This window comes from Pongo abelii, chromosome 20 (genome assembly GCF_028885655.2).
Source record: "Pongo abelii isolate AG06213 chromosome 20, NHGRI_mPonAbe1-v2.0_pri, whole genome shotgun sequence".
In the NCBI taxonomy this organism is placed as follows: domain Eukaryota; kingdom Metazoa; phylum Chordata; class Mammalia; order Primates; family Hominidae; genus Pongo; species Pongo abelii.
Window position 1 is genome coordinate 4,548,783 of NC_072005.2, and position 102,502 is coordinate 4,651,284.

The 102,502-nt window shown below is 55.1% G+C and overlaps 3 protein-coding genes, 2 non-coding genes and 1 pseudogene across 10 annotated transcripts; 3 read left to right on the forward strand and 3 right to left on the reverse strand.

The window, feature by feature from the left end:
• Nucleotides 1-1,093: 1,093 nt before the first annotated feature.
• Nucleotides 1,094-17,531, forward strand: TNFAIP8L1 (TNF alpha induced protein 8 like 1). 3 transcript variants are annotated; one of them, XM_002828485.6, is made up of 2 exons: nt 1,094-1,262; nt 13,915-17,531. In XM_002828485.6, the coding sequence occupies exon 2, from the start codon at nt 13,918-13,920 to the stop codon at nt 14,476-14,478; it is 561 nt and encodes a 186-aa protein (XP_002828531.1). In that variant the 5' UTR covers nt 1,094-1,262; nt 13,915-13,917; the 3' UTR covers nt 14,479-17,531. The 3 variants fall into 3 exon arrangements, with proteins under 3 accessions (XP_002828531.1, XP_024092221.1, XP_054395374.1); XM_024236453.3 differs by lacking the exon at nt 1,094-1,262 and adding an exon at nt 1,296-1,792; XM_054539399.2 differs by lacking the exon at nt 1,094-1,262 and adding an exon at nt 1,870-2,633.
• A 2,023-nt stretch (nt 17,532-19,554) lies between these two features.
• Nucleotides 19,555-38,591, reverse strand: MYDGF (myeloid derived growth factor). The gene is made up of 6 exons (XM_024236454.3): nt 38,327-38,591; nt 36,795-36,845; nt 32,796-32,857; nt 22,662-22,743; nt 21,913-21,985; nt 19,555-20,091 (listed from the first exon to the last, which is right to left on the reverse strand). Exons 1-6 carry the CDS (start codon nt 38,498-38,500, stop codon nt 20,012-20,014), a joined length of 522 nt encoding a protein of 173 aa, XP_024092222.1. The 5' UTR covers nt 38,501-38,591; the 3' UTR covers nt 19,555-20,011.
• A 4,947-nt stretch (nt 38,592-43,538) lies between these two features.
• On the reverse strand, nt 43,539-94,068 carry DPP9 (dipeptidyl peptidase 9). 4 transcript variants are annotated; one of them, XM_024236455.3, is made up of 22 exons: nt 93,886-94,068; nt 92,723-92,775; nt 90,082-90,172; nt 84,039-84,295; nt 75,873-75,985; nt 74,137-74,310; nt 73,892-74,060; nt 72,626-72,739; nt 72,052-72,180; nt 70,237-70,298; nt 67,599-67,699; nt 63,844-64,021; nt 63,122-63,284; nt 59,333-59,412; nt 57,969-58,082; nt 57,156-57,291; nt 54,022-54,167; nt 53,058-53,204; nt 51,870-52,022; nt 51,089-51,231; nt 48,155-48,266; nt 43,539-44,971 (listed from the first exon to the last, which is right to left on the reverse strand). In XM_024236455.3, the coding sequence occupies exons 3-22, from the start codon at nt 90,135-90,137 to the stop codon at nt 44,879-44,881; spliced, it is 2,640 nt and encodes an 879-aa protein (XP_024092223.1). In that variant the 5' UTR covers nt 90,138-90,172; nt 92,723-92,775; nt 93,886-94,068; the 3' UTR covers nt 43,539-44,878. The 4 variants fall into 4 exon arrangements, with proteins under 4 accessions (XP_024092223.1, XP_024092224.1, XP_054395377.1 ...); XM_024236456.3 differs by having other exon boundaries at nt 57,969-58,121; XM_054539402.2 differs by lacking the exons at nt 92,723-92,775; nt 93,886-94,068 and adding an exon at nt 92,420-92,520 and having other exon boundaries at nt 57,969-58,121.
• On the forward strand, nt 53,167-53,957 carry LOC100453170 (uncharacterized; annotated as a pseudogene).
• A 219-nt stretch (nt 94,069-94,287) lies between the features above and the next one.
• Nucleotides 94,288-95,717, forward strand: TRNAG-UCC (transfer RNA glycine (anticodon UCC)). Its single transcript has 3 exons — nt 94,288-94,904; nt 95,322-95,443; nt 95,561-95,717. It is a non-coding gene; the product is annotated as a tRNA-Gly (tRNA).
• TRNAV-CAC (transfer RNA valine (anticodon CAC)) lies at nt 94,830-94,902 on the reverse strand. Its single transcript has one exon. It is a non-coding gene; the product is annotated as a tRNA-Val (tRNA).
• Nucleotides 95,718-102,502: the final 6,785 nt, after the last annotated feature.

A 102,502-nucleotide genomic window follows, 5' to 3' on the forward strand; every position in this document is an offset into this window, starting at 1 on the left:
GCAGGTCAGGACACACAACAGGCCCTCAACAATTTGTTGTCTGGCTTCCTGGAGGAAGAAGCTGCGAGGTTGCTATGGGCTCCCTAGGCCCTAGCTGCAACCGGGACCCAGAGTTGGGGCTGCAGAGCGGAAATGGTGCTGCAGGGGACCTGGGAGCAGCTCCAGGGCCTGGTTCCCAGGACTCACAGCTGCATCCTCCCCGGGGGACCCCAGCTGGCGCTGCGCAGCCGGGAGACTCCTGTGTGTCCTGCAGGTTCATTCCTACGGAAATCGAGGCTGGACCTGGCGATCCTCTGATGGTGTCTCCAGGAGCCCTCCACCTCACCCCAAAGATTTATCTATAGCCCCACAACCCTGGGTTAGATTCATCCCTTCTGGTGGCACAGAAATCTGTATTTTTAAATTTTTAACTTATTTTGTTCTTCTTCTTTTCTTTCTTTCTTTTTTTTTTTTTTCTGTAGAGACAGGGTCTCCCTAGGTTGCTCAGGGTGGTTTCAAACTCCTGGGCTCAAGGGATCCTCCTGCCTTGGCCTCCCAAAGTGCTGGGATTCCAGGCATGAGGCACCACGCCTAGTTGGAATCTGCATTTTAAAATGGACTCTCAGATCTTTCTGACGCGAAGGGTTCCCCGAGGACGTACTTTGAGAAACATGCTTTTGCCGAAATTCCTATTATCCAGGTGGGTAAATTAGCCCCAGGAGGAAGGGGTCCGTGCAGAACCACGTGGTTGGTCTGTTTTGCCTTTTAGCTCTCTGGTCTCTTCCTGTTGGTGTCTCTGTGCCTCCCTCCCCAGGTTCTCTGTCTGTCTCGTACTCTTATCTCTTCCCTTTTCTGTGGCCGGCACCCCCACGACGGCCTCGCCCCCGCATCCGGGCCCCTTCGCGATTCCGGAGGAATCCCCCAGAGCCGCCTGACCCCGCCCCAGGCTCCGCCCCTTCCCCCCACTTCCCCCCCCGGCGCAGTGCCCTGCTCCCATTGGCCTTTTCGTACATTGCCCGCCCTGTCATTGGCTAATCCGGAGCGCTCGGCCCGCCCCCCCATGCCTGGCAACTCTCCGGTCCCTTCCTTGCGGGCGGGGCGAGTGGAGGGCGTGGCCTGCCGAGGGGCGAGGCGAGTGGAGGGCGGGGCCGCGCTGCCCGCCCCGCCCCGGCCCTGGCCCCGGCTCCGGCGCTGATCCCACCGCCGCGGCAACGGCCCCGGCCCACGGAGGCGGCTGGACGGACCCCCGACGGTTGGACGTACGGACTCTGCTCCGAGAGCAGGTGAGCTAGCAGTGCCGGGGCGCCCCCCATTTCAGCGCATCCCGGGGGACACCTGGCCGCCCTCTGTCTCTCCCGCCCCTTAATGCTTCTGCATCCCACCGCCTGTCCGTCTGCATTCCTGCCTCAGTTTCCCTCTGTCTCTCTGTCACTCTCGCTGTATAGGTTAGGGGGAGACAGGTTGAGTCTCAATTGCCCCCCTTGGCGTGGGGCTGTGCTCTGGGACCAGCACCCCCATCCCCCATGTAGACTCTAGTGGACTCTGCCCCCTTTAACTGCAGGGCCGCAGGTGCTCAGGCCAGATTCCAGAACCCTGAGGGCATTCCAGGGGGTGGGCAGCTGGGCCAGCCGTGCGGAGGTGGGCATGACTGTAGCTTCTAGCTAAACCAGGCATCGGTCCAGGCATCGGTGGCGGGGAGCCAGGCCTAGGCCAGCCCGGGCCCACCCAGACTGGCCCCTAACGAGCTCCCAAGTGGCCTGTGGTGCCTTGGCCTCAGTTTTGCCAGCTGTGAACTGGGACCGTCGCTGCTAAGGTAATTGGCAGGTGATCTGAAGGACATCTGTCGCCTCCTGGCCTTTTCTGTGAAGTCGAACTAGGCCCATTTCCCGGGATGGTAAACTAAAGCCTAGAAAGAGGCCAATGCTTCCAATGTTTGGCCAGGGAAGTGGGGACAGAGGCAGGACAGAATCTGTTTTCTCTGCATCCTCACACTTCCTAGCACCTTCTCTATGGTGGGGGGAAGGGCTGGTGGAGGAGCAGCCCCAGGTGTAAACAGGCCGCCAGAGTTTATTTCCTGAGCCAGTCCCAGCTCAGCTGGGGGCGATGAACGCCTTGGGAGGCCCCAGCGGGGCCAGCCCAGTGGTGGCGGAGCTTGGACCAATCTAGGTTTGAGCTCTGCCATCCGCATGATATCTTGAACCAGTTTTTCAATTCTGCGGAGCCTCAGTTTCCTCATCTGTAAGACAGGAGTGGGTCGTAACTCCCCGAGTTGAGGGCTGCTGGGGGATCAGATGCAGGAATATAGGCCCTGCTCATAACCTGCCTGACTCTCGCTGTGGCTCTGCCCCAGTCACACTGGCCTCCTCCTGTTCCTCCAACACCCCAGGCAAGGTCCTGTCTCAGGGCCTTTGCATGGGCTGTGCCCTCTGCCACTACGGCAGGTCCGAGGGCGCCAACTTTGAAACCTAACAAGCTCCCTGGTTGGGCCGGGCCCAGGACCTGCACAGGCAAGGGCTGGGAGGGGCAGAGGAGGGGCCGCTCAGGGACGCTGTACCTATGGAAACGGTGAACAAAGGGCTGTCTCCAGCCACACAAACACCTGGGTGAATCGGGCACTAGCCAGAGGCTGCAGCAGCCTGAGATACAGGTGGTGGGTGAGTGCCTGGACCCCTGAGGGGAATACGGGGCGGGGTGGCTTGAACCCCGCTCTGATGGTGGCGCGGCTCTGCAGACGGGTGCAGGTCTGAGGCCCCGCAGTATGGCCCCTCCCGCTGTGTGGCCTTGGACCGACGGTCAGGTGCCTCCAGAGCCTCAGTTTCCTCATCCCCGTTTCCCCAGGGGTCAGCCCAGGTGGACGAGGGGTCTTTTGATTGCTTGACAATTCAGTATGGTGGGGTTCCGGAGCCCTCAGTGTCCCTGTCTGTCCAATGGGGCCACAAAAGGGTAACTTGAGGACAAAACTCCAGCCATTGACGGGGAAACACTCCTCCCAGAGAGACGTCAATGCTAAAAAATGACTCACACTTGCCCAGGTACAGCCTCAGGTGTTACAGCCGGGGAGCGGGGCAAGGAGGCAGAGTGAGAGGCAGGAACAGCCCAGTTCCACAGCGTGCCTGCCCCTTCCCAGCATCTCCCGACACCCCTCAGCAGATGACCTCCCTGGAATCACACCCGCTCGAGCTTTGACGCAGGGACCTCTGGCAGAGTTCTTGGGATCTTGTAAATCCCCAGCTTCTAGGCCTCAGTTTCCCCATCTGTCCAATGGGGCTGGTCATCTCCTTTTTCTTGTAGGGCTGAGATAACTGGGGGGAAGGAGGGTGCTTTGAGGGGTGGGGGAGATTCAGCAAGACATTGTTAAAAGCCCGAGGAGGGGATTACAGGACACAGTGCTTCTAGAAGCTTCCTAAGGCTTCGATCCTTCCCCTCTGGGGTGGGCTCTGGGAGAGAGGAGACTTGAACCCCAAATGTGCCATTGACTAGGATGAGGAAAGGATTGCACTAGGTTAAAGGCTGGGTTCAAATTCTGATTCTGCCACATCACTGCTTTATAAACAGGCAAGCTCCTGACCCTCTCTGACTCAGTTTCCCTATAACCAAAAACTTGCAGGTCCATCTAGAGAATTTCTCAGCCTGGGCAACATGGTGAAATCCTGTCTCTACTTAAAACAAAGAAAAAAAAATTAGCCAGGTGTGGTGGCGTGGGCCTGTAGTCCCAGCCACTCTGGAGGCTGAGGTGGGAGGATCACCTGAGCCCAGGGAGGTTGAGGCTGCAGTGAGCCGAGATCATGCCACTGCACTTCAGCCTGGGTGACAGGAGTGAGACCCTGTCTCAAAGAAAAAGAAGAGAATTGGCTGGGCGCCGTGGCTCACGCCTGTAATCCCAGCACTTTGGGAGGCCGAGGTGGCCAGATCACCTGAGGTCAGGAATTCGAGACCAGCCTGGCCAAGAGGGCAAAACCCTGTCTCTACTAAAAATACAAAAATGAGCCGGGCGTGGTGGTGGGTGCCTGTAATCCAGGTACTCAGGAGGCTGAGGCAGGAGAAACACTTAAACCCAGGCGGCAGAGGTTGCAGTGAGCTGAGATCGCACCACTGCACTCCAGCCTGGGTTAACAGTGTGAGACTCCATCTCAAAAAAAAAAAATTAAAAAATATACACATAAAATAAATAAAATAGATGGGGGATCTGGGAGGGCCTCCTGAGGAGGGGCCATGTAAACCCAGACCTGGATGAGAAGAAAGAAGCAGCCATGTGGAGACCTGGGAGAAGAGCAGCTCAGGCAGAGGGCACAGGTTGTGTAAAGGCCCTGGGGCAGGATAGAGCCTGGCATGGTGGAGGAGAGCAAGGAGGCCCACGGGGCTGGAGCAGTGAGGAGGAGGAGAGAGGGAGGAGGGGAGGGCAAAGAGGGGATGGGGCAGGGTGTGCAGGATCTTACGGGCTGCCAGAACACTTGGCTTTGACCCCAAGAGAGGTGGGAGCCATGGAGGGTGGTGGCAGGGGAAGGATGGAACCTGACTCAGGTACTCACAGGCACCCGTTGGCTGCTACAGGGAGGATAGACGGGGGGCATGGGGATAGATGGTGCCGAGGGACGAGGATGGAGGCTGTGGGGGAGATAAGAAGCGGCTTGCATTAGGCCAGGCACGGTGGCTCATGTGATCCCAGCACTTTAGGAGGCTGAGGCAGGTGGATCACCTGAGGTCAGGAGTTGGAGACCAGCCTGACCAACATGGTGAAACCCCGTCTCTACTAAAAATACAAAAATTACCCAGGCATGGTGGCGCGTGCCTGTAATCCCAGCTACTCAGGAGGCTGAGGCAGGAGAATCACCTGAACCCAGGAGGCAGAGGTTGCAGTGAGCTGAGATCGCGCCGCTCTGCACTCCAGCCTGGGCAACAGAGCGAGACTCTGTCTCAAAAAAAAAAAAAAAAAAAAAAAAAAAGAAGTAGGTTGCGTTGGGACACATTTAGGGGCTGGATGCACCTCCTGCCAGGTGATCCTAGGCTTCTCTGCACTGTAAGAACCTATTGCTTGGGCTGAGGCAAGCCTGTCCCCTCCTCTGCAGAGTCATGGGCTGTGGGTACCTGATAATTCATGTTTGGCCCTCAAACCCTTTCTCCAGTGGAAATCTGGCCACCGTGGAAAGTGTCCAGGCTCCCCGCCACAACCCAGCAGGCAGCTGGCCCCTGCCCATCCATGGGGTGGTCCTGAGGGTTCTGGGGAACCCAGTTTGAGAACAACTGATGTCACCCCCAACTTGGGCCAACAGATTCTCCTCTCTCTTTTGCCATAACTAAAATGGACACTGGCCAAGTGTGGCGGCTCACGCCTGTAATCCTAGCATTTTGGGAGGCCGAGGCAGGAGGATCGCTTGAGCCCAGGAGGAGACCAGCCTGGCCAACATGGCAAAACCCCATCTCTATTAAAAATACAAAACTTAGCCAGGCATGGTGGCAGGTGCCTGTAATCCCAGCTATTTGGGAGGCTGAGGCAGGAGAATTGCTTGAACCCGAGAGGTGGAGGTTGCAGTGGGCTGAGATCGCACAACAGAGCGAGACTCTGTCTCAAAAAATAAATAAAAAATAAAATTGGCCGTTCACGGTGGCTCATGCCTGTAATCCCAGCACTTTGGGTGGCCGAGGCGGGCGGATCACCTGAGGTCAGGAATTCGAGACCAGCCTGACCAACATGGAGAAACCCCGTCTCTACTAAAAATACAAAATTAACCGGGCGTGGTGGCGCATGCCTGTAATCCCAGCTACTTGGGAGACTGAGGCAGGAGAATCACTTGAACCCAGGAGGCAGAGGTTGCAGTGAGCTGAGATCACGCCATTGCACTCCAGCCTGGGCAACAAGAGTGAAACTCCGTCTCAAAAAAATAAAATAAAATGGACACTGGCCAAGTGTAGCAGCTCATGCCTGCAATCCCAGCACTTTGGGAGGTCAAGGCGGGAGGATCACTTGAGCCCAGGAGTTCGAGACTAGCCTGGGCAACATAGCAAGACGCCACGTCTACAAAAAAAAAAAAAAAAAAAAATTAACCAGCTGTAGTCCCAGCTACTCAGGAGGCTGAGGTGGGAGGATCACTTGAGCCCAGGAGGTCGAGGCTATAGTGAGCTATGATGGTACCACTGCACTCCAGCCTGGGCAACAGAGTAAGACCTTATCTTAAAAAAAAAGTGAATAAATAAAAATAAAATGGACACCGGCTTGCAAGTCCTGAGTCATGGATTTTTTTTTTTTTTTTTTTTTTTTTTTTGAGATAGAGTCTCACTCTGTTTCTCAGGCTGGAGTGAAGTGGAGCTCACTGCAACCTCCGCCCCCCAGGTTCATGCGAGTCTCGTGACGCAGCCTCCCGAGTAGCTGGGATTACAGGCGTGTGCCACACATTTTGCTAATTTTTGTATTTTTAGTAGAGATGGGGTTTCACCATGTTGGCCAGGCTGGTCTTGGACTCCTGACGAGGTGATCTGCCCGCCTCGGCCTCCCAAAGTGCCGGGATGACAGGCGTCAGCCACCGCGCCCAGAGTGTGAGTCATGGGTCTTAAAGGGCCTGGTGCAGTGGGACCCTGGGAGTTGGTGGGATGAGGCCTGGGATCACTGGCCTCAGTGGGAAGAGGCCTGAGGCCTCCCTGGGCCCCCGGAGTACAGCCCGGGCTGAGACAAGACAGATGGAGTGGCTGGTGTGGCCCTGTGGAGCAGATCCATCAATTATTGACACTGTCTGTGAGGGGCATGAAGAATTCATGGGACAGGGGTGGGAATGGCAGGGACTTGTGACATAATTGCAGCCAGCTCACCAGAGCCACCTCCTGTGTTTTCAGGAATTTTGCCATCTGGTAGTTAAACGCAGCCATTATTTAACGTGGGAGAATATAAACTTATAGTTAAGGCTGGGTGTGGTGGCTCCCACCTGTAATCCCAGCAATTTGGGAGGCCGAGGCGAGTAGATCACTTGAGGCCAGGAGTTCGAGACCAGCCTGGCCGACATGGCCAAACCCCATCTCTACTAAAAATACACAAATTTGTATTTTTGTACAAATACAAATACACCAGCCGGGTGTGGTGGCATGCACCTGTAGTCCTAGCTACTTGGGAGGCTGAGGCTGAGGCAGGAGAATCGCTTGAACCTGGGAGGCAGAGGTTGCAGTGAGCTGAGATTTGGCCACTGCACTCCAGTCTGGGAGACAGAGCAAGACTCCATCTCAAAATACGTACAAACAAACAAACATACATACATACATAAACTTATAGTTAAATAAAGTACATTTAAGCCAGGGGTGGTAGCTCACGCCTGTAGTCCCGGCACTTTGGGAGGCTAAGGCAGGAGGATCTGTCGCAAAAAAAAAAAAAAAAAAAAAATATAGGGAGCAGGGGAAGAGTCAAGGGAACCAGGGAGTTGGTGCCTGGTCACCCATTTTACAGATGGGAAAGCTGTCCCCGTGCATGGGGCTTGCCAAGGGTCACAGCAGGGAGACCTCAGAGCTGTGGATGGACCTGGACAGAGGCTGTGGACAGGGCTGAGGCCTCCTGGCTGTTCCTGTAACAAGCGTGACACAGCCCTGCCCCAGGGCCTTTGCACAGGCTGTGCCCTTTGCCTGGAGCATCTTCCCGCAGACCCTATCATTGCAGGCCCAGTTCAACCGGCCCAGTCCCTCCCTAGAGAGGCCCTCCTGGTTACCCTGAACTTCATCCCTCACCCCCATGGCCCATATCTCTCTTCCTGAAATTAACTTGTTTGTTTCTATTTATTGGTTACTGGCACCTCCTCCTTCCAGCAGGGGAACAGTTTTTGCACCCAGGCTGGAGTGTAGTGGCGCAATTTCGACTCCCTGCAACCTCTGCCTCCCGGGTTCAAGCGATTCTCCTGCCTCAGTCTCCCGAGTAGCTGGAATTACAGGTGCTCGCCACCACTCCCGGCCGACTTTTTTTTTTTTTTTTTTTTTCAGTTGAGTCCAGGTCTCACTATGTTGGCCAGGCTGGTCTTGAACCCCTGGCCTCAAGTGATCCTCCTGCCTCTGCCTCCTAAACTGCTGGGATTACAAGCATGAGCCACCGCACATGGCCAATCATTGTTTTAAAGTGTACAATTTATAACCAGAAAGTTATGTGACCATAAATTTCTGGAATCTCTAATTCCAGAACATTACATTACCATTCACCCCAAAAAAACCTGGTTCCCAATTTAGCAATCGCTTTCCATTTTCCCCTCTTCCAGTTTCCAGCACCCGTGAATCCGCTTTCTGTCCCTGTGGACAGGCCTCTCCTGAACTTTTTTTTTTTTTTTTTTTTTTTTTTTGAGATGGAGTCTCGCTCTGTCACCCAGTCTGGAGTGCAGTGACGCGATCTCGGCTCACTGCAAGCTCCGCCTCCCGGGTTCACGCCATTCTCCTGCCTCAGCTTCCCGAGTAGCCGGGACTACAGGTGCCCGGCACCGCGCCCGGCTAATTTTTTGTGTTTTTAGTAGAGACGGGGTTTCACCGTGTTAGCCAGGATGGTCTTGATCTCCTGACCTCGTGATCCGCCCGCCTCGGCCTCCCAAAGTGCTGGGATTACAGGCGTGAGCCACCGCGCCTGGCCCTTCCTGAACATTTCATAGAAGTGGGATCACACACTGTGTGGCCTTGTGTGTCTGGCTTCTGTCACTGGGAATGATGTCCTCAAGGTGCATCCACGCTGGAGCTTCTGTGTGAGCCTCGCTCCTTTTATGGCTAGAGAACATTCCATTGCTTGGACCGATCTCATTGTGTTTATTCATTCACCCATTAATGGACATATGGACATTTGAGTTGCTTCCACTTGCAGGCTACCCCGGGTCATGCTACTGTAAACCATCACGTGCAAAACAAGTGTTTGCGTGCTGTATGCTTGCGTTTCTCTTGGGTAGATCCCCCAAAGTGGAATTGCTGGGTCCTATGGTAACTGTGTGTTTAGATGTCTGAGGAGCCGTTGGACTGGGTTTTTTGTTTTGTTTTGTTTTTTGTTTTTTGTGACGGAGTCTCGCTCTATCACCCAGGCTGGAGACCTCGGTTCACTGTCACTGCAACCTCCACCTCCCGGGTTCAAATGATCCTCCTGCCTCAGCCTCCAGAGTAGCTGGGATTACAGGTGCCTACCACCATGCCCGGCTAATTTTTTTTGTATTTTTAGTAGAGATAAGGTTTCACCATGTTGGCCAGGCTGATCTCAACTCTTACCTCAGGTGATCTGCCCACCTCAGCTTCCCAAAGTGCTGGGATTACAGGTGTGAGCCAGTGCATCTGGCTTTTTTTTTTTTTTTTTTTCCTTTTGAGACAGGGTCTTGCTCTGTTGCTCAGGCTGGAGTGCAGTGGTGTGATCATAGCTCACTGCAGCCTTGACCTCCTGGGCTCAAGCGATTCTCCCCATCTCAGCCTCTCGAGTACCTGGGACCACAGACTTGTGCCACCATGCCTGGCTAATTTAAAAAAATTTTTTTTTGTAGAGATGAGATCTCGCTATGTTGCCCAGGCTGGTCTTGAACTCCCCAGTTCAAGCAATCCTCCTGCCTTGGCCTCTTAAAAGTGTTGGGATTACAGGTGTGAGCCACCTCGCCTGGCCCAGATGATTTTGTAATGAGGAGGCAGCTTGGGGTCTAGAAGGCCAGGGCCTTAGCAAGGCAGGGATGGGATCTGTTTTGATGCCTGCTGTATACCCGGTGCCTCTGTGGTCTCTTCTGCAAAGCAGGCAACCTGGCCAGTACCAGGGGGAATGACGAATAGGCACAGGTCACTGGCTCCGGACACTGGGGTTTGGTTATAAGCTTCTGCCCCAGGACAGCTGGTGCTCCATAAATGCTCACTTAGCCACTGAATGGGTGTTAACACCTGAATCCCAGAAGCTGTAGCGGGCTGTGTGTGCTTGTGACGATGGCGGGGTGCCCTGGCATTTGGAGGGCGATGCCCCTAGGCCCCAGGACTCCCTAGGAAGGGCCCTGCCGTGTAAGGGCTGATGTGGCCGCTACACCGTCTCCCGCAGGAAGGAAGAGCCAGGTTTATTTTGTTCCTCGGCCTGTTCCCCTGGGAGAGAGTCATCCTCCTGTCTGGCTGCCTGGATGGGAGCGTTTCTGGCAGAACAATGGCTCAGGGAGGAGGAAAGGGAAGGCCATGCAGCTGGGCCACCCCAGGTGTCAGCAGGTCCCGGGGCTGCCCCGGCCGTCTTAGGAGTGTGGGGGCCAGGAAGGGAGGCCACAGCTGCTTGCCCCCCCATCCCTCTTCCTGTTGGCCTTGCAGGGGGCGGGGGTTGCTCTTGGGAGCCCAGGCCCTTCCTGAAGCTGTAAACAGGCTTGACTCCCCTCCGGAGTCAACTTCTTCAGCCTCAGGACTCGCAGATGGGAAAGTCAAGGCCCAGAGAGGAGCACAGCCCTGCCTGGGGTCACAGAGCTCCTGAGATGGGCAGAAAGACGTGGGCTCCAGGGCCGATGGGGTCCAGGGGCCTCATCCCCAGATGCAGAGAAAGGCCTTTTCCTCTTCGAGTCCCCTCGGTTTATTCATCTATGAACTGGGGAGGCTGGACCCAGAGGCTCAGGAGTTCCCTCTTAGAATCCGCAAACATCCTTTTTTTTTTGAGCTAGAGTTTCGCTCTTGTTGCCCAGGCTGGAGTCCAATGGTGTGATCTCAGCTGACTGCAACCTACGCCTCCTGGGTTTGAGTGATTCTCCTGTCTCAGCCCTCCAAGTAGCTGGGACTACAGGCGCCGACCACCATGCCCAGCTAATTTTTGTATTTTTAGTAGAGATGGGGGTTTCACCATGTTGCCCAGCCTGGTCTCGAACTCCTGACCTCAAGTGATCCACCCGCCTCGGCCTCTCAAAGTGCTGGGATTACAGGTGTGAGCCACCACACCCAGCCTGTGTGTCTTTTTTTGTTTTGTTTTTGAGACGGAGTCTCGCTTTGTCACCCAGACTGGAGTGCAGTGGCGTGATCTTGGCGGCTCACTGCAAGTTTCGCCTCCCGGGTTCAAAGTAATTCTCCTGCCTCAGCCTTCTGAGTAGCTGGGATTACAGGCACATGCCACCACGCCTGGCTAATGTTTTGTATTTTTAGTAGAGACGGGGTTTCATGGTGTAAGCTAGGATGTTCTCAGTCTCCTGACCTCGTGATCCTCCCGCCTCGGCTTCCGAAAGTGCTGGGATTACAGGTGTGAGCCACCGCGCCCGGCCAGCTTTTTTTTTTGCACAGGGAATCTCACTGAGATAGAACTGGGTCTGCAAGTTCCCAGAGCTGAGGTGGGCACGGAAGGGTGCAGTTCCAGGCAGTGGTTGCAGCCTCTCGTCCAGAGGAAGCTCACAGCTTAGGGGGCATTGCAGTTTGGTCACAAGCTTCTGCCCCAGGGCAAAGTTAGTTCCAATCTTCCCCATATTTCAGATGGGGAAACTGAGGCACGTTGTTGTTAAGTTGCTTGCTGCAGAGGCCAGAGCTGGGAGCAGGCCCTAAATATCAGGGTTGCCTTCTAAGACTCACGGCCAGTTGAGGGCGTTAGGTGGGGAAGGCAGAGGGAGTTGGGGTTCAAGGGTGTTGAGAGCCAGTGGTTACTGTATTGCTGTGTGGCCTTGGGGAAGTGGCTTAGCCTCTCTGAGCCTTTGTGGTCTCTTCTGCAAAACAGGCAACCTGCTTAGTACACGGTGGCGATGACAAAGTGGGCACACATCGCTGACTCAGGGTCTGCCACGTGGCACTGAGTCAACAGCACCCCTCTTCTGGCCTAGGCCTGCGCAGAGCCAGGGTCTGGTGACCGAAGTCGGAGGGCAGGGGCGGCACATCCAGTAATTCCTGTGCCTGCCCTGACCTCAGAGGGCGGCCGAGGGTTTGGAACTTCTCCCGGAGTCTGAACTCACACAAAGACCGGCTTTGTGGGGGCTCCTGGGGTAGGTGGGTGCCCACATGGCATTCCAAGGCTGGCAGCCTGGCGCTGGGGTGGGAGTGGAGGCTGAGCAGGGCCTGGGGCAGTGAGAGAGACCGGGGGTGGGTCTCAGGCCCTCCCTCCTCCCCCAGTTCTTCCACACTCCCCTCTTCATTCAGCAGATGTTTCTGGAGTCTGCAGGGACGCCGTGGATAAGGAATTGGGCCCATGATCTCCCCTGCAGCCTGGGGTGAGGCAGACCAGTTGGGGTGCAGAGCCGGGGAGCAGAGGAGCAATGCGGATGCCTGGGGCACCTGCGGCTCAGAGGAGGCAGAGACTTGGGGGCCAAAGTGATGGGGATATATAGGAGTTTACCAGGGAAGAGGCAGGGGCTTGGGGGCCAGGCTTTGCGGGGTGTATAGGAGTTCACCAGGGAGGAGATGGGGCCTTAGGGTATTGAGGTCCACAGGGAAGACTCAGGGCTCCAAGTGAGGTGTGGGGCTTGGTCCTGGGAGCTTTGAGGAGCTGTCAGCTGGTTCTCAGCAGGTAAGGGCTATGCCCTACTCTGAGATTTACGAAGAATTCCGGAGCTGCAGGAAGGAGGTGGGTGGAGGGGCAGCTCCAGGGCCAGGGAAACTGGGCAGGCTACAGGGCAGGGTGGATAGAGAAAAGGAGCACAGGGACAGGGGGATGGTTCTGCAGTCAGAGGCCTGGCCCTTGTGCCTCGAGAGCTGGCCAGGCTCTCACCTTGGACACCTCCCCTGTCCCAGCCTGGACGGGGGCTGTCCGAGTCAATGTTTCCCTGTTGGAGGAATCATCGGAGCCGTGCCTTCCCAGAAACCCCACAAATGGCCCCCTGTGAACCCATCACCCCCTGGCTCACTCGGGGCTGAAGGCCTTGGACATGCCTGTTATAAACCCTGTTGGGGGCCGGGTGTGGTGGCTCACATCTGTAATCCCAGCACTTTGGGAGGCCGAGGCGGGCGGATCACAAGGTCAGGAGATTGAGACCATCCTGGCTAACACGGTGAAACCCCGTCTCTACTAAAAATACAAAAAAAATTAGCTGGGCGTGGTGGCGGGCGCCTGTAGTCCCAGCTCCTCCGGAGGCTGAGGCAGGAGAATGGCGTGAACCCAGGAGGCGGAGCTTGCAGTGAGCTGAGATCGCGCCACCGCACTACAGCCTGGGCGACAGAGGAAGATTCCATCTCAAAAAAAATAATTAAATAATAAATAAATAAATAAATAATAAATAAACCAACCCTGCGGGGGCAGTGGGACTGGAGGCACTGCCATAGTAACGGGGCTCCTCCACCCTGAACAGCCCGGGGTCTGGGGCTCACTTGGAACCCCACCTCATGGAGCTGTGGGGTGAGGGTGTGGAGTGTTGAGCTGGACCTAGAGGGATGGAACGGAACCCCCTCTAATAATCACCTTGAGCCCCTTCTCAGCTCATAGTAAGGATATGATGGGTTTGAGGGCTGGTGTCAGGCCCTACAGATAGTGGGCTTTGGAAAGGCCTTCTCTGTTTATAATAATAATAATAATAAATAAAAAATAAAAATTTTGATTTTTTTGTAGAGATAGGGTCTTGCTATGTTGCCCAGGCTGGTCTCAAACTCCTGGCCTCAAGCAATTCTCCCACCTTAACCTCCCAGAGCACTGGGACCACAGGCATGAACCACAGGCTTGAATTACAGGCTGCAGTGCGGTGGCATGGTCTTAGCTCACTGCAACCTCCGCCTCCCGGCTTCAAGGGATTCTCCTGCCTCAGCCTCCCAACTAGCTGGGATTATGGGCGCCCACCACCAAGCCTGGCTAATTTTTGTATTTTTAGTAGAGACGGGGTTTCACCATGCTGGCCAGGCTGGTCTCCAACTCCTGACCTCGACCTCAGGCGATCCGCCCGCCTTGGCCTCCCAAATTGCTGGGATTACAGGCATGAGCCACCGTGCCCGGCGACACTTTTTAAAGAAACAAATTCCGTTAGGCCCTCTGGGGTCTGTGGTGGTGTCACCTCTTCTGTGTGAGTGCCCCAACGTGCAAAACTGAGGGGTGGTCTGTGTTCCCCGCAGGCCATGGACACCTTCAGCACCAAGAGCCTGGCTCTGCAGGCGCAGAAGAAGCTCCTGAGTAAGATGGCGTCCAAGGCAGTGGTGGCCGTGCTGGTGGATGACACCAGCAGCGAGGTGCTGGACGAGCTGTACCGCGCCACCAGGGAGTTCACGCGCAGCCGCAAGGAGGCCCAGAAGATGCTCAAGAACCTGGTCAAGGTGGCCCTGAAGCTGGGACTGCTGCTGCGTGGGGACCAGCTGGGCGGTGAGGAGCTGGCGCTGCTGCGGCGCTTCCGCCACCGGGCGCGCTGCCTGGCCATGACGGCCGTCAGCTTCCACCAGGTGGACTTCACCTTCGACCGGCGCGTGCTGGCCGCCGGGCTGCTCGAGTGCCGCGACCTGCTGCACCAGGCCGTGGGCCCCCACCTGACCGCCAAGTCCCACGGCCGCATCAACCACGTGTTCGGCCACCTAGCCGACTGCGACTTCCTGGCTGCGCTCTACGGCCCCGCCGAGCCCTACCGCTCCCACCTGCGCAGGATCTGCGAGGGCCTGGGCCGGATGCTGGACGAGGGCAGCCTCTGAGCCCCGGGGACGCCCGACCGCGCCCCTCGCGCCTTTTGGGGCTCTCCTGCTGGGCGTGGGTGGGGTTTGTGGGTTTTTTTCCACCTCTTTTCTCTCAATCAGACTCGGCCAAACTCCCCTGGACAGGTGGGTGACCTGTCCCCTTTTGAGAGGATGCTGAGGCATCTGTAGCAGCTGTTTCAAACACTGATGTCACCTCTCCTCCTGGCCCCCGCCCAATGGGGAGAGGAATTCGGGGCCCTACTCTGGGGATCACCTTCCACCCGTTTGTACTTTCCGGGCCACACCGACCCCTGGGTCGCTTGATGTAAAAGCCAAAAGCTGCTGCTTCCCACTTGGATCATGTCACCTGGGATTTTCATCTCCTCGCACAAGGACTAGGGGTTCACATGGTGAACTGGGGGAAGGGAAGTGTTAGGGGGCAAGTCGCGGCACCCCCCATCCATAAACTCACGTCCTAACCCCCAGGACCTCAGAAGATGATCTGATTTGGAAATAGGATCATTACAGATGGAATTAGTTCAGATGATCTCATCTTGGAGTAGGGTGGGCCCCAATTCAAGGACTGGGCTCCTTAAAAAAAGGGGGCCTGGGGCAGGGTGCAGTGGCTCACGCCTGTAATCCCAGCACTTTGAGAGGCTGAGGTGGGCGGATCACGAGGTCAGGAGATTGAGATCATCCTGGCTAACATGGTGAAACCCCATCTCTACTGAAAATACAAAAAATTAGCTGGGCATGGTGGCACATGCCTGTAGTCCCAGCTACTCGGAGGCTGAGGCAGGATAATCACTTAAACCAGGAGGAGGAGGTTGCAGTGAGCCGAGATCGCGCCACTGCACTCCAGCCTGGGTGACAGAGCAAGACTCTGTCTCTAAAAAAGGAGTGGGGGATTGGGGCCAGGTGCAGTGGCTCACTCCTATAATTCCAACACTTTGGGAGGCTGAGGCAGGAGGATTGCTTGAGCTCAGGAGTTCAAGACCAGCCTGGGCAACATGGTGAGACCCTCGTCTCTACAAAAAAAAATTATCGTGGTGGGCCGGGCGTGGTGGCTCACACCTGTAATCCCAGCACTTTGGGAGGCTGAGGTGGGCAGATCACAAGGTCAAGAGATCCAGACCATCCTGGCCAACATGGTGAAACCCCATCTCTACTAAAAATACAAAAATTAGCCGGGCATGGTGTTGCACGCCTGTAGTCCCAGCTACTTGGGAGGCTGAGGCAGGAGAATCACTTGAACCTGGGAGGCGCAGGCTGCAGGGAGGCAGAGGTTGCAGTGAGCCGAGATCGCACCACTGCACTTCAGCCTGATGACAGAGCGAGACTCGTCTCAAAAAAAAAAAAAAAAAAAAAATTACTGTGGTGGTGCACACGTATAATCCCAGCTACTCGAGCGATGACGAGGGAAGATCACTTGAGCCCAGGAGTTAGAGGCTGCAGTGACCGATGATCATGCCACTGCACTCCAGCTTGGGTGAGAGTGGGGCTCTGTCTTAGAAGAAAAAAAAAAAAGTATTTGGACACAGACATGCATGCAAGGAGGGCCAAGGATGCCGGCCACCACCAGGAGCTGGGAGAGGCCCGGGGCAGATCCCCCTCAGCCTTGGAGGGACCTAGCCCTGGCCACACCTCCATCTCAGACTTGCGGCCGAGAACTGAATGAGAATAAATGTGCGTGAAGCCCCTCAGTCCACAGGATGTGGTCCTGGAAGCCCCCACTCAAGAAGGCTCCAGTGAATGCTGGCACTTTCAGCCAGGATGCCTCCATGAAGCTGGAGACCTCTGCCCTGGGTCGGGAGGGGAAACTGCTCCAATCCAGGGACTGCCACGTGGGAGGGGACGGAGCGTGCCCCCCTCCCAGGGGTGAGGGGGGACCCACCTGAGATGTGTGCACATTTTATTTATTTATTGTTTTGAGACAAAGTCTCGCTGTGTCACCCAGGCTGGAATGCAGCGGTGAAATCTCGGCTCATTGCAGCCTCTTCCTTCCAGGCTCAAGGGATCCTCCCACCTCAGCCCCGGATAGCTGGGACTACAGGCGTGCACCAGCACACCCGGCTAATCTTTGTATTTTTTGTAGACAGAAGGTCTCACCATGTTGCCCAGGATGGTCTCGAACTCCTAGGCTCAAGCGACCTACCTACCTCGGCCTCACAAAGCGCACACATTGTAATATCATGATTTCATGTTTGGAGAATCAGCAACCAACCAGCCAACCATGTTGCTTTTATAAGACAGACCCGAGAAAGCAAAGCTCGGCTGTCGTCTTGGCTCTGGTACCACCCGCAAGATGCGGGCGATTCTCAGCTCGGGTCGTGGAGGCGTGGTGTGGGGGAGTCTATTTGCCATCTTTGTTTGTCAGCAGGGGGCATGGGTTCTCAAAGGTTGCAAAATGGTGCTGCAGGTCAGGAAGGTTATTTTGGGTGCCTGTGGGGGAGGTGAAACGAGGTCCCATGACTGTTTTGCAGAACCTTGTCTGTGGAGGGTAGAGGTTGCGGCAGGGGCCTGTGGGCCTTACTTGGTGAGAAGGTAGGTCTAGCTGGCTCCATCCAGTATTTGAGACATCTGGAATTTGCCTGCATTTAAAACCAAGAGATCACACACACCCATCCAGATTTGGAGTTTCTTGAAAACTCGCCAGTCCGGCCGTCTGAGCCTGCACTGACGCCTGGTGAAGCTGTGCAGGGGCCGCCCCTCTCCCTTTCCCCTCTCCCTGGCCTGCTGCACTCACTGATAGGAAATTCTGACCCCAGACTCGGAGCAGCCTTCCCGTGGTTCGGTTTTTGCTTCCACGAAAAAGCCAAAGGCCTTGGCCAGAGAGCCAGCTGTTCCTACCTCTACCCGACGCTTCCAAGGCAACCTTCTCCACTTATCTTAGGCCGAGAGACAGATCTTCAAGAACGTACATGGATTCTGATTTTCTCACGAAGTCCCAGTGGAACCCTGTGCTGTTGAGACATCAATGTGCAAAACTCTCCATGTCCCTGTTGGGCTGTCCAGCCAGTCTGGACTCTTGTAAATTTGAGATTTAATTAAAGGAAACAAACCAAATAGAACTACGGAACAATTTAAATAAAAGCACACACCAGCCTGGGCGCAGTGGCTCATGTCAGTAAATCTAGTGCTTTGGGAGGCTGAGGCAGGAGGATCACTTGAGCCAAGGAGTTCCAGACCACCCTGGGCAACATAGCGAGACCCTATCTCTAAAATATATATATATATAAGGCCAAGTGCAGTGGCTCACGCCTGTCATCCCAGCACTTTGGGAGGCTGAGGCAGGCAGATCACCTGAGGTCAGGAGTTCAAGACCAGCCTGGCCAAGATGGTGAGACCCCATCTCTACTAAAAAGTACAAAAATTAGCTGGGCGTGGCAGGGGGTGCCTGTAATCCCAGCTACTTGGGAGGCTGAGGCAGGAGAATCATTTGAACTTGGGAGGCGGAGGTTGCAGTGAGCTGAGATAGTGCCACTGCGCTCCAGCCTGGGCAACAGAGTGAGACTTGGTCTCAGAAACAGAATAAAAAAATAACAAATTATAGCCAGTCAGGGTGGCATGCACATGTGGTCCCAGCTATCTGTAAGGATGGCTTGGACCCAGGAGGTTGAGGCTGCGGTGAGCTGAGATCGCACCACTGCACTCCAGCCTGGGTGATGGAGCAAGATCCTGTCTCAAAAAAAAAAAAAAAAAAAAAAAAAAAGCACACATATGCACACGTAGGGTCAGAGGGGAAGCTCCTGTGTGTCCCAAGATGCCCTGATGTGTGCTGGTGCATCAGGCCACCCGGGCATCATCCTTGACAGCCAGGGATCTGGAAGCTGTGGGCGAATCCCAGCTGACCAGGAGAGAGTCCCCCCGCCTTGGCCAGGGTACTAGTGGTGGGCACTGTTTCCCACGGCCTTTTCTGCACAGAGGCCCTGGCAACCCTGTCGTGCTCATCTTCTGGGCCCTGTGGAGCCTCAGAGTCGAGAGCTGGAAAGGATCCTGGCCCTGGCAGGGGGGTCTTCAGACCTCAGAGCACTGTCATTCTTGGTCTAGGGGCCCTTCCCGCTGACGTGTGCGGCTGTCAGGCCTTTCCTCAAGTGGTGGCATCAAGTGTGTACTGGGAAGTCAAGGCTGGCTGGTTTTCTTTTTTTTGAGACAGGGTGTCACTCTGTGGCCCAGGCTGGACTGCAGTGGCAAGATCTTGGCTCACTGCTGCCTTGGACTCCTGGGTTCAAGCGATTCTTCCTCCCTCAGGCTCCTGAGTAGCTGGGATTACAGGTGTGCACCACCACACCTGGCTAATTTTAAAATTATTAATTTTTTGGTAGAGATGGGGGTGTCTTGCTATGTTGCCTAAGCTGGTCTTGAACTCCTAGTGTCAAGCGATTCTCCTGCCTTAGCCTCTCGAAGTGCTGGGATTTATAGGTGTAAACCATCCTGTCTGGTCTGTTTTTTTAAGTCACTGTTGCAACCCAGCTTCAAAAAACTAAGGGAGGCTGGCCACAGTGGCTCATGCCTATAATCCCAGCACTTTGGGAGGCCGAGGGAGGTGGATCGCTTGAGCCCAGTTCGAAACCAGCCTGAGCAACATGGCAAAACCCTGTCTCTATCAAAAGAAGATGCAAAAATTAGCCGGGCATGGTGGCGCATGCCTATAGTCCTAGCTACTTGTAAGGCTGAGGTGGGAGGATCGCTTGAGCCCAGGAGGTGGAGGTTGCAGTGAGCCGTGATTACACCACTGCACTTTAGCCTGGGTGACAGGAGAAGACCCTGTCTCAAAAGAAAAACAAACTAAGGGAAACCAACGCCCCAGACTGTGGAGAGCAGGTCGGCCTTGGAACATCCTCCTGCGCTGGGGCCTGTGGCAGCCACAGGAACCCGAGTGTGAACTGACAGCATGTGAGGGGCCCGGGGACAGCGAGTGCCAAGCGGGGAAGGGGGCAAGTTCACATAAAGCCACCTTGGGATCTAGCGCTTTGATGCTTGCAGGGAAGTCCCACCCAGAGACACCGCCCACCCGCCCACGGTGGGGCAGTGTCAGCCACGTCTGAGCCCCTGATCTGCAACGGCCAGCCGGGAGGGCCCAGGCTGTGGGGCTGCTTTTTAACGTTCTTATTTATTTAAATATGAAAAAACATTTCATCTCTTCCCAGTTCATCTGAAAGGAGGTCCCCTGGGTAAACATAGGAAAGCAGTTTTGCAGGCTCATGAAGGACGCTCGGCTGGAGGTCGGGGGGAGCATGGCTGCTTTCCCCAGCGTGGCCCCCATGTTCCCCACCCTCTTTGTGACCTGGATCTGCAATCCTGAGTCCAGAAGAGCTCAGCAAGAAGTGGGAACTGAGAAGCTGTTGGGAGCCAGGAGGGCCCTGGGCCCTCTGTTCTCTGCCCCAGGGCTTCAGCCACCCTGCAAGCCCCTCCAGACAAGGCAACGTCAGCCCAGGTAGAAAACTTGAGTCCCTCCTAGAAAACCAGTGATGTGCTGGCCCTTTCAGGGCCACAGGCCCCTTCTGCTTCACGGGAGATGAGAAGGCGCCGCCCGCAACAGGGCTGCTGGTCACAGCTCAGTACGCGATGCCTTGGCCACAATCACCAGCTTGGACAGCTCGGCCTTGAATGCCCCGGGCCTGTGAGCCACTGCAAGAAAGAAACACATGGTTGGGCCCTCAATGTTGAAAATTCTCAGAAGTCCTGAGGATTTGGGGTGGGGCCCGTGGTGGGGGCTGAGCAGGGAAGGGGAGCAGTCTCCAAAGCAGACTCCCATGTGAAAAGGCCCCAGGCACTGAAAGTCTTATGGGTGACAGACAGGAAAACGGTGATGTGGAGGGTAAGGTCGGTGGGGCTAACATAGATGGCAGGCAGCCACAGAAAGACCTGAGGTGGGAAGAACCCTGGTCATTTGTGCCATGTTGTCAAGAAGAGACACAGAAAGGGGCCAGAAGAAGCCCAAGAAGGAGATGATCCCGGCCTGAACAGGATGCAGGGTGGGTCAGGATGCAAGACCTCCTGCTCAGTGGGTGAACCTGTCTGAGGCCCTCATGACACTTCTCCAGCAGGGTCAGAACTCTGGCTTCCACTGCTTCACCCAAGTCTCCTGGCCCTACCTCCTGTGTCCACTCCCTTGCCTCCCACCCTTGCCCCAGCTCGGCGCCTCCGATTCCTCTTTCTGCTTAGCATTGGCACCATGCAGCTGAATGTGGCTTGAGGACACCGGTGCTGCTCAAGCAACCGAAGAAGGATCCTGATGTTTCCCAGTGACCCCTGCAGCCTCCCCTCGGCATGCCACGGGTCCCTACCTCAAAGCCCTGATGGTTTCTACTTTATTTATTTATTTTTTTAATGTTATTATTTTTTTTTTTGAGATGAGAGTCTTCCTCTGTTGCCCAGGCTGGAGTGCAGTGGTGCAGTCTTGACTCACTGCAACCTCCTGCTCCTAAGTTCAAGAGATTCTCCTGTCTCCGCCTCCTGAGTAGCTGGGATTACAAGCATGTGCCACCATACTTGGCTAATTTTGGTATTTTTAGTAGAGACGGGGTTTCACCATGTTGGCTAGGCTGGTCTGGAACTCCTGGCCTCCCAAAGTGCTGGGATTACAGGTGTGAGCCACCATGCCCAGCCCTTTTTATTGTTTTTGAGACAGAGTCTTACTCTGATGCCCAGGCTGGAGTGCAGTGGTGCGATCATAGCTCAATGCAGCCTCGACCTCCTGGGCTCAAATAATCCTCCCGCCTCAGCCTCCTGAGTAGCTGAGACTACAGGTGTGCACCACCATGCCCGGGTAATTTTTTTTCTTTTTGAGACGGAATCTTGCTGTCTTCCAGGCTGGAGTGCAGTGGCACGATCTCAGCTCACTGCAACCTCCACCTCCCAGGTTCCAGCAATTCTCCTGAGTAGCTGGGATTACAGGTGCGCACCACCACGCCTGGCTAATTTTTTGCATTTTTAGTAGAGATGGGGTTTCACTATGTTGGCCAGGCTGGTCTTGAACTCCTGACCTCAAGTGTTCCGCCCGCCTCGGCCTCCCAAAGTGCTGGGATTACAGGCGTGAGCCACTGCGCCCAGCCTAATTTTTAAAAAAATTTTGTAGAGACAGGGTCTCGCTATATTGCTCAGGCTGGTCTTGACCTCCTGGGCTCCAATGATCCTCCCACCTTAGCCTGCTGGGATAACAGGCATGAGCCACCGCGCCCAGCTAAGATAAAGTTCTAGTGGCACACAGCAATACCCGTTCATGGACACACTGCAGCAGCTTTGTGCCACAATGGCACAGCTCAGACAGAACCCACAGTGCCACAAAGCTGAAGATATTGACGAGGTGGCCTTTATAGAATCAGTTTGTGGATGCCTGGTCTACAGTCTCCAGGACCCCTATGGCTGACTCCCCTCTCCAAACCACCCCGATTGCCCACCCTTGGATGGGGGTGGCGTCACCTCTACCCCATCCCCATCTTTCTGTACCTGCTGTTTTGGTCACTTCAAATTCCTCAGTTTTCAGGGGGACATCACTTTCCCTTTCAAATGCGGCTTTAGACTGAAAGAGAATGAGTGGAAACTTTACCAGGGCCATTTCAATGCTCATCATTAGGAAAACGATTCAGTTTGCTTTCCAGAGAAGCACAGACTAAAGCTTTGTACTTTTACTAGAGAGGGAGAGGAGACTTTTTTGTTTTTGAGCCAGGACCTCACTCTACTGTCCAGGCTGGAATGCAGCAGTGCAATCATAGCTCACTGCAGCTTCAAAGTCCTGGACTCAAGTGACCCTCCTGCTTCGGCCTCCTGAGTAGCTGGGACTACTGGTGCATGCCAACGCGCCTGGCTATTTTTTTTTTTTACTTTTGGTAGATATAGGGTCTTGCTATGTTGCCTAGGCTGGTATCAAATTCCTGGCCTCAAGCAATCCTCCTGCCTCAGCCTCCCAAAGTGCTGGGATTACTGGCGTGAACTGCTGCGCCTGGCCCGGAGAAGTCTTTTCTGGCATATACAAAAGAAGCCAGCAGCAACAGGTTACCAAACCCCCGTGCCCCAGTGCCTCCTGGCCTGGGGGCGTCTGTGTGCCAGGTTCCTGCAAGTTACATACCCTACCTCTGCAGGATTCGCTGTCCCCTCTCCTCCCTGTCCCCATGGAGCCCTCTTCTGGCAGGACATCTCACAGCTGCCCCAGTGCAGAGAAGCCCCACCCGGAGCCTGCCCTGCCCCAAGATACTCACGTAGGCCATGGCGTACTCGATCTCAGCGCCCTGTACCTCCGCCTTGAACTGTGTGAAGTACAGATAGGACTTCCCCTGGGGCCTGCAGAGGAAGGGGGGCGAAGGAGTCAGGCCAGGCCTGCTGGGTCTGGGTCTGTGTGCCCTGGAAGTAGCCCCGCCAGGGACTCGAGCTGGGGTCAGCAGGTCTCGTGCTTGCTTCTCAACATGGACGCCATTCCCGAGCACCTGCTGACTGGGAAGGACGGATGGGGCCCTCTCAACAGCAGACCCTCTTTCTTTTGTGCCAGAATGTTTTTTTTTTTTTTTGGGGAGGCAAGTCTCACTCTGTTACCCAGGCTGGATGGCAATGGCACAATCTCACTCACTGCAGCCTCTGCTTCCTGGGTTTAAGTGATTCTCCTGCCTCAGCCTCCCTTGTAGCTGGGATTACAGGCACCCACGACCACACCCGACTAATTTCGGTATTTTTAGTAAAAACAGGGTTTCATCATGTTGGCCAGCCTGGCCTGAACCCCGACCTCAAATGATTCGCTCGCCTCGGCCTCCCAGAGGGCTGTGATTAGAGGCATGAGCCACTGTACCTGGCCCCTTTGTGCCAGAATGTTCTTCCAGCTCATTCACAGATATGCCTCTCTCCCCTGTGGGCTGGGAGCTGCTCTGGGACAGGACCCCATGTCCATTCACTGCACATGGCTTCTCGGGTGCCGACAGCAATCCAGGTACTGCGACGGGGACTGGGCCTGGGCAACGAGAGGCCAGTAAAGGCTTCCTAGAGGGCGTTGACTAGGAAGTGCAGGAGTTAACTAAGAAGTGGGGAGGATCATCTGCCCAGGTCTCTAGGAGGCTGCTAACGGGGGCTTCTAAGGAACTGGAGTGGCACAAGGTGCCTGAAGGTGACAGCAGGGGATGATGGCATCTCTGGCGTGAAGAGTGTGATGGGGATGGAGGGGCAGCAGGGGGGCCATTTCCGTGGAAGCCCTGGCTGGGGTTCTATGTGCATGGGTGGGGCGGGGGTATCCAGGGAGCCCTAGATTCTTCTTTAAGCCCTAGCACTGCCAACAGGCCTGGTCAGGGAGGATCCAGTCACTGTCTGAGATGAGGAGGCCTGGGGTGGCAGGTCTCCAGGGCTGAGCATGCCCCTGGTGAGCTTTTGTGGGGGGTTGGACAGGAGGATTCAGGCTCAAGGTGAGCCCAGCTACCATCCCAACTGCTCCGGACCTGCACCTGCCCAGATGCCCTCTGGGGAGCTGGCACTCAGGGGTCCATGCAGGGCGGTGGCCTGCAGACAGATGATGGCGACCGTGGGCTTCCCCAAGACTACAGGGCGGCCTCTGCAGGGTCTCTCTGGGCTGATGGGGCCTATCTCCTCTCAATGACCCTGCTGATGCCTCCTGGGGCCTTGGCCTGCCCATGACGCAGCCAGTCCCATGGAGTGGGTGAGAATCTCCCCAGAAACAACCGGCTGAACACCTGCTGTTTGTAAAGTGCCCCGCAGGGCACGGTGGGACAACGCCCACACGAGGCAGCAAATCACACCCTGTCCTTCAATTAAACGTCACCACTCCCCGATCTCCGCCTCCCATTTGTCAACATGCTTTAACCTGACTGCAGTGGTGGAGCTATAGCTTGGACTTCTCCCTCCAAAGTGTCTATACAAAATAAATGCTCAAGAAATACCCACCGTTTGGGTTGAGACATTCTGGGCCAAGGATCAGGGAAGAAGGGACAAGATTCCTGAAGCCCCCTGACCCCCTCCCCATCGGGGGGCCTGATGGCTTCCTTCCCTTCATGATGTTGCCCAGATCGAGCTGGGATCTAGGCAGTGGGGTTACGAGAATGAGTGCGGCAAGTGGAGCCGGGATAAGCCCATAAACCGTGAGCCTGACAGAGGATGGCGGCAGGGGCAGAATCGGGCGGTGTCTGGGGAGACTTGGGGAGGGGCTGCAGACCCAGATGTGTGTGTGTTCGGGCAGGTGGAAGAGAGTGCACAGCTTTTGTCTGATTCCCAGATGTCTGCACCCCAAGAAGGCTATGAGCCATCAGGCTGGTCCTTCAGAGAACATGCTGGTAAAGACCTGCCTGAGGGGAAACAGCTGGGGCCCCTTCTGGCGGGACACACTCCTTGGGAGATAGCATCATCCAAACCTCCACAGCCACTACCCCAGAGACTCCCACACCTGTCACCTGCCTAGCTCGTCCCCAGCCCAGACCTGCACCAGCTCTGCCAAGTCCACCAGGACTCTGCCCAGCACCTTCCTCCTCCTCCTACCCAGCTAGCTGATTCCACAGCCTCCAATCTGTGCCCTCCCCTCCCACGCCATCCTCATTCTACAGCCTCCAATCTACTCTCCCCCACCCACCCCCAATCCTCATTCTACAGCCTCCAATCTACTCTCCCCCCCCACCCCCAATCCTCATTCTACAGCCTCCAATCTACTCTCCCCCCCACCCCCAATCCTCATTCTACAGCCTCCAATCTACTCTCCCCCACCCACCCCCAATCCTCATTCTACAGCCTCCAATCTACTCTCCCCCCCCACCCCCAATCCTCATTCTACAGCCTCCAATCTACTCTCCCCCCCCACCCCCAATCCTCATTCTACAGCCTGCAATCTACTCTACCCCCCCACCCCCAATCCTCATTCTACAGCCTCCAATCTACATTCCCCACCCACGCCCAATCCTCATTCTACAGCCTCCAATCTACTCTCCCCCTCCCACGCCATCCTCATTCTACAGCCTCCAATCTACTCTCCCCCCCCACCCACAATCCTCATTCTACAGCCTCCAATCTACTCTCCCCCTCCCACGCCCAATCCTCATTCTACAGCCTCCAATCTACTCTCCCCCCCCACCCCCAATCCTCATTCTACAGCCTCCAATCTACTCTCCCCCCCCACCCCCAATCCTCATTCTACAGCCTGCAATCTACTCTCCCCCCCCACCCCCAATCCTCATTCTACAGCCTCCAATCTACATTCCCCACCCACGCCCAATCCTCATTCTACAGCCTCCAATCTACTCTCCCCCTCCCACGCCATCCTCATTCTACAGCCTCCAATCTACTCTCCCCCCCCCCCCACAATCCTCATTCTACAGCCTCCAATCTACTCTCCCCCTCCCACGCCCAATCCTCATTCTACAGCCTCCAATCTACTCTCCCCCTCCCACCCCAATCCTCATTCTACAGCCTCCAATCAACTCTCCCCCCCCAACCCCTAATCCTCATTCTACAGCCTCCAAACTACTCTCCCCCTCCCACCCCCAATCCTCATTCTACAGCCTCCAATCTACTCTCCCCCCGCACCACCAATCCTCATTCTACAGCCTCCAATCTACTCTCCCCCTCCCACGCCATCCTCATTCTACAGCCTCCAATCTACTCTCCCCACCCACCCCCAATCTACTCTCACCACTCACCCCCAATCCTCATTCTACAGCCTCCAATCTACTCTCCCCCCCCACCCCCAATCCTCATTCTACAGCCTCCAATCTACTCTCCCCCCCCACCCCCAATCCTCATTCTACAGCCTCCAATCTACTCTACCCCTCCCACCCCCAATCCTCATTCTACAGCCTCCGATCTACATTCCCCCCCAACCCCTCATTATACAGCCTCCAATCTACTCTCCCCCCCGACACCATCCTCATTCTACAGCCTTCAATCTACTCTCCCCCCCAACCCCAATCCTCATTCTACAGCCTCCAATCTACTCTCCCCCTCCCACCCCCAATCCTCATTCCACAGCCTCCGATCTACATTCCCCCCCCACCCCCAATCCTCATTCTACAGCCTCCAATCTACCCTCCCCCCCCACCTCATCCTCATTCTACAAAGCCTCCAGTCTACTCTCCCCCCCACCCCCAATCCTCATTCTACAACCTCCAATCTACCCTCCCCCCATCCTCATTCTACAGCCTCCAATCTACCCTCCCCCCACCCCATCCTCATTCTACAAAGCCTCCAGTCTACTCTCCCCCTCCACCCCCAATCCTCATTCTACAGCCTCCAATCTACCCTAGCCCCCATCCTCATTCTACAGCCTCCAATCTACTCTCCCCCCACCCCCAATCCTCATTCTACAGCCTCCAATCTACTCTCCCCCCCTCACCCCCAATCCTCATTCTACAGCCTCCAATCTACTCTCCCCCCCACCCCATCCTCATTCTACAGCCTCCAATCTACTCTCCCCCCACCCCATCCTCATTCTACAGCCTCCAATCTACATTCCCCCCCACCCCCAATCCTCATTCTACAGCCTCCAATCTGTGCCCTCCCCACCCACTCCCAATCCTCATTCTACAGCCTCCAATCTACTCTCCCCCCATCCTCATTCTACAGCCTCCAATCTACCCTCCCCACTCCATCTTCATTCTACAGCCTCCAATCTACATTCCCCCCCCACCTCACCCCATCCTCATTCTACAGCCTCCAATCTACCCTCCCCACCCACCCCATCCTCATTCTACACAGCCTCCAATCTACCCTCCCCTCCCACCCCATCCTCATTCTACAGCCTCCAATCTACCCTCCCCACCCACCCCATCCTCATTCTACACAGCCTCCAATCTACTCTCCCCACCCACCCCAATCCTCATTCTACAGACTCCAATCTACTCTCCCCACCCACCCCAATCCTCATTCTACACAGCCTCCAATGTACTCTCCCCACCCACCCCAATCCTCATTCTACAGCCTCCAATCTACTCTCCCCCCAACCCCCAATCCTCATTCTACAGCCTCCAATCTACTCTCCCCACCCACCCCAATCCTCATTCTACAGCCTCCAATCTACTCTCCCCCCCAACCCCCAATCCTCATTCTACAGCCTCCAATCTACTCACCCCCCCACCCCCAATCCTCATTCTACAGCCTCCGATCTATATTCCCCCCCCACCTCCAATCCTCATTCTACAGCCTCCAATCTACTCTCCCCACCTCACCCCATCCTCATTCTACAGCCTCCAATCTACTCTCCCCACCTCACCCCATCCTCATTCTACAGCCTCCAATCTACTCTCCCCCCACACCCCCAATCCTCATTCTACAGCCTCCAATCTACCCTCCCCACCCCATCCTCATTCTACAGCCTCCAATCTACTCTCCCCACCCACTCCATCCTCATTCTACAGCCTCCAATCTACCCTCCCCACCCACCCCGTCCTCATTCTACAGCCTCCGATCTACATTCCCCCCCCACCCCCAATCCTCATTCTACAGCCTCCAATCTACTCTCCCCACAAACCCCATCCTCATTCTACAGCCTCCAATCTACTCTCCCCACCCACCCCATCCTCATTCTACAGCCTCCAATCTACCCTCCCCACCCACCCCGTCCTCATTCTACAGCCTCCAATCTACCCTCCCCACCCACCCCGTCCTCATTCTACAGCCTCCAATCTACCCTCCCCACCCCATCCTCATTCTACAGCCTCCAATCTACTCTCCCCACCCCACCCCGTCCTCATTCTACAGCCTCCAATCTACCCTCCCCACCCCATCCTCATTCTACAGCCTCCAATCTACCCTCCCCACCCACCCCATCCTCATTCTACAGCCTCCAATCTACCCTCCCCACCCACCCCGTCCTCATTCTACAGCCTCCAATCTACCCTCCCCACCCCACCCCATCCTCATTCTACAAAGCCTCCAATCTACTCTCCCCACCCACCCCATCCTCATTCTACAGCCTCCGATCTACATTCCCCTCCCACCCCCAATCCTCATTCTACAGCCTCCAATCTACCCTCCCCGCCCACCCCGTCCTCATTCTACAGCCTCCAATCTACCCTCCCCACCCACCCCATCCTCATTCTACAGCCTCCAATCTACCCTCCCCTGCACCCCCAATCCTCATTCTACAGCCTCCAATCTACCCTCCCCACCCACCCCCAATCCTCATTCTACAGCCTCCAATCGGTGCCCTCCCCACCCCATCCTCATTCTACAGCCTCCAATCTACTCTCCCCACCTCACCCCATCCTCATTCTACAGCCTCCAATCTACTCTCCCCACCCACCCCATCCTCATTCTACAGCCTCCAATCTACCCTCCCCACCCACCCCATCCTCATTCTACAGCCTCCAATCTACTCTCCCCACCCCACCCCCAATCCTCATTCTACAGACTCCAATCGACTCTCCCCACCCCACCCCCAATCCTCATTCTACAGCCTCCAATCTGTGCCCTCCCCACCCACCCCGTTGTCATTCTACAGCCTCCAATCTACCCTCCCCACCCACCCCATCCTCATTCTACAGCCTCCAATCTACTCTCCCCACCCCATCCCATCCTCATTCTACAGCCTCCAATCTACCCTCCCCACCCACCCCGTCCTCATTCTACAGCCTCCAATCTACCCTCCCCACCCACCCCGTCCTCATTCTACAGCCTCCAATCTACCCTCCCCACCTCACCCCATGCTCATTCTACAGCCTCCAATCTCCTCTCCCCACCCCACCGCCAATCCTCATTCTACAGACTCCAATCTACTCTCCCCACCCACCCCGTCCTCATTCTACAGCCTCCAATCTACTCTCCCCCCACCACCCCCAATCCTCATTCTACAGCCTCCAATCTACTCTCCCCCCCCACCCCCAATCCTCATTCTACAGCCTCCAATCTACCCTCCCCACCCACCCCGTCCTCATTCTACAGCCTCCAATCTACTCTCCCCCCCCCCACCCCCAATCCTCATTCTATAGCCTCCAATCTAGTCTCCCCACCCCACCCCATCGTCATTCTACAGCCTCCAATCTACCCTCCCCACCCACCCTGTCCTCATTCTACAGCCTCCAATCTACCCTCCCACCTCACCCCATCCTCATTCTACAGCCTCCAATCTACTCTCCCCACCCACCCCATACTCATTCTACAGCCTCCAATCTACCCTCCCCACCCACCCCGTCCTCATTCTACAGCCTCCAATCTACCCTCCCCACCCACCCCGTCCTCATTCTACAGCCTCCAATCTACCCTCCCCACCCACCCCGTCCTCATTCTACAGCCTCCAATCTACCCTCCCCACCCCATCCTCATTCTACAGCCTCCAATCTACCCTCCCCACCCACCCCATCCTCATTCTACAGCCTCCAATCTACTCTCCCCACCCCATCCTCATTCTACAGCCTCCAATCTACCCTCCCCACCCACCCCATCCTCATTCTACAGCCTCCAATCTACCCTCCCCACCCCATCCTCATTCTACAGTCTCCAATCTACCCTCCCCACCCACCCCATCCTCATTCTACAGCCTCCAATCTACTCTCCCCACCCACCCCATCCTCATTCTACAGCCTCCGATCTACATTCCCCCCCGCACCCCGAATCCTCATTCTACAGCCTCCAATCTACCCTCCCCGCCCACCCCGTCCTCATTCTACAGCCTCCAATCTACCCTCCCCACCCACCCCATCCTCATTCTACAGCCTCCAATCTACCCTCCCCTGCACCCCCAATCCTCATTCTACAGCCTCCAATCTACCCTCCCCACCCACCCCCAATCCTCATTCTACAGCCTCCAATCGGTGCCCTCCCCACCCCATCCTCATTCTACAGCCTCCAATCTACTCTCCCCACCTCACCCCATCCTCATTCTACAGCCTCCAATCTACTCTCCCCACCCACCCCATCCTCATTCTACAGCCTCCAATCTACCCTCCCCACCCACCCCATCCTCATTCTACAGCCTCCAATCTACTCTCCCCACCCCACCCCCAATCCTCATTCTACAGACTCCAATCGACTCTCCCCACCCCACCCCCAATCCTCATTCTACAGCCTCCAATCTGTGCCCTCCCCACCCACCCCGTTGTCATTCTACAGCCTCCAATCTACCCTCCCCACCCACCCCATCCTCATTCTACAGCCTCCAATCTACTCTCCCCACCCCATCCCATCCTCATTCTACAGCCTCCAATCTACCCTCCCCACCCACCCCGTCCTCATTCTACAGCCTCCAATCTACCCTCCCCACCTCACCCCATGCTCATTCTACAGCCTCCAATCTCCTCTCCCCACCCCACCGCCAATCCTCATTCTACAGACTCCAATCTACTCTCCCCACCCACCCCGTCCTCATTCTACAGCCTCCAATCTACTCTCCCCCCACCACCCCCAATCCTCATTCTACAGCCTCCAATCTACTCTCCCCCCCCACCCCCAATCCTCATTCTACAGCCTCCAATCTACCCTCCCCACCCACCCCGTCCTCATTCTACAGCCTCCAATCTACTCTCCCCCCCCCACCCCCAATCCTCATTCTATAGCCTCCAATCTAGTCTCTCCACCCCACCCCATCGTCATTCTACAGCCTCCAATCTACCCTCCCCACCCACCCTGTCCTCATTCTACAGCCTCCAATCTACCCTCCCACCTCACCCCATCCTCATTCTACAGCCTCCAATCTACTCTCCCCACCCACCCCATACTCATTCTACAGCCTCCAATCTACCCTCCCCACCCACCCCGTCCTCATTCTACAGCCTCCAATCTACCCTCCCCACCCACCCCGTCCTCATTCTACAGCCTCCAATCTACCCTCCCCACCCACCCCGTCCTCATTCTACAGCCTCCAATCTACCCTCCCCACCCCATCCTCATTCTACAGCCTCCAATCTACCCTCCCCACCCACCCCATCCTCATTCTACAGCCTCCAATCTACTCTCCCCACCCCATCCTCATTCTACAGCCTCCAATCTACCCTCCCCACCCACCCCATCCTCATTCTACAGCCTCCAATCTACCCTCCCCACCCCATCCTCATTCTACAGTCTCCAATCTACCCTCCCCACCCACCCCATCCTCATTCTACAGCCTCCAATCTACTCTCCCCACCCACCCCATCCTCATTCTACAGCCTCCGATCTACATTCCCCCCCGCACCCCGAATCCTCATTCTACAGCCTCCAATCTACCCTCCCCACCTCACCCCATCCTCATTCTACAGCCTCCAATCTACCGTCCCCACCCACCCCATCCTCATTCTACAGCCTCCAATCTACTCTCCCCACCTCACCCCGTCCTCATTCTACAGCCTCCAATCTGTGCCCTCTCCACCCACCCCATCCTCATTCCACTCAGGCTTCAATCTGCGCCCCACCCCCAACCCCCAACTCCATCCTGGCTGGTGCCTGGAGGGGCTCCCTGCCTCAGCCTGCCTCCTTCAGCCAGAGGGATCTGAGCTCCACATGTTCCTGCAGGGAGCCCTCTGGAATAGGACTCAGCCAGGAAAAGAAATGACGCTAACAAAGGCCTCAGCACGGATGAGCCTCGGGGACGTCACGCTCAGTGAGAGAAGCCAGACACCAAAGGCCACACAGGGAAGGTTTGACCCCATTTCTATGCAATGTCCAGGACACGCCCATCCACAGAGACAGGAGGGGATGCGTGGCTGCCATGTGCTGGGAAGGGGAATGACTCTGATGGGAACAGAGTTTATTTTCAGGGATGAAAATGTTCTGGAAGCAGAGGTCTGGCTGCACACCTCTGAGAAAGTACTCCATGCAGCTGAATTGTGAGCTTAAAGTGCTGTGTTTTATGGAATTTTGTCTTAATTTTTAAACATTGCCAAAAAGGGCCAGGCATGGTGGCACATGCCTGTAATCCCAGCTACTCAGGAGGCCGAGGGAGGAGAATTGCTTGAACCCAGGAGGCGGAGGTTGCAGTGAGCCAAGATCGCTCCACTGCACTCCAGCCTGGGCAACAGATGGAGACTCCATCTCAAAAAAAAAAAAAAGAAAAAAAATTGCCAAAAAGCCCTTTGGTGAGTTCGTGTCACCCTTAGGGGAGGGTGGAGCCCCTTGGGGCCTTCCTGGGCCCTGGCCGACGCTCCGCACCCTCTGAGCTGCTTCTCCTTTTCCTGGGACCTTGCCCCGCACAAGCTCCCCCCGCAAGACCTTCTGTCTCTGCATCGCTGCACTTCCTTGGGGAGCACTCCCGCCCCAGCGACCCTGCCACCTCCCACCTGCACATCCATGAGTCTCCCTGCTGGCCTGTCTTCCCCTCCAGGGGTGCAGCCCCCATCTGTCTGTCTGTCCTCGTCCCCTCTCGTTCCCTGCCTTCGGAAGCAGCTCCCGAGGCCACAGGGCAGGCCAACGGCAGCCGGAAATGCCATCCCCACCCCGAGTCTCACCTCCAGATGGTGCAGGTGAAGTGCTGGTGGTCTTCGCTGGTCCCCAGACTCATCTGCCATTGCTGGGGAGAGAAGACAGCGCGGGTCAGGCCCGGACACACAGCTGCTCTCGGAGACTTCTAGGTGTGCCTCTGATTCTACAGTCAGGCCACCTCTTCTGTACCTCCCAATTCAGGGGCTGGCCACTAAATCCCCTGACCCGCCCTCCTGGTAGCCTGGGGTTTGCTGTCCATCTGTGATCAGGGAGCCTGCCTGCACCACATCCTTCCCATAAAAGTGGTGCCTCTAATGAGAACTACCCCAAAGTGGCTCCCAAGGATGGGGAAATAGGAACAACGTTTTTGTTTGTTTGTTTTTGTTTTTTTTGAGATGGAGTCTCTCTCTGTGGCCCGGGCTGGGGTGCAGTGGCACGATCTCGCCTCACTGCAACCTCCACCTCCTGGGCTCAAGCGATCCTCCCACCTCAGCCTCCCAAGTAGCTGGGACCACATCCAGCTAATTTTTGTGTTTTGCAGAATCACTGTCTTGCCATATTGCCCAGGCTGGTCTCAACCTCCTGGCCTCAAGCAATCCTCCCACCTTGGCCTCCCAAAGTGCTGAGATTACAGATATAAGCCACCACGCTAGGCCTAAGAACAACTCTTAAACATATAAAAAGATGTCCAGGCCGGGCGCGGTGGCTCACGCCTGTAATCCCAGCACTTTGGGAGGCCGAGGCAGGTGGATCACAAGGTCAGGAGATCAAGACCATCCTGGCTAATATGGTGAAACCCCATCTCTACTAAAAATACAAAAAAAAATTAGCCAGGCATGGTGGCGGGCACCTGTAGTCCCAGCTACTCGGAAGGCTGAGGCAGGAGAATGGCGTGTACCCGGGAGGCGGAGCTTGCAGTGAGCTGAGATCGCGCCACTGCACTCCAGCCTGGGCGACAGTGAGACTCTGTCTCAAAAAAAAAAAAAAAAAAAAAGTCCCATATCATTTATGAAAAATAAAGAAATGCACGCTGAATTACAGTGAGATACCTTTTTCTCACAGGTTAGAAGGGCAAAAGCCCCCCTGTCTGCTAACACACCATATGGGTGTGAAAACCAAGGCTATCCCAGGTCGTCGGTGGAGCTGCAACAGGTACAAGCGAAACGGAAAATGCAGGCTGGGCATGGTGGCTCATGCCTGTAATCCCAGCATTTTGGGAGGCAGAGGTGAGATGATCACTTGAACCCAGGAATTCAAGACCAGCCTGGGCAACATAGCGAGACCCCCATCTCTAAAATGACTGGCATCTTGCAGGATGTTACCACTGGGGAACCTGGTAAAGGGTACGTGGGTCTCTCTGTAGGATTTCTTACAAGTGAACGTAAACCTACCATGATCTCAAAACATACAGTTTTACTTTTTTTTTTTTTTGAGATGGAGTCTTGCTCTATCACCCAGGCTGGAGTGCAGTGGTGTGATCTCGGCTCACTGCAACCTCTGCCTCGCAGGTTCAAGCGATTCTCCTGCCTCAGCCTCCTGAGTAGCTGGGATTACAGGCACGTGCCACCACGCCCTGCTAACTTTTGTATTTTTAGTAGAGATGGGGTTTCACCATGTTAGCCAGGCTGGTCTCGAACTCCCGACCTCAGGCGATCCACCTGCCTCAGCCTCTCAAAGTGCTAGGATTACAGACATGAGCCAACGCGCCCGGCCCAGTTTTACTTTTAAGAAAATGGACTTAGGAATCCGACTTCTGGGTGGTTTTCCTGAAGATGTAACTGCACTTGTACAATGAACCCTGGCCAAGGTTATTCACGGACTGGGTTGGAAGTAACCCTCAATCCATTAGTACAGGGCTGTCAACTCCACACGTCCACGCAATTGAAGCGCTTTACATAGGATACAGAAAAATCTCTAGGAGGCCAGGCGCCGGTGGCTCACACCTGTAATCCCAGCACTTTGGGAGGCCAAGGCAGGCCGATCATTTGAGGTCAGCAGTTCAAGATCAGCCTGGCCTACATGGTGAAACCCATCTCAAGGTGTTCACCGGACTAGGCTCTCACTGGTAGCTCAAGGTCCTCTTCCAAGCTCTTGTAGTTGTGGCAGATTTCAGTTCCTCTCGGTTGCGGGACTGAAGTCTTCATTTCCTTGCTGCCAGCCAGAGGCTGTTCTCAGCTCCTAGAGGCCGCCTGTATTCCCTGCCCTGAAGTTCCCTCAAGGGCAGCAGTGGCATATGTGTCCATGTGCTTCAAATCACCTTTTTTTTTTTTGAGACAGAGTCTCGCTCTATTGCCCAGGCTGGAGTGCAGTGGCACGATTCTGACTCGCTGCAACCCCTGCCTCCTGGATTCAAGTGATTCTCCTTCCTTAGCCTCCCAAGTAGCTGGGATGACAGGTGTGTGCCACCATGCCCGGCTAATTTTTGTATTTTTAGTAGAGACGGGGTTTCACCATGTTGACCAGGCTGGTCTTGAACTCCTGACCCCCGGTGATCTGCCCCACCTTGGCCTCCCAAAGTGCTGGGATTACAGGCATGTGCCAACACACCCGGCTTTTTTTTTTTTTTGAGACAGAGTCTCGCTCTGTCACCCAGGATGGAGTGCAGTGGCGCGATCTTGGCTCACTGCAAGCTCCGCCTCCCGGGTTCACGCCATTCTCCTGCCTCAGCCTCCCCAGTAGCTGGGACTACAGGCGCCCGCCACCACGCCTGGCTAATTTTTTGTATTTTTAGTGAGACGGGGTTTCACCGTGTTAGCCAGGATGGTCTCGATCTCCTGACCTTGTGATCTGCCCACCTCGGCCTCCCAGTGCTGGGATTACAGGCGTGAGCCAGCACGCCCGGTTCGCCCGGCTAATTTTTATAGTTTTAGTAGAGACAGGGTTTCACCATGTTGGCCAGGCTGGTCTGGAGCTCCTGACTTCAGGTGATTCGCCAGCCTTGGCCTCCCAAAGTGCTGGGATTATAGGCATGAGCCACCATGCCTGGCCCAAATCATCTTTACTGGCTCTTCTGCCACCAGCTGGAGAAAACAGCCAGCAAGGAAACAGGGACCTTGGTCCCTGAACCACAAGTAACTGAATTCTGCCAACTAAGAGCTTGAAGGAGAGGATTCTTCTCTCAGCCTAGAGACTTTTTTTTTTTTTTTTTTTTTTTTTTTGAGACAGGGTCTTGCTCTGTTGTGCAGTAGCACAATCACGGCTCACTACAGCCTCGACCTCCTGGGCTCAAGCAATCCTCCCACCTCAGTCTCCCAAGTAGCTGGAACCACAGGTGCATGCCACCACGGTCAGCTAATTTTTTTATTTTCTGTAGAGACGAGGCATGAGCCACCATGCCTTGCCTGTGATACCTTTATTTATTTATTATTTATTTTTTGAGACAGAGTCTCGCTCTGTTGCCCAGGCTGGAGTGCAGTGGCACAATCTTGGCTCACTGCAACCTCCGCCTCCTGAGTTCAAGTGATTCTCCTGCCTCAGCCTCCTGAGTGGCTGGGACTACAGGCATGTGCCACCATGCCCAGCTAATTTTTGTAATTTTAGTAGAGATGGGGTTTTGCCACGTTGGCCAGGCTGGTCTCGAACTCTGACCTCAGGTGATCTGCCCGCCTCAGCCTCCCAAAATACCTTGAGTTTGGTTTTATGAAGCACACAGCTTAGCTGACCCAGACTTCTGAACTACAAAGCTATGAGATAATAAATGGGTGCTGTTTTAAGCCCCTAAGCTGTGAAAACTTCTTGCACTGCATATAAAATACAACATCCCAACAGATGCTCATGGGAATTGCAGACTCCCATCTCCCATCCCTCCTTTTGTCCAGACATTTGCTTTCTCTGTGGACTAATGACAGCAGAATCTGTCATCACTATTTAATGCCAATACTCTCCCTTTTTATTGGTTTAGGAAGAGTCATTCAATGAGTGTAAGGTGATGTAGGTGAGACCCAACCCTACTGTCTGCTACAGAACATCTCCATACAACAATGAACACTGTCACAGTAAGCTAGAGGGAATTTTGAACAACTCACCTCATTGGTCCCTCCTTGAGAGGCGTAAGTGAACATACATGTATATTTGTCCTAGAGAATGGAAGAAAAAAAAAGGTTTGGTAGAAGGAAATTTTTATTTTGTTTAAGAGATGGGGTCTTGCTGCCACCCAAGCTGGAGTGCAGGGGCACAATCACAGCTCACTGCAGCCTCGAACTCCCAGGTTTGAGTGATCCTCTTGCCTCAGCCTCTCAAGTAACTGAGACAATAGGTGCACAACCGCCACACCCGACTAATTTTTTTTTTTTGAGGCAGAGTCTTGTTCTGTCGCCCAGGCTGAAGTGGGATGATCTCAGCTCACTGTAACTTCTGCCTCCCAGGTTCAAACGATTCTCCTGACTCAGCCTCCTGAGTACCTGGGATTACAGGCACCTGCCACCACACCTGGCTAATTTTTCATATTTTTGTAGAGATGGGTTTTGCCATGGGACCTGGGGACCTTGGACAAGTGAAAACTTTTCTGAGCCTCTATTTTCTCTCTGTTTCTCTTTTTTATCTGAAGCATTTTCTCATCTGTAACTTGGGCCTAACATATAAAGGACTTGGCATCACACCTAGCTATAAGGAAGTAGTCAACAAACTGGCCTGGCACGGTGGCTCACGCCTGTAATCCCGTCACTTTGGGAGTCTGAGGTGGGCGGGTCACCTGAGGTCAGGAGTTCAAGACCAGCCTGGCTAACATGGTGAAATCCCACCTGTACTAAAAATACAAAAATTAGTAGTCCCAGCTACTTGGGAGGCTGAGGCAGGAGAATGGCATGAACCTGGGAGGCAGAGGGTGCAGTGAGCCAAGATCGCACCACTGCACTCCAGCCTGGGTGACAGAGTGAGGCTCCATCTCAAACAACAACAATTATCCAGGTGTGGTGGCACACGCCTGTAATCCCAGCTACTGGGGACGCTGAGGCAGGAGAATTGCTTGAACCCAGAAGGCTGAGGATGCAGTGAGCCGAGATCCCGCCACTGCACGCAAGTCTAAAAAGAAATAGTCAAAAAACAGTTAAAGATACCGTTATTACAGGCGGGTAAAGGGAGGCTAAAAGGGGAAGGGCCCGGCCTCACACCCTCGGTGAGGGGGGACCTTGTGCAATGGAAGGAAGGAGAACTTCCTCCCTCGTCGGAGCTGCAGCGACTGATCTGCTTCAGGCCCAGGAGGGCAGATGCCCTTTAGCCTCCTGCCGCTCCCATCACTGACCCCTCCCCACCTCTGCGTCTGGAGGACAGGGCTGCCTGGACACTTTAGGCAGGGGACAGGTGACAGGTGATCACGCCCCCTCAACGCCGCCGGCGCCCACAAGGCCCCGCTCCCTATGAGTTCAGTCCTGCCCCAGTGATGACCCCGGCCTCACGGTCCCGCGCCCCCGACTCAGCCTTCGACCCTAACAATCCGCACCCTTTCTTCAGTACCCACCTCCGCGGTCCGCGCCCCCTCCTCAGGCCCCGCCCCCAATGCTCCGCGCCCCCTCCCCGGGCCTGCCAGCTCTCAAATATCCGGGACGGCGGTGGCACGTACCCCCGGGCCCACGTTATGGGAGAAGGAGTGCACGACGCCGCCGGGCCGCACGTCAAACGCCACCGTCGTGGGCTCGGACACCGCCTCCGCCGGCCTCAGCGCCACGGCCCCTAGGAGCAACGCGGCCCACAAGCTCGCGCCGACGCCGTTCCACCCTCCGCTGGGCGCCGCCATGTTGGACTAGGGTCCTCAGGGCAGGGACCGGCGGACAGGGCGCGGCGAGGGACACGTGGAGCGCCCGCTGGAGGACACGTCGGCGTCGGCTGTGCCACGTGACCCGGCACGCCCCGCCCTCTCCACCGCCCGGGGCCACCATCTTGGGGGCGGGACTTTGCCGAGGGGGCGGGGCCGCCGAGGGGGCGGCCTCGTAGCCTAGGGACCCTGCGTAGCCCGGCGATCCTTGGAGGGTCCCTCAGGTGGTAATGGAGTTCGTTTTGGGGTCTCAGGGTCCCCCACCAGCCGTGTGACTGACTGCAGCTCTTTCAGTTAGGACATGTACAGGGAGTGAGGGAAATCGAAGGTCACCATTAGGCGAACTTCTCATAATCGTTGCAGCCAAGATGTGTGTGCATCGATATTCAAAATTAGCAGAGGGAAAGTAGGATGAGAAGCAGGATACTTGCTTTTGTTTCTCTCTTGTTGCCCAGGCTGGAGGGCAGTGGCGCGATCTCGGCTCACCGCAACCTCTGCCTCCCAGGTTCAAGTGATGCTACTGCCTCAGCCTCCCGAGTAGCTGGGACTACAGGTGTGCACCACCACGCCCGGCTAATTTTTGTATTTTTAGTAGAGACAGGTTTTCACCATGTTGGCCAGGCTGGTCTTGAGCTCCTGACCTCAAGTGATCCGCCTGCCTCGGCCTCCCAAAGTGCTGGGATTACAGGTGTGAGTCATCACGCTCGACCAGTCTGTGTAATAGGATTATGTGGGTGTTCACTTCCTGGCTTTGATAACCTGGCTTGTCCTAGGGGTTACAGACGATGTTCACATTAGGGGGAGTTGGATGAAGCGTATCAGGAAACCCTACAGTTTCTGCAGATTTTCTGGGAGGCAAAAATTATTTCAAAATAAAAAGTTAAGAAGAAAATAATCCCTACCTCAAGGAATTGTTGGGAGGATTAAGTGAGGGAATTAAGTTCCCACACCGGGACGAATGAACTGAGAATTATAAATTCTAGCTATTGCTATCATTAGATCCCAGGTTTTCAACTAGAGAAGGAAGTCATTCTTTGGTTACAAATGGCTTAACATTTCAAGAAAACACCAGTGGCCAGGCCTGGGGGGTCAAGAATTAAGCTGGTGTTTCTAGTCCTTCCCAACTGGAAAAAAACAGAATCCAGAGAGAAAATGTCATAGATGACTCCTAAGATGGGTTATAATTCACCTTTTGAGGAATTAAATCACTCTACTCCACAGCTATGGAGGGTGGTGAGCCCCAGGGAGGTGAGAAGGATACCAGTGGAGGCTGACTCCTCTGCCAATGACAGAAGTCCAAGCCAGCTGCCTTTCTGCAGTGGCAGCCTGTTATAAATTGGGATACCTGCTCGCGTTAGGAAATTTATTGGCCAGGCGTGGTAGTTCATGCCTGTAATTTCAACCCTTTGGGAGGCCAAGGTGGGTGGATTGCTTGACCTCAGGAGTTCTAGACCATTCTGGGCAACATAGTGAGACCCCCATTCCTATATATATATGAATATATATATGAATATATGAATATATATATGAATATATGAATATATATATTCATATATGAATATATATGAATATATATGAATATATGAATATATATGAATATATATATATGAATATATATGAATATATATGAATATGTATATGTATATATATGAATATGTATATGAATATATATGAATATATATGAATATATATGACTATATATGACTGTATATGAATATATATGACTATATATACGAATATATATATGAATATATATACGAATATATATGAATATATATGAATATATATACGAATATATATGAATATATATACGAATATATATGAATATATATACGAATATATATGAATATATATACGAATATATATGAATATATATGAATATATTTACGAATATATATGAATATATATGAATATATATACGAATATATATGAATATATATGAATATATATACAAATATATATATGAATATATATGAATATATATACGAATATATATGAATATATGAATATATATACGAATATATATATGAATATATGAATATATATACGAATATATATGAATATATGAATATATATACGAATATATACGAATATATATGAATATATGAATATATATACGAATATATATACGAATATATATATGAATATATATGAATATATATACGAATATATATACGAATATATATATGAATATATATGAATATATATATGAATATATATATGAATATATATATGAATATATATATGAATATATATATGAATATATATATTTATTTTAAGATGTTTTAAGATTATTTTTTAAAGATAGCCGGGCATGGTGGTGGGCGCCTGTAATCCCAGCTACTTGGGAGGCTGGGGCAGGAGAATCTTTTGAACCCAGGAGGCACAGGTTACAGTGAGCTGAGATCATGCCACTGCGCTCCAGCCTGGGTGACAGAGCAAGACTCCGTCTTAATAAATAAATAAATAAACAAACAAACAAAGAAATCTCTTCCTCCATGCAGCTGTCTGTTCCGGACCCATGAGACACTGTCTCCATAAACTGGACAAGCACAGTGCAGCCCTGTTCCTTAGGTGAGTGACACAGCACAGTTCCACTGATGGAGTCCCCATTACCTTACCACGGTGTTCAACTTTCAGCCTGTTACCATGAAGGATTCGATGTATGGCCGAGCTCTGCTGCTAACAAGGAATTTCAGTTGTGAGCTGTTGGGAGTCTGCTACGGAACCCAGGCAGGTTGTGCGTATGCGTGTGCATGCGTGTGTGTGTTCTTTCCAGAAAGATTTCAGCCCCAAGTTTCACCCACCCACCACAAATCATCACACTAAAAGGATTAAAAGAAAAAACAAGGCTGGCCCCAGTACTTTGGGAGGCAGATCACTTTGAGCTCAGGAGTTTAAAAACCGCCCTGGGCAAGATGGCAAGACACCGTCCCCACAAAAAAAACAAAAACATTATCTAGGCATGATAGCTTGTGCCTGTAGTCCCACTTACTTGGGAGGCTGAGGCCAGAGGATCACTTGAGCTATGGAAGCAGAGGTTGCAGGGAGCTGAGATTACACCACTGCACTCCAGCCTGGATGACAGAACGAAACCCTGTGTCCAAAAAAAAAAAAAAAAAAGAAAGAAAGAAAAAAAAAAGAAAACAAGGCTGGACACGGTGGCTCTTGTAATCTTAACACTTTGGGAGGCCAAGGTGGGAGGATCACTTGAGCCCAGGAGGTCGAGGTTGCAGTAAGCTGTGATTATACCACTGCATTCCTGCCTGGGTGACAGAGGAGCAAACAGCAAATTATTCCACAGATCCCACTAATCATGATATGAAATCTGTCAGTCCTAAAGGACAAGATTCGATCACACGAATATCAGATTTTTTATTTATTTTATTTTTATTTGAGACAAGGTTTTGCTCTGTTGCCCAGGCTGGAGTGCAGTGGTAGTTTCAGCTCCCTACAGCCTTAACCTCCTGGGCTCAAACGATCCTCCCACTCAGCCTCCCAAGTAGCTGGGATTGCAAGGCATGCACCACTCACCCAGCTATTATTATTTTTTTGTAGTGATGGGGTTTATGCCACGTTGCTGTGGCTGGTCTCAAACTCCTGTGCTCAAATGATTCGCCCACCTTGGCCTCCCAAAGTGCTGGCATTATAGGTGTGAGCCACTGTGCCTGGCCTCCTTTTTGTGTGTGTGTGTGTGTGTGTGTGTGTGTGTGTCTGAGACAGGGTCTCACTCTGTTGCCCAGGCTGGAGAAATCTCCTCAGCTCACTGCAACCTCCTCCTCCTCCAGGGCGCAAGCGATCCTCCCACTGCAGCCTCCTGAGTAGCTGGGACTACAGGTGTGCACCATCACGCTGGGCTAATTTTTCAATTTTTAGTAGAGATGGGGTTTCACCATATTGCCCAGGCTGGTCTCAAACTCCTGGGCTCAAGTGATCTGCTGGCCTCAGCCTCCCAAAGTATTGTGATTACAGGCGTGAGCCACCGCACACGGCCTTTTTTTTGAGGCTGATCTCAAATGCCTGGGCTCAAGCCAACCTCTCGCCTTGGCCTCCTGATTAGCTGCGATTACAGGTGGAGGCCACTGTGCCTGAGTCCCCTAAATATCATTTTGTACTGAAATTTTTTTGTTTTTTATACTTCGTTTTTGATGTTGTTGTTTTTTTTGGAGACTAGGGTCTTACTCTGTCACCCAGGCTGGAGTGTAGCGGCATGATCACAGCTCACTGCAGCCTTGACCTCCCGAGACTAAAGTGATCCTCCAGCCTCAACCTCCTGAGTAGCTGGGACTGCAGGCACACGCCACTACACCCAGCTAATTTTTGTTTTTGTAGAGCCAGGGTTTCGCCATGTTGCTCAGGCTGGTCTCCAACTCCTGGACTGATGCAATCCACCCATCTTGGTATCCAAAAGTGCTGGGATTACAGGTGTGAGCCACCATGCCTGGCCTCATGTTTTTTTAAGCCCCCCTTTTTTTTAAAAAAAAAAAAGTGGAAATTTCCAAAGGATGGAGCAAGTGGATAAGCAGGGCAGTCCATCCCTGCTGTTAGAAATGGAGCCCACATGCCCGCACATTGCCAACAGGGTCTGCTGTGTGTCTTGGCTGCTGGGACGATGTGAGGAGGGCCTTGGCTTGTCGTGGTCCTCAGGGTGCAGAGTCTCAGGTAGAAAAGGAGGTGTTGGCCGGGGGAGGATCCAGCGTGGAGGATGCTGTAATTTGGGTTGTGCTGAGGCTCTGGGGAGCCCGGGGGGCCAGACCAGGCCACACATGACAGCCAGAGCTGAGTCCCTGGAGACCGGTAGACCTTCCTAGACCAGCGAGGACAGGACTACCCTCATCAGGTGGCTGCAGCCATCCTCTTTGGGTCAGTCTGATCAGGCCATGGTGCCCAGGCAGCCCCAGCACCCCAGCAGTCCCTGCAGATGGCAGCGCCCTTCTGCCGTGTCTTGTCTGTTGCCCCCCAGAAGCCCCTCCCACTCAGGAGCCCCAGGACTTAGAAGGAACCTCAGGCAGGTGACATGTTTCCATCTGGAATCGTTTAATGTGTCTACTTCTTCCACGCATAGTTATAAAAGAATAAGAATCGACAAAAATATTTTCTTTCCATAATATGTAGAGGTGGTTTGTTTCTTTTTTTTTTTTTCTTTTCTTTTTACTTTTTTTTTTTTTTGCCCGCCCCTGGCAGAGCTCTTGGCAGGGAGGGAAGGTTAGGCGGAAGTATAACCCTGAGGTGGGGATGGTTCAGCTCCCAACCCCGGAACCCCTGGTATGTACGGGCCAGGCAGACACATGTGGCCGGGCGGCTAGGCTGGGGAGGGGACAGCCGCCACTGACCAGCAGAGCGTGGAAGTTCGGTGCGTTTCAGTGCCTGCCTGAAAGCTTGGGGACAGGAGGGCTGTCCACAGGTGGTGCCCCCCGCGGGCCCTGGCCGCTTCTCCTGTGGGGCCCGCATGACCCTCTGCTCGGACTTGGGAAGAAATGGAGCCTACCAGGTGCTGGGTTACAACCCCGCTGCCCGGTGTGGACCCCGAGTCTAGATTTAGGCACCCCTTGCTTTCTGTCTTTTATTTTTTATTTATTTTGAGACAGAGTTTCGCTCTTGTTGCCCAGGCTGGAGTGCAATGGCACAATCTCGGCTCACTGCGACCTCCACCTCCCGGGTTCAAGCGATTCTCCTGCCTCAGCCTCCCCAGTAGCTGGGATTACAGGCACGTGCCACTGCACCCGGCTAATTTTTTGTATTTTTAGTAGAGACAGGGTTTCCCCATGTTGGCCAGGCTGGTCTTGAACTCCCAACCTCAGGTGATCCGCCCGCCTCAGCCTCCCAAAGTGCTGGGATTACAGACGTGAGCCACCGCGCCCGGCCTGTCTTTTAAATAATTATGAAAAATATCCCCTCAAACAAAACACAAACATCAAGTGGGGGAGGCTGGCGGGGGGCTGGGGACAGGCAATTGCATGCTTGGGTGCTGGGGACGGTGGCTGGCCGGGCCAGGGGACTGAGAGGTCACAGGGAGCCCCAGGCGGAGGGCAGCCCGCTCCTCTGAGTCTCTTCTGGCCTCTCCAGTGCCCATCAGCGTGTGACCTCCTCCGCCCAGAAGGCGGGGAGAGGAGGGGCTGGCACGAGACCACCATCTCTCTGTCTCGGCAACCAAGAAGCAGCGGACATAAAACCCAGGAGCATTTAAAAAAGGATAAAAGGCGTCGGGGCGGTGAAGGCAGCGGCTCCAAGGGGCTGGCCAGCGTGGGGCGGGACAAAGTGCCTCACTGGGGCCGGCGGGCCACTCAGTCCCTCCCGCCTGGTTCCCCGCGGAGGCTGCAGCCACTTGTGCTGTGATGTGGCGGCTCCCGGTGGGCAGGCTCAGAGGTATTCCTGTAGAAAGTGCAGCAACGTGACTTCATAGTGCTCGCCCGACTCGGGGCAGCGAATACTGTGTCTCTCGTTGGGGTAGATCTGCGGGGAGACAGGAGGCAGGGCTGGGGGGCGTGGCTGGACCACCCCCGTGTCCTAGGCTCCTCCCTTATTCTGGCTCAGGGCATCCGGGAAGGCGCAGGTGCTCTGAGGCCCATGGATCTGGGTTTGAATCCCACCTCGGCTGTTGACTTGCAGTGTAACTCTAGGCCCTTCTCAAAAATGGGGTGAATCCGGACCTCACAGTCTTTGGGAGGGTTTGGTAAGACAAAGTTTACAAAACGCCTTGCGGTGTGCACTTGCACAGAGGAAAGATTTAGGAAGAAACCGTTTGCCTCTTTCCCCCAAACCTGCTGACGGGCGACCAACTCATCTCTGTGGAGGTGGCTGAGGCTTCAAGCCTCAGGGACATCTGGTGCCCTGGTCTCGAGCCATTTCCACTTTACCAAAAGGCATGTGACTAGCTCTGGGCCTTAGGACAGCTGCCTTTGAGGATTTGTGAAGCATTTTCTGGGTCCTCTTAGGGCCCAAGGGGGATCAAGCCAAGAGGCAGGCAGTAACATGGAACTCCCCAGGCTCCTGAGACCTGGCCCAGCCAATGCCAGGCCCGGGGGTGGATCCACACGGGGGTGCAGGTCCTGCCTCTGGCCACGGAGGAGGGCTCTTGAGGCACTGACGGACAACCCCTATAGCTCCCCACTGCCCCCTAGGGGTTGGTAGGACCAAGGCATGAAAATAACCCCACGTTCTCCACAAAGAACCCCGGGGCTGGCCGGCAGCAGGGGCAGGTGGCCCATCTACGCCACCTCCTGCCAGTGAGATGGGTTTCTGAATCATCCCCTCCTTGCCAGGCTCCTGGTCCCCACCGTTGCCCATCACCCTGGGAATGCACCAAGCCACCCACTGGTTTCCCCTTCTCTACTCTTGCCTTCTTTAATCCATCCCTGGATGAATCACGAGTTTGATGACACTGTCCCCAGCCTAGACCTCTGCAAGGACTTGCCAGTCTGACATCAAGACCAGCTTCCAGGTCCTGCTGCCCCAGGCACTTCAAGGGCCCACTCCTTCCCCAGCCTGGGCAGTGGCACTCCCTGGGGCAGACTCTGCTGCCCTTGCCACCAGCCATATGCACATGTGCCCATGCCTTTATGCCACTCGGGGTCCCAGCTGCCTGGTTACTTTTTCCTCTTGGGCTAAGAGGGCAGAGAGAGGGTCTGTCTGGCTTCCCAATGAGCTTCCAGACCAAGCCCAAGGCCCAGCATGTGACAAATGTGATTTGTGCATAAAGAAGGCCTGGGGCCACCAGCTGCCTGGCCCAGATGTTTTGGGGTCACTGAAACAGAAGGTGAGGTGCACTCTATCTGTCCCACCCAATGCCATGTTCCCACCCCACAGCCTCTCTCATCTCATGTTCTACTTCCTGTGGGGAGGCAGTGAGACAGGACCCTGGGCCCACCCTGTGTGCTGAATGCTTTTCTTTCTTTTTTTTTTTTTTTTTTCTTTTAAGACGGAGTCTCGCTCTGCCGCCCAGGCTGGAGTGCAGTGGCACAATCTCGGTTCACTGTAACCTCCGCCTCCCAGGTTCAAGCGATTCTCCTGCTTCAGCCTCCCGAGTAGCTGGGACTACAGGCGTGTGCCACCACACTCGGCTAATTTTTGTATTTTTAGTAGAGACGGGGTTTTGCCATGTTAGCCAGGCTGGTCTCAAACTCCTGGCCTCAAGTGATCCACCCGCCTCGGCCTTCCAAAATGCTGGGATTACAGGCGTGAGCCACCACGCCCGGCCTGAATGCTTTTCTGACAGACCTTGTTTGGCCCCAGCAGCCTTCGAGGAGGCCGAGTTATCATGTCTGTTTCAAAGACGGAGAAACGAGGTGCAAGGGTGACTGCTGTCCCAGCTATGACTGGGACAAGGGTGCGAGGGTGACTGCCCTGGGAAGGCAGTGGGCTCGGGTCTCAGGCTGGGAAGAGACATCTGAAGTTCCATTCCAGCCCCGCCTGACATCACCCCCTGGGCTGCTTGGGATGTGGGGTGTCGGTGGGGGGCACCGCCAAGAGACCAGCTCATCACCCCACAAGGTGGCTCTGCCTCCCTCCTGCTCTGCGGCCCCATTTCCCTGCTCTGTTGAAAGGCAACAGGACGCTCCCCACAGGACAGAGCATACGCCCAGGAAGTAGAAACTGTCTGCAGTCCACAGGTAATAAAACCTGGCCCTCTTGCCTCCAAGATACCTCCCGAATCTCTCGCCGGAACAACTATGGACCACGTCCCACTGTGCCCCACAGGCCGTCCACAAAGCAGCCAGAGAAATGTGGGTCAAACGGCAAGCCGCCCAACTCTATGCTCTGCTCACAAGCCCAGGTCACCTCCCACCACCCTCAGTTGGAAATCCAGCCGAAGCCCCGCCCCCACTGAGGCGCTGCCCCTCTATAGCAGAAGCTCAACCCTCCTTACTGACGCCCCCCCTCCTCCACAGCAGAAACCCCACCCTCCTCACCGCTGGGGCCCTGCTCCCCCACGGAGCCCCACCCTCTTCACCACTGAGGCCCTTCCCCACACCGAGGCCAACCATTTACTGCAGAAGCCCCACCCACCGTAACACTGAAGCCCCGTCCCTCTGCAGAAGCCCCACCCTCCTCGCCATTGAGGCTCCGCCCACAATCATGCCCACCCCTTAGCGCAGAAGCCCCGCCCACCTAGACTGAGCCCCACGTTGCTGCCAAGGCTCCACCCACTCCCCCACTCTCCTCCCGCTCGGTCCCCCAAGCCTGGCTGGCTCCACTCACTCTAGCACCCTTCACTGCTGCCTCCTCAGGGAATGCTTGGCCCCAGCCCCTTAGTAAGGAGCCTGCTAGGGCCTTCAGCACTCAGCGGTTTCTTCTACGCAATTTCTCAGTTTCAAATAAAGCCCGTCTGCGGGGCAATTTCGGTAAGGGTTCCTCCCTCCATTAGGCCCGGAGCAGGGGTGGGTGTGGCAGCCCCCGACCCCGTGCTCCCAGCACCGAAGGCAGGCGGAACCCTGAGCTGTCAAGACAGGACTGATACATCAGTGGCCCTGGGAGCTGGGAGGGCGGGGACATAGGGCTGTGGGGTGCGGGGCTGGGAGCCCCAGATCCCCCAGGGAGCCCCTGATCACAGTGGGAAGCCACCCCGCCTCGTCCCACCCCCTACTCCCAGGGATCTGTTGGCTTGCGGAGGGGCCGAAGCCCCCAAGAGCCACCCACCTGGAGCTGGTAAGGTTTCCCTGCTCGGATCAGTTGGGAGACGAGGAAGTTTGTGTGGAAAAAGTGCACGTTTTCGTCCAGGAAGCCGTGGAGGATAAGCAAGCGGTTGGGCCTGGAAAACAGAGGGTGAAGGGTCTGAGGCCAGGGGTTGTCCGCGGGGTAGGAGGGGTGCGGATCACAAGGTCAGGAGTTTGAAACCAGCCTGGCCAACATGGTGAAACCCCGTCTCTACTAAAAATATATTTGAAAAAAATTAGCCAGGCATGGTGGTAGGTGCCTGAAATCGCAGCTACTTGGGAGGCTAAGGCAGGAGAACTGCTTGAGCCTCAGAGGCAGAGGTTGCAGTGCGCCGGCCAAGATCGCGCCACTGCACTCCAGCCTGGGAGACAGATGGAGACAGTGTCTCAAAAAAAAAAAAAAAAAAAAAAAAAAGATCAGCTGAGTGTAGTGGTGCGCCTGTAAGTCCAGCTACTGTGCAGGCTGAGGCAGGAGGATCACTTGAGCCCAGGAGGTGGAGGCTACAGTGAGCTATGATCATACCACTGCACTCCAGCCTGGGTGACAGAGCAAGACCCCATCTCTAAATTAAAAAAACAAAAACAAAAATAAAAACCCAGGCTGGGTGCAGTGCCTCATGCCTCTAATCCCAGTACTTTGAGAGGCCAAGCTGGGTGGATTGCTTGAGTCCAGGTGTTTGAGACCAGCCTGGGCAACATGGCAAAACGTCATCTCTACAAAAATATTTAAAAGTTAGCCAGGCGTGGTGGTGCAGACCTGTGGTCCCAGCTGAGCCTGAGGCAGGAGGATCACCTGAACCCTGGGAGGGTGCAGTGAGCTATTATCAAAAAAAAAAAAAAAAAAAAAAATGCTGGGCATGGGCATGGTGGCTTACACCTGTAATCCCAGCATTTTGGGAGGCCAAGGCAGGTGGATCACTTGAGGCCAGGAGTTCAAGACCAGTCTGGGCAACATGGTGAAACCCCATCTGTACTAAAGATACAAAAATTAGCTGGGCGTGGTGGTGCACGCCTGTAATTCCAGCTACTGAGGAGGCTGAGGCACCAAAATTGCTTTAACCCGGGAGGTGGAGGTTGCAGTGAGCTGAGATTAAGCCACTGCATTCCAGCCAGGATGACAGAGTGAGACTCTCTCAACAAAACAAAACAAAAACCCACTTAGGTCTGCTGCTTTCTGTGGTCTGGAGTGTGGCCTGGGCTACTAGTGAGGCCAACACGCAGCCTTACCAGAATTGGCTGCCTTAGCCCTTCCTGTCCGATACGGGAGCCAGTGGCCACACATCGCCACTGAAATTCCAGTTTACATTCATCCAAATTAACTGAACTATAAACCCATTGAGACAGAGCACAGATCAGTGGCTGCCCCGGGACAGGGAGTGACTGCTAAGGAATGGGAACAGGGTTTGACACTGGAGTGCTGGAAAGGTTCTGGAACCACTGCAAATGCACTGAGGGCTGCTTTAAGGTGACTTTTAGGTTCTGTGAATTTCACCACAATAAATTATTATTATTTTGTGAGACAGAGTCTCGCTCTGTTGCCCAGGCTGGAGTGCAGTGGTGCGATCTTAGCTCACTGCGACCTCACCCTTCCAGGTTCAAACAATTCTCCTGCCTCGGCCTCCTGAGTAGCTGGGATTACAGGTGTGTGTCACCACACCTGGCTAATTTTTATATTTTTAGTAGAGATGGGGTTTCACCGTGTTGGCTAGGCTGGTCTTGAACTCCTGACCTCAAGTGATCCACCCACCTCAGCCTCCCAAAGTGCTGGGATTACAGGTGCGAGCCACCGTGCCTAGCCTATTATTGTTATTGTTTTTGAGACAGTTTCTCTCTGTTGCCCAGGCTGGAGTGCAGTGGCATGATGTTGGCTCACTACAAACTCCACCTCCCGGGTTCAAGCGATTCTCCTGCTTCAGCCTTCCGAGTAGCTGGCATTACAGGTGTGTACTACCACGCTCAGCTAATTTTTTGTATTTTTTTGTAGAGATGGGGTTTCACCATGTTGGCCAGGCTAGTCTCGAACTCTTACCTTAAGCAATCCTTCTGCCTTGGCCTCCCAGAGTGCCCAGGCAGACTTTTTTTTTTTTGAGTCGGAGTTTCTCTCTATCGCCCAGGCTGTAGTGCAGTGGCGCTATCTTGGCTCACTGCATGCTCCACCTCCCGGGTTCACGCCATTCTCCTGCCTCAGCCTCCCATGTAGCTGGGACTACAGGTGCCCGCCACCACACCCGGCTAATTTTTTGTATTTTTAGTAGAGACGGGGTTTCATCTTGCTAGCTAGAATGGTCTCAATCTCCTGACCTCATGATCCACCCACCTCAGCCTCCCAGAGTGCTGGGATTACAGGCGTGAGCCACCGCGCCCGGCCCATGCCCAGGCAGATTTTTAACCCCCTAGGCGACTGCATGGGACTCTGGGGAACATTTTCTGGAGACGTGCCAGAAAATGGGAACACTGTTTTCTCTCCATCAGAGAATAAGACCCATGTCAAAAGCATAAAATGGGACATCTGAGCTGGTCCCTGGCCCTGTGGACATCCATGTCCAGAAGCACAAGACAGAGGCTGCGATGGGGCCTCCGGCAGGATGCAGGGAAGTGGGGGAGGCTTGCCTGTGAAAAGCAGTGACTCGAATTCCCTCATCTTTCCCAGGGCAGGGCTGGGAGCCTCCTTCCCCAGACAAGCATCCCCGGGTGCCCCTTCCTGCAAGGTGCAGTGAGGAGGGAGGGTGGGCTGGAGGGGACTGTGAGGCACATGCAGGCAGACGCCACCACAGGAGCACAGGGGGGAGGTGGGAGCATGGCCTGAGGCTCCCTGGGCGGGGCCAGCTGGGGCAGGAGGGCACCCTGATGGAGACAGCTGGTGCCCGGGTGCAGGAGAAGCCTGGGGGAGGAGCGCAGGGCAGGGCGGCGGCCTTACTCATTGGGCAGCTTCTCCACATGCAGGGCCACGGAACCCGCCTCATAGCCATGCTGGTTGTTCTCAGGGACGTCCATGTAGCGCTCAGTGTACCCTGTGTCGTAGGCCATCCAGACGGTGACCGGGGCACCCGCGATGGCCACCTGAGGGACACAGCAGACAGATGGGGGCAGAGAGAGAGAGAGAAACAGGCGTCGGGTCCTACAGCCAGCATCAGCCGCTGTCCCGGGGCCGCCCTGGAGCCCGTGAGGAGCGCTCATGCACATGGGGCCGGCAAGGGAGGGGCCCTCAGACCGCGTGGCCCCCGTGGACGGTGCGTGGCTCGGGGGTGGGCAGGGCGCCACAGGCGGGCAGGTGCGGCCCCTCCCCGCCGCCGCAGAGGGCCGGGTCCCACTGCCCGTCTGCCTCCTCCTCCTCCTCATCGCCGCCGCCCCGCAGTGCCCTGACTGCCGCCGGCCTGGGGCCCCCCCGCCGCTCTGCACACCATGCCCCACCTCTGCCCATCCGAGGCCGGGGTCCCGGGCTCAGCCTCCCACAGAGAGCTGCTGGCGGGGTTTTGTGCAGCCGGATGCCATCCTGCGGTCGGCGGTGGCGGGCAATGAGGAGGGGGGCTCGGCCCCGTGGGGCTGCTGCGGGGAGAAACAGCCACGTGGCAAGGCCCCTGCCGAGGCGCCTCCCCGGTGGGTGGGCTCCGGGTGGCGCGGGCGGTGGGCAAACGCGGCGTAGATGGGGAAGAGGGCAGGGAGGGGTGTGGCTGAGGCCGGCCAGGGGTGGGACCCACCTTGAACACCTGGGGCTTGTGGATTAGCCCCATGAGCGAGAGGAAGCCCCCGTAGGACCAGCCATGGATGGCAACTCGGCTCAGGTCGATGAAGCCATACTTCTCGGCCACGAACTGCAGGCCCTCCACCTGGTCCTCGATCTCCACCTGGCCCTGAGGGATGAAGCCGGGCACCTCTTAGTGGCCTCCTCCCGGTACGTCCCTCCCCTGCAGTGACACCTCTGCTCCTTTCAGGGCGTCTCTCCCCCTTGGATGAAAAGTGGCTTGCTGGAAGCCCCCTGTCCCTCCAGGCCCTGCCAACCCTGCCTGCTATCTGGGGGTGGCTGGACAGATCCAGCAGCCATCTTGCTCTGCCACCTCCCAGGCGAGTGGCTCTGGGAGCCACGTCCCCTCTGAGGGCCTCAGTTTGCCCATCCCTAATAAAGGGACATGAACAGGAAGAGGACCCATTTTCCAGAGGGCACGAGGAAGAAAAAGACAGGGGTGCCCAGGCATGTGCAAGGGCACAAAGAATGGCTGGTGCCATCGCCGCTGTCACTACCAGCCACATCCCCACCATCACCACTGCCACGATTTCAATGCTGGTGTCCCCTCTGAAGTCCGTGCTGAGATCACTACTGCGGCCTTCAAGCGACTGAGCCATGGGGCCCACTCATGTGAATGGGATGGGGGCCCTTATAAAAGGGCCTGATGGAGGGAGGTCACGCCTTTTCCGCCCCTTGCAATCCCTCTGCCGTGTAGGAAGCAGCACAGGGCCTCTCTGGAGGGTTTGCCAACCAGGCATCCTCGTGGGAACAGAGAGCAGCCCTCCCCGACACAGCCCTGCCTTGGCCTTGGACCTCCCAGCCTCCAGAACTGTGAGAGATTTTCGTTCTTTATAAATCCCCAGGCTGTGGGGTTTTGTTCCAGCAGTGCAAAGGGGCCGAGATGATCGCCATCACCACCGTCATCATCGCCAATGTCGGCACAACTTGCCTCTGTCCCTGCAGGGCGCAGCCCAGAGCTGAGCAGCAAAGCATACGTCCCCTTTTGTTCTAAAAGGCCGCCTCATTGAGCCTGTGTCACCCCAGCCAGAAGTGCCCTTCTGCGGGTGGTATTCCAGAGCCGCTCCCATGCCCCGCACCCACACGGCCCAGGGCTCCCTTCCTGAGACCGGAAGGACCCAGAGCAACAGGGAGGAGTTGTTACCATTTGGTTTTTCAGGGCCCCTTCGAACCGAAGCCCTCGCTGACAGGAGCCCCTGCCGTCAATCACAACCACGGCATAGCCCAGGGAGGCCAGTGTGTTGAGCCGCAAGTACTTGATGCCTTTGAAGGAGTTATTCACCAGCTGCACCTGTGAGGAGGTGAGGGGCAGCAGTCCAGCAGGAGATGCCGGGCAGGACGGGCCGGGCAGGGGAGATGCCGGTGGGCTGGGGACCAGGCCGGGCTGGGGCCTTAGAGCCTAATGAAGGCACTTGTGCCCCGGAGGCTCTGGATGGACACCTGGGAGTGGCAAGGCGGGAGGGGCCCACACTCGGGACCCTGCTAGGGAGAGGGAAGGGCCACTGTCAGGCTCTTTCTCAGCTGGGCCTCTGCCCCAGTCCTGCCTGGAACAACCACTCTGGCATGATGGACATTGGGGTGGCTCATTCTCGGGTGGGGCCATCTGGGCACTCCGGGGTGCTGAGAAGCCACTCCAGGCCAGGAGAACTCCCAGTGGTGATGAACCACAAAGTACCCAGACATCACCCCGTATCCTCTGTGGGAACAGAGCTGCTCTGGGTAAGATGTGCGCCTAAGATGGTCCACCTGCCAATCTGCTGCCTGCTCTTGACCCCTGCTCCAGGAATTGGGCCCAGGGCCCGTGGCCACCTCCATACCAACCTGGAGACTAGGGGACTTCCTAGAGGAACAGGGGAGAGTCAACAGGCGGAGGGGGGAAGGGGAGGCCATCCAGGAAGGGCAGGGAGCGTGCAAACGGGCACAGAGAAAGGAGAGTGAGGGGCCCTGAGGACCCTGTATAGTCAGGGCAGGTGGGGTGGGCTGGGCCACCAGGCAGGTAGCCGGGGAGCCTCCTCTGGTTGACCGTTCTACAGCTGGCACTTGAGTGGGGATGGGGAGTCCTCGGGTGGATGGTGGGGTGGGGGTCTGGGGAGCAGGTGTGCACCCACCTGGGGGCCTCCATACACAAAGAGGACGGTGGGGTGCTTCTTCCCCGGCTGCAAGGCGTGGGGCTTGTAGATCATGCCGTAGAGCCGCACATCCGAGCGCGTGTGGAAATGGAAGATCTCTGGAGGCACGTAATCCGGGGGGCAGCCTGCAGGAGACAGGGCGGCTAACTGGCTGCCCGGGGAAGCCACATCCGGCCGACACCCTTGTTCTCCTGCCCACCCCAAGCCTCGGAGGGTGGACCAAAGCACCCCCTCTTTTCCTGGGCTTCCTGAGAGTTGATAATTGAAAAAAACTTTTTTTTAATTAAAATGAGATTTGTACGGTTTTTGTAGAGACGGGGTCTTGTCTCCCTGTTGCCCAGGCTGGTCTTGACTTCCTGGCCTCAAGTGATCCTCCCACCTCGGCCTCCTGTGTAGGGTCACTGCTGTTTTTGCAAAGCAACAGGATGGTGGGCGTTTTTCTGTTTCTTTTCTTTTTCTTCTTTTTTTTTCAAGACAAAGTCTTGTGATCTTGGCTCACTGCAACCTCCGCCTTCCTGGGTTCAAGAGATTCTCCTGCCTCAGCCTCCTGAGCTAGGATTATAGGTGCACGGCACCATGCCCGGCTAATGTTTTTGTATTTTTAGCAGAGACGGGGTTTCACCATGTTGGCCAAACTTGTCTCGAACTGCTTGTGTTTTTTTTTGTTTTTTTTTTTGAGACAGAGTCTTACTCTGTCACCCAGGCTGCAGTGCAGTGGCACGATCTTGGTTCACGGCAACTTGCACCTCCTGGGTTTGAGCAATTCTCCTGCCTCATCTTCCCAAGTAGCTGGGATTACAGGTGCTCGCCACCACGCTTGGCTAATTTTTGTACTTTTAGTAGAGATGGGGTTTCACCATATTGGCCAGGCTGGTCTCGAACTCCTGTCCTTAGGTGATCCACCCACCTCTGTTTCCCAAAGTGCTGGGATTACAGACATGAGCCACCACACCCAGGCATCGAACTCCTGACCTCGGGTGACCCGCACACCTTGGCTTCCCAATGTGCTGGGATTACAGGCGTGAGGCACTGCACCTGGCCCAAAGTTTTTTCTTTAAATAAACGTATGTAGGTAAATTTTGGTGGGGTAATTTATAGGAAGATGAGTAAAGGGTACTACAGGTCTAGGGGTAGCAGAAGTTTAATGTGGAGGGCCAGATAGCAAATATATTGGGCTCTGGGAATTGGGCGTGGTGGGACACACGCTCTGGGCCGTGTCTCTGTGTCATCTGCTGCAGTAGTGCTAATGCGGCCACAGACCACAGAGGGACTGCACGTGGCTGGATTTGGTAGCAGCTGGCCTGCTCGTAATGCAGGCAGTCTTCAAATGTGACACAGATTGGGAGTTTTGGGAAACAGTGCCTCGTTCCCCAGGGCACTGAGATTCTGGTCTCTGCCCCCACTGCTAGGCTGGGTGCCCTGCTGAGCCCCTTCCCCTCCCTGACCCATCTCCTCATCTGAAGCCAGGGCTCCAGCTCCTGGCGGTGTCGGTGCGGACAGGATGGTGAGGACTGGGCTCTGAAGGGAGGCCTGGGATCTGTTTCTGCTCAGGGGTGAGGGCATCACAAAATGCTTTCTAGCCCACCGAATACCCCACATATGCTGGAAATTCGTTGTGTCTAGAATGTTCTGGAAACCCACCAACACGGCAGAGACAGGGCCAGGGTGGGTTGTCCTTGTACTGAGTGATGCCTGGGAGCCCAGCAGTGTGCTGACCTGCTGGTTTTCATCCTACACTCTGTATATACAGTTTCGTTGATAAAGAAACACTTCATGGTGATACGCTAACCTGTGTGACGGAGCCAGCACTGGAACCCGGAGTCACCAATGCAGGGTCCTGGCCAACTTCCAGGTTCTGGGCAAGGTGTCAGGTTGCCTCATTTCCTGAGGCCCCCCTGTGACTGACCCCTTGCTCCTTTTCCTGATAAAGGCCCCGGAGTGTCGGCTCTGAGCAGGTGCTGCTGTGGGCGGCAGCCTCTGGGCACAGGACACCATAAAGGGCCCTCTGCATGCCGCTGTGGCCAGGACTCCAGGGTCCTGGAGAAGGGGAAGTGGAAAGCCTGATAACTACGGCGGGTTTCAAACCAATGTGGGTGGACCCTGGCATCCCGGCCACCCCTGCATGGACCACCACTGTTCAAAAGGTTTTTGTTTTTGTTTTTTTTTTTTTTTGAGACGGAGTCTCGCTCTGTCGCCCAGGTTGAAGTACAGTGGTGCAATCTCAGCTCACTGCAACCTCCGCCTCCCAGGTTCACGCCATTCTCTTGCCTCAGCCTCCCGAGTAGCTGGAACTACAGGCGCCCACCACCACGCCCGGCTAATTTTTTGTATTTTTAGTAGAGATGGGGTTTCACTGTGTTAGCCAGGATGGTCTCGATCTCCTGACCTCGTGATCCACCTGCCTCAGCCTCCCAAAGTGCTGGGATTACAGGTGTGAGCCACCGTGCCCGGCCCAAAATGTTTTTAATTTTTAATTTTTGTTAGACTCAGGGTCTTGCTCTGTTGCCCAGGCTGGAGTGCAGTGGTACAATCACACTTCACTGCAGCCTCCAACTTCTGGGCTCAAATGAGCTCCCCCATCTCAGTCTCCTGAGTAGCTAGGACTACAGGTGCACACTACTACACCCGGCTAATTTTTAACATTTGTGTAGAGGGGGTTCTTACTATGTTGCTCAGGCTGGTCTCAAACTCCTAGGCTCAAGCAATCCTCCTGCCTTGGCCTCCCAAAGCATTGGGATTACAGGCAGGAGCCACTGTGCCCGCTGATGAAAATGTTTACTTGTCACCTGCCCACTACCCTGGGAGCTCCCAGTGACAGGGTCTGTGTCTCATTGGTTACCATTTTGGCAGGGGGTTGGCACGGAGCTGCATCCCTGCCGGGTTCTGTGCAGTCCGGACCTTTACTGCAGCTCGGACCCAGGACCGTCTCGGACGGCAGGGGCTGCGGCTTATGTCCTATGATGAGTTCCCGGATGTCTGGAGGGGCCTGGGTGCTGTGGGAGGCCAAGCAGGCCGGCTCCAGGCCTCTGCCTCTTACCCCAGAATGGGGCCCTTGTCCCATTTTACAGCCGGGTGGGCAGAGGCTCCCGTGGGGCGGGGCAGGGGCTACTCACTGGCTGCCTCCATCATGCTAGCCCAGAAGCGGGGCTGCTTGTGCAGGGGGTCGTCGTCGGGGCCGCTCAGCTTGTAGACGTGCACGCAGGGCGGCGTGCTCACGCTGCTGTAGTGGCTGACGAACATGTCGAAGTTCTGGGGGTGGAATGGGGTGATGAGCTCCACGGGATGCCGCTGCGCCCTTTCCACTGGGTGCCGACCGCAAATCCGGGGTAGCTTCCCTCCCGCCCGCCCCCATCCCTCTGCCCCTGCCTGTCATGAAACCTCAAAGCTCCACCCACTGCTGCAAGGGGGGGTACCACCGCCATCGCCCCATTCTGCAGAGCAGGAAACTGAGGCCAGGACGCGTCTGTCCCCCAGCCAGGGGCCCGTGGACAGTCACTGACCCCTGGATCTGCCGAGGGCTCTGCCACTGCACAGGCCTGCACACTTGCTGGCTCCACAGCTGGCAAACTGCAGCCGACTCATGCCCTGGACGAGGGGTGGCCCTCTGCATGGCCACCGCCTGACATTCTAGAATGTTCTGAGAGGCTAAGGGCCATATCCCACTGCACACAGAGCGGCAGAGCCCAGGCTCAGCAGACGGGCACTGGGGGGCTCCAGCACTTACTACCCTGGGAGTGGCGGTAGGTAATTCCCTCCCTTCCCTGCCCTACCCAGGAGGCCGGGGTGGGCACCACCTGCTCCAAGGCAGCTATGAGAATGTGAGACCATGAGAATGACCCCAGTGCTGTGCCCGGCCATCAGGGACTGCTCTGGCTGGGAGCTGTTGGACGGGCACAGGACGGTGCCGTGAGGCTGGGCGGTCCCACCTGGCTCATGGAGCAGCTGTGGGAGAAGCCGGGCGTGGTGAGGCGTACGATCTCGCCGGCCGCCTCATAGCTGACCACGTAGAGGTGGTGCTCCAGCGGCGTGTCCTTGGTGCCCTGGAAGTACACCAGCTTGGTCTCCTCATTGACCCAGATCTGCAGGGGGACAGGGGGTCCTCGTGATGCATCCCAGATGCCCCTGGGCCCACGCCCCTCTCCATGCCCCACAGGAGTGGGCCTCACGTTCCTCGGACTGGGGACGCACGCTGTTCTCACCCAAGTCTGGCTTTAGGGCTGGAGATGAACCGTCCCTGAGAGATGCGCTTATCTGGCCCCGTGGGCTAGGAGCAGCCCCTGGTCAAGCTGGGAACTGCGCGTCCTCAGGTGGGACCTGGAGCCTGCGCTCCACCCCCAGACAGCTCTTTCCCGGCTTGAATTGGGAGGGCCCACCAGAGCCAGGTGGGAAGGCCAGGGAGGGCACCGTGCCCGAAACAGAGGCTCAGGGAAACCCGGCAGTCCCCAGCCTGGTCAGCCATTCCTCCGACCCAGGTGTTTGGGTTCAGAAGTGGCAGGGCCCTACCTTCCTGTGGGAAGCCCCAGTAGGCCCCGAAGTGGTGTCTCCTGGAGGAGCGGGAGGGCAGCCTGCACTGCGTGGAGCAGCAGGGCCCCTCCTTCACCTGCGCTGGGACGCTAATGGTCTTGAAACAACTGCTGCTGCCTGGGAGCGAGCAGGCTTTGGCTGATGCCTGGAAAGGAGCCGGGAGGCCTCAGAGCCCCGAGGGAGGAGAGGGCATCGCCCCTGTGCCCAGGGCCTGAGAGGCCGGTGGAGGCAGCTGGAGCATGGGGTGACCAGGGACCCCAAGACGTGAAGAAACTGAGGATAAGTGGTCTCCCGGGACAGCGGGGCACAGGCTTCCAGTGTGGGGAGCATCGTGCCCCACAACAAGGCAGCTGGACGCATGGCCCCGGATGGCCTGCAGAGGACATGCTTCCTCTTTCATGATTTCTAAAAGGCTTCCAATGTTTTTCTTAATTTCAGGGTGAAAGGATAAAGCACGTGAATGGCACAACGTTCAAGATGAGACGGGGAGGTGATGAAATGATTGGCTTGTGTGTACGGTAGACACCGTGCTGAGGCCTGCAAACTGCTGTAAAGCAGGGTTCTCACAGGTCTGTGTGCGTGTGTGTGCACGCACGTGTGAGTGTATGTGTGCGTGTGTGTGAGAATGAGTATATGTGTGAGAATGTGTGTGTGTGTGAGAGAATGTGTGTGAGTGTATGTGTGTGTATGCACATGCGTGTGTGAGTGTATGTGTGTAAAACACACATGCGTGGAGCAGGGGAAGGCTGCGAGGAGACCCTGGTACCTTGGAGCCGTGCCTCGCCAAAACCTCCCATTCACCACTGGTCAGAGCAATCTCTTCCTTAATGGGGCACTTAAATTCATCTGGAAAGAAAGAAAGAAGGGAGGTGAAGCGGCCTGGGAGGTGATGCAGGCGCCCAAAGGCACCCAGGTCAAATTCCACCCAGGCAGACTCGCCATGGAGCCACTGAAACCCTGGCTTGCCGTGAACTCAGACGCCAGCACAGGCCACTGCGTCAGACCTGCCACATGGGCAAGGAAGCCTGCGGGGCCTGTTCCTGCCATGTGGATGGACGGCCCAGTGTTTCCCACGAGAAACCAGGAGACCCGTGGCTCACTCCTGTAATCCCAGCACTTTGGGAGGCCGAGGCAGGAGGACTGCTTGAGGCCAGGAGTTTGAGATCAGCCTGGGCAACATAGTGAGACCCTGTCTCTCCAAAAAAAAAAAAAAAAAATTAGCCAGGCGTGGTGGCGTGTGCCTGTGGTCCAAGCTACTTGGGAGATTGAGCTGGGAGGACTGCTTGAGCCAGGAGGTTGAGGCTGCGGTGAGCTATGATCACACTACTGCCGCTCCAGCCTGGGCGACAGAACAAGAACCCATCTCAAAAAACAAAACAAAACAAAAAAAAAACAGGAAGAGAAACCAGGAATCTGGATTTTCACTGGAATTTCCCAATTTTAGAACCCTCCAAAGGCCACATGACATCTGTGTGTGGCCCGGGTTTGGGCGGGGGGTGGGGCGGGAGTGTGGGGGAGGAGCCAACTGGGCCCATGACCTCTTAGGACACATTAGGACTTTGTAAAACCAGATTTTTTTTTTTTTTTTTTAAAGACGGAGTCTTACTCTTGTCGCCCAGGCTGGAGTGCAATGGCGTGATTTCGGCTCACTGCAACCTCCGTCTCCTGGGTTCAAGTGATTCTCCTGCCTCAGCCTCCCGAGTAGCTGGGATTACAGGCGCCTGCCACCATGCCCAGCTAGATTTTGTATTTTTAGTAGAGAAGGGGTTTCACCATGTTGGTCAGGCTGGTCTCCAACTCCTGACCTCAGATGATCCACCTGCCTCAGCCTCCCAAATTGCTGGGATACAGGCACGAGCCACTGCACCTGGCCGACTTTTTTTGTGGGGGCGAGGGGGTACAGACAGGGTCTTACTATGTTGCCCAGGCTGGTCTTAAACTCCTGGGCTCAAGCGATCCTCCCACCTCAGCCTCCCAAAGTGCTGGGATTCCAGGTGTGAGCCACATCCCCGGCTGGAACAAGACACTGGTGAAAGCGCTAGGGCTAGAGACCAAGGCTCTGCTGGTTTTATGATTGCTTTTTTGGGGGATAGAAGGGTTGATCTCATGTTTGAATTTTCACCAGGTAAAGAATGACAGTGCGGGGTGCATCATGGCACACAGCAGAAACACAATGAGATGGTTTGTAACTGAGGGCTCACTGTCCTTTCTTAACCTTTTAGGTCTAAACAAGCTACTGCAAACGTGTCTGTTGGGAGCACGGGAGGGCAGATGTGGTTTCCCTGGCGTAGAGATCTGGGTGTGGTTACTTGTGGCATCGGGGCCTGGGGAGGAGAGGGGTTCCCACCCAGCCCCAAGACCCAGGCTCCTGCCCGCATCCCGATGTGTTCCTTCTGATGCAGTGTCACTTGGGGTCACCTCCTCGCCATGCAGCTGCCGTCTAGGAGATGCATGGTGTGTGCTGGGGGCTGAGCAGGGTGCTGGGAAATCTGGTGTGCCCACCTCACAGGCCGGGGGTCTCTGGGGGCACTGCAGCAGCCTGGAGGGTCTGTGCCCCTGAAGAGTGGCAGCTGCGGCTGGCTCCACTTGAGACCACATTTGAAACGTGAGCGCTTGGGCCGGCCCATTTTCCCACAGGGGGCAAAATGAGCATTTATATGAAATCCCAATGCCAGGTGGTGGTGGCTGAGCCAGCCAGACAGAAAGCGAAACACCAACGAGCCGAAGACAGCTCCCCTTCGAGACGATTAGCCAGTAAGTCTGCACTGGCCGCATCCCACCCAGGAGGACCCCGATGCTGGCCTGAGGCAGCTGTCACCCCCCGGTCTGCATCATACTCAGCTCCGTGGCAGCCTACAGCGTCACCCGTCCCTGGCTCATTCGCCCCTCAGCTCCTGCACTCCTGGACGCCTCGCTCCCTGGGGTCTCTGTCTCCTGTGTTGGGGGACGCCTTGGCTGCTGTGTGGGCTCTGCCCCCAGAGGGCACCGGACCACATCTAGGGGCATCTGTGGTTGTCACAACTGGAGGCGCTCCTGGCATGGAGTGGGTGGAGGCCAGGGATGCCACTTGCTGCACAGGATGGCCCCGCCCCAGGGAACCACCCGGCCCCGGCGTCCATGGTGTCGCTGCTCTAACTTTGAAGAGCCTGGGCTGGGCTCCTGGACCACCCCGCCTCTCTATCCAGATGTGACCCTTGGGAGCTCTGTCCCATCCTGAGGCTGACACTGTCAGTGTGCAAGGACACCCGCAATCCCACCAGCAGTCTTGGTTCCCTGAGCTCCAGGCACGGGAACTGGCCCATACAGCATCTCCACTACCGGGTACCTCAACTTGAACACGTCCAAACCCGACTGGATTTTTTCTCTCCTAGAACAGTCCTTCTCTGAGTCTGTCTTAGACTGGACCTGCAGACCCCTCCGGGCATCCATGCCTCCTCCCTCCTCTCTTATCCCCCACCCTTTCCACTGCAAACGGTGTGGACTCAGCTGTCAAAGCACATCCAGAATCAGACCCACCAGGACAGCTCAGCCACTGCCATGACAGCAAGCCTGTCGCCTCTCCCGGCCCCTAGGCCCGTGTGCAAGCTGCAACCAGAGGAGTCATCTGAAACTGAGGTGAGGGAGACGACTTCCTATTTCTCTCGGGGTCAAAGCCCAAGTGCTCCTAGAGGCCCAGCAGGCCCTGCACCATCTGCTCTTTCCCTCCCCACCCTCTCCTCCCTCTCTCCCCCTCCTCCCTCTGCTCCAGCCACAGGGGCCTCCTCCCTATTCCTCCAACATGCCAGGAACAGTCCTGCCTGCCCCAGGGCCTTTGTACGGGCTGTGGCTCTGCCCAGAGCCGTGGTGTGGACCCCTCACCTCCACAGCATGCTCTCCAGAGACGTCCTCATGCCCTCCCGTTGTAGAAAGAAGGCTCCTCACCCTCAAGCCTCTCGCCCGACTGCATTTCCTTCCACCATGCGCCATCACACCAGAGGCAGCGCCTCTAACTGTTTCTGGAATACTGCCTCCTCCACTAGAAGGTCCCAAGAGCAGGGATTTTCCTTTTTCTTTGTTTACAATGAACAATTCCATCACTACTACCTACAGCAGGAGCTGGCAAATGTTTCTACAAAGGGCTAGACAGTAAATCTTAGCCTTGCACAACCGTTTCTGCTGGGACTACCCAGTTCTGCTGCTGCAGCACAAAAGCGACCACAGACAGTCTCTGTAAACAAGTGGCTGTGGCCCAGTGCCAATAAAACTTTATTTATGAACACAGGTGATAGGCCGGATTTGACCTGCAGCCATAGGTGGCCAACCCCTGGTTGTGCTAAGGGCCTGGCACAGGGGAGGTGCTCAGTAAATCTGCTGCCTGAATAAGCCAACAGCTGGGTGCTCTAAGCCTTGCCAGATCATGACCAGTCACTGGGGAAGGCTGGCTTCCTGCCGATCCCTGTCCCTTCTCCTGCAGGGTGTGCTTGCTGAGTGGGGGGGCCGATCAATGAACAAACAGCACATTGAACCACACATGACTAACGCGATGAGTCGACAGCATTCGTCAGGCTCTGCTCACCTTCCCCGGGGCTGAAGGGCTCACTCCAATCGTAGCCCTGGGATTTTAAAACAGCGGTGACTTTGTACAAATGGCAGAAGCCGGTCTTGCATTCATTGGCGCGGAGAAAGCAGAGCTCGTCATCTCCCTCTGATTGGGGGAAGGGATAGAAGATGTCATGAACCTGTCCGGAAAGCAGATAGAAGATGCGTCAGAAGGTGTGGGTGGCCGGGCATGGTGGCTCACACCAGTAATCCCAGTAGTTTGGGAGGCTGGGGCGGGAGACTTGCTTGAGCCCAGGAATTTCAGAGACCAGCCTGGACAACATAGTAAGACCCCACCTCTAAAAATAAATAAATACATTAGCCAGGCATGGTGGTGCAGGCTTGTGGTCCTAGCTACTCTGGAGGCTGAGGTGGGAGGATCACGTAGGCCCAGGAGGTCAAGGCTGCAGTGAGTCATGAGCACACCACTGCACTCTAGTCTGGGCAACGGAGCAACCCTGTCTCTAATTAAAAAAAAAAAAAAAATAGATGAGGGGAGAGGCTCCAATGGCTGCCAGACTCACCAACCCCCCCAGACCCTCTTCCCTGCCAGCCAGGGATGGCCAAGGCCTGAGCTCACTTCTCCACACAAGGGCAAACCCCACCCACCATTGGCGCTCAGCCTTCTAGGACGTGGGGGTGGGGACAGTGTGACTCCAGGGCCCAGGCAGGCACACAGCCAGCGCTTGCCCCGCTTACATTGATCCAGACGTTGGTGACCTCTTCATACACCACATATGGCTGGACGTTCCTGGGGACGGCTCTGGCGGAGGCTAGCCGCTGCTCCTCATTCTCTGTGCTCGGGATGAACAGGGCCGGTGGGAGGAGGACGAGCTGGAGCCACTGCTGGGGCCGGTCCAGGAACATGGCCCAGGCGCTGAGGGGGAAGAAGGGGGGGAAGATGAGAGGGAAGCTGGGAGCCTCAGTGGCCTGCAGAGAGAAGCTGGGGACGCAGCGTCCAAACCCGTGTGGAATCAGGGCTGGGCTTCCTGCGCTGGCTTCAACTGCACTTGTCAAAGTAACCCTGCAGCACCCACAGGCTTACTTCCTGGCACATGCTTAGGGGAGGACAGGATGGGTGACAACATTTCATGATCCAAATGTTCCAGAAACAATGGCCTAAGTCTCACAGCGGCAAGCTCTAATAGTTTCTCCTCTTCACTGACTCCTCGGCCCACAGTTGCTATCCTTTATTTCATAGCTTGCTTTATTTTATTTCTTTCTTTCTTTATTTAATTTTTTGAGACAGAGTTTCACTCTTGTCCAGGCTGAAGTGTAGTGGCGCAATCTCAGCTCACTGCAGCCTCTACATCCCAGGTTCAAGCGATTCTCCTGCCTCAGCCTCCCGAGTAGCTGGGATTATAGGCGCCTGCCACCATGCCCGGCTAATTTTTGTATTTTTAGTAGAGACGGGGTTTCGTCATGTTGGCCAGGCTGGTCTCAAACTCCTGACCTCAGATGATCCGCCAGCCCCAGCCTCCCAAAGTGCTGGGTTTACAGACGTGAGCCACTGCACCTGGCCTAAATGAACAATTTTTAAACTTGAATTTATTTTAAGAGGAGATGTCAGTATTCTACGTGGAATAGCAGCACCTCCACACAGAGAGCAACAAAAACCAAACCAAAGGGAAGCATCACAGGGACATAAAATACTAACTAGAGTGGGTGCCTGGGCTCAGGCCTGCAATCCCAGCACTTTAAGAGGCTGAGGTGGGCAGATCGCTTGAGCCCAGAAGTTCGAGACCTGCCTGGGTAACATGGCAAGACCTTGTCTCTACAAAAAAAAAAAAAAAAAAAAAAAAAAAGTCCAGGTGCAGTGGCTCACGCCTGTAATCCCAGCACTTTGGGAAGCCGAGGCGGGCAGATCACAAGGTCACGAGTTTGAGACCGTCCTGGCCAACATGGTGAAACCCCATCTCTACTAAAAATACAAAAATTAGCTGGGCGTGGTGGTGCGTGCCTGTAATCCCAGCTACTCGGGAGGCTGAGGCAGGAGAATTGCTTGAACCTGGAAATTGGAGGTTGCAGTGAGCCAAGATCACGCCACTGAACTCCAGCCTGGTGACAGAGCAAGACTCCGTCTCAAAAAAAAAAAAAAAAAAAAATTAAAATATTAGCTGGGAGTGGTGACTCACACCCACAGTCCTAGCAAACATACATATGGCAGCAGCACATAATACAATTCATTGTTAACATTCCATTGGAGGCATTAACCAATGCAATTAGAAAAGTGAACACACTTAGAGGCATAGGAATGCAAAAGCAAGACCCTCATCTCTACAAAAAATACAAAAAATTGGTCAGGCGTGGTGTCGAGTACCTGTAGTCCCCTCTACTCAGGAGGCTGAGGTGGGAGGATTGCTTGAGCCTGGGAATTCGGGGCTGCAGTGAGCTATGATTGCACCACTGCACCCCTGCCTGGGCCACAGAGTGAGACTCTGTCTCAAAGGAAAAAAGAAAGAAATCCTAACTAAAGCCCATGGGCCTCCCAAAGCACTGAACCTGAAGTCTGTTAGAAAGAAGGCCCAGGCCAGGCATGGTGGCTCACACCTGTAATCCCAGCACTTTGGGAGGCCAAGATGGGAGGACTGCTTGAGGCCAGGAGTTTGAGATCAGCCTGGACAACATAGCAAGACACTGTTGCTTCAAAAAATAAAAATATTAGCCAGGCATGGTAGTTCTTGCCTGTGATCCTAGCTACTCAGGAGGCTGAGGTGGGTGGAATGCTTGAGCCCAGGAGTTCAGGGGTGCAGTGAGCTATGATTGTGCCACTGCCCTTCAGCCTGGGCCACAGAGCAAGACCCCATTTTTTTTTTTTTTTTTTTTTGAGACAGAGTCTCGCTCTGTCACCCAGGCTGGAGTGCAGTGGCGCGATCTCGGCTCACTGCAAACTCTGCCTCCCGGGTTTACGCCATTCTCCTGCCTCAACCTCCCGAGTGGCTGGGACTACAGGCGCCCGCCACCATGCCTGGCTAATTTTTTGTATTTTTAGTAGAGACGGGGTCTCACTGTGTTAGCCAGGATGGTCTTGATCTCCTGATCTCGTGATCCACCCACCTCGGCCTCCCAATTTTTACAAAAAATATAAAAGGAAAGGAGGCCCAACAAGTGTGTAGGGCAAGGGAAGCAGTTTTTCTGTGCAACAGACCCAGATACAATATACTTTCAGCTTGGTGGGTCATAGTTTCTATCACAGTTACTCAATTCTGCCACCGACAGTCTGCAAACGAGTAGGCGTGGCTGTGTGCCAACACAACTTTACGCATGGACACTGAATGTGAATTTCATGTGACTTCCATGTGTGATAAAATCTTCTGTGGATCCCCTCCCTTCTGCCCCCCAATCATTTAAAAGCATAAAGGCCGAGGCAGAGGCAGGCCAATCACCTAAGGCCAGGAATTCGAGACCAGCCTGGTCAACATGGTGAAACCCTGTCTCTATTAAAAATACAAAAATTAGCCGGGAGTGGTGGCGGGCACGTGTAGTCACAGCTACTCGGGAGGCTGAGACAGAAGAATCGCTTGAACCTAGGAGGCAACAGCTGCAGTGAACCGAGATCATGCCACTGCACTCCAGCCTGGGCAAGACAGTGAGACTCCAACTCAAAATAATAATAAATAAATAAATAAATAAAAGTGTAACTGCCATTTTGAGCTCATGGGATGTATAAAAACAGGTGGACAGCTGGGCATGGTGGCTCATGCCTATAATCCCAGCACTTTGGGAGGCCAAGACAGGTGGATCACAAGGTCAGGAGTTCAAGACCAGCCTGGCCAAGATGCTGAAACCCCTCTCTAAAATACAAAAATTTGTATTTTTGTCTCTACTAAAAATACAAAAATTAGCTGGACATGGTGGCGGGTGCCTGTAATCCCAGCTACTTGGGAGGCTGAGAGGCAGGAGAATTGCTTGAAGTCGGGTGGCAGAGGTTGCAGTGAGCTGAGATCGCGCCACTGCACTCCAGCTTGGGCGACAGAGTGAGACTCCGTCTCAAAAAAAAAAAAAAAAAAAAACCAGGCAGAGGCTGAATTTGCCCACTGGGGTTTGGGGCCCCCGTTTAGGGAGGTGGTAGAGTTCTCTCCTCGACATGGATGGGAGGCTGGGGAGTGAGTACAGGGGAGCACCTCTAATTTGTGACTCAGTTTTTCTGAGCCTGAGGTCTGGGGAAACCTGAAATCCCCTCTGTAGGTCTCCTCCACACTCCGTGTAACTGAATCAGCATGTCCTAGTGGCACTAACACTGGGACTCATAAGCCCAGTGTTTCATCCTCAGACTGGCTGAGGTCAGGAGGGCCCTTTGGACACTGGTCTGAGGCCTGTCCTGGCAGTTGCACTGCGGGAAGACGTGAGCAGATGGAAGGAATGGCACGGAAGGCCAGGAGGCGGCTTTGGTGGCTGCCCAGGGCCCAGGGCCCCACAGGTGAGTTTCTTGGGTTCCGGCTGGAGACACTCACTATTTGCCGTCCCGGGTCCACCCGGCCCTGGCGATGTACTCCACCTTAGGGAACAGCGAACTGAAGGGCTGCACCAGCTCCTTCTCCTGGGTCGAGACGATCTGAAGGGAAACAGGTCTGGGTCATGCCCTGGCCTGCCCGGCGCTGCTCGGAGGAGAAGGTCACTGCGCTGGGTCCCATCGTGTCCCCCCAAATTCATATGCTGGAGTCTCAGCCCCCAGAACCCCAGAACGTAACCTTCTTTGGAAATGGGGCCACTGGAGATGTACTGAGTTAAGACGAGGTTGTGTGGATGAGGGTGGGCCCTGATCCAGCATGACGGCTGTCCTTACAGGGGGACACGTGGACAAAGACACATAGAGGGAGGCCGTCTTGAGAAGAGATACAGGAAGCAACGGCACCAAGAAGCCATGGAAAAGGAGCCACCTGCCAGCAACTTGATGTTGGACATTGTCAATTTCGGCCGTGTAAGCCTCCCAGTCTGTGGTCCTTTGTCATGGCCCAAAAAAACGACTACACCCAACAGGGGCAGGTGGGCTGGGCGAGCCAACGGCAGCACCCCAGCAGGTGCCTGGACCCAAAGGCTCTGGTCTGGGCTGTCCCTTAGAGCCAGGTGGCTCTGGGCAAGCACAGTCCCCGGACCCAGGGCTTCCCCACGCTTAAACAGGGCTGGCACGGCGTCTCCAGGGTATTGAGAAATAGGGGACCTGGGGCTTCCTCGTGCCTAAATCGGGCTGGCACAGCATCCCTGGAGGATCGAAGGGAGAAACGGCAGCAGGGCCTCCAGCTCTACCACTTGAGTGGGTCACCAGCCCCACATCCCCAAGCCAACTTGTTTGATTGGCATCACCCAAGCCCACCTAAGGACTCTGCACGTCTGAGAGTGCAAGGAGCCACTAAAACAGCCTGGCGGGGCCGGGTGCAGTGGCTCACGCCTGTAATCCCAGCACCTTGAGAGGCTGAGGCAGGTGGATCACTTGAGGTCAGGAGTTCAAGACCAGCCTGGGGAACATGGCAAGACCCCATCTCTGCAAAACCCACAATTAGTTAGGTGTGATGTTAGATGCCTGTAGTCCCAGCTACTCAAGAGGCTGAGGCAAGAGGATTGCCTTGAGCCTGGGAGGTTGAGGCTGCAGTGGGTCATGATTGCGCCAGTGTACTCCAGCCTAGATGACAGTGAGACCCTGTCTCAAAAAACAAGAACAAACAAGCAAAGCAAAACCCCAGCCTTAGAGGGAGGTTTCACGTGGATCACTGGCAAAGCCACTCAGACTGATCACCTAAAATCTGCCAGAATGCTCCTGTCAAGAATGCAACAGAAGGCCGGGTGCGGTGGCTCACACTTGTAATCCCAACACTTTGGGAGGCTGAGGCGGGCAGATCACGAGGTCAGGAGATCGAGCCCATCTTGGCTAACATGGTGAAACCCCGTCTGTACTAAAAAATACAAAAAATTAGCCGGGCATGGTGGTAGGTGCCTGTAGTCCCAGCTACTCAGAAGGCTGAGGCAGGAGAATGGCATGAACCCGGGAGGCGCAGCTTGCAGTGAGCCGAGATCGCACCACTGCACTCCAGCCTGGGCGACAGAGCGAAACTCCATCTCAAAAAAAAAAAAGCATGCCAAAGAGGTCTGGAGAGGTCCTAATCACATTATGTCATTTTTGCAAGAGCACACAAGGGCCTCCTTGGTTTGTCCCAGCCCTTCCATCCTCTGGCGCAGGGGAAGGGAGGGTTTCTCTGGATGCCTGGTCTCCCCATCGTCATCTGCTCTCCTCTGCCCCAGCCTCTTTGGCCCAGGGCTCTGTCTGCGAGTTCTCCAATGTGGTTACTTAACTTCCTGACACCCTTCTGGGTCTTATGAGATTTGCAACTTCTGAGAGAACTGATCAGTGTGGGGCTATTGGGGGTCCCCAGGGAGGGTAGGGATGTGAGAGAAGGGAGGGATATGCTGGGCTGCAGGGGTGGCTGGGGAGGAGGGGGCCGAGGGAGATGTGGTCACAGATATGGTCTGCTGGTGACCTCCTTGCTGCGGAGTGATGATGCCTTTTGCTGCCTGATGGCGCCTCCAGGCTGTGGTGTCCTTTGAGATGACCCCCAGGTGATAAGGACCCTGTGTACTAGATCTGACGAGGTCAGGGGGATGGGGATCCAGAACCCGTCTCCAGTAGCTGACGGGTCCAGTGAACTGACCCGAGGATCTGCCCAAAATGCTGGAGGAAACACCCCATCTGAAGTTGGGGTCCCCCAGCCATCTGCCCCACAGAGTTCTCTGTTCTAGAAACTTGGAGAGAGGGCAGCTCTGGATCCACACATCACCCACTCCCGGGGTAGCCTGGGAGCACCTGCTGCGCCTGTCCTCACAAGTCCCCTGCCCGGTGCTTGTTCCTTACCGCGGGCGTGGCCTCGAGTCTCAGGACCCACTCTGTGAGGTAGGGAGGCCAGCTTGCCACGCCGCATTCTAGCGCAGGCCCAGAGACACACAGGGAAGGCCCATGGCTAGGTGGACCAGGCGGCAGGGCTGGGGCCTGGGGAGTGCCCCCACAAGGGAGGTGAGTGACCTGCCCATCTACCCAGCTGCCTACCCGGCTCCTCCCCACGTCATCTAGAAGATTATCTAGTATGCAGCAGGCCCCCTTACCTTGCCCTGGCTGTCAGTCTGGAACTCGGCCAGTTTCAAGGCAATCTTGGGATTCTTGCTGCCTGCAAAAACCGAAGTGAGGTGAACACCAGGCAGGCATCACCCGTGTGTGCCGAGAGCCGGTGCGGGGGGCCTGGGCTGTGGGGTGACATCCACAGAGAGGTGTACAATTGGAGTGGGGGAGGCAGGAGAAGCCAGGTGTCCCACGGTCTGTCTGCAGGCACATCGTCCTGCTGGAACAGGCATGACACCCCTCAGGCGGGGACCTTCTGACTTTGGGCCTGGATCGCATTCCCGACAGTGACGCGGCATCTGGCTTTCTCATTTAAGAACACGGGCCGCACCCTGTGCTGAGAGCTGGGGCTTGTAGGAGCCGCAGACACCAGGAAGACACCATCCCTGCCTTGGGAGAGCTCCAGAGCAGACGGTGAAGCCCGAGGCATCACAGTGAAACCGACAACGTGACAAGTGGGGTGTGTCCCATGCAAAACCAGGGAGCCCGTGTGACAGCCAGACCTGCGCCCTCGGGAGGCCAATGGCGACAGAATAAGGGACCCAAGAGGCTTCTGAAGAGTGGGACTTAGTTCAGGCTCCAAAAGAGGGCGCGGGCCACAGCAGAGCGGAGAATGCTTATTTTTTTGGCTAGACCTACGAGAAACTCAACTCCAGCCCTCGTGGCTCTGGCCTCCAGGGCAGGTGACTTCTCTGAGCCTGTTTTCTCATCTGTCAAACAAGGGGGAAAAGACTGACTTAGCTCATTTGCAGTGGGAGTTGGAAAGACCCCACAGGAAGCTTCCATCTAGCACGGCACAGAGCAGGCACTCGCGGAGTACGGGCAATAACGATGCTCTTATATGGTCCCATGGGGGTTGCAAACCCAAGGCCTGAACGTGGAATCTGCGCTGCATGTGTGTTCTGTTTGGCTCCAGAGATATTTTTAAATAATTGGAAAGATGTTTAAGAATTGGGAGTGGCCGGGCGTGTGGCTCACGTCTGTAATCTCAGCATTTTGGGAGGCTGAGGCGAGAGGACCACTTGAGGCCAGGAGTTCGAAACCAGCCTGGGCAACAAAGCAAGACTCCATCTCTACAGAAAATTTAAATATTAGCTGGGCATGGTGGCACACACCTGTAGTTCCAGCTACCTGGGAGGCAGAGGTGGGAGGATCACTTGAGCCTAGGAATTGGAGGCTGCAGTGAGCTGTGATTGTACCACTGTACTCCTGCCTGAGCCACAAGGTGAAACCTTGTCTCAGAAACAAACAAACAACAAACAAACAAACAGACACCACTATAGTGTGAGGGCCAAATCCAGCCTGCCTTCTGTTTTTGTATGGCTGAAAATCCTTCTTTCGTTCTGAGACGGTTAAGAAAACAAACAAAACAAGAGCGACATTTTCGCTAATATGAAAATCATATGTATCTCAAGGTGAATTATTTGTAATCCAAACTTCGGTCAAGTTTCCTTGGCACACGGCTACGCCCATTCCTGCACGTGCCGCTTTTGTGCTCCAGCAGCAGGGTGGGGCAGTTGCAAGAGAGCCTGCCTTCGCCTGGCCCTGGAAGCCTGAGATACCTGTGCCCTCGCCCCTTCCAGAGACGGCTTGCCCACCTCTGAGCAATGTGATCAGGAGGCCACAGTAAGCCAGGAGAAAGGGGCGGCCCCTGCAGGGCGGAAGCCTTCCTTCTACACCCCCATAGATGCCCAGAGCATACACATGCAGCTCAGAGGGCCTGGGGGACAGTGTACCTCACCAGCCATGCCCCAGGTGCCTCAGATCCCTGGCCCGGCCCCTCACATGTACCGGGCACTCACCTGTCCTGGGGTACCGATATGAGTCCGTCTTCCTTTCTTCTAGTGCAGGAGAAGGGACGTGAATGACCTCCACCTCGGACTCATCGACTTCCTCATATAGGATTCGCAGCGTCTTGAGGCCCTCTGAACCTTGGGTGGGGTGGCGGGCAAACTGCTGAGGATGCCAGAGGCAGAGTCCCTGCCATCAGCCCATCCCCTTCTGCAGCACCGGGGCCTGAAGATGGGCACCGTGGGCTCTGAAACCAGAACCCCGGCTCTGCCATTTGCTAGACCTTATGCCAGTTCCAACTCTCTGGGCCTCGGTTTCCTCCCCTGGGCAGTAGGAAGCAGAGCAGGGCTATTCCCAGCATGAACTGGCATGGGAAGTGGCCACGTGGGGTGTAAGGGGCTGAACTGTGTCCCCTCTTAGGGCAACAGTGATGTCTATAGTCGTTAAGGAACTCTCTAGGTATTGGTATTGACAGACGGTGGAGGTGGTTTGAGGTGAAAGGAGTAAGGGGCAGGAAGGACACGGCCTGTGATTCCAGGAGGAAAAGCACGCCCGGGAGCATGTTGAAAAATGGAAGGGACCTACCTTCCCAGGAGGCTGTGGGGCACCACCAGTACCCAGTGAAGCGGTCGAACTCTTCCTGTATGACGAAGGTGGCCACGCCCGCAGACTTGGGGTCATCCAGGACATTGGATAAACCTAGGGGGAGGGACAGAGAGCATCAACAAGGGGTGAGCAGCCTGCTAACACTGGGGACAGCCAGGGGCTCAAGGAGAGCATGAGAGAGAGGGAGAGAGAAGGAGGGGAGAGGGAGGGAGGGAGAGGGATGGAGAGCTCGGAGCCGACTGCTTTCAAGCAGGGCTGCTCCACCCCACACTGTGGACACTGGGGCCCTCTTGGTCTCTGGGGTGGGGCCGTTCGGGGCACAGCAGGGTGGTGAGCAGTGTCCCTGGCCTACACTCACCCCCGGCACGCCAGGAGCACCCCTGCCCAAGTGTGCCATCTAAAAACGTCTCTGGACATCGCCGAGTGGCCAGGTTTGGAAAGTGGGGCCCGGGCTTATGGGAAGGAGAGGTAGCGATCAGTGACTTGAAACCAAGACAAGGAAGGATGGGGTCACTTCTGATGAGCAGAGGAGTGGAGAGAACACGCAGGAAGCAGGTGAGATGTGGCCTTGACTTGATGGGGCTGGACAGGCAGAGTGGAGGGGAAGGTGTGCAGGGGCAGAAATGCCAGGGGCGCCTGGAAGAGGGTCTAGAGCACCATGGCTGGACTGACGCCTGCAGCAGAAAACCACAGAGCTGCCGGGTGCGGTAGCTCATGCCTGTAATCCCAGGACCTTGGGAGGCCGAGGCAGGTGGATCATTTGAGGTCAGGAGCTCAAGAGCAGCCTGGCCAACATGGGGAAACCTCGTCACAACTAAAAATACAAAAAAAAAAAAAAAAAAAAAAAATTAGCCAGGTGTGGTGGCGGGCACCTGTAATCCCAGCTACTCGGGAGGCTGAGGCAGGAGAATCACTTGAACTCAAGAGGCGGAAGTTGCAGTGAGCCAAGATCATGCCACTGCAGTCCACCTGGGCACTCCCACCTGCACTCCCACCTGGGCAACTGTACTCCCATCTGGGTGAGACTCTCTCAAAAAAAAAAAAAAAAAAAAAAAAGAAAGAAAACTACAGAGCAGCAGGGACGCCAGGACCTCCTGGGAGACACGGTAGGCCACAGAAGGTCTGCACGGGAGGGTGGCTTGTGAGGGGTGCGTGCAGGAAGACCCTGGCTGTGGGGGCAATGGGGCCTTTCTGGAAGCTGGCCAGGTGGCTATGGTGGCCGTGCAAAGGAGGGGCTGGCCCCACCTTGGTGGCAGAAGGTCAGCCGCCGCTCCTCGCCTGTCTCGATGTTGGCCACCCACAGGTCGCTGTTATTGATGAAGGAGAAGAAGGCAGGGTCGGCAGGGCAGATTTTGGGGTCCATCCGGGGCCCTGAGCACTGGGTCTTGATTTCCAGCGGTTTCATAGGGGACACCTGAGGACAGAGACGCCCAGCTCAGGGGGAGGGGCCCTCCACGCCACCCCCGCACGCAACCAGGGCCGGGGCTCACCATGAAGCCGTTCTTGCCGCCGTCGCGGCAGTGGAAGAGGCTGTTGCTGGCCTGGAAGAGGAAGAGGCCGCTCTCGCTGTGGAAGTCGTAGGAGGTGATGCCGAAGACCCCCAGGCGCTTCCGCTCCCTCAGCAGCTCCTCCTCCCGAGAATAGACCCCATGGTGGGGCGTGGCCTGGAAACACACAGGGGACAGGGGGCAGCGTCAGTGGGCAAAGAGGATCTCCCGCTGGCCAGGGCAGAGATCCTCGGGCTGGGGCATTCCCAGGGAATCTGACTTCGGGCCTCGCCAGAGAGAACTTCCTGTGCTGGGCAGAACTGGCTGCCGGAGCCCCTGACACAGTGGGTGGCCAAAGATTGCCAGCGAACCTGGCCCTGCAGGACTGGGTGAGTGTCCTAGGAGGTGGCAGGGGAGACTCTGGGGCCAGAAGCCTCCTCACTTCCTGAGCTCCCTCCCCATAGACTCTCTCCATAGCAGATGGGGGCCCCTGGGAGGGGCTGTCCCTGCCCCACACCACCGGAGTGCTCTCTCCAGGTCCCTAGTGCCATTCTTACAGACTCCCCACCCTCCTACCCTGTTCACAATCCCTTCCCATCAAGAGCTTTCAATTTCGTAATCCCAGCACTTTGAGAGGCCGAGGTGGGCAGATCATGAGGTCGGGAGTTCCAGACCAGCCTGGCCAATATGGTGAAACCCCATATCTACTAAAAATAGAAAAATTAGCCGGGTGTGGTGGCGCACGCCTGTAGTCCCAGCTACTCGGGACGCTGAGGCAGAAGAATCGTTTGAACCAGGAGGCAGAGGTTGCAGTGAGCCGAGATTGCGCCACTGCACTACAGCCTGAGTGACAGAGCGAGACTTTGTCTCAAAAAAAAAAAAAAAAGCAGAATCAAAAGCAAAATTACCCCTACACTCTGTGGAAAGCAGTGTAAATACGAGGACACTGGCTTGGGGACTCAGAGACAGGCCAAAGTGAGGGCCAGTGAACCAGTGGTGGAGAAAGTGGGAGTGTCACGATCTCAGCCACACTGTTAGATATCATTATTGTTACATTGTTATGTTTATGTTGTTACTATGTTATAACGTTATGTTATTTTTATTGTTATATTGTTACTATTTTAGAGACTGGGATTCGCTGTCTCCCAGGCTGGAGTGCCATGGTGAGATCATGGCTCACTGTAGCCTTGCCCTCCTGGGTTCAAGAGATCCTCCCATCTCAGCCTACCAATTAGCTGGAACTACAAGGCGAGTGCCACCAGGCCTGGCTAATTTTATTTTTTGTAGGGACAGGCTCTTGCTGTGTTCCCCAGTCTGGTCTCAAATTCTTGGGCTCAAGCAATCCTCTTTCCTCGGCCTCCCAATCATCAAACACAAAAACACGCCAATCAATGCAAAAGGCATTTTTCCTCCCTCAACCATCCCCAGAGCGCCAACACTGGATGAGATTAATGATTAACCAGTCTCTCTAAAAGGGCCTCAAGCCAAGTTAATTCCCAATCTTTGGTGATGCCGTTCAAAGGAAGAGATGCTTTTGGTAAGAGTTTCTCTGTCGCTTGAGTACAGGTGGTCAGGGGGAGGAGGGAAGGCTCACCCGCCAGAGTCCACAGAACGGAAGGTTTGTGGGAACTCATGGCCGGTGGGGCGGAGAGGTGACCGAAGGCATGTTATGGCCTGTGGGGCTGGCCTTTGCCACCTCCTCGCCCACGGTAGGGCCCACGCCCAATAGCACAGCTCACCTGGAAATGATCCAGCATCTGCTTCCAGGACAGGAGCAGCAGAGCCTCTTTCCGGACCTTCTTGGGAATCTCAGAGTAGAGAAGGGAGTTCTCTCGGCTGCCATATGGCATTCCTAAAGGGAGAAAGGAAACACCCAGAACGGGTACCCTGGCTCAGGATGGGGAGACGCCCTCAGCCTGCAGCTGGGCCCAGCTGGTTCTCTCTGCTTCTAGAACATTCTGCCAGGCTGCCGGCGGGACAGCCCTCCCCGGAAAGCTATGGATCCTGGGTTTGCGTAAGTAGGCAGTAGGGCCTTCCACCTGAGATATTTCTGCTGAATCTCATGGCCTGAATTACCGAAGAAACAGCACACAAGAGGCTGGGCACAGTGGCTATTGTTTGTAATCCCAGCATTTTGGGAGGCCGAGGCGAGAGGACTGCCTGAGCCCAGGAGTTTGAGACCAGCCTGGGCAACATAGCAAAGCCCCGTCTCAAAAAAAAAAAAAAGAATAAAATAAAATAAAATAAAAAAGAAAGAAAAATAAATCGCACACAAGAGAACAAGAAGGGCAGTCAGGAACAAACATCCAACTCTCAACAGGTTGGGTTCGGCTCTCCAAGGCCCTTCTTTACCAAGGCTTTTGCAGAGGACAAGAATTTAATATAGGATTAGAGGGAGGGCAAAACCATCAAAAAGGAATGAGGGCCAGGCGACATGGCTCACGCCTGTCATCCCAGCACTTTGGGAGGCCGAAGCAAGCAGATGATTTGAGGTCAGGAGTTCGAGACCAGCCTGGCCAACATGGTGAAACCCCATCTCTACTAAAAACACAAAAATTAGCCGGGCGTGGTGGCACGCGCCTGTAATCCCAGCTACTTGTCAGGCTGAGGCAGGAGAATCACTTGAACCTGGGAGGCAGAGGTTGCAGTGGGCCGAGATTGCGCCACTGTAGTCCAGCCTGGGTAACAGAGCAAGATTTTGTCTCAAAAAAAGGGAATGGAGAAGCGTGCACCTGGTCCAGTATTTCCCAACCTCGCCCCTAATTACATGTGGGCCTGGACCATCCGCCGGGGTGGGGCTGTCCTGAGCACTGCGAGGCTCTGAGCAGCATCCCTGTCCTCCGCCCACTCCATGCCAGGGGCACCACACAGTCGTGACAACCACACATATCCCCAGGCATCTCCCAGTGTCCCTTGCAAGGGCAGAATCACCCTGACCTCAAACCACTGATTTAATCGAAGCTTCTGTAGAAAATGACGGTAGTGAAAGCTGCCAAGTGAGGGTTTTGGGTGGATTACACGAGGTAAGAAACGTAAAGCTCTTGGCACAATGTGTGTGACCCTCTGTGAAATCAGCGTATTTCATCAGTAAGCTGCGGCTTTCCACATAGCGTGTCTCTGGGCTTGGGATGGGTCTTACTGTGGAAGGCGCAATCACGTCCTTAGTGGCAAATAAAATAACTGTGTATTTTCCAAATGGTCATGTCTTAGATTTGCTGGATGACAGTACAATTGTCATTAGAAAAGGGAATGGCAGAAGCAGGATGGTAATCCCTGGGAAGCCTCGGTTTCCCCTCTCCATGCAACACCACTGAAAAACCGGGACAGGGCTCCTCCAAGCATAAAGCTGTCCAGTAGCCCACAAACGTGACATGACTAACGACAAGTCGCAGACAGCCCAGAGCCCTGGCCCCTCCTTGCTCTACTTTCAACCCTGAGTTTCTCCAGGACGAAGCCTCGGATTGGTGCTGTCCTGTCCTCTTTTCAGGACCTCCTCATACTCACTTTTTTTTTTTTTTTGAGACACAGTCTCGCTCTGTCGCCCAGACTAGAGTGCAGTGGCACGATCTTGGCTCACTGCAGCCTCTGCCTCCCAGGTTCAAGCAATTCTCCTGCCTCAGCCTCTCCAGAGTAGCTGGGATTACAGGCGCCTGCCACCACACCCGGCTAATTTTTGTATTTTTAGTAGAGATGGGGGTTTCACCATGTTGGCCAGGCTGGTCTCGAACTCCTGACCTCAGGTGATCCGCCCACCTCGGCCTCCCAAAGTGCTGGGATAACAGGCATGAGCCACCACACCCAGCCCTCGCTTGCTTTTAAGAGGAGAACAGGAAGGCCACAAGCTCGCCGCCTCTGGGATTAGTGCTTAATTAGTAATATCTGTGCCATTTTTATTTCTTGTTACAGGCAGCCGCAGGGTCCTCCAGTTCCTCCTGCTTGCTTTCTGTGTCCTGACTGAAAATCACAGACTGCCCTGACCTCTGTGGCTCAGCCAGCTGCAGGTTTTTCCCTACAGGCTTGAACCAGAGCCTAGAACATTCCCAGGCACTGATAAATACCGAAAGCCAGCCCCGGCCCTGAGCCAAAATCCTTAAACCCTCACATAAACTCCATACCCTGACCCCCTTGCCGATGACACACCTGGCTGTAGAACGCGCCTTTTCTCTGCTGCCCATTGCAAGGACACTGAAGCCCACCCTGCACTGAAGGCCCCCTGGGAAATGCTTTGGACTCATCCCCCTGGCATTTAGGGTTCCTTTCTTTGGAATCCCAACCAGCCCCATCTGGGGATGGTTCAGGGCACTCCCTTGTGGGAACTCTCCTGCTGCTGCTTTTGGGGTGACTGCAGCTGTGGGTTCAGTGGGATGAAACAGAATCTTCTCACTATTCACTACAGCAAAGACGTGGAATCAGCCTAAATCCATCAACGGTAGACTGGATAAAGAAAATGTAGTACATATACACCACGGAGTACTCTGCAGCCATAAAAAAGAATGAGATCATGTCCTTTGCAGGGACATAGATGGAGTAGGAGACCATTATCCTTAGAAAAGTAATGCAGGAACAGAAAACCAAATACCACATGTTCTCACTTTATAAGTGGGAATTAAATGATGAGAACACATGGACACATAGAGCAGAACAGACACTGGGCCTATTGGAGGGTGGAGGGTGGAGGGGGAGCAGCAGACAAAATAACTATCGGGTACTAGCCTGGGTGACGAAATAATTTAAACAACAAACCCCCGTGACACTAGTTTACCCAAAGAACAAACCGGCACATGTGCCCTTGAACCTAAAAGTTTGAGAGAGAGTCTCACACTGTCACCCAGGCTGGAGTGCAATGGCGCAATCTTGGCTCGCTGCAACCTCCACCTCCTGGGTTCATGCAACTCTCCTGCCTCAGCCTCCCGAGTAGCTGGGATTACAGGAGCATACCACCACACCCGGCTAATTTTTTGTAGTTTTAGTAGAGACAGGGGTTTCACTATGTTAGCCAGACTGGTCTTGAAATCCTGACCTCGTCACCTGCCTGCCTCGGCCTCCCAAAGTGCTGGGATTACAGGCGTGAGCCACCGCACCTGGCCAGTTGTTTGGTTTTTTTTTTAAAGAAAGAAACAGCAACTTCTAGTTGTGGCAAGGAACACAGGTTTCCCATGCATGAGGAAGCGTGCTTGTGAAGTACAGTAGTGATAGAAGGATGTACTTAAAGAAAAAGATTAGATTAACAGGATTCCTTTCAAATTGTATTTATGTAAAATGCAAAGTTCAGTGAGATGTGTGTGGGAAGGAGAAAAATCGTGTGGAGACTCAGGGGTGAGCAAAAGAACACAAGTGCTGGAAACACAACTCAATCTCTAGGAGCCCTTGAAGCTGCTGGGACCCTGCCCGTCTGGCCGCCCATGGGATGAGGGTCAAGTAATGTGTGATTTCGTTCGTGTGAAATGTCCAGAGCAAGCCAATCCACAGAGACAGGAAGTGGGTTCATGGTTGCCCGGCGCTGGGGAGTGATGGTTGATGGGGTTGCTTTTTGGGGCGAGGGAATGTTTTAGAAGTAGACAATGGTGATGGCTGCACAACTCTGTGAATGCGTGACTAAAAGCCACTGAGTTTCACACCTTCAAAAGTGAAACTGTGCAATGTGAATTACACCTCAATTTTTAAAAAGGACCCTGGGCCAATGGAAGGGGTGGGAGGGATGGGAGGGCCTGGGCAGCTGGTCCACAGGGACTCTCCGGGAGAGCTGGAGCTTTCCAAACAGGAAGTCAAAGCCACAGACTTGCCAAGGACGCCAGGGCCACCTCCTTCCAGGCTGATTAATCAATGATCACCAAATGGCCCCTGCCAGCACATTCCTCAGGCGAGCTGCTGCTGGCACCATGATGGTGACAACCGGCCTTTGAGGCAAGGGCTAGAGGTGACCGCCAAGAGCTGTGGATTTCTGCTGCCCCATCCCTCCTCGGACCTCCCTCACCAGCTCTGCCCCTGCAAACACACCTGATGCCAACCTGTCACCCACCCACGCCCCGTGACCCAGGCCTGCGCAAACACCATTTCCCGTCACTGCACGCTGTGGCCTCGAGTGGCTGGCCTGGTGGGGGATCGTGATCCACACAGGGCTAGGGCTCTCCCCTGGATCTCAGCCTGGGACGTCGGGAGACTAGAGTTCTTGTTTTCCCTTCCGAGGGAGTTCCAGAACTGTCTGGAACCCTGTGGCCTCCTCCAGCCACAGAAGTCACCGTTTGCAGTGGGAAGAGGCTGATCCACGTGGGGCAGGAGCGGGGTCAGGAGCGTTTCCCAATGCTGTAGTCTGAGGCCTGGAACCTGAGCCGGCCCCAGCCCATCTTCCCAGCAGCAGGAACCGCACGTTCCCCCGCTGCTCCTGCTAGCCTGACGCTGGGGGCTTTATCATGTGGATCTGAAAGAGCCCTTCTGGAGGGGCCCAGTGATTAGCTCCACATGCCCCACAGCAAACCTGGTACCTGCTGAGGACACGGGTCCCCAGAGGGAGCAGAGGGGACAGGTCCCACGCTTTGAGCAGCAGGCCAGGCCTGGCCTTGGAGCCTGGATGCTGGGCTAGTGCTAAGAAGTGTTATTATTACTCAGGGGCTGGAGGGAGGCCTGCCCCGAGAACCTGGATGTGACGTGAGCTCAGTGCTGCCCCTGACAGTGTGAAGTGACAGACTGGAGTCGTTGAAGGGTGAATTTCACCCCGAAAGGGGCAGTCTGGTTTTTGAGCTGCTCTAGGTACATTCTGGGGTTTCTGCCAAGTTCATGTACACCGGGGTGAGCCCTCAGCACCTCCCGTGTACTGTGAGGACCTGCCCGTCCCAGCCCCAGACACACACACGAGCCACAGGCGACCCGACGATCTCATCTATGCGGAGTCAATCTGAATCTCTGTCCCGGAAATTTGGAGAAAGTTCCTCCATTTCTGCTGGTGGCTAGAACCTGAGGCGTGGAATCCCGGGGGCTGTGGAGGGGTTGTGGAGGACAGGTGGGCAGCGAGGTGGGGTGGACCCATGCACAGACGGATGCCTGGCTTCTGGAAGGCTCTGGTTCTCAGGCGCTGCTTCCTGAGGTCCACTGGGCTTTCTGCTCCTGGGTTCCATGAGATGCCCCTCTACCTTTACTCCAGGGGTACTTCACGGCTCAGATGAGCTTGGAGGGTTTCTGTCCCTTTTAGCAGCTCCACGGAGATTTGAATGATGGCCCTGACAGAGAGGTGTCCACATCCTGGGGCTCGGGTGTGGAGGCTACATTACACAGAGAGACAGGCCTATGCAGCTGGGATTAAGTGAAGGCTCTTGAGCTTAGGAGATGATCCTGGATTACCCAAGTGAGCCAGATAGCATCATGAGTCCTTATCAGAGGGAGGCAGGCCAGGCACGGTGGCTTAAGGCCTGTAATCTCAGCACTTTAGGAGGCTGAGGCAGGCGGATCACCTGAGGTCAGGAGTTTGAGACCAGCCTGGCCAACATGGAGAAACCCTGCTTCTACTAAAAATACAAAAATTAGCTGGGTATGGTGGCAGGCACCTGTAACCCCAGCTACTCAGGAGGCTGAGGCAGGAGAATCGCTTGAACCCAGGAGGCAGAAGTTGAGTTGCAGTGAGCCGAGATCGCGCCATTGCACTCCAGCCTGGATGACAGAGCAAGACTCCGTCTCAAAAAAAAAAAAAAAAAAAAGGAGGCAGACAGAAGAGAAGGAGAGGAGGAGGAGGAGGCTGTGTGACCATCAAGCCAGAGGTTCCAACGTTGTGGCCACAAGCCAAGGGATGCCGGCCACCACCAGAAGCTGCAAGAGGCCAGGACTGGTTCTCTTCTGGAGCCTCCAGAGGGAGCGTGGCCCTGATGATACCTTGATCTTGAATTTCTGCCCTCCAGAAGTGTGAATCATTTTCACAATGGCAGCCACAGAAAACTCCTCCAAACACCCTGACCAGGACAGCAACCCCAACGGGAGCAAGTGGCCCGAGACTGTGGATGCCGCAGGATAAAAAAGGTACAGACCACGCACGGCCCATGGCAGCCATGGTCTGTACACTTGCAGTCGTAACAGCCAAGCTCTCTCAGGTAATTGAAACTCAAGCCATTTCAGTCCAATTTCTCCCAGACTAGAGTTGGCCAGCATTCTTAAAGGCCCAGACAGCCCGGGTGCAGTGGCTCACGCCTGAAACCCTAGCATTTTGGGAGGCTGAGGCAGGAGGACTGCTTGAGCCTAGGGGTTCAAGACTAGCCTGGGCAACACAACAAAACCTTATCTCTACCAAAAATACAAAAAATTGTCTGTGCATGGTGGCACGTGCCTATAGTCCCAGCTACCTGGAGGGCTGAGGTTGGGAGGATCACCTGAGCCAGGGATTTCCAGGCTGCAGTGAGCTGTGATCACACCACTGCACTCCAGCCTGGGCAACCGAGTGAGACTTAATCTCTAAAAAAAAAATAAAAAATAAAAGGAAGACAGTAAATGTTTTCAGCCACGTGGCCATATGACCTCTGTTGCGGTGACTCTCCTGCTGTAGCTGGAGAACAACCAAAGATGTCAGGAAAATAACGGGGACCAGGAAAACCTGACTTCTGAAGATGGCTGTCATCTGCCGACCCCTGTTCTGGATGATTTTTCCTTTTAAATTCTTTGTTTGCCAAACTACCATCTGATTCCCACACAAGTCTGTCTGTGGAGAGGGATTGCGCTGATGGCGGGAAGAAGACAGCCACCTGGTGTCCACCTTGGTCACTGTCATTAGCACGTGGTCAGCCTCAGGCAGAGGATGACGGCCGTTCACTGGTTCCAATGCTGGCTGGGGGCTGCAGCACACGCGGGCCTGGGCTCAGGGGCTGAGGGCACCACCTTGAGTCCCACAGATGAGCACAGCGGCCTGGACAAGGATCCCAGCGCCACCCCACCCCTAAGGAACACTTGGCGATGTCTGAGGACATCTGTGGTTGTCACCACTGGGATGTGGCTGCTCCTGGCACGGAGTGGGTGGAGGCCAGGAACACCGCTCAGGACCCTGCAGTGGCCGCACGGCCCCACCCCAGAGAACGATCTGGCCCCAATGTCCACGGTGCCAAGCGGGAGAGACGCTGCCTCTGTTCCCAGCCATGTGTCACGCTGCTTTCAAAGACACAGGCCTGGCTGATCTCTCCAAGGTGTCCTTCCTCCCAGCTCTTAAGGCCTTTGGGTGCAGTGGGCACCATCCGAATATCCGCTGCCCACCCCACGGGAGCCAGGCCCACAGTGGCTGCAGAAGCTGCTGGAGGACATGCAGCCTAACCTGTGCCCTGAAGGCACTTGTGGTGCAGAGGAGCCCAGTCCCATGAGGCACTGCAGACGCTGCAGGAGGAGCTGCGTGCAGGCACACGCCCAGAGGAGGAAGTGTTGATTCAGGGCCTGCAGCAGGGGCTGGAACCTCAGGATCCTGGAACCTCAGGATCCTTCCTGACGTGCCTCCACGGCGAGCTCCGCCTGGAGTTACTCCCGACTCCCTCTGGGAATGGTTCAGTCCAGTCCTGTTTGTCACAAGCCCCACCCAGCCCGGACCAGGTGGCTGGGAAGTGACTCAGGGGGTGTACCCAGCTGACTAGCACTGGAAACAATCTCCGGGCTCAGAGCCACAGGGCCGGCTTGAGCCACAGCATCCTGGCCACATGGAGGAGCGGGGCTGCCCTGTGCATGGCTCCCTGCACGGCTGACCCTCCGGGGGCCTCCCCACCCACCCCGCGGCGGCCCTTCCCTGTAGTCAGAGCCATCTGTGGCTGAGCCTCGAAGGACAGCATGCCCAGGGCCCAGCCATCCGAGCAGATCTTCCGACTCCTGTGGACCTCTGGGAACAGAGAGGACCAGGGAACCGCGGTCCCAGATGCTGTCCCCGCCCAGGCAGCCTGCAGGGCCCAGCTTACCCAGGTAGTAGAGGCGGTGGGAGTGGGGCCCGGACTCATCCGTCTTCTGCACAAACTGGAAGTCGTGGGGCGCCTTGTTGACAATGAGGCCCGAGTACTTGCGGCTGCCGTGGATGATGCTCCGGAGCCCATCCCACGAGTGCTTCTGCACCTGGAAGCGGGCAGCCGGGTCATCTGTGGCGGCTGTGTCGCCTCGGTCAGCCGTTGGGGTCCCAGTGGTGGCCATCCTCTCAGCCCCCTCAGAATTCAGCGAGAAGCTGCGGGGAGGAAGCAAAGACTATGAGAAAGGAGAACTGTTTTACCTACGAGCTGCCCCAATGCTGCCCCTTGCGAGGCACTCAGGTTCTTCCAGACGAGCCCCACCCCTGCTGCTTTCCCCACTCCCTAAACACGTCTTGGGTTGGTCCACCTCTCTCCATGTCACTAATGCTGCTAAGATTCAAGCCACCATCACCTCTCAAATGAATGATTTTTAAAAACGTTCTTCTTTTTGGAGATGGGGGTCTCAACTATGTTCCCCAGGCTGGTGTCAAACTCCTGGCCACAAGCAACCCTCCTGCGTCAGCCTCCCAAGTTGCTGGGATTGCAGGTGTGAGCTACCATGCTTGGCTTTGGCTGAATGACTGAAACCACCCCCCACCAGGATGTTCCACATCCACTGCCAAGACCCCATCACTTAAAACCCTTCCTGGTTTTCCACAGTCCCCGAGATAACAACCAGTCCACACCACCACCTCAAGGCTGCTGTCGACCCCTGCCAAGCCCTTGAATCTCATCCTCCTTATCCCCGTGACCCAGCCAAATGAGCCTTCACTCAGCCCTTCAAACAGGCCAAATTCCTTTCCACCGCAGGGCCTTTGCACATGCTGGCCCTCCTGCTCGGAGTGCATTTTTCCTCCCTTTGCTTAACTTCTTTGATATATATTTACATATATATACTTTTTTTTTTTTTGAGACAGAGTCTTACTCTGTTGCCCAGGCTGGAGTGCAGTGGCGTGATCTCAGATCACTGCAGCCTCTGCCTCTTAGGTTCAAGCAATTCTCCTGCCTCAGCCTCCCAAGTAGCTGAGATTACAGGTGCCTGCCACCATGCCTAACTAATTTTTTTTGTATTTTTAGTAGAGACAGGGTTTCACTATGTTGGTCAGGCCGCTCTCGAACTCCTGACCTCAAGTGATCCACCTCCCTCAGCTTCCCAAAGTGCTGGAATTACAGGCGTGAGCCACTGCACCCAGCCTGCTTGACCAGCTTCTAATCAGATCTCAGCTGAAGTATTTGGCAGGCCCTCAGAAATCTTTCACACCATCCACGCTGAAGCTGGTCTTTCTGCTCATCTTTCACACGCCACCTGGCTGTCCCCCTCCCTCCACCTTCATCACAGCGGTTATTTGGGGGACCCCTGTCTCCCCCACGTCTGTCCCATTCACAGCTGTGCTCCCAGAACCTTACTTAGCTGGTGGCTGGCACATGGTAGGCATTCCACGGAGCACTGTGGAATGACTGTCACTGGGCCCATGGGGAGACACGCTGGGTCTCGGGAGAGGCCCGGGAGTGAAGGAATGAAAATCCATCCTGGTCACCTGTGCTGTTGGCTTGCTGTCCAGCCGGGGAGATGCTTGGCCTTCACTGGAAGTTCCAGAGCCTCGGGATGTGGGAGGTGCAGGTGAAAGGGTGAATGGCACACCCTTCCCCAAAGAATATCCCACTTGCTCTTCCCACTCAGGACACTCTGGGTCCGCAAAGCAGCCACCGCGAGCGGCCGCTGCGGTGTCACAGCTCCCACCACCCCACTCCCGCCCTCGTCACTTAGCACACTCCTTGACCTGACTGGACCGGCCAGGCAAATATTTGTTTTACAGAAATCTAAACATGGCCGCAGTGACCCAGTTCTGCGAGAGCCAGTGGTCTGGAAAGGGTGGCACCGGGGCTGGTCTCGATTCCCTTTGTGGGCTCCGAGTGACTGCCGACCTTGCCAGAAGCCCTGTCCTCCAGGACCAACAGCTTGGCTTGGGGAAGTCGCTGCTTGCTTGGAGGAAGTGGGAAAACCCGCAGGAGTGGACAGCAGGGACTGGGTGTGAGAGAAGTAAAGGGCAGAGATGAATGGGCCGCCTTGACTCTGCAGTGTGCCAGTTCCCGGAAGACTCTGCCTCTTGCCAAGAGGAGCCCCCACAGGGTGACCACTGCAAGAGAAAGGGCCCCAGCCCGCTTTGAGAGGGAAGGGGAGAAAGAGCTGCAAGGATGTCAATGAGCGCCTTTGAAAGATCAGGACTTGGCCGGGCGCGGTGGCTCACGCCTGTAATCCCAGCACTTTGGGAGGCCAAGGCGGGAGGATCATGAGGTCAGCAGATTGAGACCATCCTGGCTAACACGGTGAAACCCTGTCTCTACTGAAAATACAAAAAATTAGCCAGGCGTGGTGGCGGGCACCTGTAGTCCCAGCTACTCGGGAGGCTGAGGCGGGAGAATGGCGTGAACCCGGGAGGCGGAGGCGGGAGAATGGCGTGAACCCGGGAGGCGGAGGCGGGAGAATGGTGCTGCACTCCAGCCCGGGCGACAGAGCGAGACTCTGTCTGAGGGAAAAAAAAAAAGAAAGATCACGACCTGCAATTGTCACCTCATTTGGGCCTTACTTGGGCTTGTGACAGCCCATTCTACAGGTGGGGAAACTGAGGCTGGGAGTTCATTGGAGCTCGCTCCCAATCAGAGCTGAGTGAATCAGCAAAAGGGGTTCAGAGGCGGCAGCCCGGCCCCCGGCCTCCCACTGAGATGCTGTGTGACAAGCCCAGCAATTACAGCAGGAAAAGCCACAGAGTGCAGCCCAGAGAGCTGCCCGTGCCATGCTCTGCGAGACACCCGCGTCCTATGGGAGCCCAGAGAGCTTCCCGTGCTCTGTGAGACACCCACGTCCTGTGGGAACCCAGAGAGCTGCCCGTGCCATGCTCTGCGAGACACCCGCGTCCTATGGGAGCCCAGAGAGCTGCCCGTGCTCTGCGAGACACCCGCGTCCTGTGGGAACCCAGAGAGCTGCCCGTGCTGTGCTCTGCGAGACACCCATGTCCTGTGGGAACCCAGAGAGCTGCCCGTGCTCTGTGAGACACCCATGTGGGAACCCAGAGAGACACCCATGTGGGAAGGTCCCGTAAGCCAAGGAGAGTAGAAGCCACCTCAGCATGGGACATACGAAAGGCTCATGGGGCAGAAGACCCCTTGGGAAGGTGGCTTCTGAGTATCACGGCTGTGGGCTGATTTCCGGAGGTCCCTCTCCAACTCGACCCCAAAGAAATGACAGGGGAAAATGCTTCCCTTGTTTCATCCTACTCCATCCAGGCAGGGCCAGCGTGTTCTGCTCTCCAGCCAGAAGGAGCACAGTTTGTTAGTTCAGCTCCTCCTGAGAGAAATAAAGACACGAACCAAAGGACATCAGCACTTACAGGGCTCTCAGGTCACACACACAGGATGGCCGCGCCCACTGCAGAGCTGCAGGTCCCCTCCAGGGCAGTAGGGAGCCACAAGCAGCGTTAGGCAGGAGCTGGGACCAGGACCGCCTGAGCACTCAAGAACCCACACTGCCCTGAGCACTGCTGGCAGCAAGCCCAGAAAACTGAGCCCGGGGAGCTCTTCTGAGCGGCCTAAGCACCCCTCTAAGCTGTGCTGCCCCAATTCAAGCCTGGCTCACGGCAGCAAAGAAAAAATGTGACCTTCGGAGCTCCCAAAGGGGCCACCCATAAGCTGAGAGCCTGCCCGGAAGCACTTATAGACCCGCGTGGCTTGTTTCCATTGCAAAGAACAATAAAAATTATCTTGCCTCTGATCACCACAGATAGCCCAAGAAGCAAAAATTCGATCCCGGAGATGAGAAATGAAATGAAACATCGTGAGAAACTTCCAGGAATCTTCTGGATGTGGCTAGACTCTTTAGCTTGAGCTTCCAGACAGGCCAAGGCTTGGTGCTGGAGCCTGGCCCTCCGCTCACCTCTTTTCTACCCGGAGGCACAGCCTGGATTGCAGAGAGGCTGGCGAAAGAGTGAGGGAGCGAGGGCCAGCCTGTGATGGGCTTTCTCCACCTAGCACCACCCTATGCTGCGGCTCAGGGGAGTCAAGAGTTTACACAGCTGCAGAGATGAAAGCGGATTCCAGGCCACGAACTCAAGTCTACCTACTCCTTCCTTCGGCCAATCAGCTGGGTGCCTCTGCGGCCTGTGACACCACCAGCAAACAGCTCCAGATCTCCTAGCACGGTCTCTGTCACAGCTGGGTGGCAGATCTGTGATCTACTTTTTAAATTTTTCATTTTTTTTTAAGAGATGGGGTCTTGCTATATTGCCCAGGCTGGTCTCAAACTCCTGGGCTCCAGCGATCCTGCCACCTCAGTCTAGCAAATAGCTGGGATGAGAGGGGTGCAAGCCACCGTGCCCAGCTCCAAAGCTCTGTGATCTCTGTGTCTGAGCTGGTGCTTTGGTGGCGAGCGGGGGCGGGGGAGTAGTCGGAGATGGGGGAAGTATTTGGACGTCTAGAAGGAACTGTAGATTCAGTGCTGACTGCGGTTCTGAGTTCAGGCTGACCACAAGGTGATAAGGCAGAAAGAAAGGCGGGAGCCCCTGGCTGGCGTGGGGCAAGGGGCGTATGGGGGTGGTGAGGACAGGGTCCTACCCATGCGCTGGATGGGGAAATGCCTCAAGGTGGACTTTGGGCAGCTGGCCTGGGCCAGGCAAGTGCCCCTGCAAGTGGGGGCTGCCAGGGAAACAGCACGCCACCCTCTGTCCTACCCAAACTGTCCCCAGCACCGCCTGGGCCTTTAGCTTTGATGAGCAACCTTTACAGAGTCACCCAGCAGCCTGCGCCCAGGTGAGACATGAAGTGTGTGCAGATAAGGGGAGGGACACAGATCCCCTTCAGTAACTGACCCCTAAGGCATGTGCCCACCAGACGCTGGGACCACCCGGTTTTAGAGCCCACGGCTGGGCCAATCATAGCCCTTCACACCGTCCCCATCTTCCCCGGTCCATTCTTCAATTCCCTTCCTGACTGAGCGTGCTCCATTAAAGCAAACAAGCCTACGAGTATTAGAAAATCAAATACTGAGATAGGTTCGCAGGATCGAGGAATTCCTACCGCCTTTTCATCTCGTGCCAGGCCCTGAGACGTGGAGTATACTGACTGCCCCGGGGGGTGCGTGTCTAACCACATTCCATCCACACCTGACTTTGGGGGACTTCTTCAGTTCTGGGATCCTCCTCATTTTCAGGACCAAAATAATGGGCTCAGGCTGGGCGCGGTGGCTCACACCTGTAATCCCAGCACTTTGGGAGGCCGAGGCGGGCAGATCACGAGATCAGGTGATCGAGACCATCTTGGCTAATGCGGTGAAACCCCATCTCTACTAAAAATACAAAAATTAGCCAGGTGTGGTGGCACGCATCTGTAGTCCCAGCTACTTGGGAGGCTGAGGCAGAAGAATGGCTTGAACCCGGGAGGTGGAGGTTGCAGTGAGCCAAGATCACGCCACTGCACTCCAGCCTGGGTGACAGAATGAGACTCCGTCTTAAATAAATAAATAAATAAAAATGGACTCAGTGAGGTTGAATGGCCTGTCCAACGTCACCCAGAGAGGAAGGGGAGTGGAATCCCAGCCTCTTGGAGCCCAAAACCCACATCCTTACAGTGAGATCAGCGGTTCTCACCCAGGAATGATTCTGCCCCCAGCAAACACTTGGCAATGTCTGGAGACATCTGCGGTTGTCTCAACTGAGGGGAGCTCCTGGCATGAAGTGGGTGGAGGCCAGGGACGCTGCTCACCACCCCGAAGTGCCCGGGATGGCCCCACCCCAGAGAACATTCCAGCCCCAACGTCCACAGTGCTGAGGGGGAGACCCCGCACTACGCCACACTGCCTCCTCACTTGAAATAACCAGAACAGCCTTGGGGACGTGCTGGGGAAGCCAGGGGAGAGGGAAAGAAGGAGTCTTCCAGATCTTAGACTGTTGGGGAATTCCAGAAGCTGGGCCACATCCCCATGGATCAGGGCCTCCAAGGCCAGCCTCACCTTCTCCAACTTCCGGTGTTCTCCTTGTCCAGGCGCAGTTTCTTAACCTTCCGCATTAACCGCTCAGCTGACCTCAGGAGGGCAGGGGTGCCTGCAGGCAAGTGGGAGGAGAGACCAAAGGGCTGCAACCCCAGCAGGTGGGGAGTGGGCGCTCCTGCCCCCTTCGCCCCCTCCTCATTTCTCCAGGCAGCCCTCCAAGCCGGGAAGCACCCTGAAGCCAAGGGCATTCTGAAGAGATGATACTTCAGGCCCTGCCCTGAAATGCAGGAGATTCTGGGCATTTGCCAGAGACCGGCATCTTTCTCAACAGGAGGTTCCTTTCAAGGTGTGAAGTCCCTGGGAGTTTCAAGTGACTCCAGGGCCACCAGAGCACCTGCTGGAAACAGAAGAATCCCAAATTCCTCACTGTGGCCGTTCCCTGATGGCCCTGGTGACCTTGCCTACTCGCTTCGCCCTTGACCATGACCTTCGGCCACACTTGCCTCCTTCTTGTCCCTCAACACACCTGCTCGCTCCTAGCACACAGCTTCTGCACAACGCGCCCCCTGGCCTGAGATGCCAGTTCCCTGCTTTTGATATGACTTGCTCCTTCTTGCCCTGCGGCTCCTGATACCACCTCTTCAGAGGTCTTTCCTGAGCGCCCCATCTGAAGATGCTACCTGACTACCCCCATCACCACATCCAGATGCTGATACAATGGCCTGGACCATCATTCCAGTGGTCCCCTTCCCCAGGGAGAGTGGTTCTCAACTGGGGTGATTTGGCCCCTCAGGGGACAGTGGACAATGTCTGGAGACATTTGTGGCTGTCACAACTCGGGGGTGACCCTGGCATGGAGGGGGTGGAGCCCAGAGATGCTGCTTAGCACCCCACAGTGCCCAGGATGACCCACCCCAGAGAAGGATCCCACCTCAAATGTCAGCAATGCCAAGCCGGAGACCCCTGCATCCATTACTTGGGGAGAAACTTGAGTTCAACGCCTACGCTCATATTGATACTGGAATAAACTTCCCATGGAACAAGCATTCTAAACGAGGGGGACCCCCAGCTCCTGGGATTCACCTCCTTTCTCCCTCCCCACTCAGGATGAGGATTTCAGTGTGTGCAGCCTCCTGGGACCTTAGTAGGGCAGAGGATCATGGGACGCAGTCTCCTGGGGATCCATGGAATCCCCTAACCCAGGGGGTCTCTCATCTGGGGATAACTGGCCCCCCCCAGGGGACATTTTTGGTTATGATAACTGGGACGGTGAGGGGAGGCATGTGGCCGGTGGAGGCCAGCGATGCTGCTCAACCCCCTGCAGTGGACAGGACAGCCCCCCTCCAACTCCTCTGCCAAGAATGACCCAATCCTAAATATCAGTGGCAAGGCTGAGAAACCCTGCTGTGGGTAAGGGGGCACTCCCCACAGGAATGTCAGTTCCACAGGGCAGGCCACATCTATCCTGGTCCCAACAGATTGCCTGAGCTCAGACCATGCCTGGTCCTCAATAAACATTTCAGGTTGAATGAACGAGCTACTGTCCTTTCTTGGATGCTGTCTAAAGTCAAAGGGGCCCCTTGTTTGGTTGGTGCCCAACTACCTTCTCAGACAAGCCAGGTCCCATGATGCGCAGTTGCCCAAAGGCTTAAAGAAGAGAGGGCCAGCTGGGTACAGTGGCTCACGCCTTTAATCCCAGCACTTTGGGGGGCTGAGGTGGGCAGATCACCTGAGATCAGGAGTTCGAGACCAGCCTGGCCTACATGGTGAAACCCCATCTCTACTAAAAATACAAAAATTAGCCGGCTGTGGTGGTGCAAGCCCGTAATCCCAGCTACTCAGAAGGCTGAGACAGAAGAATTGCTTGAACTCAGAAGGCGGAGGTTGCAGTGAACTAAGATCGTGCCACTGCACTCCAGCGGTGACAGAGCAAGGTTCTGTCTCAAAAACAAAAGAAGAAAGGGAAGCACATGGGGACAGGACTGAGATTGTAAGGGAAGAGGTTAAGCATAAAGTCACCACGAAAAATCACTGGCTACACTCTCAGTCCAGTGGTGAAAAGCGTGGGCTCTGGTCTCAGAGAGAAAGGTTCAAATCCTAACTCTGCCACTTCTGGGGAAGTCGCTGAACCTCTCTGAGCTTCCACTTCCCCAGCGAGAACATGGTACAACGGTATCTATACCTGGGGCCACCGAGGGAATTAAATGAGACTGCACACATACAGCTTTTAACAGTGTCTGATGTAGCACAAACTAAATGACAGCTAGCATTGTCAACTAAACAAGCTACTCAAAACCACAGGAAGGGGGAGACTCAAACTAAAGTCCTTTCAGAGCCAGAATCCACACCATTTACTGACCAGGTCAGGCAGTGTAGGCGGATACAGGCACCCCTCCACCAAATCCTGCTGAAATCAGCACTCTCCCCTTCCTCTCCTCAAAGCCTTCAAAAAGCTCCTTCCAGGGGCAGCTAGAGGGGGACAGGGGTGGAAAGAAAAGCCTCCAGCAGGCGCACAAAAAACTGCAGCCACTGCCCTGCGGAGGACAACCACCCAGAGCCATAGAAAACCATTTCCTGCCAATCTCTATATTCTAGAGCAGGCAAAGGAATCCATCAGCCCACACCCCAGCCTTCCTGGCTGCCAAACCCCAGCACAACTGACCTTCTAAAGGGTCCAGAGAGCTTCCATTCCAGCTGCAGGCGTGGGACACAGACCTTTATAGGATAAACATGTCATGAACGTGGCAGGTTAATGGAAGCACCGGACAGCCCTATTCAGCCTCCCCCACTCAGGAGCTGCAGACTGTCAGGCCCGATTCTACCTGGCTACATTCTAGCTCTGCCTGGAAGCCTTGCAGCACTGTCTGCACGCCCTGGACAGAATCTGGGAGAGAAGCCATCCCACGGGCCCCGATTCCCCTGGGACCCAGCGGAGGAACGCAGGGATTGGTGCCTACGGTCCACACCTCCTGGGCTTTAGTCCCAGCTCCTCGAAAGCAGGTTGGTTCTTGCCGGGGAGGCAAGTGACTTCCTCCTGGGGCCCCTGGGGAAGACCAGGGTGTGGGGGCCAAGGGAATAGACCACTTTTGAAGGCGCAGAGCAGCGTGGACAGGGAAGTGTCAGGGCTGGCCTAAGGCTGTGTGGGAAGAAGGTGGGCGGTTGGACAGGCCTGAGAAGGGAGGCTGAGAGAAGGGGGCTGGACCCTTGGAAGACAGCTATGCTAACCACTACACCACCAACGCCTCGGCAGGAAAAAGAGTCTCTGGATACCCTTAATAGAAGGATCAAATGGGGTTGAGGATCAGGACTGGGTCGGGGAAGACCAAGCCTTGGGGCGAAGGTTGGGGGAAGTGGTAAAGGGGTGAGGACAGGATGCAGATCGAGGGAGGTGGCCTCTGTGCACATACAGTATTTGCATGGGGAGAGGGAGAAGATCGGGACCTCCAGAGCCTGCACGAAAGGGGAGAGGATGTCAAGGTCTGCAGCAGCGAGGGCGTTCTTGGGTGCGGCCACCTCCGGAAGGGGTCAGAGCCTGGTGGCCTGGGCAGCAACGGGATGGGTGGGGAAGCCCGTCAGGGAAGGGGAGAAACTGGGAGGTGGCCTGGCCAGCGCAGGAATCGGGGAGGGAAAGAAGGTGGAGGAGGGCCTGGGGCGGAGGGGAAACGAGGCAGGGGGCCGGAGAGACCCACAGACGGGTGCATGGAGGCGCCAGGGTGCGGGGAGGCCAGGCGATGGCGCGGGCAGGGTCAGGGCCGAGGCGGGGCCGGTCAATGGCGGGTTCAGGGTCGCGGCCGGGGCGGGACGAGGCGCGCGGGCGCTGCTCACCGGGACGTGGGGCGGCGGCCGGGCTGGGCAGGTCGTCCCGGGGCCAGCGGCGCCTCACGGTCGCGGCTCCATGCCCGGGACTGCGGCCCCGGAAGTGGCGGGCGCGGGGGACTACAGCGGCGGCGGACACAGGGGACCCGCCGGCTCAGGCACCTTTGACCCGGAAGTTGCGCGCACAGGCGGCTGCCTGGGATTGGACACCACCAGGCGCGTACCAAGGCGTCCCCGGCGCCTGGGGGAGAGCCCGAGGCGCGGCGCGGCGGCCTAAGGTGCGTAACGCCCCAATGAACGACATCTTCCGGTGGGTTAGGGAGAGACACCCCCATGTGACTTGGTATCGTTCAGTCAAACCCATGATCCCCCACTATTAAGGATATCCGGAGAGTACGCTTTTCATGAGAGGCGTTGGTGGTATAGTGGTTAGCATAGCTGCCTTCCAAGCAGTTGACCCGGGTTCGATTCCCGGCCAACGCATACGGTTTTACATTTTACGAGTTTGAAATTTTCATCTTAATTTTGAGACGGAGTCTCGCTCGGTCGCCCAGGCTGGAGTGCAGTGGCGCTATCTCAGATCACTGCAATCACCACCTCCCAGGTTCAAGCGATTCTCCTGCCTCAGCCTCCCAAGCATCTGTGATTACAAGCGCACGCCACCACGCCCAGCAAATTTTTGTATTTTTAGTAGAGATGGGGTGGGGCGGGGGGGCGGTTCACCATTTTGGCCAGGCTGGTCTCGAACTCTGACTTTCGGTGATCCGCCCTCTTCGGCCTCCCAAAGTGCTGGGATTACAGGCGTGAGCCATCGCGCACGGAAAATTTTTTAAAATTCCATAAAAATGTCTAAAAGGAAGGAGGAAGGCAGAAGAGAAAAAACGGGACGAGAATCGCTCTTTTGGTGAATTTCAAATAGCATATTACTCTCCGGTTAGGAAAAACAGCAGATTTGTTTCCGCCCGGGATCGAACCGGGGACCTTTCGCGTGTGAGACGAACGTGATAACCGCTACACTACGGAAACCGGTAAGTGTCATCTTTCTTTAAACTCTTATATAGAGATAATGTTGCAGAGATAGTTACGTTGTCGCACCAAACACTGGCTACAGTCAGCTAAGGCAATATCCGCTCTTCCTAAATATCTGCTATTCTACTAGATACAGTAGAGACCAAAAGAAGGAAAACAAGGAAGACAAAAATCCAATAAACACCATTTCCAACACACCCATCCACCCACACACACGTTTATCACTTTATCATAAATCCACCTTCCATTGAAACAATGCAAGTCAAATGGCCCACAAACCCATCCGGGGTGAAATGAAACTTTTCATCTCATAGATAAAATCTATACTTGATATAACATTAGTTTCTGCAGATATTCACCATTTTGCTTTAGATCAAACTACCTTTGCGTGTGTGTTTTGTTTTTTGTTTTTTTAGAGAGAGTCTCGTTCTGTCGCCTAGGCTGGAGTGCAGTGGTACGATCATCCCTCCCTGCAGCCTCCACCTCCTGGGTTCAAGCGATCCTCCCACCTCAGCCTCCTGGGTAGCTTGGACCACAGGTATGGACCACCACGCCTGGCTACATTTTTAAAAATGCGTTTGGTAGAGACGGTGCCTTATAGCTGGGACTACAGGCGTGTGCAACCACTCCCAGCTAACTTTTGTATTTTTTGTAGAGACTAGAGGGCCTACACTATGTTGCCCAGGCTGCTTTCCAACTCCTGACCTCAACGTGATTCGCCCGCCTGCAGCCTCCCAAAGTGCTGGGATTACAGGCATGAGCCACCGCGCCCGACCCCAACTACACTGTAAAAGAGCTTTCTGAAAAGAAAAACTGTGTGTGTATGTGTTTACACGCTAAATGCAGGAAATTTAGGAGGAAAAACAGAAGATAATTAAAATGTAATTAAAATGGCTTTTCATCTCACCACCCAGAGCGTGTTACACGTTAAAGCAATCTGTTTTCCCTCCCTCCCTTCCCTCCCCTCCCCCTCCCCCCCTCCCCCCTCCCTCCCCTCCCTCCCCTCCCTCCCCTCCCTCCGCTCCCTCCGGGTTACACGTTAAAGCAATCTCTTTTCCCTCCCTCCCTTCCTTCCCTCCCCTCCCTTCCCTCCCTCCCCTCCCTCCCTTCCCCCTTCCCTCCCCTCCCTCCCTCCCTTCTCCCCTTCCCTCCCCTCCCTCCCTCCCTTCCCCCCTTCCCTCCCTCCCTTCCCCCCTTCCCTCCCCTCCCTCCCTCCCTTCCCCCCTTCCCTCCCCTCCCTCCCTCCCTTCCCCCCTTCCCTCCCCTCCCTCCCTCCCTTCCCCCCTTCCCTCCCCTCCCTCCCTCCCTTCCCCCCTTCCCTCCCCTCCCTCCCTCCCTTCCCCCCTTCCCTCCCCTCCCTCCCTTCCTTCCCCCCTTCCCTCCCCTCCCTCCCTCCCTCCCTTCCCTCCCCTCCCCTCCCCTCCCTTCCCTCCCTTCCCTCCAGGAGGAAAAACAGAAGATAATTAAAATGGCTTTTCATCTCACCACCCAGAGCGTGTTACACGTTAAAGCAATCTGTTTTCCCTCCCCTCCCTCCCGTCCCTCCCCTCCCTCCCCTCCCTCCCCTCCCTCCCCTCCTCCGATGGAGTTTTGCTCCTGTTGCCCAGGCTGGAATGTAGTAGCACAATCTCAGCTCACTACAACCTCCGCCCCCCGGATTCAAGTGATTCTCCTGCCTCAGCCTCCCAAGTAGCAGGGATTACAGGCACCTGCCTGCCTCAGCCTCCCAAGTAGCGGGGATTACAGGCACCCGCCACCACGCTTGGCTACATTTTGTATTTTTACTAAAGACAGGGTTTTGCCATGTTGGTCAGGGCTGGTCTCGAACTCATGACCTCAAGAGATCCGCCCGCCTCAGTCTCCCAGAGTGCTGGGATTACAGGCGTGCGCCACCACGCCAGGCCTCTTTATTTTCTTAAAGAGACAGTAGAAAAGGTGGGAAGATGATGGCAAGAATTTAGAATGAGACTGCTGTAAAATTCCACACACCCTCACTCCTGCGGGGCTGGGATTAGGGTGAGGAGACTAAAGCATTGTAAGGCACTGGCACCAGGTGCAAAAATTAAGGAGGTGCCAAAAAACTCAATAATCAAGATAAATAATATTTCAATACATCTTTTTTTTCTCTCTTTCTCTGTTGTCGCCGGAGTACAGTGGCACAATCTTGACTTAATGCAACCTCCACCTCCCAGGTTCAAGCTATTCTTGTGCCTCAGCCTCCCTAGTAGCTGGGATTACAAACATGAGCCACTATGCCAGGCTAATTTTTGTATTTTTCGTAGAGACGGGATTCCACCATGTTGGCCAGGCTGGTCTTGAACTTCCGAGCTCAAGTGATACGCCCGCCTCCGCCTCCCAAAGTGCTGGGATTACAGGCGTGAGCCACCGCACCCCCCCGTAATATTCTTTCAAAAACTGGTCGGGCGCGGTGACTCACGCCTGTAATCCCAGCACTTTGAGAAGCTGAGGCGGGCGGATCACGAGGTCAGGAGATCGAGACCATCCTGGCTAACATGGTGAAACCCCGTCTGTACTAAAAATACAAAAAATTAGCAGGGCGAGGTGGCGCATGCCTGTAGTCCCAGCTACTCGGGAGGCTGAGGCAGGAGAATGGCGTGAACCCGGGAGGCGGAGCTTGCAGTGAGCGGAGATCGCGCCACTGCACTCCAGACTGGGCGAGAGCGAGACTCTGTCTCAGAAAAAAATAATACAAATAATTATTATTATTATTGGTTGGCCAGGAGCGGTGGCTCACGCCTGTAATCCCAGCACTTTGGGAGGCCGAGACGGGCGGATCACGAGATCAGGAGATCGAGACCATCCTGGCTAAAACGGTGAAACTCCTTCTCTACTAAAAATACAAAAAATTAGCCGGGCGTGGTGGAGGGCGCCTGTAGTCCCAGCTACTCGGGAGGCTGAGGCAGGAGAATGGCATGAACCTGGGAGGCAGAGCTTGCAGTGAGTGGAGATCGCGCCACTGCACTCCAGCCTGGGCGACAGTGAGACTCTGTCTCTAAATAAATAAATAAATAAATAAAATTAATTACTGGTAAATAACTCCATCATGAACAAATTGTCAAAAGTTTCCATTGAGACAGGTTTTGGTAGAGATTTGCCAAACTCTATTGGAGTCTAAAATGTGTGCCTCTCTGTGCCTGTTTTTATGTGTTTTGAGGGGTTTTGGGGTGTTTTTGAGACAGGGTCTCACTCTGTCACCCAGGCTGGAGTGCGGTGGTGCAATCACAGCTCACTGCAGCCTCGACCTCCTGGGATCAAGGGATCCTCCCACCACAGCCTCCCGTGTAGCTGGGACCACAGGTGGGTGCCACCATGCCTGGCTAATTTTTAAAAATTTTTTTAGTAGAGATAGGGTCTCGCTATCTCTCCCAAGCTGGTCTCAAACTCCTGCGCTGGAGCAATCCTCCCGACTTGGCTTCCCAAAGTGCTAGGATTACAAGGCTGAGCCACTATCCCTGTCCTGATTTTATGTATTTTAATGGTGATTTCTCTCAGAATGCTGTTGAAACCATATTGAAACATTAAAAGTAGATATATTAAAACTCACATTAAGAATGTATTCTAGGCCAGACGAGGTGGCTCATGCCTGTAATCCCAGCACTTTGGGAGGCCAAAGCGGGTGGATCACTGGAGGTCAGGAGTTCGAGACCAGCCCGGCCAACATGGCTAAAACCCGTCTCTACTAAAAATACAAAATTAGCCGGGGGTGGTGGCACGCTCCTGTGAGCCTAGCTACTTGGAAGGCTCAGGCAGGAGAATAGCTTGAATTCAGGAGGCGGAGCTTGCAGTGAGCTGAGATCTCGCCACTGCACTCCAGCCTGGGCAACAAGTAAGACCTCTGTCTCAAAAAAAAAAAAGACTGTATTCTAGCATGGGCAACATAGCAAAACCCCATCTCTACAAAAAATATAAAAACTAGCTGGGTGTGGTGGTGCACGCCTGTAGTTCCAGCTACTCGGGAGGCTGAGGTGGGAGGATTGCTTGAGCCCAGGAGGTCAAGGCTACAGTGAGCCATGATCATGACAAGCACTCCAGCCTGAGTGGTAGAGCGAGACCTTGTCAAAAACAACAACAACAACAAAACAACAACTCACTATGATAATTGTGCTTTTCTGGCTTTTTTTTTTTTTTTTTGAGACAGAGACGGAGTCTCACTCTGTTGCCCAGGCTGGAGTGCAGTGGCGCTATCTTGGCTCACTGCAAACTCCACCTCCCAGGTTCATGCCATTCTCCTGCCTCAGCCTCCCGAGTAGCTGGGACTACAGGCGCCCACTACCACGCCAGGCTAATTTTTTGTATTTTTAGTAGAGATGGGGTTTCACCGTGTTAGCCAGGATGGTCTCGATCTCCTGACCTCGTGATCCACCTGCCTCCGCCTCCCAAAGTGCCGGGATTACTAGGTGTGAGCCACCGTGCCCAACCAGTGGCTTTTTTTTTTTTTTTTTTTGTATTTTTTTTTAGATGGAGTCTCGCTCTTATCCCCGAGGCTGGAGTGCAATGGCACGATCTCTGCTCACTACAACCTCCACCTTCCGGATTCAAGCTATTCTCCTGCCTCAGCCTCCAGAGTAGCTGGGATTACAGGCACCCGCCACCACGCCCAGTTAATTTTTGTATTCTTAGTAGAGACAGGGTTTCACCATGTTGGCCAGGCTGGTGTCGAACTCCTGACCTCAGGTGATCCACCCGCCTTGGCCTCCTAAAGTGCTGGGATTACAGGCATGAGCCACTGCGCGGAGCCCTTGTTCCCTTTTTATAAGGACATCCATGATACTAGACTACAGCCCACCCTAATGATCTCATTTTAACTTCATTGCCTTTGTGAAGACCCTATCTCCAAATAGGGTCATGTTCTTAGATACTCAGGGGTTAGAATTCTGATTTATCTTTTGCGGGAGTGGGACACAAGAGAGGGATTAGCCATTGTTTGATGAATTGCAACTAATTAACCAATCCCCTACTGTCGGACTTCTAATGCTTCCCTGTTAACTAAGCTGCCAGGAAATCCTGGTTGCTACAATTTATCATAATGTTGCCTATTTACGGTCTGTTTCTGCTTAGAGCAAAACCCACTGAAACTAATGAGATGTCCTCATTCTCCAGTTCCACTTTCTCTTCTCCAATTATCTTTTTGTTTTGTTTTGAGACAGTCTCGCTCTGTCCCCCAGGCTGGAGTGCAATGGGGCAATCGTGGCTCACTGTAACCTCCGCCTCCTGTGTTTAATCAATTCTGGTGCCTCAGCCTCCCGAGTAGCTGGGATTCCAGGCGTGCCACCATGCCCGGCTAATTTTTGTATTTTTAGTAGAGATAGGTTTTCACCATGTTGGCCAGGCGGATCTCGAATTCATGACCTCAGGTGATCCACTGGCCTCGGCCTCCCAAAGTGCTGGGATTACAGGCATGAGCCACCGCACCCCGCCTCCAATTCTATTTTGAGCTAAGGTGACTATACACCTGGCTTTGGCTAGGACGGTCCCAGTTTATGCCCCCACCCCCTCAGTGCCCCCTTTCTTGCTCAAAAGTGTCTTGATTGACCGGGCGCGGCGGCTCACGCCTGTAACTCCAGCACTTTGGGAGGCCGAGGTCTGCGGATCACCTGAGGTCTGGAGTTGGAGACCTGCCTGGCCAACATGGCGAAACCCCATCTCTACAAAAATACAAAAATTAGCCCGGCATGGTGGTGTGAGCCTGTAATCCCGGCTACTTAGGAGGCTGAGGCTGGAGAATCTCTTGAACCCGGGAGGCAGAAGTTGCAGTGAGCCGAGATCGCACCATTGCACTCCAGCCTGCGCGGCAGGGCAAGACTCCATCTCAAAAAAAAAAAGGGGTCCTGATTTTGACTATAAATTATAGGGTCGCTCTGTCTTGAGCTTGAACACAGTCAGACTGCCGCATCCACCACTCCCCAGAAACTCTTCTCACTGATGACCCTCCTGCATCCGGTTCCAAGGTCAGTCTCTCCCTCCCAGTCCTCTCCATGTTGTCTGACCCACCAGATCCCTCCTGCTCCGGGGAGCTCTGTCCTCAGACCATGCACTTCCCTCCCACCTGTCTAGAACATCCTTCAGTCTTCCCTTCTCTCCATTGCTGGCCAAGGGCTGGGTCCTCCAGCCTCCTCTCTCCTCCACTCACACCCCTCCCCAGCGGGCTCCAAACCCCTTCTACAGCCAGCATCGCCCACAGCCCCGTCTCCAGCCTGAGTCTCCCTTGAAGTCCAGACTCTGTTCAGCAGCCCCTGATGTCTCCACATGGGGGGCTCATGGGGTCTCACATTCAACACAGTCACATTGGGCCCAACTGGACCCCCAAACCATTCCTCCCATGTCCACCACCTAGGCTGAGGGCAGGTCCGTCCTTCCAGGGACTCAGCTAGAACCTGGGAGTCACCCTGGGCCCCTACTCTCCCACCCATATCCAATCACTCCATAAATTTGATTAACACTGCTTTCAAAATGCACCTAGATAGGCCGGGCGCAGTGGCTCACGCCTGTAATCCCAGCACTGTGGGAGACCCAGGCGGGCAGATCACCTGAGGTCAGGAGTTCGAGACCAGCCTGACCTACATGGAGAAACCCTGTCTCTACTAAAAATACATAGCCGGCCGTGGTGGCATGTGCCTGTAATCCCAGCTACTCAGGAGGCTGACACAGGAGAACTGATTGACCCGAGGAGGCAGAGGTTGCGGTGAGCCAAGATCGCGCCATTGCACTCCAGACTGGGCAAATAGAGTGAAACTCTGTCTCAAAAAAACAAAAATGCACCTAGAATCTAATCACTGCTTTCCCACTCAGTGCCTGTTCCCTGGTCCAGCCTCCAGCACAGCTCACCTGGGCCAACACAGTCACCCCTACCTGGACCCCAGTTCCTGCCCTCACCCCCCACAGGCTGTCTCCCCACCAGCAGCCACCAGAGGGTGCTTTTGAGCCCCTGAGTCACGTCCTATTCCTCCTCTGCCCACAACCCTCCATGGCTCCCACCTCTCTCAGGGTCAAAGCTCAAGTCCTCCCCATGTCTCACCAGGTCTGGCATGACCTGCCCCATCCCCTCCCTGCCCTCTCCTCTTCCCTTTCTCCCCCTTGCTCACTCTGCTCCGCCTTGCTGTTCCTCCAACACACCAGGGGAGGTCCCTGCCACAGGGCCTTTGCACAGGCTGTGCCCTCTGGTGGACCCAGGTATTTCCAAGGCTCACTCCCTCTCTTCCTTCAAACCTTGGTTCCAAGGTTACCTCCTCAGAGGGCCTTTCCTGCCTGAGCCTGGCTAAGTGGTAGCCTGTCCTACCTGACCTTGGAACTCACAAACTTGGTACCTATCATTTAAGCATGTCCTTCCAGGGCAGCGCAGTGGCTCACGCCTGCAGTCCCAGTACTTTGGGAGGCTGAGGGTGGCAGATAGCTTGAGGCCAGGAGTTCAAGACCAGCCTAACCAATACACTGAAACCCTGCCTCTACAAAAAAAAAAAAAAAAATACAAAAATTGGCCAGGCATGGTGGTGCATGCCTGTAATCCCAGCTACTTGGGAGGCTGAAGCAGGAGAATCGCTTGAACCTGGGAGGGGGAGGTTGCAGTGAGCTGAGATCA

What these genes read in the sequence shown, in the direction of transcription:
- DPP9 (XM_024236456.3), bottom strand. Translation starts at nt 90,137, where the DNA reads ATGCGGAAGGTTAAGAAACTGCGCCTGGACAAGGAGAACACCGGAAGT. An exon ending in CCACCGCCTCTACTACCTGG is followed by an intron (nt 75,986 to 84,038) that starts GTAAGCTGGGCC and finishes TTCTCCCTTTAG; the next exon opens with GAATGCCATATGGCAGCCGA. An exon ending in AGACTGACAGCCAGGGCAAG is followed by an intron (nt 67,700 to 70,236) that starts GTAAGGGGGCCT and finishes GTTTCCCTTCAG; the next exon opens with ATCGTCTCGACCCAGGAGAA.
- MYDGF (XM_024236454.3), bottom strand. Translation starts at nt 38,500, where the DNA reads ATGGCGGCGCCCAGCGGAGGGTGGAACGGCGTCGGCGCGAGCTTGTGG. An exon ending in CCCATAACGTGGGCCCGGGG is followed by an intron (nt 36,846 to 38,326) that starts GTACGTGCCACC and finishes TCCATTCTCTAG; the next exon opens with GACAAATATACATGTATGTT. An exon ending in TTCACCTGCACCATCTGGAG is followed by an intron (nt 22,744 to 32,795) that starts GTGAGACTCGGG and finishes CTTCCTCTGCAG; the next exon opens with GCCCCAGGGGAAGTCCTATC.
- TNFAIP8L1 (XM_002828485.6), top strand. Translation starts at nt 13,918, where the DNA reads ATGGACACCTTCAGCACCAAGAGCCTGGCTCTGCAGGCGCAGAAGAAG.